Source organism: Ochotona princeps, chromosome 5 (assembly GCF_030435755.1).
Source record: "Ochotona princeps isolate mOchPri1 chromosome 5, mOchPri1.hap1, whole genome shotgun sequence".
NCBI lineage: Eukaryota > Metazoa > Chordata > Mammalia > Lagomorpha > Ochotonidae > Ochotona > Ochotona princeps.
In genome coordinates, this window is record NC_080836.1 from 102,337,793 (window position 1) to 102,480,116 (window position 142,324).

Here is a 142,324-nt window from a genome sequence, read left to right on the forward strand (position 1 = left end):
CAGGGTGGTGAGTGACAGGCCCTACACAGGGTCCTGAGAGCTGAACTGTGACTTTCAGCCTGTACACATCAAGGATGGGACCACTTGTGGTCCACCCTGGACACCTCAGGCAACATTGCATAGACAGACCTGCTTGGACAGACAGACCTGGGTCTCTACTTAATTTATCAGTTGCCTCTCCCAGCCAGGATTTCTCCATCTGGTTCAACACCTATGGACATCTGGACACCTGCTGACGAGGGTCCTGAATGTGCGGTTGTGGCCAGTGCCTCTACTATCTGGGACCGCGCGGGCACATGCTGCCACGCAAGGACTGGAGACACCCAGGTCTTGCGGCAGCTGGGCCCGAGTCAAGGCATAGCCCAGTCTGCACCCTCCCATCGGGAGCTGCCTACACCTGACAAAGGCCTCGTGCCTGCAGCTCCCAGGTCTGTCCGTGTCCCTCTTGCTGTTGGCCGTCAGCCCATCCTGCACTTGAAGTCCCTGCTCAGCACTATCTCTGCCCAAGCACAGGCCTTTGGTGCTGCCTGTTTCTCGGTGAGATGCTGACGCTGCCCTGAGCTCAGAACCCTTCCCCTCAGAGGTGGCTGGCTGCTGAGAAACCTTCGTGTGTCCTTCGTGCTTGCTGGAGCCTGGCAGATGTGGGTGCTCAAGCACGTTTGTTTGAGGGGATTGCCTTTCTTCCCTAGAATGTGTCCAGTCACTCTGGTAGGCAGGGCTCAGGCAAAAGGAAGCAGACGGGTCCGCTCTGAGAGAAGGAATGGCGTTTCCAGAAAGTACCAGGGAACACTTGGGATTTGCTGTTTCTTCTTGAGGCGTCGCAGGGCAGGTCTTGGGAGGAGGGGCCTCTCCTCTGGGGCCTCAGCCCTCGCCCCGTGGGCAACTGGGAAACATGCGACTGCTGGCCTTTTACAAAGGACAGTAAAGGCTACCAGGTCCTAAACAACCAAGAGTCTTTTTTGGCTTTCTCTATGTTTAAGGCGAGATCGCAGCAGACACCCACACTCCTCTGACCCTGGCCTGGCCTCCGAGTCATCTGGCCTCCCCCCGCCCAACCCAGAAGGCTTTCACTGTCCTCCCGTTAGGTTCATTTTTTAATGTCACATCTCTCAGTCGGGGATGCAATACAAAAAGTCCTTTTTCTACCCCTGAGAACGTCTTCTCTTTCTGGAAACCTCTTGAGCACACTGTAAAGGAGTAAAGTTAAAACAAACAACCATGAGTGCGTGTGTACTGTGGAAGAGAACCATCCCCTATCATACCTCAAAGACAAATGTCAAGGTCATGGGCCTTGTTCAGGTACAAGTGGGGAACCATTGGTGGCAGCTGATGACCAAACTGAAACACAGGGGGATCCCATGTTGTAAGAAATGCTTCTTCTGGTCACGGAGACAGGTTCACAGGTTCAAGTGTGTACACACACCCACACCCACACCCCCCCCACAGCCACTCACACACACACCCCCCACCCCCCACACACACCCACCCCACCCCCACACCCCCACACCCCCACACACCCCCCACACACACTCACACACACACCCACCCACACCCACCCACACCCACCCCCCCACACCCACTCACACACACACACCCCCACACACACCCCCACATCCCCCCCCCCCGCCCCCCCCCCCCACAAAGGTCTTGCGGCAGCCGGGCCTGAGTCGAGGCATAGCTCAGTTTGCACCCTCCCATCGGGTGGGTATGAAAGCAATGCTATGCTAAAGACTGTAGGAATTTTATAATTCATTTAATTACATTCTGTAATAATAATATCAGTCTATTTTACAAGTTAAATGTGTGAGCATGTATGAAATAGAAATGATAGGAAAAAACTAGATGTGGGTCAGGAACATGAAGTTTCCCCAACCAGGGGCCAAAGGAAGACGTGCGGCCTGCAGGGCCCCGGGCGCGGGGGCATCTGCCCTGGACGGCTGGCCCCCACGTCTGCACCAGGAAGGAGTTGAGGCACCGGTCCCGCCTCGGCGTGGGTTTGGGCATTTAGTCTGGTCAGTGAGAAAAAAACCACCTGGTTATCTACACAGAGCTTGTCCCTGGTGGCCGCAGGTGGGGTCTGCCAGGGAGGGAAGTGCCAAAACTCAAACTTTCGGAGGAAAAAAAAAAAGAGCAAAGGTGGTTTCCTCCTCCCTCCTCGCACAGCCCCAGATCCTTGAAAGGTACCCGTGCTCTTCTCAGACGTAGAAAAGTCTCACTCTGGACGTGCTGACAAGAAGATCGTCGTCAAAAAACTTGGTTTCTATGATAACGTTCCCACTGAAAGCAGGGAGAGACAAAGAGGGCGAGAGAGTGTGAGCAGGGTAGGCGTGAGTTCACTGTGCCACTCACCCAGAGCCTTGGCTTGGGGACGCTGACATGCTAGGCTACACGTGGCTGCACATCTGCCAGGACACGTGACGTGTGCTGTAAATGACACTGGGAGCCAGAGGATGTGCCTCTGGGGACACCCTGGCTGGGCCACACATGGGAGCCTGCGGACCTAGAGTGATGATTGGGGGACAGCTGGGGACTGCACACTCTGCCCTTGAGCAGGGTCCTTCCTGGGCCCGCTCCACGGCCTCCTGCTGTGTGCTGCACGCAGTCCCAGCCCCGACCCTCCCCACCGTCCAGCGGAAGCCGGAGCCTGCATCTGTGGCTTGCACCCTAGGGGCCAGAGCACTGTACGGGGGCCCTGAGGGCAGAGTCCATGTCCTTGGTGGGGGGCTGCTGAGGTCAAGGCAGCTGTTCTGGGGACCCTGCAAAGTGAGATATGACTTAGCCTGATGACATTATCACACACTTCCTGGTTTTAATGCTTGAAAGAAATCAGGCCTGACCAAGAAGTCCAATGAAGGCTATTAAGACTTGAAAACAAAATAAAAACTAAAAGCCCTCCTATATGGTCCTGTATTTTCCCAAGATGATTACTAACTAGTAGACACATTTCTGCTTGGTACTAATTACTCCAGAGGTAAATAAATGATCAATCCCTTGGCTGCTGACAGGCCAGAGTGACTGGGTTCGAGTCCTGGCACTGCTCCCATTACAGCTCCCTGCCAGTGTGTCCCGGGAGGCACCCGCTCATGGCTCAGGGGACGGGGTCTCTGCTACCTGCGTGGAAACCTGGGTTCAGTTCCTACTTCCCTGCTCCAGCCTGGCTTAACACTGCCCATTGTGAGTCTCTCGGGAAATGAACCTGCCTGCCTGCTCTCTCTCACATTAAAACAAGATTCATGAAAAGAAAACCATTAGGGAATGGTGCTGTGGTGTGGCAGGCTAATCCTCTGCCTGGGGCTGGCATCCCATATAGGTGCTAGATTGAGTTCTGGCTGTTCCACTTCCCACCCAGCTCCCTGCTAATGGCCTGGGCAAGCAGTGGAGGATGGCCCAAGTGCTTGGACCCCTGCATCCATGTGGGAGGCCTGGAAGAAGCTCCTGGCTTCCAGCTTTGGACCAGCCCAGCTCTGGTTGTCATCCGGAGAGCAGACCAACAGATGGAAGACCTATTTGAATCTTTCTTTCTTTTAACTTTGATTTTCAAGTAAAAAAAAAAATTAAATCTTAAAGAAAAAAAAAAGATACAGAGAAGAAACAAAAAAGGAAATATCTCATTTACAAATTGAATTGCTTTTTTTTTTAAAGATTTATTTTATTTTTATTGGAAAGTCAGATATATAGAGAGGAGGAGAGACAGAGAGGAAGATCCGTCCACTGATTCACTCCCCAAGTGACCACAACAGCCAGTGCTACACTGATCTGAGGTCAGGAGCCAAGAACCTCCTCCAGGTCTCCTACACGGGTGCAGGGTCCCAAGGCTTTGGGCCGTCCTCGACTGCTTTCCCAGGCCACAAGCAGGTAGCTGGATGGAAAGGGGAGCTGCCGGGATTAGAACTGGCACCCATATGGGATTCCAGCACGTTCAAGGCAAGGACTTTAGCCGCTAGGCCACGCTGCCGGGCCCTGAATTGGCTTTCATTCAGAACCTCTTGGAAGGGCTGCCCCACATGGCAGGCGTCTGTGTGGTTCCTTCACCAGGCCCTGCACGGAGATGCCACAGAAAGACTGCTGTGGCTGCCTGAGGGAAGCGGCAGCTGCACAGCTCCTGACCACATTTGTAGGCAAAGGGCAAATGAATTGCTCTTTGGGTAGAAAGCACAGCTCCTAACATACTGACCCTATTTTTTGGGAACACATTATCCTCTGAGGCAGAGCAGGGACTTTAGAAGAGTCCATTATGGGTAATCCAAAGTCCCGAGACAAGAGAAGCATGAGAGCTGGGACAGGGAAGTTAGCATGGACTTGGCACATATATAAAGACATCTTTTATTTGTCTGAAAGGCAGAGTGCTGGCGGGGCGTGGGAGGCGGCTGGGGAGACAGAGCACTCGATCTGCCGTCTGCTGGTTCACTCCTCCAATGCCCACCAACAGCCGAGACGGGGTCAGGTCAAAGTCAAGAGCCAGGAACTGCCTTCTAGTCTCCCACATGCTGGGGCCCAGGCACTCTTCCTTTATCACCTGCTGCCTTCCCAGGTTACTACCAGGAGCCTGGGCCAGAAGCTTGGTATAGCCAGAACTCAAACAGACCCTGTGACATGGGATGTGGCCTTATACATCTGCCTGGCTTTGGCGTATATGATGTGCCAGTTTCCTTCTGATCCTCTCAGTTTTTTGTGTGCAGGAGTAGTGCTCACTATGTTTAGAGATGGAAGACTAGGTTCGCCATAGGTGAAGTGTATCCTGTCCAAGAGGACTTAGTTGGTTGGGATAAATTAGGACTTTGGAACTAGGTCTAGGGCCCGGTGTCATAGCCGGGTGGCTGAAGTCCTAGCCTTCATGAGCCAGGATCCCACGTGGGTGCTGGTTCATATCCTGGCTGTTTCACTTCCCTTTCAGCTCCCTGCTTGTGGCCTGGGAATGCAGTAGAGGACGGCCCAAAGCCTTGGGACCCTGCACCTGTGACGGAGACCCGGAAGAAGCTCCTGGCTTTGGATCAGCTCAGCTCTGGCTGTTGCAGCCACTGAGGAATGAACCAGTGGACGCCAGATCTTTCTCTCTGTAAATCACTTTTCAATAAAAATAAATAAAACTTAAAACAAACAAACAAAGACTAGATCTAATCTAGGGACAGGCACAATGGCTTCAATTGGTTAATGTCTACTTCCAAGTGCTGGCATCCCATACAGGCACCGGTTCATGTCCTGGGCGCTCTGCTTCCCATCCAGCTCTCTGCTTGTGGCCTGGGAAAACAGTAGAGGACGTCCCAAAGCCTTGGGACCCTGCACCCATGTGGGAGACCCGGAAGAAGCTCCTGGCTTCAGATCAGCTCAGCTCCAACTGTGGTGGCCACTTGGGGAGCGAACCAGTAAATGGAAGATCTTTCTGTTCTCCTTCTCTTTGCAACATATGCCTTTCCGATAAAAACAAACAAAAGATCCTAAGCCTAAAGCTTTTTTTTAAAAGTAAGGTTTATTTTATTTATTTATTTGAAAGTCAGAGTTAGGATCCGGCGTGGCAGCCTAGTTGCTAAAGTCCTTGCCTTGCACATGCTGGAATCCCATATGGGCGCCGGTTCATGTCCTGGCTGCCCTGTTCCCCTCAAGCTCCCTGCTTGTGCCTGGGAAAGCAGTAGAGGACAGCCCAAAGCCTTGGGACCCTGCACCCGTGTGGGAGAACTGGCAGAGGCTCCTGGCTCCTGGCTCCTGGCTTTGGATTGGTTCAGTTCTAGTTGTTGTAGCTGCTTGGGGAATGAATCATCGGACAGAAGATCTTCCTCTTGGTCTCTTCTCTCTGTATATCTGACTTTTCAATAAAAATAAATAAATCTTAAAAAAAAAGAAAGGCAGAGATATACACAGAGAGAGAGACAGAGACAGAGAGAAGCAGAGTGAATGGTCTTCCTTTCGCTGGTTTACGCCTCAAACGGTGCCAAGGGTCAGGGCTGGGTTGGGAGCAGTCTTCCACATGGGTGCAGAGGCCCATTCCCCACCGCTTTCCCAGGCACATGAGCAGGGCGCTGGATCGGTAGCGGAGTGGCTGGACTTGAAGAAGTTCCCAAATGGGATGCAGGCATTGCAGAACCTGCTATACCACAGCACCAGACGCTCTCCTCTAAAATTTTTGATTTCTTTTTATCATTGTGCCTCTTTCATAAGATGCTCAGCTACTTATAAACTCAGCTCCCTGTCTCCTCCTGCCCTCTTGTCGCAGCCCGGTTACTGGCTCCCTGACAGAACCAGGAGCCCCATCTGCCTACAATGTCTGCTGCTAGACATACTTCCCAGGTTCCTGCAACCTGCACACTCACGTTAGGACGCTTGCTGGCATCATCTGGGACTCGGGTGCTGCCTCTATCAGGGACTGCCAGGTATTTGTGGAGTTGGGAATCACAAAGCCAAATTCGAAGAACCATTCTGAAGGAAGAAGGAAAAGCTGGGGTGAGCAGGTGCACCCATGTAAAGTAGGGGAATCTGTGTCCCCCTCCAAAGGTGCCATAAACCTCCCAGACTAGAGACCTAGGAAAAGGACACGAAAGCCTCCTCAGGCTGCCCGCTCTGAATCCCTTGGGGCCCCGAAGCTAACATCAGGTGAGGATTAGCCGGCAGGCTGCTGTGCCAGCAGTATTCTGCCATGTGGGAGCTAGACAAACTACAACACACGTCTCTCTCTCACTGGGAAGTTTAGCTCAAACCCCCTTTCACTGCATGGTGAGGACTCAACACAGGGTAGCCAAGCCATTCCCATGTTGGGATACGGCATGTAGATCTTTGAACACAGCCCTGATCAGGGCCACCTTCCTCCAGGTGACATGGTGACACTGCAGCAGGGCCGATCCATGCATCCACAGCCAGGCTCTGGGCAGCAGGGACCTGCAAGCCCCCAGCAAGGGCCTGCCTTGGTTTGTTTGGCGGGGGAAAGGCAGGTTTCCTGGTCTTGCAGGATGTTGAAGTCCTATCAGAAACTGACATGACAAGAAAGTTCTGGAAGCACTGTTTTGTCTTTTGTCCCTGCCACCCTAACTCTGAATGCAGGGTAGCACGATACCTTCTAGGCATTGTCCTTTGAAGTAAACTTTTTGTTCCAGGCGGAATTTTTCCATTTGCTCGGCTGAGGAGAAGTTCAGCTCTCGAGACACCGCTTTGCACTTGAGGATTTTCTTGGGAACACGGGCTGATGAGAGAAAAAGAACCGGTGAAGTCGCGCTCAGGGAAAATCGCGTGGCTACCACGCCTCGTTTCTGGGCGTTTCTTAGACGACACAGCTTGCGGGTGACATTTCTGATTGTGCGCTGGCAGTTGTGTTTTACTCTCTGGCTGAAGGCAGAGCCCTCTAACGGGCCACTCCTTTTCTGAATGACCTGCTGAAGCCCAGGCTAGCTTCCCTCTGGTTCTCATTGCTACTGCCCTCAGGCCCAGGGCCTTGTGCTGGTACCTTCCTTCTAGCTCATTCTATTGGTTTTAACCTCTTAGTTTTGTTTTTTTTTTTTTGCCTTCAGGTAGATAAAAATGTGATTTTCTTTGGAGAGGATGGGGAGAAGCTGAAGCCTTGATTTATACATGTAGGTCTGTTCTAAGACTAAAATTTCAGCACAAAATGTGTTTTGGGAAGTGGGTGAAAGGAACAAAAATGGCAATGATATGTGACTTAACAGCTGTGCCTTGGGGCTCACCCACGTGTCAGGGCACTGCTGCCTTAGCTCCCTGTGGCCCAGGCTGTGTCCTGGCAGTGGTCAAGTACCTTCATGCTCCACGCCGGGGACGGATAGGTCTTCGGTGCCTTGCCAGAGGATCTTGCCTGTCTCCGCATCCCGCAGGTTCATCCAATTTCTGATCAAGGATGGTTAAGCAAAACTGCGGCTCTGAGGATGGGCCCACTTTGTATCACAGGTGTCTCACGTCTGCTCTTCTGACCTCCCGGCAGGTTGGCCATACTGCTGAGGGTCACGAAGGAGAGCAGACATGCTACAGAGCACGCAGAAACTGGATGTTCTATCTATGCCACACAAGGAGGGTGCTGCTGACACTCTTTGGAAAACAGTATTAAAACTCAAGTTTATGAGATCTGTGACTGGGAGGTGACCTGATAGAGCAGCTTGGAGACTCCACTGTCAGGATGCAGTCCTTGCAGGTAAGCACAAGAACCAAGCCTGGGAGTAGCCTGGACCAGGTCAGGTTGCAGTACCTGCCAGCATACGTGTGGCTCAAGACTGAGGGTGGGCCAGTTCACAGCACCCACTGGCAGATGGGAGAATCAGGACTGGGTACAGAACAGGCTGGGTTGGGCCACAACACCAGCTAGTTCACATTAGGGCTAGTTCATACACTGGGGGCTGGCTGGACTGGGCTAAGCTATGAGCACTTACGAGCATAAGCATGAGCTGTGACTGGGGGTAGACTGGGCCAAGCCCACCCGCTGGTGAATGCCAGTACCTACAGCTGCCTATTCTATTTTTCATTTTTTAAAAAATATGTAGGGAAGGTGGGGAACACCGGGCTGGGAACACACCACCCAGCCCCCAGGTGGGGGGGTGCTGCAGATCACTCAAGGAAGGGGACCTGGGGATGTATTAGAGTGGGAGTGTCTGAGGGCATATTTCACAGGGTAGGAATGACTTCTGGGGGCTTCCATGGACTGGGCCATTGCACTCACAGGCGAGGGAGCTGAGTGCACGACTGGCCAAGGCACCTACCCACATGGGAGACCTGGGCTGGGTTAAGTGATGTTGCCTGCCACCCGCTGGTACACACAAAAGCTGGGGCTGGGGGGCATTCCTAGCTGGGCTAGGCCGCAGCACGCATCAGAACATATCTGGGGGCAGATTCTTTAGGGAACTTGTGGATTTTCCTGTGTGGGACTGCAGCATTCTCTGGTTTGTGCAGAGAGCTGGGTGTGGTGACAATATGAGCCAGGCTGGATCACAGAACTCAGGGAAGGAGGCAGTGCTGGCCCAGGCTGCAGCACCTGCCACCACATGCAAAGGTGGGGACTGAGGGCAGACCATACCAAACAGGGTTGTGGCATGCATGAGATCTGTGGCTGGCAGCAAGTCTGGATGGAGAACTTGGGGAACTCACTACTAGGCTGCAGTTCCCGCTGGGGAGCACAAGTACCAGGGCTGGGACTGGGCCTGATCAGGCAAGGCTGAGCTAGGTCTAGGAATAGGCCTTGCTGGGTCAGGCCACAATACCCACTGACGTGCACATGAGATTGAAGACAGGGTATGGGTTGTGCCCAGCTGGTCTGGGCTACAATACTAGCCAGTGAGAACTGAGACTGAGGGTGCGCACCTGCCTCCATGTGTAAGATATGGGGCTGGGAATGCTCGGCAGGGGAATTTTGGGGACTCCCCTGCTAGGCTGTAGCTCTCACTGGTGAGTGTTAGAGCTGGGGTTGGGGGTAGACTGGCCTGGGCAAGGCTGCAGTACCCACATCAGCATGTGCATGGACTGGGTTTGTGGTTTGGGCTGGGCTCCAGCACCTGCTGGCCTACCCCTAGAGCCAGAATGGGGGTAAGCCACAGTACCTGCCTGCAAGTGCCAGGACTGGGTGCAAGTTTTGTCAGACTACATCACAGCACTGCCTGGCAAATACAAGATATGAGGCTGGGAGTGGGTCTGGTAGAGAACTGGGCGCTCTCCTATTGGGCTTGAGCTCCAGCTGGTGAGCATGAGATCCAGGGCTGGGAATGGACCAGGCTGGACAGAGTGGTAGCACCCATCGGCATATGTGTGAGCTGGGCGTGGGGGTGGATCAGGCTGAGCTAAGCTGCAGTACCCATGTGTATGCATGAGAGTCAGACAGGATGCAGGACACTACCAGGGTAGGCTGTAGCACATTGCAGTATGCATAAAAACCAGGGCTGGGGGTGGCCCTGGTGGGTTTTTTTTTGGGTCATCCTGATTAGACTGTGACACCTGCTGGTATGCTTGAAGACCAGGCCTGTGGTGGCCTGGGATGGGACTGGGGTATACACATTGGCTGGCGCAGCTGAGACCAAACATGACACTACACTAGCTGGTGCACACAAGAGTCAAGTGTGAGGTCACCTCAGGTGAGGTTTCTTGGGGGAATTCCCAGTTAGATCACTGGACTCAAACCCCAGCCACAGGGAAACTCATAATGTATGTGAACCAACAATGGGATTGGGCCTCCTCAATTGCTGATACCTGTGCAGTGGACAGCATGCCCACATGCACACGGAGGACATGACAAGTGGCTCTTCTAGGCCAGAAGAGGACGTTAAATGCCTCATCAGATAGAAAGCAGAACAGGTTGGACCATTCTCCTGGCCAGGTTTTGCAACATGTGGATACACTAAGGTAGACTTGGTGAGCCAATAGACCTTGGAAAGATTTTCTCAACCCTGGTGCAACAACGCTGACGACATCTCAGAATTACCAAAACTACTAAAGTAATACCCTTGGAACACTCTTTCCCACGCCGGGTCTCTAACGTCATCAAATGACTATCCCCCATCCCCGATGCTAATATAGTTGGAAAAAAAGGAATGACTCCTCTTCTTACCCTCCTTCAGATACAAGTGAAAAAAAATGGAAACGTTTGTCCCGCTCACCTTCCTCCACACCTTTACACGCCCCACCCTAATCAGAGATCCATATGCATGTATATCCCTCTCTTATGTAACAATATTTAAAATTAAAAAGTAAAACAAAAAAGCAATCTAGGGCCCGGCGCCATGGCCTAGTGGCTAAAGTTCTCGCCTTGAACGCACCGGGATCCCATATGGGCGCCGGTTCTAATCCCGGCAGCTCCACTTCCCATCCAGCTCCCTGCTTGTGGCCTGGGAAAGCAGTTGAGGACGGCCCAAAGCCTTGGGACCCTGCACCCATGTGGGAGACCTGGAGGAAGTTCCTGGCTCCTGGCTTCGGATCAGCATAGCACCGGCTGTTGTGCTCACTTGGGGAATGAATCATTGGACAGAAGATCTTCCTCTGTCTCTCCTCCTCTCTATATATCTGACTTTCCAATAAAAATAAAATAAATCTTTTTTTTTAAAAGCAATCTAGAGGAAAAGAGGGACTATAGACACACAAACTTAAAAGGGTGTATTGGGGGCTGGCGAGTGGCACAGTTTCAGTGCCTGCAATGCCAGCATTGTACATGAAGGCTGGTTCCAGTCCTGGTTGTTCCACTTGTGATTCAGCTTCCTGATAATGTGCTTGGGAAGGCTCAAATGCTTGGACCCCTACACCTGAGTGGGGGACCCAGATGGAGTTCCAGGCTCCTGCTTTGGTCTGGTCCAGTCTCAGCCACTGCTGCATTGTGGAGTGATCTATCAGCTCGCTCGCTCTCTCTCTCTCTCTCTCTCTCTCTCTCTCTCTCTATATATATATATATATATCTCATGCAGGAAGATACTGTGATGTAACCAATGAACCAACAATCAATGTGAGTCAGACTGCTCATGATCTACATCAAAAAATTGTAAAACCTAATGTACTGGGCCTGGTGGTGTGGCCTAGTGGCTAAAGTCCTCGCCTTGAACACGCCGGGATCCCATATGGGCGCCGGTCCTAATCCTGGCAGCTCCACTTCCCATCCAGCTCCCTGTCTGTGGCCTGGGAAAGCAGTCGAGGATGGCCCAAAGCTTTGGGACCCTGCACCCACGTTGGAGACCCAGAAGAGGTTCCAGGTTCCAGGTTCCAGGTTCCAAGCATCGGATCGGCACAGCACCGGTCGTTGGGCTCACTTTGGGAGTGAATCATCGGATGGAAGATCTTCCTCTCTGTCTCTCCTCCTCTCTGTACATCTGACTTTGTAATAAACAATAAATAAATCTTTAAAAAAACCTAATATACTTTCAAAACCCTGTGCTACTCGGAAATGGGGCGGGAGAGCAGAGAAATCTTCCATCTCCTTAGAATGTGTGAGGAAGACGTGAAGTATAACCTATCAGGAACATAACAGGTAACTTATAGAAAACAGATTCAAATCAGCATTAGACAATAGTAATACTACAAAGACATACAGGGGGAATCAAGAGCGATCCTAACAACCTCTTAATAGGAGGTCATATGCACAGAGTAGGGGGGATCCCAGAGCGGAGCTGGGGGACAGGAGGAGGCTTGTATCCTAACCGGGGAGACTCCCGGATCCTCACCAAGGACTATCAGTACGGGCACCAAGGACTACATCCCAGCTGCCAAAGAGACCACGGGGAATTGGAGTGCCTTCGGAGGCCGAGAACTCTGAGGTCATCCACCAACTTTTGGATCTACCACACAGGATGGAGGAAGCCCAATTCCTTCCTCACAGGATCCAAGGTCATTGGAACAACAGCCAGGAACCCTGAGCAGTTCACAGAAACAGAACAGTAAACTTCCTTCGGGACTAGGGAAAGGAGCTTTCTCTGGTCCTTACTTAGTTCCAACTTTGGATCCCTACCCTCTCTCGCAATGACCATCAGGGTTGCTCCAGAGCCCTCCCACCCCCTAACACACACACACACACACACACACACACACACACACACACACACACACACACACACATTAAAATAGATAGGCAGAGAACAACAAGGAAAGCTTAGAACCACACAGGAAATGGTCAGCATGGACTCACACATACCTTACTAGGTAGGACACAAAGATTAATTACTCCTCACTAAGGTATTGAAGATTTCTCTGCACACCCCTCCTAAAACTGTTCTGCACCTCAATTGTTGACGTATGCCTTGTTAGAATTATAACCCAGTTTAGACTTTCCTAAAATCTGCCAAGTTCAGCAAAATTATGCTTCAATACTATAAACTGATAAATACTAAAATGAAAATAGACATGAGACAGCCGAATAGTACCCGATAGCCATTTTAAGGTGTAAAGCAGCCATTTCTGTGTATAAACTAAAATTGAAATGTCAATGAAGTAGTCACAGGATGTGGTTAAGAACTTGCATTTTTTTTAAAGATTTATTTTTATTACAAAGTCAGATATACAGAGAGAGGAGGAGAGATCCGAAGCCAGAAGCCAGGAACTTCCTCCAGCTCTCCCACATGGGTGCAGAGTCCCAAGGCTTTGGGCCATCTTCAACTGCTTTTCCAGGCCACAGGCAGGGAGCTGGATGGGAAGTGGAGCTGCCGGGATTAGAACCGTCGCCCATTTGGGATCCCGGCGTGTTCAAGGCGAGGACTTTAGCCACTAGGCCACGCCGCCGGGCCCAGAACTTGCATTTTTTTTTTTTAACATATTGGTTACTCAATACCATGTAAATTAATTCCATAATATTGTTAATTGTCGTTGATGTTATGTTGTGGCTTTAAATTAATCGGGATGATATTCTGCCAGCTCTGCCTTCAGACCAGAGATGGTCTCCCCAAGAAACTGTTGAATTTATCTGGACAATAAGATGCTGGACTCTATGCTTGGTATACTCTTGCAATAAAAGAATCTTGACTGAATTTGAAATGTAATACAGCAACAAGGTGGAGGAATCCACCATGGGGGGAGGGTACGGGGAGGGGTGGGGGGATTCCCAGAGCCTATGAAACTATGTCACATAATGCAATGTAATTAATAAAATATATATATAATAAAAAAGAGATCCTTACACTTCCAGGAGCCTCTTCAATATAACTCAATACTAAAAAATGACCTTTGTCCCCCTTCAGCTCCCTGTGTGCTCTGCAGTGACTCCCTCCTTCCTGTCTAATGGACTCCCGTGTAGCAGCTGCCAATTCTCCCAGGATCGCTTGTACCTTTTTCTTCTCTGTGTCACAGGACCCCAGCATCTCCCACCTTCTCAGGCCCTTGTTCCATTTCCCGCTTTCTCTGCTCTGTTTTTAACTTCTTTCCCACCCGTTTCCCTGCCCCCATTTGAATACCTACCAAATTCTCCATCTATTTTATTTATTTATTTTAAAGATTTATTTATTTATTTATTTATTTTTTAAGATTTATTTTATTTTTATTACAAAGTCAGACACACTGAGAGGAGGAGAGACAGAGAGGAAGTGGAGCCGCCGGGACTAGAACCAGCGGCCACATGGGATCAAGGCGAGGACCTTAGCCACCAGGCCATGCTGCCGAGCCCAAGATTTATTTATTTTTATTTTTATTGGAAAGTCAGATATACAGACAGGAGGAGAGACAGAGAGAAAGATATTCCATCCAATGACCCACTCCCTAAGTGGCTGTAATGGCTGGAGCTGAGCTGATCTGACCAGGAGCCAGATGCCTCTTCTGGGTCTCCCACGTGGGTATAGGGTCCCAAGGCTTTGGGCTGTCCTTGACTGCTTTCCCAGGCCACAAGCAGGGAGTTGGATGGGAAGTGGGGCCACTGGGATTAGAACTGGTGCCCATATGGGATCCCGGTGCGTTCAAGGTGAGGACTTTAGCCACTACTAGGCTACCACACTGAACCCCATTTATTTTTATTTTTTAAAAAGATTTGCTTAGTTTCATTTGAAAGTCCGATTTTCAGAAAAAAAAAAAAGACATCTTCTGTTGATTCACTCCCTAAATGACTGTAATGGCCAGAGCTGGGCTGATCCAAAGTCAGCAGCCAGCAGCTTCTTCTGGGTCTCCCATGTGGGTGCAGGGGCCCAAGGACTCAAGCTGCTTTATGGTCCATAAGCAAGGATCTGGATTGGCACTGAAGCAGTTGGCACTAGAACTGGTACCCATACAGGATGCTGCTGCTGCAGGTGCGACATTTCCTTGTTGAGCCATTGCACCAGCCCTGAAGCTTTCCTTTGAAATAAAGCCTCAGGCGTGCACATCTGCACTCCCTTATCTGGCAATGCCCATTTGCCTCCCACACTTGGTACGAATGGTGCCTCCCTCCGTGCTGATGCCTTGTTTTTTCTCTGTTCCTAGAGGACCTTGTGCAAGCCTCCAACATCCCGTGTATAATACTGTAGCTTAGCGTACTGTGTACCTCTGTGCTTCCCACTTGGCCAACGTAGTTTCAGGATCTCAACTGTATTTTACCTATGGCTGGATTCTAATTAACTTTCATATTACATGCTTAATAAATGACTGCTGAATGATAAAGTAGAGGAAACTCTAAAATTATCAATGTGTCACTTTGAGAAGTTGTTGCTATATCTAAGCAGTAATCTGTAACAGAACTATAAAGTACATGAGGTTTATTATTCATTATTATCAGAATGAAGTGAGGCTTGAAGAACACATTTTAAAACAGGACACATACAGAATTCACCATAAGTTTGACATATATAGTACTGATCTATTAAAAATATTTTAAATATAGAAAGCAAGAGGAAAAAATTATACCACTAATGCCCTCCATTAATATTTCCATGTATATTGTATTCTTCCTTTTTTTACTATGGAAATAAACGTGCACTCATGTGCCCTTATATGAGCGTCTAAAATGGCAACACCCCTACTTTGTGCAGATGTACATCCTTCTATGTCAATAAAAAGTACAGTTTCACTTAAAAAAAAAAAAAGAAAAGTCAGATATACAGAGTGGCGGAAGGACAGAGAGGAAGATCTTCTGTCTGATAATTCACTCCCCAAATGACCACAATGGCTGGTGCTGAGCTGATCCGAAGTCAAGAGCCAGGAACTTGTTCCGGGTCTCCCACACGGGTGCAGGGTCCCGAGGCTTTGGGCCGTCCTCAACTGCCTTTGCAGGCCAGAAGCAGGGAGCTGGATGGGAAGTGGAGCTGCCAGGATTAGAACCCATATGCCATATGGGATCCTGGGGCGCTCAAGGCGGGTACTTTAGCCGCTAGCTCACTGCTGGGCCCCAACCTAAGAATTTATATTTCCTGGTTTCTATATTGCCCAATTGAATAAATGAATTTAATCAATAACACAATTTTTAAAATTTGAAACAAAGTTACACACAGACACACCCACAGAGAAAGAGGGAAAGAAGGAAGGAGGGAGAGTGAGAGAGAGAGAGATAGAGGGAGAGACAGACAATCTACCCACTGGGTTACTTCCCAGATGGCTGCAACAGTCAGCTCTGGGCCTGGCTGAAGCCAGGAGCCAGGAGCTTCATCTGCGTCTCCTATGTGGGTGGCGAGGACCTAGACATTTGGGCCATCCTCTGCTGTTTTTCCCAGGCCAGCAACAGAGAACTGTATTGGAAGTGGAACAGCCAAGCCCCAATGGGCTCTCATTCATGATGCCAGCATTGCAGGTGGTGGTTTTTACTTGTTATGCCACAATATCAGCCTCAACAATATCAAATCTTAAACATTCAGAGAGCAGAGCCCGGCATGGTAGCCTAGTGGCTAATGTCCTCACCTTGCATGTGCTGGAATCCCATATGGGTCCTGGTTCTAATCCCAGTGGCCCCGCTTCCCTTCTAGCTCCCTGTCCACCCTCTACCCTCCTCTCTGTATATCTGACTTTCTAATAAAAAAAAAAATCTTAAACCAAACATATAGTTTGATAGTGAGACTAAAGAACACAAGAGTAGAAGACCAAAATGAGGAAAAGCTCTAAGAAACAGAGAACAAAAATAATAATGGGGGAGTAAACATACAAGATATGCAGAACAGTACAAAATGGCCACAGTCCAACTAAGAGGGGCTTAGAACGAAGATGTCGTCAATGCATTAACTCACGGGCCAGTACACGGAGGCAGCGCACTAAGTCTCCAACACTGCTGATCCATAGAGGAGAGCCGGTTCAGTCCTGGCTGTTGTGCTTTCAACCCAGCTCTCTACCAATGAGCCTGGGAAAGCAGCAGAACATGCCCAGGAATGTGGGCCTTTGCCATTCATGCGGGGGATTCAGGCTTCAGTCTGGACCAGCCCTGGTGGCCATGGTGGCTATGTGGGGAGTGAACCAGAGGATGGAAGGTCTTTTTCTCTCTGTTTACTACTCTGCCTTTAGAGAGAATTAAAAAAAAAAAAAACCTCAAGAAAAATTCCCAGAGTGAAAGTGTCCAGCAAATGCCCAGGTCATAGTGATTTGTGGGGGAAAAAAAAAATCAAAGATAAAGAGAAGCTTCTTGGGCCCAATGCGACAGCATAATGGTTAAGGTCCTCGCCTTGAATGCACCGGGATCTCATATGGGTGCCGGTTCTAATCCTGGCAGCTCCACTTCCCATCCAATTCCCTGCTTGTGACTTGGGAAAGCAGTCGAGGATGGCCCAAATCCTTGGGACTCTGCACCCGTGTGGGAGACCCGGAAGAGGTTCCTGGCTCCCGGCTTCAGATCGGCGCAACACTGGCCATTGTGGTCACTTGGGGAGTGAATCATCGGACAGAAGATCTTCCTCTCCATCTTTCTTCCTCTCTGTATATCTGCCTTTCCAATAAAATAAATAAATCTTAAAACAAAAACAGAAGCTTCTTTCCAGAGGGGAAACAAGTAAGCAGATAAAAAGTTAAACCTAGAATGGGAAAAAAACCAAACAGAATGAACCAGACTTCTTAAAGAGGAACCTTGGAATGTAGAAGAAAATTGAATGGTGCCTTTAAAATTCCCAGGGAAATGACTCCTGAAACAAACAAAAAAGATTTTTACTGTCTCAATAAACTACAGATAATAATCCAATAAATTACAGACATTTGTGAAGATAGGCCAATGGCTCAGCAGGGAACTTGCTTCCCAGGAAGCCTGCCTCTCACACAGGAGTGTCTGCTTGAGTCCTGCCTATTCCCCTTCTAATCTAGCACAAGTCAGCAGGTGATGGCTCAAGTCCTTGGATTCTTGCTGCTCATGTGGGAGACCTGCATTGATTTCTGGGCTCCTGGCCTCAGCCTGGCTTAGCTCTGGAGGCTGGAAGCATCTTAGGAGTAAGTTAGCGGATGTCAGAAAAAGTAGACTGAGCTACCAAACTGACATGGCAATCTCTCTTTCTCTTTTCTTTTTTTTCTGTCTGGCAACCAAGTTCCTTTCCTTTCTCTTCTTTTTTTTTTTTTTTTTTTTTTTTTAAAGATTTATTTTATTTTCATTACAAAGTCAGATATACTGAGAGGAGGAGAGATAGAGAGGAAGTGGAGCTGCCGGGATTAGAACCAGCGGCCATATGGGATCAAGGCGAGGACCTTAGCCACTAGGCCACGCTGCCGAGCCCCTTTCTCTTCTTTTTTAAAGATTGATTGACTGGGCCCAGCACGGTGGCCTAGCGGCTAAAGTCCTCACCTTGAATGCATGCGCTGGGATCCCATATGGGTGCCGGTTCTAATCCTGGCAGCTCCCCTTCCCATCCAGCTCCCTGCCTGTGGCCTGGGAAAGCAACTGAAGACGGCCCAAAGCCTTGGGACTCTGCACCTGTGTGGGAGAGCTGGAGGAAGTTCCTGGCTCCTGGCTTCGGATTGGCACAGCACCAGCCAATGCGGTCACTTGGGGAGTGAATCATCAGATGGAAGATCTTCCTCTCTGTCTCTCCTCCTCTCTGTATGTAGGAGGATATTGTGACCCTAGAAGGTCAGTGAGCACAGGATTACAGTTGGTTGGATAATATTTGGAGGAGAATAACCAAATGGCTACCTTTTGTATACCTTATTGGATATCATCTGCATATGTATATGAGAACCCCTGGTGGAATATACAAGACAAAAGGAGTTCCAAACAAGCATTAATGGTTTTGTTGATAAGCTCAGCACTTCCTCCCTTATCCTATATGACCCTCAGAGTATAAAGTCTGAGGCTACTAATAAACCTCGGCTTTTGACCATCAGTCAGGGGTCCACGCGTGTTATTATCGGCTCCGTGCACCAAGTCCGTCGCTGCGGGACAGCGACAACTGGCGCCTGAACGGGGACTTGAAAGAAGAAGAGAAAGTGCAGCGGAGACCCCCACAGAAAGTGGTGAGTGGGACAATGGGCCAGAACCAGTGTAGGGCACAGTCTTTTATCTCTCTTATGCAGAATTTTTTAGTGAAAAGTGGAACGAAGATAACTAGGCAGCAATTGCATTCTTATTTAGAGCTTGTTAGTGAATATAATCCTTGGTCTCCAGATGAATGGACACTAGAAACTGGACTTAAGAATTTTACTCAGAAAAATGGTGAAAAGGCCGGAAGGATAGAAGATATTCAAGTTAGTTTTTGGATTATATCGGCTTTAATTAGAGCTATTATCATAATTTTAGAAGGGGAATCTGCAAGAAATTCCTCTAAGGGGAGACACCCCCAAAATGTAGCTAAAAAAGAAGTGTTTCATAGTAAGAACAAGGAAGAAAGAGAAAGGGAATCCTTAAGAGGCCCACCTAACAGGAAAGGACGCTGTAATATGGCTAAAAAAGAAACGCCTCATAGTACAGATGAGGAGGACAGCAAAGAGGAGCCCGTGAGAGATTTCCCTAACAGGAGACGCCACCATAATGTGGCTAGGAAAGAAATGGCTTATACTACAAATGAAGATGAGAAAGAATGTGTGAGAGACCCTCCCACGAGGAGATGCCACTGTACTGCAGCAAAAAGAGAAAGGCCTTATACTTCAGATGTGGAAATTAGGAAAAGAAAACTTGGAAGATGTTACCATAATGTGACTGAAAATGAAATCAGAACTAAGAAAAAGAAAATTTTCAGTGTTAAACCACAGGATTTCTCTAGTGAGGTAAATGAGGCTGGGATAAAGCAACAGTTAAATATCAGCCCATGCCGTCTTGCTCTTAAATCTGATCAAAAATGTTTCCAAATGACTGATGTTCCCCGGAGACCTCATGAGTTCCGATTGCTTTTTCCAATCATACTTAGTCAAGAAAATAACCAACCTACCTATGAAAGCCTAGATGTTAATGCCATCATAGCTTTTAAAAAGGCTTGTGTGTCCTATGGACCTACTTCTTCTTATGTGTGGGAATATTTAAATGGCTGGAGCCAGGGAGCAAACTGGATTCCTTATGATTTTGAAGTAATAGCAAAAATAGGGTTTTCTCCTTCTCAATATTTACAATGGAAAATGTGGAGAAGCGATATGGCTAAGGAAAAACTGCTGTCCTTAGGAGCATCAGGTCGGCAACTCCCTGGTGGAGGACAATTGACTTATGATATGTTGGTTGGAGATGGACAGTGGGTTACTACAGAGCAACAGATACAGCTACCTCAAGCTGCGCTCATGCATATACGAGACGTAGCATTGTGGGCATGGGAGAAAATTGAGACTGGGTCTGAATTTGCAGGCAGTTATACAAACGTCTTTCAAGGAGCCAGAGAATCTTATGCTGATTTTGTAAGACGTTTGACAGACTCCATTGAAAAACAAGTTAGGGGAGAAGGCACTAGGAGATTGTTGTTAAAGCAACTGGCCTTTGATAATGCGAATGAGGACTGCCAGGATGTTATTCGTCCTATAAAAGAAAGAGAGGATCTTCTGGGTTACCTGAGAGCCTGTCGCAACATAGGGACATTTAAACACTGTGCCCGCCTAGCAGCACTTGAAACTTTTGCTATTCAAAAACAAATGAAGGCTAAATGTTTTAATTGTGGCAAGCCAGGACACCTTAGAAAAGATTGCCGAATGCTTCCTTCAACTCAAAAATACCCTGCGGATGCTTTTAACAGTCACTCCCCTGGAATATGTCCTAAGTGCCGAAGAGGCCAACACTGGAAAAAAGAATGTAAATCCAAATTTGACCATGATGGCAGATGCCTGTGGCCAGAAGACTCTGGGAGGGGTCAGCCCCAGGTCCCAAACATTCACAGGTTTACAAAACAGGAATCTGCAGAGAAGCTACAAACTTAAAACTGCCACTGTCTCATTGCCCCACCTGTGCTCCTCACCCTGCAAGTATAAATCCTGGAGGCTGAAATTCCAATCAGTTGTGGTGTATGCATGTTACTCATATAGTGCTTTTTCCTATACAGCATTGCCTAATCATGTATACTAATTTTTAAGTACAAGTCTTTATATTAAGTTAATTTTTATGTTCACTGCCTCATTACGTTCTCATTGTTTAAAATTAACAAAAGCGATGTTCTTGCTTTAAGGAGTGTTTGGGTGATGTCATTATATCATTATAAAGTGAATGTTTCCTGTTTTGTTTGTTAATGTGCCCAAGTTGTAACCGCATGTCTTTTGGAATATTTTATAATGCTGAGGAAGCTGGCCTTCAGTTTAACGGCTAACTTTCACAATAATCACCAATTTCAAGGTCTTTTGTGGTAGATGTTTAGCAAACTGACTTCATCTGTATATCCATTGCAACTTTTGGGAGCTTGGAATTCAAAGATACTAGGCTTTTGTAAATCCTGAGGGTTTTTGGGGGTGACATTTAATAAAAATGTGAAATTTTATCATAAATAATTTGGTATAAAATTGAACTCGAACACTATTTGATTATTTCAAGGTATAAGTTAATGTGATATTCATTGTCTACAAAGTGTTTGCATGTATTAATTGCATGTATTAATGTAATTCTTGTGTTTTTGGCTGGTTATCAAATCTCTCACTGCCTTTAATGTGTCAAGGTTTTGTATTTGTTTTAAAGATATTTGAGTGATGATCTCGCATCAATAACCAATTGTAATCTATCATATGTTATGCTAATGTCAACAACAAATCTTGTTTCAGATATTTTTAGCTATCCTTAAAAAAGCATTTAAGAATTCAAAGGTTTCAAATCCTATGGATTCCCTTGGTATTCTTACGAGGCCTCAAGAATGCCAACGGATCTATCTCCCATTTTGTGGAGACAGTTGACCAGGCTATTGGATTATACTAAGATTATTGCCAAATAACAAATGGAGTAAAATTTTATTGTGTCAAAACATTGTATACATCCATGGAGTTGTGAAGGTTTAATTTTAGTTTGCGTTGCTAATTATGTATTCTTAGCATGGCTGTATTGCTGGGAAGACTGAAATTTGCAATTTTAGATTGATGGAGGGATTTCATAGCATGATCAATGTTTTTGTCTGAGTTTCTCAGTTCAAAACTATTGATTTAATGGAGTTTCACTTAATGGTTTCTGGTGAACACTACTACTAAGCTTGGTTGAGAATAATATTTTCAAGTCTCCAAAAGTGTGTGTGTGTGTCTGTGTGTGTGCGCGCATACATGTGTGTCTTAACATTTCGTCCTTTGTGAAAAGTTGTTTCAAATTGTTATCATGTGTTGCTGTTTGTTTATCAAGAGCAGGTTGCCTTAGGGCTGTGGCAACCTGCAGCCACGCCCAGAGCTTTCTGATAGGATTGTAAAATCACAAAGATGTTAAAGTATGCTTTAAAAGCAGAGGGGGGAATATGCTACCCCTGTAAATGCATTAATTTGGTCTTACTCACCTTAAATTTTGTTCAGATTTTGTCTCCTGGTGAGCACCAGCTCTGCGTCACTAGAGGCTGCTTGCAGGCCCAACACAGATGCCTTTGGTTTGATGGAGGAACCCAGCCACTCACAAGTGGAGAGGTCCTGACCCCTTGCTAACTGTGGGAAGAGGGTTTGTTTGTGTTTTTCCAGAAACTGAGCTGCAGCCTGTGTGGGTGCCAGCTGGTAATGTAAAGCCCTGGACTCCATTCACCGGAGGAAGCGCCTGCAGTAAGACAAATTCGCGACTTCATTCTGAAAGATCCATTGCCATCAAGGAGACATTGGAGGAGGAGGAGGAGGCCAGACCCCTCCCAACACCGGGTGACATGAGGGATCCTAAGAGATTGGTGCATCAAGCGCAACTGTCCTTGACATTATGATGCATTTGATAAACACTAATAATCCGTGGGAAAGGTTATGCTCTTGTCCCTAGAATTTCCTGATGGATCCTCAAAACTGGCTCATCTGACCTCGAAAGTGCTGCAACTCCCTTGAACTCAACACTGCCCCTGGAGAAGATGGAACCCCCAGTGGAGCTGCCTCTAAGAACTGAAAAGCTAAATTTGTTTAATATTCCTCTGGTTCTACTACAGGTCAGGAGTGCAGAGAAATTCTCCACCTTCTTAGAATGTTTGAGGAAGACTTTAAGTGTAACTTGTTATTTATAGATTTTAATGACCTTAGACATTAGAAAAGCCATAGAAATTTGTGGTGGCATCCAAGGACGACTCTGACACCCTCTTAAAGGAGGTTGTGTGTATAGAGCAAGGGGGATCACAGGGTGGAGCAGGAGGATAAGAGGAGCCCTCTATCCTAGTCCCGGAGACCCCCGGAGGCCTCCCATGTGCTTTCGCTGCAGAAGCAGTGGATATCTGCCTCATCAAGGACATCGAGAACCGTATCCCGACTGCCAAGGAGATCACAAGGAAGATGAGTGCCCTTGGAGGCCGAGAACTCTGAGGTCAGTCCTTTCCTATTGGATTTCTCACAAGGGATTGAAGCAGCCCAGTACCCTGCTCATAGGGTCTGGTGACCTGGGAACTTAAGCCAGGAGCCCCGGGAGGCACTCAGAGAGAAAAGGATTGTAGGAGGAGCTTCCTCTAGTTCTTAACTAGTTCCAGCCTTGGCTCTCAGCCCTCTCTTACACCAACCATCAGGGTTGCTTGTGAGTCCCATGTAGAGTTCAATTCTTCCTCACTCACTAAGTTGTTGGGGATTTCCCTGCTCACCTACCTAAAACTTTTCTATTCTTCAATTGTTAAATGCAAAACTGTGCTTAACCTCTATAAACTGCAAAATTTAAATTGGGTTAAGAATCTCCCTTAAAAGCTTTTATCAATTTAAAACTGTTAATGCTAAACAAGATGTAACTGTAAAGAACTTTGATGTTATGTTTGAACTCAGCTGCTATGTATGTCAATGTTGGTCTTTACACTGTTCCTGTGCCACTCTGATTTCGGTTAAATAATATTGTTTCTCCCCATTTTTCTGCTCGCCCAAGAGCATGTTTCCCCTACATACATCATTCAGGCCTAATTTTACAAAACACAGAAGGGGGATTTGTAGGAGGATATTGTGACCCTAGAAGGTCAGTGAGCACAGGATTACAGTTGGTTGGATAATATTTGGAGGAGAATAACCAAATGGCTACCTTTTGTATACCTTATTGGATATCATCTGCATATGTATATGAGAACCCCTGGTGGAATATACAAGACAAAAGGAGTTCCAAACAAGCATTAATGGTTTTGTTGATAAGCTCAGCACTTCCTCCCTTATCCTATATGACCCTCAGAGTATAAAGTCTGAGGCTACTAATAAACCTCGGCTTTTGACCATCAGTCAGGGGTCCACGCGTGTTATTATCGGCTCCGTGCACCAAGTCCGTCGCTGCGGGACAGCGACAACTGGCGCCTGAACGGGGACTTGAAAGAAGAAGAGAAAGTGCAGCGGAGACCCCCACAGAAAGTGGTGAGTGGGACAATGGGCCAGAACCAGTGTAGGGCACAGTCTTTTATCTCTCTTATGCAGAATTTTTTAGTGAAAAGTGGAACGAAGATAACTAGGCAGCAATTGCATTCTTATTTAGAGCTTGTTAGTGAATATAATCCTTGGTCTCCAGATGAATGGACACTAGAAACTGGACTTAAGAATTTTACTCAGAAAAATGGTGAAAAGGCCGGAAGGATAGAAGATATTCAAGTTAGTTTTTGGATTATATCGGCTTTAATTAGAGCTATTATCATAATTTTAGAAGGGGAATCTGCAAGAAATTCCTCTAAGGGGAGACACCCCCAAAATGTAGCTAAAAAAGAAGTGTTTCATAGTAAGAACAAGGAAGAAAGAGAAAGGGAATCCTTAAGAGGCCCACCTAACAGGAAAGGACGCTGTAATATGGCTAAAAAAGAAACGCCTCATAGTACAGATGAGGAGGACAGCAAAGAGGAGCCCGTGAGAGATTTCCCTAACAGGAGACGCCACCATAATGTGGCTAGGAAAGAAATGGCTTATACTACAAATGAAGATGAGAAAGAATGTGTGAGAGACCCTCCCACGAGGAGATGCCACTGTACTGCAGCAAAAAGAGAAAGGCCTTATACTTCAGATGTGGAAATTAGGAAAAGAAAACTTGGAAGATGTTACCATAATGTGACTGAAAATGAAATCAGAACTAAGAAAAAGAAAATTTTCAGTGTTAAACCACAGGATTTCTCTAGTGAGGTAAATGAGGCTGGGATAAAGCAACAGTTAAATATCAGCCCATGCCGTCTTGCTCTTAAATCTGATCAAAAATGTTTCCAAATGACTGATGTTCCCCGGAGACCTCATGAGTTCCGATTGCTTTTTCCAATCATACTTAGTCAAGAAAATAACCAACCTACCTATGAAAGCCTAGATGTTAATGCCATCATAGCTTTTAAAAAGGCTTGTGTGTCCTATGGACCTACTTCTTCTTATGTGTGGGAATATTTAAATGGCTGGAGCCAGGGAGCAAACTGGATTCCTTATGATTTTGAAGTAATAGCAAAAATAGGGTTTTCTCCTTCTCAATATTTACAATGGAAAATGTGGAGAAGCGATATGGCTAAGGAAAAACTGCTGTCCTTAGGAGCATCAGGTCGGCAACTCCCTGGTGGAGGACAATTGACTTATGATATGTTGGTTGGAGATGGACAGTGGGTTACTACAGAGCAACAGATACAGCTACCTCAAGCTGCGCTCATGCATATACGAGACGTAGCATTGTGGGCATGGGAGAAAATTGAGACTGGGTCTGAATTTGCAGGCAGTTATACAAACGTCTTTCAAGGAGCCAGAGAATCTTATGCTGATTTTGTAAGACGTTTGACAGACTCCATTGAAAAACAAGTTAGGGGAGAAGGCACTAGGAGATTGTTGTTAAAGCAACTGGCCTTTGATAATGCGAATGAGGACTGCCAGGATGTTATTCGTCCTATAAAAGAAAGAGAGGATCTTCTGGGTTACCTGAGAGCCTGTCGCAACATAGGGACATTTAAACACTGTGCCCGCCTAGCAGCACTTGAAACTTTTGCTATTCAAAAACAAATGAAGGCTAAATGTTTTAATTGTGGCAAGCCAGGACACCTTAGAAAAGATTGCCGAATGCTTCCTTCAACTCAAAAATACCCTGCGGATGCTTTTAACAGTCACTCCCCTGGAATATGTCCTAAGTGCCGAAGAGGCCAACACTGGAAAAAAGAATGTAAATCCAAATTTGACCATGATGGCAGATGCCTGTGGCCAGAAGACTCTGGGAGGGGTCAGCCCCAGGTCCCAAACATTCACAGGTTTACAAAACAGGAATCTGCAGAGAAGCTACAAACTTAAAACTGCCACTGTCTCATTGCCCCACCTGTGCTCCTCACCCTGCAAGTATAAATCCTGGAGGCTGAAATTCCAATCAGTTGTGGTGTATGCATGTTACTCATATAGTGCTTTTTCCTATACAGCATTGCCTAATCATGTATACTAATTTTTAAGTACAAGTCTTTATATTAAGTTAATTTTTATGTTCACTGCCTCATTACGTTCTCATTGTTTAAAATTAACAAAAGCGATGTTCTTGCTTTAAGGAGTGTTTGGGTGATGTCATTATATCATTATAAAGTGAATGTTTCCTGTTTTGTTTGTTAATGTGCCCAAGTTGTAACCGCATGTCTTTTGGAATATTTTATAATGCTGAGGAAGCTGGCCTTCAGTTTAACGGCTAACTTTCACAATAATCACCAATTTCAAGGTCTTTTGTGGTAGATGTTTAGCAAACTGACTTCATCTGTATATCCATTGCAACTTTTGGGAGCTTGGAATTCAAAGATACTAGGCTTTTGTAAATCCTGAGGGTTTTTGGGGGTGACATTTAATAAAAATGTGAAATTTTATCATAAATAATTTGGTATAAAATTGAACTCGAACACTATTTGATTATTTCAAGGTATAAGTTAATGTGATATTCATTGTCTACAAAGTGTTTGCATGTATTAATTGCATGTATTAATGTAATTCTTGTGTTTTTGGCTGGTTATCAAATCTCTCACTGCCTTTAATGTGTCAAGGTTTTGTATTTGTTTTAAAGATATTTGAGTGATGATCTCGCATCAATAACCAATTGTAATCTATCATATGTTATGCTAATGTCAACAACAAATCTTGTTTCAGATATTTTTAGCTATCCTTAAAAAAGCATTTAAGAATTCAAAGGTTTCAAATCCTATGGATTCCCTTGGTATTCTTACGAGGCCTCAAGAATGCCAACGGATCTATCTCCCATTTTGTGGAGACAGTTGACCAGGCTATTGGATTATACTAAGATTATTGCCAAATAACAAATGGAGTAAAATTTTATTGTGTCAAAACATTGTATACATCCATGGAGTTGTGAAGGTTTAATTTTAGTTTGCGTTGCTAATTATGTATTCTTAGCATGGCTGTATTGCTGGGAAGACTGAAATTTGCAATTTTAGATTGATGGAGGGATTTCATAGCATGATCAATGTTTTTGTCTGAGTTTCTCAGTTCAAAACTATTGATTTAATGGAGTTTCACTTAATGGTTTCTGGTGAACACTACTACTAAGCTTGGTTGAGAATAATATTTTCAAGTCTCCAAAAGTGTGTGTGTGTGTCTGTGTGTGTGCGCGCATACATGTGTGTCTTAACATTTCGTCCTTTGTGAAAAGTTGTTTCAAATTGTTATCATGTGTTGCTGTTTGTTTATCAAGAGCAGGTTGCCTTAGGGCTGTGGCAACCTGCAGCCACGCCCAGAGCTTTCTGATAGGATTGTAAAATCACAAAGATGTTAAAGTATGCTTTAAAAGCAGAGGGGGGAATATGCTACCCCTGTAAATGCATTAATTTGGTCTTACTCACCTTAAATTTTGTTCAGATTTTGTCTCCTGGTGAGCACCAGCTCTGCGTCACTAGAGGCTGCTTGCAGGCCCAACACAGATGCCTTTGGTTTGATGGAGGAACCCAGCCACTCACAAGTGGAGAGGTCCTGACCCCTTGCTAACTGTGGGAAGAGGGTTTGTTTGTGTTTTTCCAGAAACTGAGCTGCAGCCTGTGTGGGTGCCAGCTGGTAATGTAAAGCCCTGGACTCCATTCACCGGAGGAAGCGCCTGCAGTAAGACAAATTCGCGACTTCATTCTGAAAGATCCATTGCCATCAAGGAGACATTGGAGGAGGAGGAGGAGGCCAGACCCCTCCCAACACCGGGTGACATGAGGGATCCTAAGAGATTGGTGCATCAAGCGCAACTGTCCTTGACATTATGATGCATTTGATAAACACTAATAATCCGTGGGAAAGGTTATGCTCTTGTCCCTAGAATTTCCTGATGGATCCTCAAAACTGGCTCATCTGACCTCGAAAGTGCTGCAACTCCCTTGAACTCAACACTGCCCCTGGAGAAGATGGAACCCCCAGTGGAGCTGCCTCTAAGAACTGAAAAGCTAAATTTGTTTAATATTCCTCTGGTTCTACTACAGGTCAGGAGTGCAGAGAAATTCTCCACCTTCTTAGAATGTTTGAGGAAGACTTTAAGTGTAACTTGTTATTTATAGATTTTAATGACCTTAGACATTAGAAAAGCCATAGAAATTTGTGGTGGCATCCAAGGACGACTCTGACACCCTCTTAAAGGAGGTTGTGTGTATAGAGCAAGGGGGATCACAGGGTGGAGCAGGAGGATAAGAGGAGCCCTCTATCCTAGTCCCGGAGACCCCCGGAGGCCTCCCATGTGCTTTCGCTGCAGAAGCAGTGGATATCTGCCTCATCAAGGACATCGAGAACCGTATCCCGACTGCCAAGGAGATCACAAGGAAGATGAGTGCCCTTGGAGGCCGAGAACTCTGAGGTCAGTCCTTTCCTATTGGATTTCTCACAAGGGATTGAAGCAGCCCAGTACCCTGCTCATAGGGTCTGGTGACCTGGGAACTTAAGCCAGGAGCCCCGGGAGGCACTCAGAGAGAAAAGGATTGTAGGAGGAGCTTCCTCTAGTTCTTAACTAGTTCCAGCCTTGGCTCTCAGCCCTCTCTTACACCAACCATCAGGGTTGCTTGTGAGTCCCATGTAGAGTTCAATTCTTCCTCACTCACTAAGTTGTTGGGGATTTCCCTGCTCACCTACCTAAAACTTTTCTATTCTTCAATTGTTAAATGCAAAACTGTGCTTAACCTCTATAAACTGCAAAATTTAAATTGGGTTAAGAATCTCCCTTAAAAGCTTTTATCAATTTAAAACTGTTAATGCTAAACAAGATGTAACTGTAAAGAACTTTGATGTTATGTTTGAACTCAGCTGCTATGTATGTCAATGTTGGTCTTTACACTGTTCCTGTGCCACTCTGATTTCGGTTAAATAATATTGTTTCTCCCCATTTTTCTGCTCGCCCAAGAGCATGTTTCCCCTACATACATCATTCAGGCCTAATTTTACAAAACACAGAAGGGGGATTTGTAGGAGGATATTGTGACCCTAGAAGGTCAGTGAGCACAGGATTACAGTTGGTTGGATAATATTTGGAGGAGAATAACCAAATGGCTACCTTTTGTATACCTTATTGGATATCATCTGCATATGTATATGAGAACCCCTGGTGGAATATACAAGACAAAAGGAGTTCCAAACAAGCATTAATGGTTTTGTTGATAAGCTCAGCACTTCCTCCCTTATCCTATATGACCCTCAGAGTATAAAGTCTGAGGCTACTAATAAACCTCGGCTTTTGACCATCAGTCAGGGGTCCACGCGTGTTATTATCGGCTCCGTGCACCAAGTCCGTCGCTGCGGGACAGCGACACTGTATATCTGACTTTGTAATAAAAATAAACAAATCCTAAAAAAAAATATAAAGATTGATTGATTGATTGGAAAGGTAGATATACAGAAAGGAGGAGAGATAGGAAGATCTTCCGTCTGCTGATTCACTTCCCAAGTCGCTGCAATGGCTGGAGCTGAGCCAATCCGAAGCCAGGAGTCAGGAGCTTATTTCGGATCTCCCACGTGGGTGCAGGTCCCAAGGCTTTGGGCCATCCTTGACTGCTTTCCCAGGCCATAAGCAGGGATCTGGATGGGAAACAGGGCCACTGGGATTAGAACTGGTGCTCATATGGGATTCTGGTGTTTGCAAGGTGAGGACTTCAGCCAGTAGGCTACTATACCAGACCCAACCAAGCACTTCTTAAAGATGCCCTGCAGGTTGGTACCACAGCTGCCAGCAGGGCCAGGTCCTTCTCTCTTGGCCCTGCTGCGAGTGGGGACAAGTACAGACTCAGGCTCCAAAGCCCAGGTGTTAGCTCTCTCTGAGGGACTGGCATTGTGGTTAACCAAAACCCCCAAACAGAGCACTGATTTGAGTTTCGACTGCCCCAGGTCTGGATCCAGCTCCCTGGTGTGGCACCCAGGAAAAGCAGTGGGAGATGGCCTATGTACGTGGGCTTCTGCCAGCCATGTGACTCCTGTTTTGACCTGCCCTGGCTCCAGCTGTCATAGCCATTTGGGAAGGAGATGAATACACGGAGAGTTTTCTCTGTCATTTTCTTTCAAATCTAAAAAAAAATTTTATAGCATGCTGGGAATCAACTACTGTGTGCAATAGTGTCTTTTTACTCATGAATAATAGCAAGGTTTCAAGCTTATTTTGTTTTATTACACATAATTTTATTTTTTCTTCCACTGCTTGCTATGTCATGACAATTTTAAGTATCAGAAAATTAAGCCTGTTGTTATAAAGTGAATGAATATGCTTTTGTAATAAATTGGGAACAAATAATAATGGGGGTGAGATAGAGAGGGAGGAGGCTGGAATCCTCATGTATCTGTATCATGACAAATGTGAGAGCTACTTGTTTCATACAAATTTAAAAAGTTTAAAAATAAGAAAGGGGAGGAAGTCTAGCTGATCCAAAGACAGGAGCCAGGAGCTTCTCCAGGTCTCCCACATGGGCGCTGAGTTCCAAGGACCTGGGTCATCCTCCACTTCTCTCCCAGGCCACAAGCAGGAAGCTGGATGGGAAATGGAGCAGCCAGGACACAAACCGGCACCCATATAGGATCCTAGCACTTAAAAGGCAAGGGTTTAGCCACTGAGCCTTTATGCCAGGCCCAATAAAATAAATCTTAATAAAATACAATAAAAGACAGAGTTACACAGACAAACAGAGAGACAAGATCTTCCATTTGCTGGTTCCCTCTCCAAATGGCTACAATGACGACAGCTGGACTGGTCTGAAGCCAGGAGCCTAGAGTGTATTCCAGGTCTCCCATATTGATGTAGGGCTCCAAGCACTTGAGCTATTTTCCAGTGTCTTCCCAGAGGGAACTGGACCAGAAGTGGAGCAGCCAGGACTTGAACTGGCACCCATCTGGGAGCCAGCTCCATGGGTAGAGGCTTCATCCACTAAGCTGGCAGAACTGGCACCCATCTGGGAGCCAGCTCCATGGGTAGAGGCTTCATCCACTAAGCTGGCAGCACTGGCCCCTTCTACTATTTACATTGCTACAAATGTATCTACCCATCCTGAATGTCTCTATATACTAAGTGGAAGGTTCCCTAGCTGAAGAAGGAAACTAACACACAGACCTCCCAGTCAACTCAGTCTGAGCTCCTGACTGCCTGGAACCTACAGACCTCTATCTAAGCTCAGGGTCCCCAGAGGACAGTGGCCTCACCTGCTTGGCTCAGTGCTGGCTCTGCATTTATTCACAGAGCCCTGTTTACCCAGTACAGCAATACAGGTTATCAGACTCTGAAACTAAGCAACAACAAGAAGGAAAAACTACTCATACAGTTCCAGGCTTTTGGGCATGCCAGGCATGTTGGCACAGGTGCTGCAGGAAACAGGGGTTTCCTCTCTCAGCCCCTACAAAGCCACAGCTGGATCAGGGCCTAACAGTTTCCAACCAAACTGAACCAAACCAAACCGAACCAAACGGCGCACAACTTCCATGAGCCCAGAGCAGCAAACAGAAAGCCTGGGTCTGAGACTCGCTCTTCAATTATGTGAGATTAAGAAGGCTTTAAGTCAATCTTCTGATATCTAGTAGACAGTGAATTTAGGGTTTTTTTTTAGGTCAGAGCAGGGGAGAGAAGCAGCTAAAAATGGGATTGCTATCACATGGGATCTCCCTTTTTATAAACCATCATGCTAAGGCTGCAGGAAAGGCATTTCAGGCCAGCATCTTAGGCCAGCTCAGCCATTCACTTTTCCTGCATGTATCCTAATCTGGAAAATCACCTGTCAATATTTACATCAGAGACTTTGATTTGAAAGCTTTTATCCTCAATAAAGATTACAAAATGAGAACTACTGAGAGCTCCAGCCACAGTTGTTAGCTCCCTACTGTCCTTCCAAGTTCTTCAGTTTAAGGGGTCAAAGGGAGGGCTCTTGGTTCAGTGGGGAGGTGTGACCATTTGAGGAGACATGAAGATCATAAACCATCAAGATGCAAACCCTTAATAGCATGTTAGTAAAAAGAAACAGAAATGATTGAAGCAGGTGTCTTAGAATAACGAGAACAGCTGGTCCTCACAAGAGAAAACACTTGGCTGAAAATGCTCGAACCCAAAGGCAAGCTTTGGTGTCTCACCCTTTGGCTGAAAACATTTTTGTTTTAACAGCTTTTGGCTGGCCAGATCTTTCAGACAAAGGGAGCCTGAGTTTTAAGACTCAAAGGTCAAGTCACTTCCAATCCCACGAAAGAAGGATTAGGTGGACAAGATTTAAGGGGGGGGGGTGTTTGCTGGGACACTATTTATAAATACCACCGTCTGGGTCAGCCAGGTCTTTTCTCATTTAAAAGCTCCCTGGTGATGAGCACAAAAGGACACTTCTAGACTAGGGGAAGCCTCAGGCTTTGCAGGGCAGTCCCTGTCCCCTCTAATTTAGAACCAGAAACACATAAAGAAGCACTCGCATATGTAAAAGTAAGACATCTTGAAAACAGGCTTCAGAGAACAATCAAGTTTGCAGAATATTAAGTCCCGGGAAAGGCGGAAAAGGAAGTGAACACTCCCTAAACATATGGCAGAATGGGAGCTCCCTTAGCTTGACACATAAGATTACTTAAATTCTTCAGTTTTTATTTTAAAAAAATATTTATTTTTATCAGAAAGTAAGATATACAAAGAGGAGGAGAGACAGAGGAAGACCTTCTGTCTGCTGATTCACTCCCCAAATGGCTGCAATGGCTGCAGCTGTGCTGATCTGAAGCCAGGAGCCAGGAGCTTCTTCCAGGTCTCCCACATGAGTGCAGAGTCCCAAGGCTTTGGGCCGTCCTCTACTGCTTTCCCAGGCCACAAGCAGGGAGCTGGAAGGGAAGCGGGGCCAACAGGACATGAACCAGTGCCCATACAGCATTCCAGCACGTGCAAGGTGAAGACTTTAGCCACTAGGCCACCATGCAGGGCACTAGCTTTTACTTTCAAAAAGACTCTCTTTTCTTTTCCTTCCTTCTCTGTCTCCTGCCTTCTACTCCCCTTTTTCTTGGCAAAATGACAGAGCTCTTCCATCCACTGGCTCACTCCCTAAATGACCACAAATGGCTGTGGCTGGCCCAGGCTGAAACTGGGAGCCAGGGGCCCACATTCCTGGGCCACCCTCTGTTGCTGACAATATAGAGTAAGATGGAACAGGAAAGGCAAAGAGAAAAGCAACACAGGACAAACACAGGGAGGGAAAAGTGTAGAACTGCACACATACAATTAAACCGAGAGACGGAGCCAGGAAAGGAGGCAACACACGGGCCCAGGAGGTTGGAGAGGAGGCCCTCCGTTTCCCTCCTTTAATACTGTATGGCTGTCTGGGTGGCTTTCACAGGATGGTTTGAAACTCAGGAACGGAGAAACAGGAAGAGTGAGCACTCCAACCTTGTTAAGCTTGTCTCTATTCAATTGTATATTTATAACAGCCCAATTTTTTTGTTAATCAATGACTGACATTTAAGTTTTTATCTCCAACATGAAGATATTTCAACACTAAGTAATCTGCTTAAAAATATTTACTCGGGGCTGGGGGTGGGCATGTTGGCATAGCAGCAGGTTAAGCTAATACCTGCAATGCCAATATTCCTTTCAGGCACAGGCTCTAGAGTTCTAGGTTTGGCTGTTCCACCTTTTTTTAAAGATTATTTTTTTAAATTGGAAAGTCAGATTTACAGAGATAAGGAGAGAAAGAAATATCCTTGATCCGCTGGTTCACTTCCCAAGTGGCCACAACAGCCAGAGCAAAGCCAATCTGAAGCCAGGAGCCTCTTCTGAGTTCCCATGCAAGTGCAGGGTCCCAAGGTCCTCGGCTGTCCTCAATTGCTCTCACAGGAAACAAACAGGGAGCTGGAAGAGAAGCAGAGCAGCTAGGACACCAAGTGGTGTAACCATATGGGATCCCGGCTGGCGCATGCCAGGCAAGGACTTTAGCCTCTAGGCAAATGCGCTGGGCCTGGCTGCTCCCGTCAGACCCAGCTCCTTGCTTATGTGCCTGGGAAGGCACAGGAAAACAGAGCAAGTCCTTGGGTTCCTGTACCTATAGAGAAGATTGGGACGGAGTTTCACTGGCTCTGAGGGCAGGGCCCAGCCCTGGCCATGATAGCCACTGAAGGAGTCAACCAATATATGAAGATCTCACTGTCTCTCCTGCTCTCTGTAATTTTGCTTTTCAAATAAAAAGTTAATAAATCTTACCAAAAAAAGATTATGTATTTTTTATATGAAAGGCAGATTGACAGGACAGGAGAGACAGGGAGATTTTTCCATCTGCAGCTCACTCCCCAAATTGCCACAACGGCTGGAACTGGGCCAGTCCGAAGCCAGAAGCCTCCTCCCATCTCGCAAGTGTGTGGCAGAAGGTCAAGCCCTTGAGCCGCCAGCTGTTGCTTCCCAGGCTCATTGGCAGGAAACTGAATTAGAAGTCTGTTGTGGCTGGGGCTCAAATGACTACCCTTGATATGGGATGCAGTCATTGCAAGTGGCAGTTTAATCCACTGCATCAAAACACTCAATCCATTTGTATATTTTATATATAGATATATTTTAAAGACTTATTTTTATTGCAAAGTCAGATATACAGAGAGGAGGAGAGACAGAGAGGAAGATCTTACGTCCAATGATTCACTCCCCAAGTGAGCGCAACGGCCGGTGCTGTATTGATCCAAAGCCAGGAGTCAGGAACCTCCTCCAGGTCTCCCACATGGGAGCAGGGTTCCAAGGCCTTGGGCCATCCTTGACTGCTTTCCCAGGCCACAAGCAGGCAGCTGGATGGGAAGTGGAGTTGCCTGGATTACAACTGGTGACCATATGGGATTCAGGCGTTCAAGTCGAGGACTTTAACCACTACTGCTATCACGCCGGGCCCTATAATTATTTTTTTATTTTTATTATTATTATTTTTGGGGGGCCCTATATATTATTATGTACATGAAATCTTTGCTAGATCAGGGCAGGTGTTAGGGCGCAGTGGTTAAACTGCTGTTTGAGGCAGCTGCATCACATATTAGAGTGCCTGGGATCAAGGTCTGGCTTTACTTTTGATCCAGCTTCCTACAAATGTGTACCGTGAGGGGCTACAGGTGAGGGCTCAAGTCTTAGATCCCTGCCACCCACGTGGGAGATGTGCAAGGGAGTTCTTGGCTTCTGGCTTTGGTACGGTCTGGTCCTGACTTGCAGGGACTCTGGACATTGAAATAGCAGATGGGAGATGGATCAGTCTCTCTGCCTTTCAAATGAGTAAAAATAAATTTAAGAAATACATGTATACAGGCCTGGTGCGGTGGCCTAGTGGCTAAATTCCTTGCCTTGAACGCACCAGGACCCCATATGGGCGCCGGTTCTAATCCCGGTGGCCCTGCTTCCCATCCAGCTCTCTGCCTGTAGCCTGGGAAAGCAGTCGAGGACGGTCCAAAGCTTTGGGACTCTGCACCCGTGTGGGAGACCTAGGGAGGTTCCTGGTTCCTGGTTCCGGGTCGGCGCAGCACTGGCTGTTGTGGTCACTTTTGGAGTGAATAATTGGATAGAAGCTCTTCCTCTCTGTATATCTGACTTTCCAATAAAAATAAATAAATCTTTAAAAAATACATATACATATATATACACAAAGCAGAAATTATATTCGAGGTATTTGAATATTTTAATCTAAAAACAAATTTATTAAGAATGAAATGGCTCCCTTAGTTTTAGTATTTCTTTCTTTTTCTTTTGAAGACTTATTTGAAAGTCAGAATTACAGAGTGAGGGTGAGATAAAGATCTTTCATCGGTTAGTTCATTCCCCAGATGGCTGCAGCAGCCAGCACTGGGACAGACTGAAGCCAGGTGCTTCATGCGGATCTCTTAAGAGGAGGCCAGGGGCTCAAACATGTAGCCATAGTCCATGATTTTTCCCAGGCCACCAGCAGGGAGTCGAGTCTTAAGTGGAGAAGCAGGGACATGAACTAGCATCCACAAGGATTGCAGTGTCACAGGCAACAGCTTCACCTACATCACCACAATGCCACTCCCTAGTTTTAGCATTTTAATCAACCTTTAAAAAAACATTTAAAAGGTACAGCAATAGACAGATAGAGGGGAAGAGACAGAAAAAGAGACCTTCCGTCTACCGGTTCACTCTCCAAATGGTTATAACAGCTGGGACTAAGCCAGGTGACAAGTCCATAGCCAGAAAACTCAGCAGGTCTCCTGTGTGGGCGGCAGGGGCTCAGGCATTTGGGCCACCAACTACTGGCTGGATGGGAACTGGGTCAATTCAGACTCATAGCTGGTACTCTTTTTATAAGATTTGTTTATTTTTATTTCAAAGGCAGATTTTCCAGGGAGAGAAGCAGAATTAGAGAGGTCTTCATCTGCTGGTTCAGTCGCCAAATAGCTGCAATGGCCAGAGCTGAACTGATCCAAAGCCAGGAGCCAGGAGCTCTTCCGGGTCTCCCAAACAGGTGCACGGTCCCAAGGCTTTGGGTCATTCTCTACTGCTTTCCCAGGCCACAAGCAGGGAGCTGGAAGGGAAGCAGAGCAGCTGGGACATGTACTGGCATCATATGGGTTCCTGGTACTAGCAGACAGAGGGTTCTGTCTTGCTACGCCACCGCACTGGCCCCTGGAACTCTTCATATTGCTGCTAGCATCACAAGTGGTGGCTAACTCCTGCACCACAACACTGGATTCAAGATTTTTTTTTTTTAAATAATATCTGATAACTTCATACAAAATATTTCCTTCATGTTTTTTAAAGCCTAAAACATGTGCAATGCAACATGGTTACTATCAAGGGCACTTTGCAAGAAGCACGAGGGTTCACTACTACTTCAGGCAAAGGTGAAGACTAAACTATCTATCTGAAACAACTCTCACGGCAGCACTAGAGAGGATGTGAACCTCTGTATGGCACTGGCGGGCGCTGGCGGGCTGCAGCCTCTGTGGACCTCATGAACCTCTGACTACACTGGCGGCCACGGGGGAGGGCCTCCACTGGTAACAACAGCAGAGGCCACAGGAGTCCCTCTGCTGCCTAACCCAACTCTGCTCCTCCCCTAGAGACGGGGTCAAACTGCACATGGAGCACACCAAATGCAATGAGCCACCTGCTGTACCAGGGAACAGCTGGCTGGCTACGGACATGTGTGTCACAAGAAGGAAACCAAAAGACATTCTTCAGCGTGGCCCTAGGCGGGGCTGTGCCCTGGATGCCTCTGCCTGATTTGTTTCCCTACTTTCTGTTGGTTGGAGCTGAGAAGCTCAGGCACAGTGAGGCTCAGGATCATTCTAGAACATTGTGTCCAACAAGAACAGTGGCTAATGGTGACTCCCTTGTTTTGATAACAGACCTCAGCTGTGTCAGTTGTTATCATCAAGGGGCCCAGGACCAAGGGTACATGGAACCCCACCGTGCTGCTGTAGCAGCCTTTGTGGATCTAATATGATTTAAGGTTAAAAAAAGTTGTGGGACTGACTGGTGTTGGGGCAGAGTTAAGCTGTTGTTTGGGACTTAATATCCCATATCAGAGTGCTGGTTAGTGTCCCAGCTGCTCTATTTCCCATCTGGCTCCCTGCTATAAAGCCCCTGAGAAGCAGTGGATGACAGCTCAAGTTCCCTGATTCCTGCTACCAGTGTGGGAGACCTGGCAGGAGCTCCTGGCTTCAGGCTCCAGCCTGGCCCAGCCTTGGCGGTTACGGCTATCAGGAAGTGAACCAGTACATGGAAGATCCCTTTCTCTGATGTTTTGCCTTTCAATTATATAAATATTTTAAAATGATAAGGTACAGTGGACATTATGGCACAAGAGGTAAAACCACAGCTTGGGACACCTGCCTCCTGTATTTTGCCAGTATATATCTGGCAAGGCAGCACCCACGTGGCCGACCTGGATGGTTCCTGGCTGCAGTTCAGCCTGGTGCTAGCCTTTGCAACCATCTGGGCAGTGAACCAGAGGAAATTTGTTTTACCCTCTCTCCACTGCTCTGCCTTAAAACAAAAATCCACAAAGATATTCCTGTATCTATCAATATCAGGTCACTTTTAAGACGTTTCAATTCTGAGGTTGTACTTTTCTTCATGGACTTACTTTGCTTAAGCTTAACCATTACCACTTATGTATAAATCATATCATATGTTTAAACCTTACCATTTGGCTTTTCCCCTTAATATCAGAAAAGTAGCTGGTGCTCTGGCACAGCGCGTTAAGCCACCATCTACATCTCCAGCAACCCATACAGGTGCCAGTTAAAGTCCTGGCTATTCCATTTCTGATCCAGCACCCTGCTAATGTGTGGGAGAGCAGTGGACGATGGCCCAAATGCTCGGGCCCCTGTTCCCATGTGGGAGTCCTGGAAGAAGCCCCTGATTCCTGGCTTTTGCCTGGCACAGTCCTGACTGATACAGTCATTGGGAGCATGGATCAGTGGATAGAACATCTCTCTCTCTAACTCTGACTTTTAGATACTGGTAAATAAATCTTTGAAAACTTATATTAGAGAAAATATTTCTGTTTAGGATACCTTAAAAAGTTCATAAAAGTGGAATTAAAACATAAGGTTATTCTGGTGCCAAAATAGAGTCTTCAAAAAGTTGATGGAAAGTGCATATTATGAAAAAAAAAACCCAGATTCCAAAAGTTTTAGCACCAAAATAAAATCATAATCTAATTTTCTGTGAACTTGGGAAGTATTCTGTAACATTATAAAAAGATTTCAACAGGGAGACACAGCAAGTAGAATTGAAGAGAAACTGCTAAACGCAACAGAAGAGTTTCTGGAAAGCCTTTCGTGCTCTGTGTCTGCTGGTTATCTTCATCCTGGGAAGTAAAAGTCTGGGGAGGGGGAAGACGCACGAGTGTTACTCATGGAGGAAACTGCTGAGGGCGGTTGTTTTGAATCCAGATAGCTAGAAAATAATCGTTGTTTACAAAAAGTCAGGCATTCAAGAGAGAAAACTGCTATTATTTCAGAGAGGACAGGCAAAGCATTACTGCTAAGAGAGGCCCTTTAAGAACCTCAAGGAAGAAATGGGAAAAGGCAAATGTGGAACTTGGAGTTGGTAGTGGCAGGTACAAAGTATACTCAAGTATCCTTCAAGCTACAATACTTGGCATGCAATAGGCAGATTTACGTATCAGAAGATCTAGGTCTGACATAAGTATATATTAAGATCTTTACTTTTTCTTTAATCTCATTTATTTGAGAGGCAGAGCAACAGAGCGAGCCAGTCAGCCAGCCAGCCAGATCTGTCACTTCCCAGATGCCTACAATATCCACGGCTTGGTCAGATTGAAACCGGGAGCCTGGAATTCCATCCGGGTTTCACCTGGGAGGCATGGAGCCAACCACATGAGCTATCACTTGCTTCCTTCCAGGTGTGTTTACAGGAAGCTGGACTGGACTCAAACCCAAGCAAGTGCCCCACCTGCCCATGACAACTTTGATGGGTGTGAAATTCTCAATCAATGAATAAAAACGGTTATCTCTTGCTACATACTACAATACACCGGGGGTGGGGACAGCCTGGTGGTGAAGATGTCGCATCCCACATCTGAGTACTTCGGGTTTGAGCCTGGTTTCCTGCTAACGCAGGACCTGGGAGGCAGCCCAATGGTTCTGGAGGCTGAGACCCTGCTGCCTGTGTGGGAGACGAGTGCCGAGTTCTTGCCTCCTGGCTTTGGCCTTGTTGCAGCATTTGAGGAGTGAGCCAGTGGATATGAGCTCTGTTTGTCTTTCTCTCTCCACTCTCAAATAAATCAATTTAAAAAATGTTAAAGTACAAAGGGATGGAGGTCAAACAGATTCAATTAAAGTTGTTTTAATTTTTTATAAGAAGGATATATTTGTATATTACCCTAGCAGTTAATTTAGTAATTTTTATTATTTTTAAAAGATTTACCTATTTTCATTGGAAACGCAGATTTACAGAGAAAAGGACAGAAAGAAAGATCTTCCATCTGCTGGTTCACTCCCTAAATGGCTGCAATGGCTAGAGCTGAGCTGATCCAAAGCCAAGGGCCAAGAGCTTCTTCCGGGTCTCCCACATGGGTGCAAGTTTCCAAGTTTTTGGGCTGTCCTTGACTGCTTTCCCAGGCCACAAGCAGGGATCTGGATGGGAAGTGGAGCTGCCGGGATTAGAACCAGTGCCCATATGGGATGCCTGCATTTGGATGTGGAGAATTAGTCAGCTGAGCCAATGTGCCGGTCCCCTAATTTTATTATTTATACTTTTAACATTTATTTATTTGACAGGTAGAGTGACAGAAAGGGGAGGGGAGAGAAGAGAGACAGAGAGAGAGAAAGAGAATCTTCCACCTGCTGGTTCACTCCTCAAATGGCTGCAACAGCCAGAGCTGATGCAGGCTGAAGCCAGGAGCCTTAAACTTGCTTCCAGGTCTCCCACATGAGTGGGCTGCAGGCACCCAGGCTGTCTTTCACTGTTTTCCTAGGTGCATTAGCAGGGAGCTGGAATGCAAGCAGAGCAGCCAGGATATAGGATAGAATGCTGATGTTGCAGGCAGTGGTTTAGCTTGCAGTATGACAATGCTGGCCCCAAATCCAATTTTAAAAGTAAAATAAGAGCAAATAAAATGTTATGTATCCTCAAATCATGATAAAGTTGAGTCAAATGAAAAGCTGGAAAAATATAATACAGGAAGCAAAAGGACAAGGTCTTTGTTATATGAGGAGCATTTATAAGACAAGGATGATGGGCCAGTGCTGTGATGCAATGGGATAAGCAGCTTCCTGCTGGTTCAAGTCCCGGCTGCTCCACTTGCTACCCAGCCAGCCCCCTGCTAACGTGCCTGCGAAAGCAGCAGAAGATGGCTCAAGTCCTTTCTTGCTCACGTGGGAGACCTGGAAGAAGTTCCTGGCTCCTGGCTGGCTGTTGCACACATCTGGGGAATGGGGAGTTAATCAGCAAATAAATCCCTCTGTTTCTCTAACTCTGCCTTTCAAATATGTAAATGAATTTTCTTAAAGGAAAAGAATGAATGAAATAAACACTTCCAAAGGACACCAGTTAAAACATGAGGGAAATACAAATTTCCACCTGTCAAGCTGGCCCCCTACGCCTGGCCCTTAGAGAGGGCAGTGAAGTCGCTGCCCGCGGGAACTGGGGTCTAAGGTGGCAGAAGCTCTGGGACAGCTCCAAGCCTCGGGGGTTTTGTTGAAAATCGATAAGGGCTCTCTGTCTGGCAGCAGTGCTGCTGAGAGCTGCCAGGGTGGAGTTGAGGCAAGGCCCTGAGACCCCAGAAGGACTGATTGCTGTAGGATCTCGTGTTTTGGGAGGTGCATGGAGCCACTTCGAGAAAACTCTCGAGATTCCCAGTCTGACAAAGGAGGACAAATCATTTTGGTATCAAAATGGGTCTTGGCTCTCAACATTGCCTTTCCTGACTTCCTTTCCACATAGCCACTGGTAGCTCTTCCATCTGAGTGCACTGTCGTGTTCCCGTGTCACCGGACTTTGGCAAGAACTTCCTAATTGCTTTCACTACCTCCCTGCTTCCATGCTAGGGGAATCTGATTTTTATTTTTTAAAGATTTATTTACTTGAAAGAATCTTTCTTCAGTTACACTAGGCCACTTTTCTTCCTGTCACACTTTTCAGTGCTCTCCCTTTCTGGTTCAATTCCAAACCCCTTAACTTTGCAGGTTGTCACTACACCTCATAAAAACACCTGCTCTCACCAAAGTGGGTCAATTGCTGAATGGTCTCTACTTGGTGACACCTTCTCCCAAACTTTCTAATGCCTCTTCCCAATCCTAGTTTCCCACTTTATTCCCCATATGCCAGCACTCCTTTCTGGTCTGTCTGTCCCATGTTGTCTCCTCCCATCACTACACAATGTGGTTAGACCACAAGCGTGGACACTCCCAACCCTGGCATGATTATGGTTCCGCCATTTAGTAGTTCTGTGACGTTGGACTGAGTTTCTTGGGCTCAAAGTGCCTTTACTCCAAAGAATAATGGACATTTCCATTACTTCTGTGAAGCTTCAGTGAGATGTAATGTATGCAAACTAACAGAGTGCCTGGGACACAGAGTCCTCAGCAGATTGGCATTTGTGTTATCTGCCTACAGGCAGTCTTTCTTACTAGACTGGGTGCACTGTTGTTTTTCTCTTATACTTAGGTCTTGCTTTGCTCACAAGTCACGTATTTCACATCATTAACAGCAGGTTTGCCAATCCCTGTATTAGATGTTTTACATACACAGACCCTGACGTGTTATGTCTCAATTCCTTCACTACCTGGATGGGAAAATGCAGTTTTGCAAACATTAAAAATCAGCTGACCTAAAAGTATGCAGCCAGTAAACAAGGGGAATGAAGATGCAGGTGCTACTTTTGATGGATTGCTTTTAAAACTGCAGCATTTCCTAGGGTTTCTGTGAATTCTCACGGGGCAGTGCTAAGAGACCAGTTCTCTGGCTCTTTCCTTACCAGATGTCCCCCTGGGAGAACCGAGCACCGTCACTTGGTCGGGTTTCAACATCTCTCCCCAGATGGCCAGAGCCTGGACTTTCCACCTGGGACCGTCCTTACCCTCTGGAGTTCGGAACGAAGCCCTGTGGTTTGTTATACAAAAGTTCATTTTTAGAGTTATAAAGCATGCCGTCAGGTGTCAAGAGTAAAATCCAAGTTTTCACCAGCAAAAAGTACCCTTTATCCTCCTTTAGTTATGGGAGAAAAAAAAAAAGATAGGCTCTTCAGAGAAAAAGCCAACCCTCTTGAGGTCAGAGAAGGCTGCCTTTTCTAAAAGGCAGCATTTAGAAGATAAGATATGAGCAGTCAGAAAGACAAACTCTTTTTGGGGCACAAGAGGACAAACCCCACTATTATTCTTTCGTCTCATCTATTAAATGGTAATGCAATTGCGTACCATGGAACTTTTTTTTTTTAATTGAGGGAACACAAAAATTACCTGACATCGTAAATATGCTTAGCGGTTGATTTTCAGTCACATCATCATAGCTTTCCAGCTGTGAAAAAGCCCAGCCTTTGGGCTAACCCAACTTCCAAGCTCCCCAGCTGTTTTGGCTGCCACAATTTAAAGAACCACTCCAAAACAGCCTAGTGCGAAACCAACAACCATAACATGTATCAATGAAGAAGTCAACTTCTCACAAACAGGGAAATTACACTTAAAGGGGATAAAAAAAACAACAGGTTTATCTACCCAGGAAATAAAGACATGCTTTCCTGGCTCTGCTGTCTCTAATCACAGAAGTGTGATATACACTCCCAGCAGGAGGGGTGCCAGTCGCTGACAATACCCTGGGTTGCGTATTTGTCACTCTCAGGGTTGGGAGACTGGGACTGAGGCTAACAGGGACCTGGGGTCTTCCCATTTGTCCCTTCACTTGTCAAATTCTCCTCAGGGATTCTTTGGGGGCCAAATTCCTTCTTTCTTAAAAAAAAAAAAAAGCTTTTGCTATCCTCTCATCTAAGTTAAAAAAGAATTACACAGCGGCCTGTGTCATGGTATATAGGCTAAGACTCCATTTGTAGTACTGGTATTGTACATGGGTGCCGGTCTGTGTCCCAGCTGCTCCACTTCCAATACAGCTTTTGGCTTATGGCCTGGGAAAACAGTGGAGGATGGCTCAAGTCCTTGGACAAATACACCCAGGTAAGGGACATGGAATAAGATCCAGCTCTGGATGTTGTGACCATTTGGGGAGTGAACCAGTGGACGGAGGATCTCTCTTATCAGCACTGCCTCTTAACAGCAAAACAGATTTTTTTTAAGATTTATTTATTTTTTATTGGAAAGGCTGATACACAGAGAGGAGGAGAGACAGAGAGGAAGATCTTCCATCCAATGGTTCACTCCCCAAATGACCGCAACGGCTGGAGCTGAGCCAATCCTAAGCCAGGAGTTCTTCCAGGTCTCCCACACGCGTGCAGGGTCCCAAGGCTTTGGGCTGTACTGGACTGCTGACTGCTTTCCCAGGCCACAAGCAGGGAGCTGGATGGGAAGCAGGGCCATCGGGATTAGAACCAGCAACCATATGGGATCCCGGGCGTGCAAGGCAAGGACCTTAACCACTACGCCTTGTGCCAGGCCCAATTTTTTTTTAAAAGAACTGCATAGCTATGTTGCAAGGAACTAAGCTGTTGCTTGCAATGCTGTCATCCCATATTGAAGAGCAAGTTTGAGACGAGTTGCTTTGACTCCAATCCAGCCTCCTGCTAACGTGCCTAATATGCATGGGAAGGCAGATGAAGATAGCCTTAGTATCTGTGTCTGCTGATACCCATATGGGAGACCAGCATGGATTTCTTGGCTTCAGTCTGGCCAAGTCCTGACTCTGGCAGCCATGTGGGGAATTGAAACAGCAGAGGGAAGATGTCTTTCTCTGTCACTTTGCCTTTCACACCACTAATCTTTTAAAAGAAAAGTCACACAGATTGGACTAATTCACATGATTTAAGAGGCAACATTCTGGGGGGGCTGCAGGATGGAGCGTCTTGCTCGGATCCCGACCCCAGCCACTATGTGCTCATGGTGAGCTGGGCCCGGGCCTGCCTGCGTTAGGGGGCTGCTTCCTTTCGGGGTGAGTACACCGAGGGGGAAGTCTCCGTGACTGGGTAGGTCCGGGGCCCACCCACCGCCCTCATTGGGCGGTGAACGGGATTAGGGAGGGGTGCGATCTTGGGCCTGTGGGTTTAAACTTCCGGCAGCCAGGAGGCTGCTGGGGGGCTGCAGGATGGAGCGTCTTGCTCGGATCCCGACCCCAGCCACCATGTGCTCATGGTGAGCTGGGCCCAGGCGGCCAGTGCGCCATTTGGCACCAGGCTGTGCCTGCTGGTCGCCAGGCCGGGGAGCTCTGGGGTATTGGTTGTCTGAATCGCTACTTAGGTAGCACAAGGCTGATCCCACTGTATTTCTGGGATCTGAGTCAATCCTAAAGATTCCCAATGGCAGTAACTCTTCTTTTGAAGAACGTGTAATCACATAACAATGCTGAGTGGTGAACACCTTTCATGCAAAAGATAAGGCTCGGGGCTTGTCCAGCAGGATATCCTTTTACCTGACATGATGATGGACCAGGAGACTGGTCACATTAGGCAGGGCCATAACATTAACTAGCACTTGAGAACCATATCTGGGGGTAGATTCCGTGCAGGATGTGTGGGCCACACCCTGTGGAACGTCTAGCCCCACTGGTAAGCCCAAAAGTTTTGGTGGTTATGGACTAAGCTAGGTGTGACCAAGGAGCCTGCCATCAATCACAGGTAAAGGGACCCGCAACAGTCTGGACTGGTCAAGGCAGCAGCACCCAAAAGTGCATCCTGAATAGGGTGTGGGGTGGGCCGGGCTGCAACATTCACCAGCTCATACAAGGCCAAATGGAAGGCCAGAGTACACCGGGCACTGGCCTAAAACCCATTGGCATGTATGAGAACTGGGTCTGGGAGTGGATCAAGTGGAGGAACTTGGGAAACTCCCCTGGTGAGTCATAGCTCCTGCTGGTGAAAGTGTGGTCCAGACCTGGGGGTCGGACAAGCTGGGCAAAGTAGCTCCAAAATGTGCAAATTGGTAATGGAATGGAATGTACTGGGCAGTACTGAGCAAACCTTAGCCTACAAGCAAAACTAGAAACCAGCATGGAGCACAGGTCATGCCAAGCTAGGCTCTTGCACCTACTGGTCTACTTGAGTCAAGGACACTAAGCCACACTGTCTAAGGCAGAGGCCAGGACAAGTGAGGGACTGAGACAAGCTGAGTCAGAGCAACCACTGGCAGGCGCATGATCTACGGCTAGGAACAGGCCCAGTTGGGGAGGTAAGGGAACACCCTAACTGGGTTGAGGTTCCCACCAAGGGTGCGTACGCTGAAATGGGGGCTGTATTCTATCTAGGAAACAGTTGTAGTCTCCCTTGGCACTAGTGTGGGCTGGGAATGGATACACCAGGCCAGGCCAGACCCCAACACCATCTGGTGTCCTGGAGAACCAGGGTAGATGTGGGACTGACTAGGCTGGGTCTCAACCCCCTACTGAGCCATGTGTGAGCTGTATGTGGGTATGGACGAGCCATGGCTGGGCTGAAGCATCCAACAAGAACCAGAATAGGGTGAAAGCCAGCCAGGAAAAGCCACTGTTCCTGCTAGGACAGGAGGTGAACTGAGTAGGGCTGGCTCAAGGACCCCCTGGTATGCGCAAAATCTGGCATTGGGAGGGGTTCTGATGGAGGAACCTGGGCAACTCCTCTGGCAGGACACAGTCCCTGCAGGCAAGCGCAAAAAGCATGATAGGAAACAGTCCAGAATAGGCCATGGAAAGCTTCCCACTGGCACACATTGGCATGGGTCAGGGGCAGACCAGGCTGAATCAGTTCATGTCATACACTGGCAAATCCGAACACCAGAACAGAGTGTGGGTCGAGCCAGGTTTGGTCGCGACAAAACCAGTGCACGATATGGAATGCTAGGGTGAGGTTCCCTGTACTGAATTTGACTGCAGCGCCCAACCAGTACGCACGAGATCCAGGAAGGGAGGGGCAGAGCCGGTGAGGGGATTAAGGGGCTGGTCCCCTCGCCGGACAGCTACTCCCACTGGAGAGCGTGGACTGGGATGGGGACAGACCAGACTAAGCAAGGCTGCAACACCTGTGCGCCACATGTGGACTAGATCAGGGAAAAGCCAGGCTGGGCGGATTATGCCTGCTGGTGCAAGCAGAAATTTAGAGTGGGTGAGGGATGTTTGGGCTTAGCCACAGCATCAGCTGGCAGAAGCTGGCACTGGGGGCTAATTCTGTCAAGTCAAACCACAGAACCACCCGAAGAGTGCATAAACCAGGACTGAGAGAGACCTGGGAGGGAAAAAGTGGGTTCCCCCTCTTGGGTCACTACTCCCACGGGAGGGCATGAAAACTAGGACGGGGACTGGGGTGGGTAGACAGAGAGGCACTCAACAACATCCGTGAGGGCTGGATAGTTGAGTTGGTTAGATGGAACTAAGCTTTAATACCCATTGACAAGTACAAGAGCCAAATGGGATGTGGGACAGACTGGACTAGTCTGCTATACATACTGGCAAACCAGGGTAGGGGACGGGCCTGGTGTGGGTTATTGTGGGTCGCCCCAACTAGGCTGCAGCTCCCACTGGTTGATGTGAGGGCCGAGTATGTGCTGGGCAGAACCAAACTGGACTGCAACACCCATTGGTTCCAGTGCAAGTTGGGACTGAAAACAGAACCAACCCAGCAATTGCAACCACCAGCTGATCGTGGTGATGGACTGTGCCGGGCCCTGTGCTTGCTAGAACATACAAGAATCTGGTCTGGGAATACCTCAAAGTTTCTTTGGAGATCTCCCCAGTCGAAATGCTGGACTCAGAACTCTAGCCAAGAAAAGACAGAAGACAGAACAAGTCAATCAACCACCTCAGCTATATGTTGGCAGCGAAATACTGGGCAAATGAAGACCCTATGATGGACTGTGTCAATCAGTGGATGACCTCATCGAGCGAAACTGGCAGCGATTCATAACTGGAGAACTATTAAAACCACTTGAGCAACAATCTCAGAGCATGCCCCACATCCGGGACTTGGGGTGGGCGGGAAACTGGGTGGGGCTTCTCCCTCAATATCCCCCTTTACCTCAGATACATGATGGAAACAATATGGACATAATACTATTACCCACTTCCCTATACCCCCTGAACCTTTTTTTTTTTTTTACCGTAAGTAACTATGTAAAGACTGTCAACAAGAATACAATAAAAAAAAAGAGAGAATAAAAAAAAAGAGGCAACATTCTCTAACTTTATTATCAGATTCAAAAACATTCTTCCATTCTTTCTAAAAGCTGACCTGGGGCCCAATGCAGTGGCCTACGGCTAAAGTCCTCGCCTTGAATGCATCGGGATCCCAGGCAGGCACCAGTACTAATCCTAGAGGCCCTGCTTCCCATCCAGCTCCCATGTGGGAGGCCCGGAAGAAGTTCCTGGCTCCTGGCTTCAGATTGGCATGGCTCTGGCCGTTGCAGTCACTTGGAGAGTGAATCATCAGACAGAAGATCTAGCTCTATCTCCTCCTCTCTGTATATCTGACTTTGCAATAAAAAATAAATCTTTTTTTTCTTAAAAAGAGGGGTCTTAAGTATTACAAACAATAATGAATGACAGATACTTGTTATTCATGTGAAAATGAAGTCTGTATGGATAGAAAGGATCTTGCACAACGATGAAATACATTCCTGATCAAGATTTTTTTTCTGAAAAATGAGCCAATAAAAACATGAGGAAGGGGCTGGCACAGTGGCTCAATTGGCTAATCTTTTGCAAACACTTGGGTGTTTCTTATTGGCATTGCTGGTTTGAGTTCTGGCTGCTCCACTTCCCATCCAGCTCCCTGTTTGTGGCCTGGGAGAGCAGATGAGGATGGCCCAAAGCCTTGAGATCCTGCACCCACATGGGAGACCTGGAAGAGGCTCCTGGCTTAGGACTGGCTCAATTCCAGGTATAGTGGCCATTTAGGGAGTGAGCCAGTGGGTGGATTATCTGTCTTTCCTTCTTTTTGTAGATCTACCTTTCTGATATAAATAAATCTTTAAAAAAACCATTAAGAATATAACATTATTGTTCCACCTTTCTATGTTGTATATTGTAATATGTAATCAAAAACAGACTGGTAGGAACAGGTGCTGTAGTGTAGTCCACTAAGCCAGTACAGCCAGCATCCCATATCTGTACTGGTTGGAGTCCCAGCTGCTCCATGTCTGATCCAGCTCCTTGCTAATGAGCTTGGAAGAGCAGTGGAAAATGACCCAACTGCTTGAGCTCCTGCACTCACATAGGAGAATCGAAGCTCCTAGCTCCTGGTCTTGGCCCGCCACTCACTGGGTCATTTGGGGAATGAATAGAGGCATGGAACAACTCTCCATACCTTTGCCTTTCTTTTTTTTTTCTTCCTTCCTTCCTTTCTCTCTCTCACTCCCTCCTTCCTCTCTTTCTTTAGAGTTATTCTTATTGGAAAGGCAGATCAGATTTACAGAGAGGAGTGAAAGATCCTCCATCCACCGGTTGACTCCCGAAGTAATTGCAATGGCTAGAGCTGAGCAGATCCGAAGCCAGGACCCAGCAGCCTGGAACTTCTTCTGGGTCACCTACATGGGTGCAGGGTCCAAAAGGTTTAGGCCATCTTTTACTGCTTTCCCAGGCCACAAGCAGGGAGCTGATGGAAAGTAGAGCAGCTGGGACACAAACTGGTGCTCATAAGGGAAGCCAGCTCTTGCAAGGTGAGGATTTAGCAAGAATCATTTTGCTGGGCCCAGTTTTGCCTTTCAAAAAAAAAAAATAAAGTAAAATAAAATTAATATTTTTTAGGGCCCGGCGCAATAACTTCGTGGCTAAGTCCTTACCTTGCATGCGCATGGAACCCTTATGGGCACTGGTTCATATCCCGGATTCTTCACTCCCACCCAGCTCCCTGCTTGTGGCCTGGGAAAGCAGTTGAGGACAGCTCAAAGCCTTGGGACCTGCATGGGAGACTCGGATGAAGCTCCTGGCTCCTGGGTTAGGATTGACTTAGCTGCGGCCATTTGGGGAATGAACCAGCAGATGCAAGATCTTTCTTTTCTTTGTATATCTGCCTTTCCAATAAAAAAAAGAAGTGATCTATCAAATCTAATAAGCACATCACAATATCCATCATTCACTAAGTCTAAACTCACTTATACCCGTGTTACTTCAGCTGAATTTCTTGAAATAAGTGGGGTTACCCTCTCTTAAAGATGACAAAACAAACTCAGAGGCATCAACAGCCTCTCCCTGATTTCCCGGGTAGTGGAGGTTAGGCTTCCTTCCACGTAGATGACATTGTTTTGTTTTGTTTTTCTGTACAGAATATTATCTTTATTTTATGACAATTTTTCTTGGCAAATTTTCCTTGGAATTCATTCTAAATAATAGTTTGGCACACACTGAAATAGCACATATTTCATACTTCTTTCAGTTACATATTTTTCTTTCAAAAAATAAACTTGATCAAGTTGAACAAATTTCAAAATGACAACCACAGATCATTTTTCACTAATGATTAAAATAATTCTTTTTTTTTTTTAAAGATTTTATTCATTTTATTACAGCTAGATATACACAGAGGAGGAGAGACAGAGAGGAAGAACTTCCGTCCGATGATTCACTCCCCAAGTGAGCCGCAATGGGCCGATGCGCGCTGATCCGAAGCCGGGAACCTGGAACCTCTTCCGGGTCTCCCACGCGGGTGCAGGGTCCCAATGCATTGGGCCGTCCTCAGCTGCTTTCCCAGGCCACAAGCAGGGAGCTGGATGGGAAGTGGAGCTGCTGGGATTAGAACCGGCGCCCATATGGGATCCCCGGGCTTTCAAGGCGAGGACTTTAGCCGCTAGGCCACGCCACCGGGCCCTAAAATAATTCTTTAAAGCAGTAATTTTGCAGGACATCCTAAAATCAATCTTGTGTCTCCATCTACTCACTTAACATTTGGTCCTCAGTGGCCAGGGAAACATGCTTTCCTGTTTCTGTGCTTTCAGAATTTACCCAAGAGTCACGACACCATAATGACAGTGCACGATATACACAGTCCTCAAAGCTTATCAGAAATAAACTCTATGGGCCCGGCGACGTGGCCTAGCTGCTAAAGTCCTCGCCTTGAAAGCCCCAGGATCACATACGGGTGCCGGTTCTAAGCCGACAGCTCCACTTCCCATCCAGCTCCGTGCCTGTGGCCTGGGAAAGCAGTCGAGGACAGCCCAAAGATTTGGAACCCTGCACCCGTGTGGGAGACCTGGAAGAGGTTCCAGGTTCCGGGCTTCGGATCGGCGCAGCACCGGCCGTTGCGGCTCACTTGGGGAGTGAATCATCGGATGGAAGATCTTCCTCTCTGTCTCTCCTCTCTGTGTATCTGACTTTGTAATAAAAATAAATAAATCTTAAAAAAAAAAAACTAAGAAAAAACAGGGCCTCTGCACAAGGTCTTTGCTCTCCTCCAGGCAGGGAGAGCCACCAGGTGAAAACACAATGACAATGCACTGTGAGAAGGACCATTTGGGATGGAAGCTTGTTCAGAGTACCTTCTTCAGCCTGCCTATGATAATGTCTTGTGGGAAGAGATGAGCATGTCTGCAAAGCTGAATAGACACTCAGTAAACGGTATCTTCTTTCAGCACTGGGCCTGTTTTGCATACACACACAAGATAGCCCAAGTAGATAAGGCTCCAGGCCTAGGAGAAGGGACAGACTCAAACACGACTGAAAGGAGTGCACACGCTGGCATGACTGTATTCAACAGAGAATGGCTCCTGAAGTCTTAGGTTGTGAAGCACCTGTGGTCTTCCTCCCTGCAGGGAAGGCTGAGTTTAGAAGCTCTGGGGCAACTTCAACTTGCAGGGATAGGCACAACCTTATTTCTCTGAAACTAAGATTCTTGTACTAAAAAAGGATAAAATTATGACAAATAAAGCCTTTGTCTTGCGAGCCATTGTGCATCTGCAGACCATTAGCTCTCTTCCTACTATAAAGATACTCTGATGTTCAAATAAGTAAAATATTTATCTATCTATCTATCTATCTTCCTATCTATATTTTTTCTTGGAAAATTAGATCTACAGAGAAAAGGAGAGAGAGAGAAAGGTCTTCTGTTTGTTGGTTCACTCTCCAAAGCAGTGGCTGGAGCTGAGCTGATCTGAAGCCAGGAGTCAGGAGCTTCTTCTGGGTTTCCCACATGGGCGTGCAGGGTCCCAAGGCGTTGGGCCATCCTCAATTGCTTTTCCAGGCCACAAGCAGGGAGCTGGATGGGAAGTGGAACAGTGGAGCAGCAGAAACACAAACCAGTGCCCATATGGGATCCTGGTGTATGCAAGGTAAGGACTTTAGCCACTAGGCTACCATGCTGGACTCGAATAAATAATTCTTTAAAAAGCTTATAAAACATGCATAATGTGATTACATTTATTAAAAAGTGTAGATGGGTGGTTGTTTGGTGAAGCAGTTAAGCTGCTGCTTGGGACTCCTCTGCTTCAGATGAGCGTGTCTTAGGACGCGACAAGTCATGGCTTAAGTTGTTGCTTCCCCGTCACCCATAAGGGGGCCAAGACTGAGTTTTGGGCTCCTGGTTTTGGCCTGGCTCAGCTCTGGGTGTTGTGGACATCTGGGGAGCGAACCACCAACAGATGGACAATATCTCCCCACTTCCTCTGCTTTGGGTCTGATAAAGTTAAAAATTTAAAAATCACACTCTCCTGGGCCTGGTGCGATGGCTCAGTGGTTAAATCCTCACCTTGCAAGTGCCAGGATCCCATATGGGTGCTGGCTCCTGTCTGGCTGCTCCACTTCTTGTCCAGTTCCCTGCTTGTGGCCTGGGAAAGCAGTAGCGGATGGCCCAAAGTGGATGGAAGATCTTACTCTGTTTCTTCTCTCCAAAAATCTGATCTGCCTTTCCAATAAAAATGAATAACACTCTCCTACTCCTAATAGGTTAAAAAAAAAAAAAAGAGTGCCTGTTTGAGACCAGTGGGGGTCTTAAGCTGCCACCTGCAGTGCCAGCATTCCATTTGGGTGCTGGTGTATATCCTGGTTCCTCCACTTCCAATCTAGTTCCCTGTTTATGGCCTGGCAAAGCAGCAGAGGAAGGCTCAAATCCATGGGCCCCTGCACTTACACAAGAAATCTTGGGGAAGTCTTGGCTCCTGGCTTTGGATCAGCTCAACTCTGGCCCTGTTGGCCATTTGAGGAGTGAACCAGCAGATGGAAGAGCTCTCTCTGTCTCTTCTCTCGGTAACTCTGTCTTTCAAATAAAAATAAATCTTCGAAAAAAACTACATGTATACATGTAAAAATTCTTTACCAGATAGCATGGACTGCTACAGAAAGTTTGGAAAACAGAGAACAAAAATATATATAGCAAATGCAATCCTATAACTCACAGATTATAATTTACTCTTGATATATATTATTGTTTGAAATATTTTTATTTAAAAATTCATTTCAGCAAGAGAATTAATTCTACCTTTTTGATTGGCTATTGATATATATTTCTATTTGACATAATATCCTCTAAACATGAAGAAAAAGCTTTTTGAAGTTTTTAAGCCTAGTATCAACTTATCTACATGACAGTGTAAGAAACTAAGGCAAATCAAAAGATTCATATAGAACAGTGACTCTCAGTGCAAACGAGAATTATTAGGGGAAATTTAGAAATTTTATATATTTACTTATTTTAAAAGTAGAGACAAAGAGAAAGAGAGAAATACAGATAATTCCTACTCACTGGTTCACTCCCCAAATTCCTGCAAGAGCCATGTCTGTGCTGGCTGAAGCCAGGCGCTCAATCCAGGTCTCCCACTCAGGGGCAGAGACCCAGTTACTGGAGGCATCACGCTGCTTCCTGTGGTCCACATCAGCAGAAGCCTGGGGTCAGGAAGCAGAGGAGGGTTCTGTTCCCAAACAGTCAAATATCAGATGCATCTTCACCACACTGGGTCAGATCAGGTCAGGGAGGCAGGACCTCCATCCGGGTCTCCTACTACCTGCTGGCACCCAGGGTACACAGCGACAGCGGAGCTGGGACTCAAACCCTGGCTCTTTGGCCCTGGCTGATGTCCCAAGTGGCATCCCAACCACTGCGTCAAACACCTGCCTCCCCGGGGAAGTTTTAAGCCTCCCAATGCAGCCCAATCAAACCAGGGTCTCTGCAGGTGGAGCTCAAGCATCAATCGTGTTCAAAGCTCCTCGGGGGAGATTCCACTGAAGCCAGCATAAAAGACTCCAACCTGACAGTTCCCCTGACGTCTAGCAGTGTTCTCCTAAACTTCCAGTGGATCTTGCTAAAATACACCCTGGGTTCAAGCAGACCTTGGGCAGGAGCTTAGATGCTGTGTTTCTGCAGCTCTAGACAACATCACTGTGACTGATTCAGGGACAAGAGCAGCTTTAGGGTGGTGGGAAAGAAAGCCCTCTGAAGGGACAGAAAGAAGAAAATGACAGCCATCGAAGCCCATGCTTACACCGCAGGCAGCGGAGTGCTGTCAGAAGCAGATGAACAGAGGCCAGGCCAGCAATCAAAGCAGGGCAGACAAACACGGGGAAGAAGAGAGGTGAGCAGTGGAAAAAATGAGACCCGAGGCCACAATGCTGCAAAGGGCTGGAGAAGTACCAAGAGGGGACCTGCAGGATCTAGTCCTTTGCCAAAAACATGTTGGGGAAGCAGTACAGTCAATAAACTAACGCTGGTGCCGATTAGAAACTCTTCCTTCAACTCCCTTCTGGGGACAGAAGAGATCCCAGGAGTATAACTATCCCTTAGCAGTGCTCTGGGAACCAACAACAAACAGTGCACGATTCACCTGAGTGCTTCTCCTTGTGCACAAAAAGAGCACTAAGACGCTCACATGAGGGTCCCGTGGCAGTTCCTGTGACTTTATGAAATCCCAGACATACCTCCGAGAGCTAGAATCTTATATAGAAATATTTATAAGTCACTATGAGATCTTTATTTCTCCAAAATAATTCTAAAGACAATGAAATAGGAAAACTTTCATACATTATCTGAAGAAATTCTATAAATGGGCTGGCATATTTTATTAGACAATCCCTATCAAATGGAGCATATCTAATAATATGAACAAAACTAAATGAACAGAACAAACTAAAAGGGAAGACTCTACCCAGAAACAAACTGGAAATATGTGGCCTGAAGATTCACATTCCATATCTCTTGAATGTAAGAATCTTTTGCGGGCCCAGAGTGTTAACGGGTAAGTCCTCGCCTTGAACGTGCCAGGATCCCATTTGCGTGCTGGTTCTAATCCTGGTGGCTCTGCTTCCCATCCAGCTTCCTCCCTGCTTGTGGCCTGGCCAAAGCCTTTGTCCCTACACCCACGTGGGAGACCTAGAGGAACCTCCTGGCTCCTGGCTTCAGATTGGCTCAGCTCCAACCGTTTCAGCCACTTGGGGAGTGAATCAGCAGATGGAAGATCTTCCTCTGTCTTTCCTCCTCTCTGTATATCTGACTTTCCAATAAAAAGAAATAAACCTTTTTAAAAAAAGAATCTTTTGCAAGATAGTAGTCAGCATCGGCTTGCTGTATGATGGCTGGCACGCTTTGAGAGCCAGGAGCTATGCGCTTGATCTACATCTAAGCGTGAATGAATTCTCACAACGCCATGGGATGGGCAGTTACTGCAGTCCCTACGTGGATGAGGGCACCAGCGTTTGAAGGTGTTACGCACACTGCTCAAAGATGGTCAAGCCAGAAGTAGTAACATTCGTCTCTGATCTCACTGGCCGTGCTGTTATGCTGGCCATACTGCATATTCTTGGCAAGTGTAGCAGGCAGCTGCAGGACCGGGGCCTTTTGGAAGGACACGTGTCCAGAGTGGGAAACTGCTGGGGGAAATGATAAGAACGATTCTAGACTCCTCAGTGCACCATGGGGGTATATTCTTTAGGATGTGCTTAGCAGACAATGAGGTTATACTTTGAGTTATTTGTCCACACCGGAAACAAAATTCTATTTTGAACATTAAATCGAGCTTAAATGTTTCAAAATAATAGCCTCCTTTGAGTGCAGATGTATGTTTGACTCCCTGCTTTTCTATCTACTGAATGAAATCATGAATTGGTTTATTTGAAGGGGATTCAAGAACTTACAATTTGCTTCTAAGAATTTAAGATGTACAGCATAGCAGAGCAATCTGTGGCTTGTTCCCTAGATGGCTGCGGCAGTCAGTGCTGGGCTAGGCTGGAGCCAGGAGCCTCATCTGGGTCTCCCACGTGGGTGGCAGGGGCTCGAACACTTACTGTTTTGCCCAGACGATGAGCAGGGAGATGGATGAGAAGTGGAGAACACAGGACACAAACCAGTGCCCACTTAGGATGCCGGCATCACTGCCAGCAGTTTTACTTGCTAAGCCACAATGCTGGCCCTTCAGCTAACTGAGAAAATCGAGAGGAAACAAGCAAATCTCAGGCAGGGAAAAGTACTTTGCAGTGCAATGTGGAGACCTTTTCACTTCAGTCAGCCAGCTCAGCTATGCTTGAGAGAAAATTCAGCTTAGCAGGTGATACGTGCCGTAGCCATTTATACTGTTGAAGACAGTCAGCAAGACCAAAACCTCACGTCTAAGGAATCCATGCAGGGAGTTTATCAGTGTGCACCTGCCTCTCTCGGGAAGAACGATGCTTGGAGTTAGTGATGAGAAGTCTTATTCAAAGAGTAACTAAGATTCCATTTTCTCAACCATTTCTCTGCAACTCTCCAAAGACAGCATCTTCTGTTCTTTTCCCTTTTGCCTAAAACTATAATCACACCCTCTCCAAGAAAAATAAATCAATCCTTTTTCAAACAAGTTTATTTACTTGTTATTGGAAAGAGAGATTTTACAGAGAAAAGAATCAGAGAGAAAGATCTCCCATCTACTGGTTCACTCCCCAAATGGCTGTGATGGCTGGAGCTGAACCAATCCAAAGCCAGGAGTTTCTTTACAGTCTCCCTTGTGGGTGCAGAGCTCCAAGGACGTGGGTCATCCTCCATTGCTTTTGCAGGCCATAAGCAGGGAGTTGGACTGGGAAGTGGAACAGCCAGGATATGAACTTGCACCCATACGGGATGCTGGTGCCTGCAGGTGCAAGATTAGCCTGTTGTGCTACCGTATTCATCCCAGCCTTAATAATTTTACACACTTTTATTTTCTATGTCATTTTTTCTAATTTTATTGTGTTTAAATAAAAAAATATTAGTCTGTGAAGTACTGGAATAAAAATTTGGTTCTTCAACAGTGGAGGTGTAAGCAGCTCTGTTCCACGGGACTGGAGGACAATGATTTCTGCTGTGGACAAGGTCTGGTGTGTTTTTCCTCCCAGAAGGTCCTTCCAGGGTGGGTGTGCTGGCACAGTATTAAGTCGCCCCGTCAGACACCCATACACGGCAGAGTGCTCATCTCATTCCTAGTTCCTCTTCCGATTCCAGCATCCCTGTGCACACTCTTGGGGACAGCAGGTCTGGCTCAAGTAGTTTGGGTAAAATCCTACCATCCATTGGGGATACCTGCAGTGAACTCCAGGTCCCACACGCTTGGCTCAGCCCTGGCTGTTGTAGGCATTCGGGAAGTAAACCAGTGGATGGGAGATTTCTGTCGCTTCTGTCTTTGAATAACAACAACAACAACAATAATAGGAACAGGGTGGGCTTTGTGGTGCAGTGTTTAAAGCCACTATTTGAGATGCCCACATTTGCTATCAGAGTGCCTGATTTGAGTTCTGGCTTTTCCAGACTTCTGATTCAGCTTCCTGCTAATGTGCCTGGGAAGCAATGGATGATGGCCCAAGGATTTAGGTTTTTGCCATCCATGTGGGAGATCTGGAGTTTCTAGTGCTTGGCTTTAGCCTGGCACAGTCACACATTTGGGGACTGCACCGGTGGATGGAAAATCTCTCTGTCTCTGTTATTCTGCTGTTTTTTTTTTTTTTTTTTTAAGGATCCATTTTGCTGAGTTAGATCGAGAGAGACAGATCTTAAATCTGCTGGTTCACTCCCAAATGGCTCCAACGGCCAGAGATAGGCCAATCTGAAGCCAGGAGCTTCTTCTGGGTCTCCCGAGCAGGTGGAGGGGCCCAAGACTTTGAGTCATCTTCTGTTGCTTTCCCAGGCCACAAGCAGGGAGCTGGATGAGAAGCAGAACAGCTGGAACTCGCACCAGTGTCCATATGGGACGCTGGCACTGCAGGCAGAGGATTAGCCTGGCCAATGCCCCCTGTTACTTTGTTCTTCGAATAAACACATGAATAAATAATCTTAAAATTCTTCCATCCTCAGATATTCATTTCTGAGGAACGCCTAAGGCCTAGAATTGTAAATAAGCTTGGAAAGTGACTTTTTCAATGAGTTACTAACAGGACATCAACAGGCAAGCAGGATGCCAGCCAACTGTCAAACAGCTATAAGCTTTGCACAAAAAGGTCAAGACAACAAATCAAGGCTGAGGGGAGAATCTAACCCACACCCGCCCCCATGGCAGCGCTGTGTTGCAATAACCCTCCCACCACAGCCACTTTGTCCAAAGAGCCAGCTCCCACCCACACCACTCAAGTGTGCGCTGAACCACGGGGAGCACCGAGAGCAGCAGCCACCCAGCAAGGCTCAGGGAAGCAGCTTGAGCCCACCTGCAGAGCTGCTCCTGCAGAGGGCTGTGGGCTCCAGAAAGGTCACCTTGGTGCTGGAGACAAACAACAAACAAAACAAAAACTCACAAAGGAGAGGAACTTGGGCAGTCAGCTTTTAAACCACCGTTCTGCATTAAGTGTAGATTCACGGCTTGGCGGAGTGTCTGTAAATTATATATGGGCATGGGGCTCTAAGTAATTTTAAGGAAAGTAGGTTTCCCAGACAAAATGGCTGACTCAGCATATAATGATATATGCTAATGTCTACCTAGCACAGCAGACAAGATGAGGAAAATTCTCATGGCAAGGTCACAGGCATGCAGAGAAACCTCTCCCTGCTCGTCCCCTTGGGGCAGGGGTAGCTGCGCTGACAAGCATCCAACAGCGGCATTTCCGTCTGGAGGTACCCCAAGCATTTCCATCAAGGAATGCCTTTCTCGGCTCTGCTTGCTGTTGGCTGCGGCTTTTCTTCTTGTTCTCCTGTCTTCCAACACTGTGCCCTCGTGATCTCGCTCCTCTCGGGCTCTCTCATCCTTGTTCACTTTCTGAATTCATTTCCTTCTCTTCCACCTTCATTAATTCTTAAAGACCACTTCTGGCAAAGCCCTCCTTTTGGATTATACAAAGCATCTGGTCTTTTAGAATATTCTTAAGAACCCAGTTCTAACTCACAGATATTTAAATGTGTAAACTTCCTAGAGATACCACTTAATTTCCTAAAGACCTTCCTCATTTATGGGGGAACAAGGTGAGAAACAGAAATGGATCTCGGAGACAGCAGGCGTAAGTATGCCTGATACATGACACCTGAAAGTCATCAACAGTGACAGCCCTGTGACAGTACTTTGGTCCTGGCAAAGCTGTGTGCTTGGAAAGTGTACAATCAAAAAGCAAACTGGCATGGGAAACAGCAGAGGCAAGTAATTCAGTAAAGAGGAACAGACCACTAGTGAAACATAACACGGCTTTCCCTGGCAAAGGTGGACAGTGAGGCAAGCCTTTTTCCAGTGGGCCCATCGTTCTCCCCACACGTGCAGTTACACACCCGAAACTGGTCCGCAGCCAATTACAAGAGCTACCCTGGCAAATTCTTAGAGACTCCCTAGTCAGACTGTTTTTCTTCTCAGCATCTCTGGACTGAAGAGATAACACCAAGGCACTTTCCCCAGGATGTTTCCAAAAGAGCGGCTGTTTTCTTTCAGGGTATCTGGAGGTACAGGGATATTATATTGCCTTGAATCCTATCAAAATCTACATTTATAGATTCCTGAATTCCAGCTAGTTTAAAAAAGCAATACTTCATCTTTCTCTCTGTCTTTCCTTGTCTCTGTAAACCTTTCCAATAAAAATATTTTTTAAAAGAAAAAAAAACAATACTTCAACATTGAGAGTTAAATCAGCTTCCTCAAATTATGACTATTAAAAAAAAATAACCCAACTAGGTGACACCAACGGGGCTTCCTCTGTCACTCCAACAGCCATAGTTACTTTCCAAAACTGTGGAGGGCAAAAGGCTTTCCCATGTTTGCTCAGGAATACAAACAATCACTAGGATTTTGGTTTCTCTTCTTCTTTTAAAATTTATTTATTTGAAAGCCAGAGAGAGAAAAAGGAAGAGAGAGGGAGAGGGAAAGAGAGAGACAGGGAGAGAGAGACAGACAGACATGGTCCATCTGCTGATTTAGTCCCCAAATGGCTGTAAGGGTGGGGAGGGTGAGGCTGGGCAGACCAAAGCCTGGAGCTTCTTCTGCATCTCCCATGCAGGTAGCAGGGGCCCAGCACTTGGGCCATTTTCCAGTACATTCCCAGGTGTATCAACAGGGAGCTGGATCAGATGTGGACCAGCCAGATCTCAAGTTGGAATCCATAAGGGATGTGGGCACTGCAGGTACCAGCCTACCCTGCAAGTCATAGCACCGGCCCTGATACTGGCTTCTCTGACATCCTGAAACATTCAAGCTACAAATTTGCAAAATAAAGCAATCCTGAGCTTCAAAGCAAAGATCAACAATTTTAATAATGCAACAGCAAGCATGATGCATTTGAAATGCCTAGAGTTTTTGAAGTGAGTTGGCATATAATATTTCATTCAAATTGCATAACATCTATGTAAATCAGACAGACAGAGCATCATCTTTGTTTTACAAATAAACAATCTGCATGAAGTTGGATGGTGTAAATAAGTGATTTCCATTATTTTAAAAAATGTTCTCTACCCACTCAAGCTATTTCCCTAATCTCTGCTTTCCTAGGTTACCAGATTTCTTTACAGAGTAACCTATACTCATTGACTCAATTCCATCATCTATCACCCATTTTCTTTTTTAAAGAATATTTATTTATATGAAAGCAAGAGTTAGAGTGGGATAAACAGCCAGAGACCTTGACCTGTGGGTTTCCTCTCCCAATGGCTACAACAGCAGGCACTGGGCCAGTTAGAAGCAAAGGGCCTGCAGCTCCATCCAGGCCCTGTGAGGGCTTAAGTACCTGGGCCATCTCTCCAGTGCTTACTCCAGCACATTAGCATGGAGCTGGGTTGGGAGTGGAACAGCTGGAACTGAAACCAGCACCCATATGGGATGCTGGGATCATGGGTGGTGATTTAACCCACTGTACCACAATACTTAGCAGGTTATAATTATTTAGTTTCTTCAAATACTTACACCTGTTTTCTTTTTTTTTTTATTTTACTTCTATTGGAAAGTCAGATATACAGAGAGGAGGAAAGACAGAGAGCAAGATCTTCTGTCTGATGATTCACTCCGAAGCGGCCGCAATGGCTGGAGCTGAGCCAGTCTGAAGCCAGGAGCCTGGAGCTTCTTCCAGGTCTCCCACACGGGTGCAGGGTCCCAAAGCTTTGCGCTGTCCTTGACTGCTTTCCCAGGTCACAGGCAGGAAGGGAGCTGGATGGGAAGTGGAGCTGCCAGGATTAGAACTGGCGCCCACATGGGATCCTGGGTGTGCAAGGCAAGGACTTTAACCATTATGCTATCGTGCCGGCCCCACATCTATTTTCCTTTAAAATATTTCCAATGACCTACAAGGAAGGTACCATGGGACTCGCAGTTGGTTCTCAAACACTGGTGGGATGAATGAACTTTTCTGTCATCGCAGGACTTCTCTTGGACAGTCCTCCTTCCTTAGACTCGACTAAGACTCACTCCCTAAGCCCTCCCTGAGTCACTGTCCTACTCCTGTTATCCTCCAATATCTTCAACTACCCAACACCTGCTCATCTCTCAAATTCCTACGCAAATGACAGTTCTGAAGTCTTCCATAATGCCCCAGAAGTGTTGTCATTCCTTCTCTCAGTTTCCTTGGCATTTAGGATTACCAGGTGCTTATCAGATCCTTGCCTGGCTTACTGTTTGTCCTCCTTACCAGTTCCTTTGGAGGAAGAAACCAGATTATCACTTTAGATATCTCCTTACCGAATCTGCTAACAAACACGGGGATGAATGGACAGAAAGCGGCAGCACCAGGTCTAGGACCCAGGTCTTGCAGCCCCCCTCCCCTTTGCTCTTAGCCCAGAAGGTGGTTCAAAAGCAATGAGGCCTTACAGTTGCATGACTCATTCAAGTGGGCTCTGCTTCTCAGATTTAGTCCCTGTTCCTGAATCTTTCATTTTGCAGTGACCTGGTTAAGAACCATACTTTCCAAACAGAACTGTCACCTAGGTTGTGGTGCCATACCAGAAATCTTCCATCCAATGGTTCACTCCCCAAAGGCTGTAACTTAAAGGTTTCTGTTATAGAATATCATGCATTTAGGGTTCGTTTCCTTATTTGGAAACTTCATAAGAAATTTAAAGAAATCTTCAGAACAAAACTGAAATAATGTAAGCTCGTTACAGAGTAGCTTTGTCTGTTTTGACAAAGGCTAGGAAATATTGGAAACAGATCTTAGGAGAGATTCTTTCATCTTTTCCTATTAATGAGATGATCAGAACTTCTTATCTGAAGATCATATCCTTGTGGGATAAATTATGTGAGTAGCTTTGCTAAACAAAACCATACGGGGCCCGGCAGCATGGCCTAGCGGGTAAGGTCCTCGCCTTGAACGTGCTGGCATCCTATATGGGCGCCGGTTCTAATCCCGGCAGCCCTGCTTCCCTTCTAGCTCCCTGCTTGTGGCCTGGGAAAGCAGTCGAGGATGGCCCAAAGCCTTGGGACCCTGCACCCTTGTGGGAGACCTGAAAGAAACTCCAGGCTCCTGGCTGCAGATCAGCTCAGTTCCGGCTGTTGCAGCCACTTGGGGAGTGAATCATCGGACAGAAGATCTTCCTCTCTGTCTCTCCTCCTCTCTGTATAACTGACTTTCCAATAAAAATAAAATAACTCTTTTAGAAAAAGATAACACAATTAAACTATATCAAAAGTGCTTTGAAAACAAGCTCACTATAGGAATACCGGCTATGACTAGGCCACCCCTTTGTTTCTAGTGGCTGTATTTGTAGTATTATTTATGTTCTCTCTATGTCAAGTTCTCTGGAATTCATATTCAGGACCAAAAATGCTCTTCTTGAATCAGTGTATACACAATGCAATCAACAACAAAAGCTTCATCAGTACCGAATGTCTCAGGAAAAAGCTGTTTCAAAAACAGAGGTGTGCCAGAGTTGTGGCTCAGTGAGCTGGGCCGCCACCTGCTGTGCTGGCATCCCACAAGGGCACTGATTCAAGTTTACGTTGCTCTACTCCAGATTCCTGCTAATGTGACTAGGAAGGCAGGAGATGGCCCACGTTACTGGGCCTCTGCAAGCACATGGGGGGTTCGGACGAAGCTCCAGGCTCCTGGCTTTGGCCTGGCCCAACCCCACTGCTGCAGCTGTCTGCAGAATGAAGCAACTCTCTGCCTCTGCTCTCTGTAACTCCTACCTTCAATTAATAAAATAGTTATTTTAGTTTATCTGTATTAGAGAGGCTGAGACATAGAGAGAAGGAGGGGCACAGAGACAGTGATCTTGTATCTGCTGATTCACCCTGAGCTGATGCAAAGCCAGGAGGATCCAAGAGCCTCTTCTTGGTCTCCCACGAGAGTGCAGGGTCCCAAGGCTTTGGGTCGTCCTTGACTGCTTTCCCAGGCCACAAGCAGGGAGCTGTATGGGAAATGGAGCAGTCCGGACACAAACCAGTGCCCATATGGAATTAAGGAAGGAAGAGGATTAACGTGTTGAGCCACAGTATTGGCCCAATATATAAAATCTGTTAAAAAAAAAAAAACACAGAGGCAATAATATATAGTTTAATTACTACAGATCACAAAAAGTATTTTGCCTATTTCCAGTATAGAACCTATCTCAGTAGAAATACCTGCTGAAGGGAATCCTTGTCAACGGAGGAAGGCTGGCACTAAGGCAGTGCAATGGGGAAGGGATTTGAGACCTTCTGGAAATTCTTTTCTCAGGAACACACATATTATATGCACACATAATTTCCTTCTGCAGTATTCTGGATGGATAGCCACATCCCTGCTGCTTAAAATACTTTCTAGAAAATGTCCTTTTTGGGGTCATTCTGATTGTTAGGAACTAGGCTAAATTCTGTCCCTTGTAATTTCTGTCCTTGAGTCCTGCGCTCTGAGAGCACACAGCTCCTAATTAATTTTTCCTTTTCATAACAGATTTTCCAGCTGTAGATGAGACCACTCCCATCCCTTGCCTTGAACTTTCCATCTTGAGGTTCCAGTCCCCTGCTCCCAGCTCCTCTCCAAGTCCCCTGCTCTGGCTCAGTGCCACCTGGTCCCCTTTGTTGAGGACGAATTGGGCTCTCCAGTGTGCTCCTCTAGGACAGCACCCTCTCTGCCATAAACTGGGCTTTCTTTACTCCAACCCACCGAGCGCTTCATGGATACTGGAGTAAAGTACATTTGTTTTTCTTCTCAGTGTCAAAACTATCAGCAGATTAAAAGCACAAAGAGACCACTGTTCTTGAAATCTTGGCAAGTCAGTTTTAAGCATTCACACAATGATCAGAACACTCATGCTGCTGGACAGGCTGGTCTTTAAGATTTCTTCCAGGGCCTGGTGCTATACCCAGCGGCTAAAGTCCTCGCCTTGCACATGCTGGGATCCCATGTGACACCGGTTCATGTCCTGGCTGCTGTGCTTCCCATCCAGCTCCCTGCTTGTGGCCTGGGAAAGCAGTCAAGGATGGTCCAAAGCCTTGGAACCCAGCACCTGAGAGGGAGACCAGAAAGAAACGCCTGGCTCCTGGCTTCAGATTGGCTAAGAAAGACACTGGGGGAGTGAACAAGCGAATGGAAGATCTTCCTTTCTGTCTCTCCTTCTCTCTGTAAATCTGACTTTCTAATAAAAATAAATATATCTTTTAAATCCCTTCCATTGATGCTAAAGCTCAGGAATAGGCCTATCTAAATATTCAGATAACCCCCATAACATTGGGATTTGGGGTTGACAGGAGCTTTTTTTTTTTTTAAAGATGTTGGAGGGCCCAACACGATAGCGTAGTGGTTAAAGTCCTAGCCTTGCACACACCGGGATCCCATGTGAGCACCAGTTCTAATCCTGGCAGTTCCACTTCCCATCCAGCTCCCTGCTTGTGGCCTGGGAAAGCAGTCACGGACGGCCCAAAGCCTTGGGACCCTGCACCCGCATGGGAGACCTGGAAGAGGCTCCTGGCTTTGGATCAGCTCAGCTCCAGCCGTTGCGGCCGCTTGGGGAGTGAATCATCGGACAGAAGATCTTCCTCTCTGTCTTTCTTCCTCTCTGTATATCTGCCTTTCCAATAAAAAATAGATAAATCTTAAAAAGAAAAGAATAAAATGGAACAAAAACAAGACAAAAGCACCATTCGAGGAAAACACGGACTTCATATCCCTTTCTTAACACTTGACCAATACGTGATAATGACATTCAAGAGAATTTCAATAGTCTATTATTTTCAAGGAGACTGAAGTGGATAGAAAACTAGGGCCAACAATTGTGGGCTTGAGAGTAAAAATGCCATGAGGAAGAGGATACAGGGGATCAAGCTATAGGACAGGCCATGCAAGACGGCAGAAAGTTGCTTTCAGAAACCTCCTGGGCCAAACAGATTCTTTGTTTTTGCGAACTTGCCGTGTGCTGGGATGGGATTTGTTCTTAGACAACAAGACAAACCCTCGGCGTACATCAGTGCTTCCTAATGAAATCACTGTCAGAGACAAAGCAGAAACATGATAGTTTCTCAGGAAGAAAATAAATAGCATGAAGGCTTCAGTTATACCTCAGAGGAATGCTGGATGGTTACAGTAACATCATGATTCCTAATATTAATAATAAATAAATGACAGCAGCTGACATTGATTATTTACTCTGCCCCAGGCCGACTCGGCAAATTCTTGTGCCAGCATCATAAGGCTGGAGCTAACGCGCAGCGAGGCCCTGGGGAGTTCCCCCTGGAGGCAGCAGTGGTGCAGCTGGGGTCCCGGCTGTGTGCCACTGAGTCCTCTGCTCCTTGTCCTAAGTACTCACCACAGAGCCCATGCACATATCTGACTGCACTATGCAAACAACAGTTCTCTAGCAGAAGTTGCTAATACTGAATATTATCATGATTTTCACTTATCAATTAATTTGGAATAGAGTTGGACTATTTTAGTAAGGCTGAGTACCTCTTCATTTACTTGTTATTCATTCATTTTTGCCCTTCTGGGCACTGCTCATATCATTTGGCTATGATAAGTTTGATATTTATTTTATTGATCTGTAGGCAGTCATTTATTATTGAGGATATTAGATTAATTTATGGAGTACATATAAATAGACAATTAGCTAACCACTAAAAAAAAATAGTTAAGGGTTGGTATTGTAGTAGAGGGTTAAGCTACAGCCTGCGGCACTAGCATCTCAAATGGGTGCCAGGTTGAGTTCTGGCTGTTCACCTCCAATCCAGCTCCCTAATGAGCCTGTGAAAGCAGCAGCAGATGGTCCAAGCAGATGGGCATCTCTGCCCCAACATGGCAGACCAGCATGCAGTTCCAGGTTCGTGGGTCTGGCCTGACCCATCCCTAGCTGGTGCCTCCATCTCGGGAATGAACCAAGGATGGAAGATTTCTCTCTGTGTATTTTGCCTTTGAACTAAAAAAAACAAAAAAAAACAAAAAAAACAAACTTTAAAAATAAGTGAAACTGCATTTCTTTTATTAAAGTAAATTCCATATGGATTACAGATAATTAAATTATAAAGGTAGAACCTTTCCTTATGGCAGTCTATCAGTTTCTTCATATTAACTTAATAAAGGTATAGATTTATGTGGATGAAAAAGTAACTTGTACAAGCAGAACAGTGTGTGGAAGATGATACAAAAAAGTTACTGTAAGAAAGATGTATCAGGGGCCCGGCACAGTAGACTAACGGCTAAAGTCCTCGCCTTGCACATGCCGGGATCCCATATGGGCACTGGTTCATGTCCTGGAGGCCCTGCTTCCCATCCAGCTCCCTGCTTGTGGCCTGGGAAAGCAGTTGAGGATGGCCCAGGGCCTTGGGATCTTGTACCCTTGTGAGAGACTTTGAAGAGGCTCCGGGCTCTTGTCTTCAGATTGGCTCAGTTCTGGCCATTGCGGTCACTTGGGGGGTGAATCAATGGATGGAAGATCTTCCTCTCTGTCTCTTCTCCCTGTATATCGGTCATTGCAATAAAAATGAATCTTAAAAAAAAATAATGTGTCAGGGCCTGGTGTTATGGTATAGCAGGTAAAGCAGCCATCTGTGACGTTGGCATTCCATACAGGTACCAGTTTGTGCCCCCACTGTTCCACTTCTAATTCAGCTCTCTGCTAATGGCCTGGGAAAAGCAGTGGAAGATGGCCCAGGTTCTTGGGCCTTTCCACCCATGTGGGGGACCCTAATGAAGCTCCTGTTCCTGGTTTCAGTCTGGTGAAGTCCTCACTGTGTGGGTGGCCATCTGGGGAGTTAACTAGCACATGGAAGATCTCGCTGTCTCTTTCTTTTTGTAATTCCAATTTAACATTTTTTAAGAGTGGCCAGCGCCACGGTGTGGTAGGCTAGGCCTCTGCTCGTGGTACTGGTTTGTGTTTTGGCTGTCCCACTTCTGATCCAGTTCCCTTGTGTGGCCTGGGAAGACAATGAAGGATGGCTCAAGCCCTTAGGCCCCTGAACTCTTGTGTTCGGAGACCTGGAGGAGGCTCCTGGCTCCTGGCTTTAAAACAGCCCAGCTCTGGCTATTGCAAACATCAGGGAGTAAACATTTTGGATGGAGGATCTCTCTGTAAATCTGCATTTCAAATAAAAATAAAGTCAATCTTTTTTTTTTCAAGAGTAATATGCCACATCTATGTGAGAGACTACAAGTGGCAATAACTTAGGGATTATGAACTTTATAATTTAATGTTAAAAAGATGCAAACTAATATTTATAATCACATTTATATAAAAACAAATGCTTTAAACAATAGCTGTATTAAAATAATGACAAAGGTAATTTTTTAGGTGGCTGGAACTTATAATAGTCAAGTTAAAAACTGTTTTTACAAAATGCATTGCTTTTTAAGATGCTCCCTCTAATCAGACATAAAAATAGCTAAGCTTTTGGAAAGAATTAATTTTTGTGTTCTTCATGTAGAGTCCCCTCTTAACAGTCACCTTTGTTGAATGAATGATGTGAGCATTTGGGATTATAAACATCACTCTAAATTGCTTGAAGCATCCAAATCCAAACTCTTTGTAGGAGAGTGAGTTTATTCCCCAAGTAATATCTATATTTTAATTTACAACTAGGACATATTATGTTTTTAGCAAACAGGAAAGAAACACAAAATAATATTGTATCAGTTGAACAATAGTGGGGTGTAGATGATATGAAAGAAAATCTTATGCATGCTTTTGAAGTAACTTGTGGCAAATAAAAAACACTTATACTAAAATCTTAGACTATACCTAACTTGTGTAACTTGTGTTTTTTTTAAGTATTTATTTATTTTTATTGGAAAGGTGGATATACAGAGAGGAGGGAAGACAGAGAGGAAGATCTTCCATCCGATGATTCACTCCCCAAGTGACTGCAACAGCTGGAATGGAGCCAATCAGAAGTCAGGAGCCAGGAGCTCTTTCGGGTCTCCCACACGGGTGCAGGGTCCCAAATCTTTGGGCCGTCCTCAACTGCTGTCCCAGGCCACAAGCAGGGAGCTGGATGGGAAGCAGGGCCGCTGGGATTAGAACCAGCACCCATATGGGATCACAGTGTGTGCAAGGCGAGGACCTTAACCACTACGCTATTACCCTGGGCCCTGATTTATGTAATTTGTTAATCACATTTATTTGGTTTCTACTTGTATAATAGATATGCAATGTTTTGTGTGAATAAAAGGAATACAAATATTTATAGCACTCTTACCATATGACTTTAAACACACTTACTGTTCATGAAATATCAATCCTACTGCAAAGTATACTCCATCATACTGCAAAACTACAGTAAATAAACTAAATACAGATCAATGAAACAGAAACATTCCAAAAACAAGCCCATGTCTAACAGAAAGAAAACACTGACAGACAGCATTCTCAAACAGTGGAAATAGTCCAGGGACACCGACTGTGAACGCAGTAATAGGAGTTCTACCACCCACCACACCTGTGACATACTGCAGGCGCTACCCTGAAAAGAGAACACTTAGGGCAAACAAAACGTGCAGAAGGAAAATATTGACAGATCTGACATGATAGTTTCAAAATTCTATTCAACAAAAGATGGGAACAAGCAATTCACTGGGAAAGTATCTGCAACATACTTAATAGCTACAAGATTAATATTAAAACACGAAAGAACATCTACCAAGCAATGAGAAAAATGAGAGCAATTCCGTAGCATGGACAAAACCCGAACTAACAAGCAGTTCACAGAAGAAAAAGCCCAAATATAAGAGATTAGTAACTTGTTACTAACAGCAATAGCTAACACACAATGCTCACTCTGCATCGGGGCCTTCCCGAGTACTTCAAGGATCAATCATGAAATGTCCCAACAACCCCATTAGCTGGAAACTATTCCTAACCCCATTGTGAAAGATGAGAAGGCAGAAACAGAGTTCACTGTGCAGGGATACACCGTCAGGAACCCAAGGCTAGAATTCCACAGCAGGTGGTATTGCTCCACACTCCAGCCTGGCTCCTAAACAAACACGGTGCCATGTTACCTCTCCAGTGAACCAGACATCCAGGAACATACCATTAAAGCAAGGTCTCGTGGGTTCTCTACACTGGGAAAACAGTAACAACAACAACAACCACCACCTGACATAGTCACAGCGCAGAATTAAGTGGTGTCAGCCCTGCCAGTGCAGAACACAATGGTGCTTTCTTTTTGTAATAATAAACTACTCTTACAGAAATCAATACTCTGAGACAAAGCTCTGCAGAACCACTTAACTTGTCCAACAGGTGGACAAGAGGCAGCTAGGTTCTTTCCAAAACATTCACTTCTTCTTGCTTTTTTTTTACTGAAGCTAGCAACAAATCCTGAAGTTCTTACTTTCCTTCTTTTCATGTTCAGATGCCAATAAAGGCTGCCTGGGTGCCAGCCCTCACCCCGTGGCTTCCTCACTCACGTCCTGTGCCTGCTTCCCTTTGGCTTCAGCAGCCGATAAGCTCAAAGCCTGTTCCTGGCCGCAGTGACACCATCACCGACTGGTTGACTGACCTCGATGCAGGTCAGCTTCCTACTCTTCCTCATATCTTTTCTCAGCTTCTTTCCCCACAACTTCAAGGGCCAAGCCTGAAGATGAGAAGCTCAGACATGTTGCTCAAAGCCATTAAAAACTTTCAGATTTTCAGCAGCATATTAACTGCAGTAAAAAATAGTTGCTTCTGAAACCTCAAATCCCTGGTTTACTGTCTTATAAAGTTAAATATAAAGTACTCAAGAGAAAAAATAAAAACTAGAGGTAGTGTTTCTAATATTCGGTTATCTCTATGTCAAGGCTGCATTTACGAAGAGAAACAGCAGGACCGTGCTGGCTATAGAAGCAGCTGTTGCAAACTTCACACTCAAGTACTGGAAGTTGATCAGGAATGTTGGTTTGTAAAGCGGATAAAACCTCATTCCTTTTGAGATTTCCATCGGTACCTCCCAAACTTCCTGTACTTTCTGTAAAATTTCCTACCAACTTGGCTTCTGACTGTGATAGCGCCAATACAATTTGTACGGGGTTGAACATGGACACCGCCAGGGTAAGGCGGGGTGGGAGTTGGGGACCAGCACTTTACTGGACAGGCAAGCCAGGGGCCGTGAAGAGATGGCCACAGGCTCCCCGAACAAGATATTTAAAAACGTTCCATATTGCAAGGACAGGGCGTTAAGAAGAGATTAAGGCCAAACGGGAGAATGTAAATTAGGAATCTAGCAGATCACCTCTGACAGGCGAACCCTTCACTCAAGCACGATGCTCCAGCACCGCCTTAGGGACAGAAGGCTGCAAAACGAGAGCCCATGGCAGCCACTTGCACACCCCACGGGGTCCCCCCCAAGCCCTGGAAGCCCTGCTGGACAGCTCCGCCCCCACAGCCAGGCGGGCGACCCCAGTGAAGGCGGCACCCCGTTTCCAAGGCATCCCGCAAGAAAACCGAGGAGCCGAGGGGGTAAGCAGCGACCACCCCACCTCTGAGGACCCACCAAGAGTTAAGAGGAGGTCCATCTTGGACCGTCCGCCACAACTCGAGCCGTGCAAGCCACAAGTGAGTGAGTAGCACAAGTTGTGGCAACAAGACGGGGTAGAGTTTAACCCGGGCGTTGGTTCCACACAAGGCCACTCACTCCAAGCCACTCTGCTCCCCCTGGGTGGGCTTCCCGCCAAAGACGCCGCCAAGGCTGCGAGGCCAGCCTGCTGCACTCCCTCAGCCCTTCACCTCGGGCCGCAGCAGCAGGGTCCGGCCGGAGCTCCGGCCCCAGCCCGGCCTCTCCGCCGCCCAGCGTCCCTTGCAGCCCGGCCCCCGGGGGCTCCTTCGCCTCCTGAGCTCCGGGGTTCCCTCCATTCAACGTCCCCTTCCTTCCTCAGGACGCCCAGTGCCCACCTCCCGCTCCCGGTGCCGCCGGGGGCCCGGGACCCCGTTCCCTTCCTGTCCCCCACCCCGCTCCACTGCCCGTCTCCTCGGGTGTCCACCTGGCGCCCCAGTCCTCGGCCGGTCTCCTCAGACAGCGGCCACCTCCCAAGTCCTCCCGGCCCCGCCCCGCTCCCGGGCGGATACAGTTTGAAGCCTCTCAGGATCTCCCTGGCCCGCTCGTCCTTGGCTGACATGATGCGGCGGCCGCCGCCCGCAGTTCTCTCACGCTGTCCTGCGGAGCCTCGTGGACCGTGCCCAAGATCAGAGGACAGAGCCGCGGACCGGCCTGGACACCTCAGGAAAGCAGCGGCAGCGACCAGACCCGGACCGGCCTCTCCCTCCCCTCAGCTCCCGCTCCTGATCCCTTCTCCTTCTCCCCTGGCCTCGGAACGCCCGCCCCTAAGCCAATAGAAAGCCAGCCTCGGCGATTGGCATCCTGATCAGCCAATAGAAGCACTTAGCGGCTTCGCGGGGCGGGGGCGACGAAGAGCATCCTTGGATAGGGCCCTCCCCAAGAACTCCCACAGGACAACATTTTCACTCGCTGTTGTTGCCTAGAGTATGCCTCAGTGGGGATTTGGCTTGAGAGCTGCAGAGACTCTAGGGACCTGCTCCTGCCGCTGGGTACACTGGTCTCCTGACACGACGGCAGGTAGCTTCGTGCGAAGAGGGCAGAGGACTACATTTCCCAGAATTCCAGGAGAGCGTCAGGGGAACCATGGATCCCAGCACGCCGCCCAGAGGCCCAGGGACTACACATCCCAGCATCCATCGCGCTCCACTCCTCTGTAACTTGGGCTCCAGTGTGCCGCGCAGTGTGCGCAAATTCGTCCACCTGCCGGCAAGGTCGATGGTTTCTGAAATCCCCAGACTTGAAACCAGGCGGGAAAGACCCGCTCGGCCCCGTCGGAGAAGATGACAGCTCGCGGAGAATCAACTTCTGTTGACACGGAACTCAGAAACGTCCTGCAAATCATGGTAAGGTTGCAAACAAAACACTGATGAAACCACGCACGAATGTCACCAGATGACTTCTTCAAATCGTGCCTGTGTGTTGTTCTGGGGAGTCGTTTCCGCGACCACCGAGGTTTCTGCTGTGCTCCTGTTTTGGAGAACTAAGGGCTGTGTGCCCTGACTGTCAGTCCAGGGAAGGAGTGGACAGAATTTGCTAAGCTTGCCGCTGTTGTCTTTGCAGAAGAGGAAATTGAGAGGCGAGGGGTGGGCCTCAGCTCGCTGCAGGTGGGAGCCGAGTGAGAATTCTGTCCTGAGTGTGCTGACCGGCCGGTCGGCAGGCGGGCTGTTTGCGCTGCCTTGGGGAGGTGGTATTTTTAGCAGGGTGGCGAAGTGATGATGATTTCCTGCATGAACACTTGCCCTGTGCAGGGCTGACCTGAGGTTAGGTCAACCTGTGTCTGGGGTTTCCAGCGAATGACGAAGTGTGTGTGACACCTCTTTATTACCTTTAGTTTGGGTAGGAAGTGGTCTTGGATTTGTGCTTTCTTTTGTTGCTCAAGGTGACATTGACTGTAATTTCAGGAAGTAGTGAAAGTGTTGCAGTGTGAGCCAAGGATTGAGATGTCGGTGTTCTCTCCCAGGACCTGCTTCCTCTTGCCCCCTTTTCACCCTTCTGCACTCACCCAGGTTTTCTTTCTGCTGCCGTGGTAGAGGGTGAAGCAGATAGACGGGACCCTGGCCACGCCAAAGCTTGCCATCTATTTGTACTTAGGGTGACAGGGAGATTCTGCTGAGATTTAAGATGAAGTGTGACACATGGCATAAAAGAAGTCACATCAGTGTGTCACAGAGGACTCTGATGGATGTATTCTACCTGGGAGATGCTTATGGAGGAGTGGCCTTTACGGAAGGGAGGGTAGAACTTTCTATGTTAGAAATTTTATCTAAAATATCTGTTAAGGACATATAAGATACATAGAGTAAGAAACAATTTCCACATTCTTAAAATCGCTGTTACTAGCCCCCAGGAATGCTTCCACCCATTTCCAGCCAGCATTGCGTCCTCACGTCTGGAGAAAGGCCCGCCTCTCACTTTACCGTGGGACACTTTTGTCCATTCTTGAGTTCTGGTTTAAACGTAATCATACAATACACACAACTTGTGTCTGGTTTATTTTGTCATCATCATTTTTGTGAGTTTTGTCATGTTGTATCATCTTTAATTGCTGAGTAGCATCCTATTGTATGTCCAGGCCACAATTTATCCTACTGTTCTCTTATCCTTTTTTTTTTTTGACTGGTATGAAGCTGACATTCTGGGCTCTCTCTGTGGATATGCCTGCTTTTCTAGAAGAGCTGCTAGCTTGCAGGGTAGATACACAGCCAAGGGTGGGAGAGACTGCTAATTTTGCAAAGTTATTGAACTATTTTAAAAGATTTGTTATTTGAAAGGCAGATCAGATTTACAGAGAGAAGGAGAGACAGAAAGAAAGATCTTCCATTCACTGGGTCACTCCCCAAATGGCTGCAATGGCTGGAGCTGACCTGATCCAAAGCCAGGAGCCAGGAGTTTCTTCTGGCTCTCCCACGCACATGCAGGGTCCCAAGGCTTAGGTTCATCCTTGACTGCTTTCCCAGGCCACAAGCAGGGAGCTGGATGGGAAGTGGAGCAGCTGGGACACAAACGGGTACACATACGAGATCCAGGCAGATACAAGGAGGATCTAGCCATTGACCCATCGTGCCAGACCTGACTGTAACTATTTTATGCCTTCACAAGAGGATGATGGTGGCCTCATATCCTTGTTAACCCAGTGTGTTTGTAGTCAGTTTTCTTGGTTACAGTCATTCTGGTTAAGTGTAGTATCTCATTTTCCCTCCCCTGAGGTTAGCCCCTTTTTCTGTACTTGTTCCTACTTGAATGTCTTCCTTGGGAAGTGCCTACCCAAGCGTTTTGCCTGACAGGTAAGAATCGGGCTGTTTGTCTTCCTGTTGACTTGCAGTTCTCTCCGCTGTCTAGAGGACTTTGTTGTCTGACATATGTATTGTCAATGGCTTTCCTAAGCCTATGGCTTGTCTCTTCACTAACTTACTGGTACCTTTTGAAACACAAATTCTGATCTGCCTCCAGTTTAAGAGATTGTTGCTTTTGGTGTGGGTGGGATTTTTGACACACAAATGTGAGAGAAAAGTATTGCAGAAAAGAAAAGTGAGTGAGTAGCCAGAGCAGCGGTTTGGACAGGGAAGGTCTAAGCCATTCTGGGTGCAGAGGCTTGGAGCTTGGGCTGTGAAGAAGGTGGCCTGAGACACGGCTGGGAGGGTTTGTGGGGGGACCCTGCAAAGGGGCCTTGGCGTCTGGCCATCACTTTGATGGAAGCAGAGGCTTTGCTGGGACATTCACAACTCAAAGGAAACCTGGGTGTCTTCCTCTCACCGCCAACTTGGCCCCTTGTTCAGTTACCACATAGCCACACAGCTGCGGTCTCCCTGGCCAGATTCCTGGGTGACATCTCCCTTCTCTCTCCCTGGGTTCAGGGGTTCCCCAAGTCTTACAGATTCTGTGGCTTCCAAATCTACAACGTTCATTCCTTTGCATCCCCAACGGCTCCTGTCTTTGCTGGAGATCACACAGTCTTTTATCTAGAATACACTGCTCGCTTCAGCGGTTTTCTTGGTTGCGGCTATCTCTAGCCATTCCTGGGGTCATCATTCCTGGGTTACAAAGGCTAAATACTTCCCCAGTGCCCTAGCAGAAAACAGAGACCTCACTGCCCTCCCTCATGCCCTTGGTCACCTGCTTCTTGTCCCAGATTCAGTGTAAGCCTTGGTCCTCTCCAGACACCTGTCAGGAATCCCCAGGGTGCAGTCAGGAGCCTTACGTGTACCCTGGGGTGCTGGTGGTGCCATTGTCTCTCAGCCCTTCAGTGTGGGTACTTGGCAGTGTTGGGGTCCTTCCAGGTCCCTGTACCTGGCCCGGGGATTCCAGGCTCAAGCTCGGTGCCCATCAGCTCCCACTCCTACAGCTGGAGTCCCACTTGCTTGGGGTGTCCGTCCTCCATCAGTGCAGACTGTCCACTGCAAGCCTCAGGGCCTATGGTCACTACTCCCCTTCCCCTCACTCTACCCGAAAATGTTCACCCTTTGCTTTCCTGTTCACTTCTGTGCTTTGAAAGTGTCATCATCTTTGTGTCTGTCTCGGAAAGTTTTTGGAGTCCAGGACTCTCATTTCATCTTTATGTAATCTGAACACGACAGGCAGTGGCTGCAGCAGTGCATGCTGGGCTCTAGGCTCCCCAGCCTCAGGCCTGTCTGATTTCCACACCATCACACGTTCGAGATGAGCAAGTTGGCCGTATATCTGTGTGACCATTTTCCTAGGCGCAGTGCTGTGTACCTCATTTTGGTCACAGACCCATTGCTGGCTCAGCCCGCCTGGCTTATCTGAAGGCATTTTCTGAATCCAGATTAAGAACATGGTCTTGGACTTCAGACAGACTGCCTTCCAGTGTGGGCTTTGCCACTTGCTGACAGGGACTGTTTTGAAAAATGGAAATAATATTACAGGCCCTAGAGTTAACAGACATTCAACGCATGTACAATACTTAGCACGTGAAAAAAAAAGTGCATCCATACATATTATTAGGCTTAATAGTGCCACAGCTGGGGTAGAGCAGTTGCCTCAGAAAACTTGTGGGGTGGATTTTGGGCCTAGGATGGTGAGGATGACGATTTGGCTTCCATTGCCAACTAAGCGGCACTCCTCGACTTGGGGGCCCCTCGGCATCCCAGCTCTGTCCAGTTCCAGGGTTGTGGCCCAGCCGGCTGGCCAGGAGCTCCTTCCCGGGCCCCGGGCTCCGCTGGAGGCCCCAAGGCTGTGAGCTGCGGCCCGCGGAACCTTGTGTGGGCGGAACTCGAATACAGCGGCGGGAGGCTTCCGGGGGGAACAGCAAGGGCGACGGGTCGGCGGAGGCAGAAAAGTACCGGACGCCGGGCCGAACATGGACGCTTGACAACCTGCGGGAAGCGCCGGAGGCCGAGCGCGGGACGAAGGGGACCGAAAGGCGGCGCGGACAGGTAGGGGCCCGGCCTGCCAGTCTCGGCAGAACCGTTCGACTTCGCGCCGGCCGCCCAGCCCCCGCGCCGAGGAGCGAGCCCCGCGGCTCGTCCCTCCACGCCCGCGGCCCAGGCGTGGAGCATGCGGCCGCACCGAGGTCAGCCGTAGCCCGCGACCCTCGGCCTGCGCGCCGGGCCGGCCCTGGCCGCCACGCTGCCCCCGTGCCCTGCTCCGTCCCTCAGAACAGCACCGTCCCCGGACGGGAGCTGGTCCCCGCCTACCCCCCGAGAAGAAGAGACTCCGTAGGACTGAAATGGCCCTCCAGGTCGCTACCCCCTCTGCTGACTCCCGGCCCATCGTCCCCCATGTCCATTTGCAAAGGCGTCTTCGTGCCTCCCTTGCTAGCTGCTACCACCTGCTGCCCTCCGCTTGTCTCGTCTTTTCTCCCTCTCTCTCCGCTTTCCCTGCACGTCACTTTTTCCTTTTTTCACCGGTTTCTGCCGGGATCTTCTCAGGTGACCCTAAGCGAGGCAACAAACGTGTTTCCCTAGCACTGTGAATTTCTGTGTACGCACCCGTGGGAAGACCTGGTTTCTCTCACGTCCAGACATCCCTCCTGGGGTTGCTGTCTGCTTCACTCTGCCGTGCATACCCGCTGTCCTTCATTTTGTTGCATTACCCAGCTGGTGCCATTCTGGACTCCTGTAGAATTGTCGCACGTGTGTCCGCTTACAGGCAGCGTGTGGTTGGATTGCACAGGTGTGGGAACCTGACTTCAGGGTAGCCATGCACCTTCTTGGTGTTCCCCACGTCCCTTTTGTTCGCTTGAGATGGTGTCCGTGTTCCGAAGACGTCCTTGGTAAAATGGTAGGTGCTGGAAGGAGGCCAAGTGGCTCTTCCCCCCTGGAGCTTAGGCTTTGCTAGTGTGAATATGCTGCTGCTTAGCATTGAGCATTGATGCATTCCCTTCAAATACACAAGGTGTCTTTCTGGTCTGTTGCTTACCGGTGTCGGATGTAGATGTGACATTGGTGGTGTACTGTGAGTTAGAACTGATGCCTTTTGCTTCTGTTTGCTGCCTCTGTGTATGGCAGGTGGTCCCAGAAACTGGGAACGAGGAGGGTGGAGAACAGCTGTTAAGAAACTCCTTTGTTTTTCTTTTGATTCTTTCCGGTTTTTGAAAGCCATTTGTTTGTTTGAAAGGCAGTGACGGAGGGAGAGTGTTCGTGCTGCAGGTTCACATCCCAAGTACCTACAGCAGCTAGAACTGGACCAGCTGGGAACCACAAGTCAGGATCAATAGCCGTGTGTCCCTTGTGTGCAGGATTCCAAGGACGTGGGCCCTGGGTGGCTGCCTCCCAGGTGCGTCAGCAGGGAGGTAGATGAGAAGTCTAGGGGAGACTCAACCCCTGGCCCTCCATCATGGAACACAGGCTTCCCGAGCCCTGGATTAACCTGCTCTGCTACAGCAATTTTAAGCACTTAGAAGGTGGTGTCTTCAACACCAGGGAGCTGCTGGCTCCTGGCTTCAGCCAGCCCAGCTCTGGTCATCTTGGCCATTGGGGGAGTGAACCAGCAGACAGAGATCTCTCTGTTTCTTACCCTCTCTCCCCTGTTCTCCTTACCTCCCCCCCCTCTTACCCCTCCTTTTTTCCCTTCTACTTCCCCTCCCTCCTTTCTGTAATCTGCCTTTCAAAAAAAACCCCAAAACTAGCAGGTGTTATCTCCAGGCGGGGTGGATGGGGATGCAGTGACTTGTGCAGAATGTTTCCAGGCTTGACATGGAGGTTGAATTCCAGGTCACACCTTCCTTGTCTCACCAAGTGGGAGCATCCCCAGACTCAAGGGCTGCTTCTGCTGTGTTAACACTAGAAAACCAGATTCCCATGGGAAGTAGGTGCAGATTGCAAGTAGATGCAGAATGACCTACACACTTTCTCTTCTGGACAGACCTCAACGCCAGAGAATGGCAGGTGAACAAAAACCTTCAAGTAACCTCCTGGAACAGTTCATCTTGCTGGCCAAGGGGACCAGTGGTTCAGCCCTCACTGCACTCATAAGCCAGGTGTTGGAGGCTCCTGGAGTGTATGTCTTTGGAGAATTGCTGGAGCTGGCCAATGTGCAAGAGGTAGGTGTGCTCCCAGACAGCTTCTTCATTATCTCTCAACTTGCAAGGGGCTTCAGTGCTGGAGTCCTAGGGGATGGGTTGGAATGGGGGCTGGGGGAGGATCCTGGGTGATGTCTTGGGCTTGTGTTCTGGAATGTTTTCATCTGAACTTGGGAAAGATTAGGTTGAGTTGCTAGTAATTGGAAAGAGAATGAAAAGACCCAGTTATCCTGATAAATCAGAAGTAGTGCCCTCAGCATGGAGTGATGTTTAATACGGGGAGTGTCGGGGATTCTGTGGACAAAAGTTGTACCTCTAGTGTAAGTTAGATAAGGAAGATTGTTCTGGGACACACGTAGCACAGATTACTGTTGTTGAGCTGGGCTGTTGGTCTGAAGGAGATGTTGGGAAGATAAAACAGGGCAAGCTGACGAGTTGTTGGGGTTTCTTGGCTTATTTGATTTTTGTTAAGACCTTGAGTTTCCAGGCTTGGTCATCGTGTCCCAGTTAAGAATGACCAGATGAGACGAGATAAAGCAGCCTGCACTGCACTTCCAGCCTCTTTCACTTTACAGACTTGTGTTTATCTGTTTATTTGAGAGAAGCCTACAGGCATCTTTGTTGCTTGGGAGGTGGTGCCAGGGGCTCTTGGTGTGTTGGTGGGCTTGACTGTTGCCTCTATGTATGTGGGCTAGCCGCCAGGCCCAGACTCAGCAAGTTGCACTTCTTAAACGCATTGTGAACTGGATGCGCTGACAGTGGTCCTGGCATCCGTGCAGGGCGGGGGGAGCAGTTTGCATCCATGTGGGAGATGGCTGACCTCGGCCGGGCAGTCCATCACCTGCAGGACCAGCAGTCGGCCTTTGCCCACAGTCGGTTGTGGCTACAACCTGTGAGCCTTCAGGCTGTCTGGGCTGTGGGTTGTATCTTGCTTCCTCTTGACATACCCAAGCCTGCTTACCCTGGGAGGTGGGGAGAGGCACTTTCCTTCTAAATTGTTATTTTTCCAGAGGTTTAAAAGAAGCATGTTACTTCTAAATTGTTACTTTTTTATAAAAAATATTTTCTTTTTTTATTTGAAAGGCAGGGAGAAATGCCGTGCACTTGTTGACTCCCAACATACAACGGCTGGGACTGGGGCAGGCGGCAGCCAGGAACTAGAAACTCTATCTGGGTCTTCCATTTGGGGGCAGGGAGTTCAAGTAAAGGATCATCCTGTGCTGCTTTCCTGGGCACATTAGCAGTGAGCTGGATCAGAAATGGGCAGCCGGGTCTTGAACTGGCATTCCAATATGGAATGCTGGTGTCAGAGGTGGCAGCTTAACCTACATGCCGTAGTGCTGGCTTGGTAAATTGCTATTTAATATCAATCTTGCTTACTAAGGTGTGAGTTCTGTGCAGATAAGATCTGTTGTGCCTGACACACAATAGGAATTTCAGTAAAAATTCAGTTTACCAAAGATGGAAAATGACTCCTTTGAGAAGGAGTTGAGGAACATGAGTTCATTCTTCAACAGAAATGACAGAGGGGATAGTAATATTCCTTCATATTCATAAAAGGCCTGATTGAATTTGCACAGGCTTTTAAATGGAAGATTTGCTGAGAGAAACAATTGAGAATTAAAACTTCTCAGCCAGTACCATGATAGAGCTGCCGCCTCTGGCACCTGCACCCCACTGGGCTGTTTTGGGCCCTGTTTTACTCCATCTCCCTCTCCCTACTTCTGTGCCTGGGAAGGTGGTGGGCGATGGCCTGGGTGCCTGGACTCCTGTGTCTGTGTGGGAAACCTGAAAGAAGCTCCTGGCTTTCTTATGGGCTCAGCTGCGGACTTTGCATTCATTTGGGGAATGAACCAGCAGATGAAAGTTTTCTGTCTCTCTCTATGACTTTGCCTTTCAAATAAATAAATCTCTTAAAAAATTAAATCTGAAAAAAACCTTACTTCCTTAAACAACTAAAAGAAATTCTAAAATGTGTATGTTATAATTAATGATCTGCCTAGACTGGCTTAGTGATGTTGCCTGAAAGGTGAGGACTAGATTGGGTGCTCTTGGCCAGCTCTCATCTGCTTCTCATCCAGGACTTCATGAGGTCTGTGGTCTCTTGGGAAGGCAGCCAGAGGTATCAGGAAGCCAGAACTCTTACTGGGATGCTTAGCAAATCCCCTTTGTCTCATCACACTTTGTTTCCAAATTCTTTTCCATATGTTAACTGGAAGTAAGCAACTAGTTCCTTTTCGAGTCTGAAATTATGCTTGCAGTTCTTGGGACTTTTTTTTTAACGGCTGCAGTGCAGTAATACTGCTGGTGGTATCTGTAGAACGCCGCTCGGTGTCCTGTGTGGACTCTGTTGAGCATGTCTAGTTAGACGAGGAGGGGAGCCTTTTTGTGGGAGAAGAAGATACTCAGTTATGGTGGGCGATGGCAGAGCCATTCCAGGCAGGGCAGCGCGTGGGTGGTTTTCCTTCCACAGATGGCTGCTTGCCATCAGCACCGGTGAAGAGTAAGTCCTTTTCACGAACTTTGTGGAGAGCAGCAGCCTGACATGCTGGTTTCCATCCCAGCCTGGATTCTCTGCCGCAGGTTATGTTGTGCTGATCTCTCCCAGGGGTTACAGTCCACATGAGCCCTGAGGCTTGGAAGTGACCCTCAGCTTGGTACAGTTTGTATTCATGGTGACTCACGCTGCAGCTGCTGAGCTGGCATATGGTCAGAGCAGCTTCAGACTTTGTTTTAGTGCAAAGTGGATCCTGAGAAAACTTGAACTGTTTCCAGTGCTTCATGCTGTGTGTGTGAGACAGAGAAAAGGCAGCTTTCAGGCCTGCCGTGGGGAGTATCAGATGACTTGTTGGTGGGGAAGGTTTAAGTTTGGGGCTTCAAGAATTTTTTTTTTTTTTTTTTTTAGAAAGGAGCCCATAGCTTTCTTTCTTTCTTTTTTTTTTTTTAATAAGATTTATTTATTTATTAAAGATTTATTTATTTTATTACAAAGTCAGATATACAGAGAGGAGGAGAGACAGAGAGGAAGATCTTCCATCCAATGAATCACTCCCCAAGTGAGCCACAACAGCTGGTGCACGCCGATCCGAAGCTGGGAACCAGGAACCTCTTCTGGGTCTCCCACGCGGGTGCAGGGTCCCAAATCACTGGGCCGTCCTCTCCTGCTTTCCCAGGCCACAAGCAGGGAGCTGGGTGGGAAGTGGAGCCGCTGGGATTAGAACCGGCGCCCATATGGGATCCCGGGGCGTTCAAGGCGAGGACTTTAGCCGCTAGGCCATGCCGCCATGCCTGATTTTAATTGAAAGGCAGATATACAGAGAGCAGAAGAGACAGAGAGGAAGATCTTCGTCTGATGGTTCACTCCCCAAGCGACTGCAATAGCTAGAGCTGAGCCAATCCGAAGCCAGGAGCCAGGAGCTCTTCCGGGACTCCCACCTGGGTGCAGGGTCCCAAGGATTTGGGCCTTCCTCGACTGCTTTCCCAGGCCACAAGCAGGGAGCTGGATGGGAAGCGGGGCCGCTGGGTTTAGAACTGGTGACCACCTGGGATCCCGAGTGTGCAAGGTGAGGACTTTAACCACTATGCCATCACGCCGGGCCCAAGAATCTTTTTTTTTTTTTAAGTTTATTTATTTTTATTACAAAGTCAGATATACAGAGAGGAGGAAAGACCGAGAGGAAGACCTTCCGTTTGATGATTCACTCCCTGAGTGACCGCAAGTGGCCGGTGCTGTGCCGATCTGAAGCCAGGAGTCAGGAACTTCCTCCAGGTCTCCCACGCAGGTGCAGGGTCCCAAGGCTTTGGGCCATGCTCGACTGCTTCCCCAGGCCACAAGCAGGGAGCTGGATGGGAAATGGAGCGGCCAGGATTAGAACCGGTGCCCATATGGGATCCCAGCGCTTTCGAAGCGAGGATTTTATCCAGTAGGCCACTGTGCCGGACCCTTGTTTTGTTTTTTAACTGAACAATCAGAAAGATGGCAGGGCCACAGACTAACCAAGCAGTAGCGAATAAACAGCCGTGGTGCCTCCTTCGGGAGCTGCTCCCCTTCTGTTTGAGCCCCGTAGTGACAGGTGCACAGGGCGATCTGTGGTGACCGCTGTTTTCTTCTCCTCAGCTGGCCGAAGGAGCGAATGCTGCCTATTTGCAGTTGCTGAACCTGTTTGCCTATGGAACCTACCCAGATTACATAGGTGAGTTGGTTAGGAGCTCTCACAGGCATTGTGCTGCTCCGTGTGGAGGATCCTCGAGGCTTGTGAGACAAAGTGTGGGAAATGGAATTCTTGCCAATGCACAGGCTCTGCAGTGACCCACAGAAGGAGTGTTCCTTTTATTTTGTGCGGTGGGGATGGCAGGGGCTGTGACTGCTTTGCAGGTTACATTCTTGAGGACCTGGGTTTGGAGGGCACTCGGAATGCTGGGAAGGGTCAGAATAGCCATGTGTAAACTCTCAGCATTTAGTGTGTTATCAACATGGTGGTTGTGTTGAAAGACACTTGGGGTCACTGAGCCAGTGACCCCAGCTGACGGCTGTTCAGCTGCCGTTCCCGTGTGGTGCTGCGCCTGTTCCCCTAGGCCTGTGTGTTGGGTTACGTGAGTGCAGACATGTTGTATGGGCAGGTTCACATCTTGCTTCTCCCTCTTACAATCATTCTCCCTCCTTGGAATCATTTGAAGCTGTGATCTCTCTTAGCCCATTCTCTTACAGGGAACGGGAAGTCCAAACCTGAATTACCTTCTACTCCAACTGTTTTTACTAACTTCCCCAGATGTTTTTGGTGCTGTGACAATAGCCAAAACCATGACTAATGATTGAGCTCTGTCTTGTGATGGGGTCCTGAGGATTAGCTGGAATGTGTGCGGATGGAGCTGCAGGAATCCTGTGCTGTTATCCGCAGCTGCTGCCCTGGCTGCAGCTGCCAACCTCTTAGTGACGACATTTTGCCCATTCTGAATTCTAAAGCCTGTCTCTGCTAGGCTTCCATCTTTCTTTCATGAGTTGTGGTGGTTCGCCCCAGCTCTTCTCCTGTTCCTCTCTGCTTTTCCCTTCTCCCACCCTGGCTGGCTCACACTCCTTCTTCCTTCTTCCTTTTTCCTTCCCCTCTGTACTCCGTACTTTCTCCTGGTAGTTCTGTCTTGCATTTGCAGTATTGGAAGGATGAGGGCAGGGACAAGGATGAGACCTGCCCTGAGTTGGTGCAAGTGCTTGGTGGTCATGCAGAGCAGCAGTCATGCCCGAGCCTGTCCCCAGCATCCTGGATTCCTGGAAGGCAGTGCATTGCGTGCAGCAGTCGCTCTGTCAGGTGGCTAACCTGAGCTTACTCCCAAGGGCACAGATAGGCCTCGGTTGAGATAACTGTCTGGTCACTCTGCTCACGCATGCCTGGATTTTCAGGGGACTAGTGTGTACAAGATGAAGTCTCATCTTTGGAAACAGGAGGGGCATGAGATAACTGCCCAGGGAGAACAGTGCCACATAATGGTAGTGGCATATCAGATTTGGCTTGGGGAATTGGAGAGCTGAGTCCATGAAATAAGTGCTTATTTTGTTTTGTGTCTTGATTCTTGTGGTGGGTGGGACTGAGCAGCCAACAAGGAGAGCCTGCCAGAACTGAGCACAGCTCAGCAGAACAAGCTGAAGCACCTGACCATCGTGAGCTTGGCATCGAGAATGAAGGTACAGTCCTGACCCCTTCCTGTCTGCCCCGAGCCTGAGGCAGGGAGGGCGCTCCCGTGGCACATGGCAGACACACCCCGAGTGCACAGCAGTCACGGGGGTGGGGGTGGGGGAGAAAACCAAGACCAGCTAATGTGGGGTGGCCAGTATGTCCAGGAAATGCATGCAGGGTTGTGTTGGTCCCCTGCGTGCTGCAGTGTGTGGGACTCTGGCTGTGCCCCCCTGAGGCTGCTGGTTTTTTGGCAACCCAGTGCTTCGGGGCAAGTTCACATCTTTGTTGCTTGCTGCACAGTGGCTTGTGCCCTACTGAAGGGACTTACTGAGAAGTAGATTTTAGTATGCTGCCTTTTTCTGGGATTTTCAAAGTTAGTCCCTTAAGTGGAGGCAGAGAACATGGGATGCCCTCTTAGATGGCAGGAGGTTCTGTTTGGATCTCACAGGTCTCATGGTTCACTCTGGAGCCCGCCCTTTGTGAGATGCGCTGTGTTACACCTCTGCGTTGGCCAGCTTGTTGTGAGGCGCGCCGCAGCCAGCTGCTCACAGCCATTCAGAAACAGGGCCACGTTCTGTTAATGAGCAGTGGAATTTGGCTCTCTGCCTAATCTCAGCCCCGCGGAGATTGTGTGGCGCTTGCTGAGAAGGTTGCTGTTTGCGTTTCCCCTGGTGCTGGAGCCTGAGAGTTGTGTCATTGTTCCTGGGATTGCTGTTTCAATTGTACCTGGTCTAATGAGAGGTTTCTCACTCTCAGCCTGGCATTTCTGGTGGGAGGCCTGTTTCTGTTGGGAAATGAGGAGCTGGTCTCACTTCTCGTCCTGATTTGGGATTGGGAGTGACTTTTTTCCGCATTGCTGCAATCTGTCATTGTAAGCCACCCCACTCACCCTGGGTGTCACACCTTCAGCCTCAGAAGACCCTTCTAGATGTGTCTGATGTTACTCCATTCTCTTCCTGTTTCTACAGAGTTGATCACTGTGTTAATGTCCAAATCAGCAGTAATGTGTTAGAGGATTTGCAGACAGTTTATTGTTTTGCTCTCTTGTTGTCCTGGCGTCTTGCAGAATGTTAGTACAGCCTTTCAGACAGCTGTGGTTGGGGAAGATAGGTACAGGCTTGATGATGATCTCTGCCCTGGCAGTCCCCGCTGGCCACCTGTACCCTGTGGTCTGGCATGCATGTTCTTTAGCTGGCACTGCGCTGGGCAAAGAGCCACTGCTCTCCAGTGTCTGGGGTCTGCTGTAGGTGGGTGAAGATCTGGCACTTTCCAGATGGTGGCAGAGTATCTTGTTCTGAGTATTCCTCCACCTTTCTCTGCTTTGGAAGGAGTCTGGACTCTGAACGAGTGCACTCCAGGGCCTGCAGGCCAAGGGCCAGTGGATCAGGAGGTAGAGGAGTAGGAGGATACCTCCCTAGATGGCATGAGGGCTTGTTTGTCTCATGGGCTTTATGGCTCCTTCTGTGTCCTAGATATTAATAATTGCCACTACCTGCATTGCTCGAGTCCAGAGACAGCTATTGGGTGTGTGGATAATGCTTGCATTTTGATTAGTGTTTACCAGGTGGTCTTTATAACTCTCACATGGCCTTATCTGCAGTGTATTCCCTACTCTGTGCTGCTGAAGGACCTGGAGATGCGGAATCTTCGGGAACTAGAAGACCTCATAATTGAGGCCGTCTACACTGACATCATCCAGGGCAAGCTGGACCAGCGAAACCAGCTGCTGGAAGTGGATTTCTGCATTGGCCGTGACATCCGAAAGAAGGATATCAATAACATTGTGAAGACGTTACACGAATGGTGAGACTGGAAGGATGGGGTGTCTAACGGGTGCTTTGAGCCTCCGCTTGCAGAAACGAACCCTGTTGGTGTCTTGGAGGCTGGAGCCTTAGGGTGGGAGCTAAGCAGAGTGACTTCAGCCCTGTGGTTCCAGAAATCCCAAGGGCACTCGTCCTGAATGCAGCGGGGGGCTGTTCAGTGGTGAGCTGTAAAACTCCAGTGGTAGCTACTGGAGCCTGTGCAGCCCAGCTGGGTGACGCCTGTCCTGTCCTCTCCAAACTCAGACTCAGTTTGAGCTCAGGGGAAGTAATGTTAGTAAGATTCTTCGGAAAAGGGAACGCATGTTCAGAATCCGTGACTTACTGGGCTAGTGTTGGGAAATGGTGTGAGAAATATTGAAGACAAGGAATGGGTTAGTTGATTGGAGCACAGGTCCACACAGAGTATTCCATCACTCTGTTTGGTTCCGTGGTTGCCCTTCCGTGGAGATCCATTTCAGGACTGTAGTGTACACTCTACACTGTTGTACTGAATGAACCCTGTGTATGTAGGTATATGCATACTCATTGTGTTTTTCCAGTGTATACATGCCTGTGATAAGGTTTAATTTATAAACTAGGCACAAAAAATTATCAACAACAATTAATAAAGCAGACATTATAACAGTGTACTGTCATAAAGTCACATGACTGACTTCTCTCAGCTGTATGTACTCAGCCCGTGTTTCCTCTGATATGAGATAAACCAGGGCTGATGTGAGCAAGGTGCATGACCCGGCTCTGGGACGTGGCATAGGGTGCCTTGCACACAAGCGCTGTGAAGCTGCGAGAGCTGCTTGGCAGGCAGTGTGGGCAGTGTGGACAGCGTGCACAGGGGGTGATTCACTTCAATGGATAGCATGGGATTTCATCAGGCTGCTCAGAGTGGTGCATAGCTTAAAACTTAGTTATTTCTGGAGTTTTCTGTTTAATATTTTCAGATCATGGTTGTCTAGATGAGTGATGAGGGGTGCAGGATGAGTGTCAATAAAAAGAATTGGGGCTGGATGTTTGGCCTGTTGGCTAAGACACTGTAGTGCCTGGGTCTGATCTCTGACTCTTAACTCCTGGTTCCAGCTTTGTGCTAATGTGGACCAGAGGAGGCAGCAGTGATGACATGGTTGGGTTTCTGCTACGTGCAGGGGAGGCCCGGATTGAGTACCCAGCTCCTGGCTTTGAAACAGCCTCAGGCGTTGGGGAATAACCTTTGGATGGGAAATATCTATGTGGCTGGCTGGCTGGCTGGCTGTTTCTTCCCCTTCAGCCTTTCAAATAAAATAAATGCAAAAGAAAACACTTTTTAAAAGACTTAGGATATTTATATTTAGCCAGTTTTAATAGAACTCCAAGGGCTAGTGTTGTGGTGCAAGTGGATAAAATTGCCACTAGTTGTACTGGCACTGTATATGAGCAAATGCTGGTTTAAGTCCTGGCTCCTCCACTCCTGGTCCAGCTCCTCGTTAGGGTGTGTGGAAAGGCAGCAGAAGGTGGAAGATGGCCCATGTTCTTGGACCCCTGCCACCATGTGGGAGACCTGAATGAAACTCCTGGCTTCCCCCGGCCTAGCCCCACTTGTTGCAGCCATTTGGGGAGTGAACCTGCAGATAAAAGATGTTTCTCTTTGTCTCTCTTTAACTCTTTCAAATAAATAAATGCTAGAAACAGACAGAATTTGATGTTTCCAAGAACTGTTGCACCTGCTACGGGATTTATTTAAGAGTTGGGACTATTAAAACCATTGAACTTCGGAGAGTTTTTTGAGTTGAGGGAGTTGTCTTCCTAGGCATGGCAGATGTGTGCAGAGGGTTGGGGATGCTGTTTTTCTTTTTTTTTTTTTTTTTTTTAAGATTTATTTATTTTAATTGGAAAGTCAGATATACAGAGAGGAGGAGAGACAGAGAAGAAGATCTTACGTCTGACGATTCACTCCCCAAGAGGTCGCAACGGCTGGAGCTGAGCCATTCCGAAGCCAGGAGCCTGGAGCTTCTTCTGGGTCTCCCACGCAGGTGCAGGGTCCCAAATCTTTGGGCTGTCCTCTACTGCTCTCCCATGCCACAAGCAGGGAGCTGGATGGGAAGCAGGGCTGCTGGGATTAGAACTGGTGCCCATATGGGATCCCAGATGTGGACTTTAACCACTTGCTATTGCGCTGGGTCCTGCTGTTTTCTTTGAAACCAACGTTTTTCTCTGCCTTATCCTTCAAGGAATTAATCTGGGGAGGAGCTGTCCAACTTTGGCTCCGTGGGGTCTGATGCCCCTGCCTTTCCTCACTTAGTGACTGTCACTCTCCCCCCAACCTGCTACTCATAGTCTGTCCCAGATAGGGCCCTGGACGCCTTATCTTCATAAAGTCTGACACCTACAGAGGTACACAGGTGTTCCGGAGACTATAAAAGAATTCAGTTAGAATAAACAGGAAAGAAATTTATAAAATCCTGTTAATGTAAAAAATGGTCCAACATACAAACCCAGGTGCTATCTTGACCCCGGTCAAGAGAGTTCTGAGCTGCTCAGCAGTAGGCATTCTTTATTACATTTGAAAGGCAGAAAGAGAAAAGAATGGGAGAGACAAGAGCTCTTCCATCCACTGGTTCATTCTTCAAATTGCCACACAGCTGGGACAGCGCCAGGCCAAAGCCAGGAGCATGGAACTCGGTCATCATCGTGCAGGGCAGGGACCTAAGGCCTTGGCTCCCAGAGTGTGTTTTGGCAAAAAGCTGGAGTCAGAAGCAGAGCTATGACTAGAGCCCAGGAGATGCAGGATGTGGGTGTTCCACTAAGCCTGTCTGTCCCTAGGAGAGATTTATAAAACCCCCATTTAGGGGATTGGAATTAGATCAGAAACAAAATTGTTTTATAGAGAGATACCCAGAAATATGATATAGTGTTCATAACTTTAGATTCTTGGCTGATTGAATTTTGAATCGTTATTCTCTTAACTTTTTTGTTCTTAGGTTTTATTTATTTGGAAGGCATAGTTAAGCAGAGGAGAGACAAAAAGATCTTCCATCCACTTGTTCATTCTCCCAGTAATTGCAACAACCAGGGCTGGGCTGGACTGAAGCCAGGAACCTGGCACTCATCTGCCTTTCCCACGTGGGTAGCAAGAGCCATGTTCTGCTTCCCTAGGCACAGTACTGGGGAACTGGATCAGAAGTGGAACAGGTGGATTTTGGACAGGTGCCACGTGGGATGTTGGCCACTGCACCAGCTTCTAAAGCGTAATTAAAAAAATTTTTTTTTGAAGTGGGGAGAATGAACAAGCAGAGGATGTGGCAGTTAGAATGTAACTTAAGCTTTAAAGAAAGGGGAATATGTGGGCACTGCAGAAAAGTTCATGGAAAATGGAATTAAAAAGAATTTTTGGTGAAAAAACACCTTGAAACATGGACATGCGGGGTCTTCAAAAGTCCTGGAGGGCCAGTACCAGTAACCTGGTGGCAAATCCTCGCCTTGAACACCAGGATCCCGTGAGAGTGCCAGTTCATGTCCCGGCAGCCCCGCTTCCCATCCATCTCCCTGCTTGTGGCCTGGGAAGGCAGTCGAGGATGGCCCAAAGCTTTGGGACCCTGTACCCGAGTGGAAGACCCGGATGAAGCTCCTGGCTTCGGATTGGCTCAGCTCTGGCCATTGCGACCACTTGGGGAGTGAATCAATGGATAGAGTATCTTTCTCTCTGTCTCTTCTCTCTGTATATCTTACTTTCCTGTGAGAATAAATGAAACTTTTTTTTTTTTAAGTTGATGAAAATTCACATCATGAAAAAACTCATGGGTCAAAAAAAATTTTTATACTAAAAGAAACTTGTAATTCCATCCTCTCTGAACTTTTTGAAGTAAATGCGAAGTATGCATTCACTTTCTAAAAAGTTTATTTCTGTTGAGAAAAGTGACTCATCAGTGCCACCTTATCAGATCTCTGACTTCCTTCTTACATTCTGTAAACTGCTTCCTGTGAGTTACAAGGTTGAACATGAAAGCAAGCCATGTTCTAAGAAACTACCCCAAAACCACCTGTTGGTGCCTATTTAGAAACACTTGTCTTTAGTCAGGGGTGAAGAATGGGCAAGAACTCTGGCAGACGAAGTTTTCACAGGTTGCCTAGGAGGCCTGGGTGCACACCTTCCAGGCCCCCTGCCGCTGAGGCTGGCTTTCTGCTTGACAGGTGTGATGGCTGTGAGGCGGTGTTGCTGGGCATCGAGCAGCAGGTCCTGAGAGCCAACCAGTACAAAGAGAGCCACACGCGGACTCAGCAGCAGGTGGAGGCAGAGGTAAGCAGGCAGGGGGTATGGTCCTCTCTCCAAGGGGGCCTGCCTGTCCAGTCTGGTCCTTTTTTCCAGAGTTTTAGTCTGATGCCCCTACATAGGGATGAGGCGGGCACTGTGCTTACCCTAGCTCTGTCGGTCTCCCTCCTGATTTTGATTGGCAGTGGATGAGCAGGCCTGCATGCAGAGAGAATTGAAATTCTGTAGTGTAGCTGCACTTTGCTGCTACAAAAGAAAAAAAAATGAGTTTGGTGAGGAATGGATCTTAGAAATGGACTCAAGGGGGTTAGTGGTTAGGACTTGGCTTGGGAACCCTGCGTCTCATTGCAGTGTCGGATTGGGTCTCGGCTTGGCTTCCTGCTCTTGTTACATCCTGGAAAGCAGCTGGAGGGGGAGGTCAAACACCTGTTCCCTGCTCCCCATGTGAGTGACTTGGATTGAGCTGGCTTCTGGCTTCAGCCTGACTGCCCCAGCTGATGCAGGCATTTGGGGAGGAAACCATGGCATGGAAGTCTCTTTCTCTTTGCTTTTCAAATAAGTAGAAATACTTTTTTTTAATGGACAGAGATGGTGGGTACCAGGTAGGGGGAGATGAGCACATGGGCTTCAAAGCCTTGGTATTTGATTTTTTTTAAAGATTATTTATTTGAAAGGCAAAATTAGAGCAGGAGAGAGGAAGGCAGGAAAAGAAGAAGGGGAGGAAGGAGGGAAAGAGGGAGGGACACAGAGTTTCGATCCTCTGGTTCACTCCCCCAAAGGCTTCAGTGGCTGGCACTGCTCCAGGCTGGAGCTTCTTCCAGGGGTTCCATGGGGGGTGCAGGGGCCCAAGCATTTTACTGCTTTCCCAGGGCACTAAGAGGAAGCTGGTTCAGAAGTGGAGCAGCCAGGACATGAACCAGCACCCATGTAACCTGCTGTGCCACAGCACAGGCCCCGAAAGTCCTGATTCTTCACTTCTTCTGGAAAGAAGAGTTTAAACTGCACGTGTGTGTCCTATGGACTTGTATAATTCATGAAAAAAATTTTGGTGGATGAGACTTAGGAGGGTGTGAATGTGGCTTCAGTGGCACCTGGTTGTTGGGGACACTTGAAACTTCTTGGGTGGAGGCAGGCCTCAGTCTTAGTGTTGTGGGTGACTGTCTTGTGCCCGTAGCCTGACAAGGGCAGTGCCCTCACGGTCTGTTTGGAACCCAGATCAGAAACACTGGGATGGGTCTTTGAAGTGTTACGGTGTTTAACGGGTTTTACGCATCAGTTGTCCGAATGTGGCAAAGTGAGGTCCAGAATTCCAGCTGAGGAACCTAAGAGCTGAGTGGGAAATTTGGAGAGTTCCCGCTCCTTGGAAATCAAACCTGTGTTACTTGCCCTTTTTTTTTGTTAAGATTCATGCATAATTTTTATTTTTTTACTGAAAAGTCAGATATAGAGAGAGGAGAGACAAAGGAAGATCTTCCATCTGTTGATTCATTCCCCAAGTGGACACAATGGCCGGAGCTAAGCCAATCTGAAGCCAGGAGCCCGGAGCCTCTTCTGGGTCTCCCATGCAGGTGTAGGGTCCCAAGGCTTTGGGCCGTCCTTGACTGCTTTCCAGGCCACAGACAGGGAGCTGGATGGGAAGTGGGGCTGCTGGGATAGAACCAGCGTCCATATGGGATTCCGGCATGTGCAAGGTGAGGACTTTAGCTGCTAGTTACCGCACTGGGCTGTCTTACTTGCCTTTGTCAGTCTAGCTCCCTGCCCTGTACCTTACCTGTGTGCAGTAGGCACTCAGAAGTTGCACTGAGTGTTTCTAACAGCAGGATGTGTGTCAGTGGCCCTGCTGAACTGTGCTGCCCCTGAACTCCAGCATGTATTGTGAATCATACGCCATATGCTTGTGCTCTGTGGGTGTTTGGGCCAGTCTGTTTCATCCGTTTCTGGCCCAGGTACATGATGAACCAGAGACAGGAACCCAAACTGGTATGTCTGGTGTGTTGAGTGCAGTCACTTCCTCAATAATGTTGACCACCTGACTGTGACCTGGGCGGGAGGGGTGGAGCAAAGGAGCAAGGGTTAATCACCCTCTGCTTCCTCCTTCCAGAGTCAAAACCTCGAAACTTCGAAGCAGCTGCCTCCACTGCCTCCCCGTGGGACAGGCTTGCCTAGAGCCTGTTGTCTTGATCCTGGCTGGAGACTGTCAGAGCAGGCTGGTCCCTGCCCAGGCCATTGCGGCTTGCATGAGGTGGTGGACTGGTAATGTGGCTGTTAACTAAGATGACTGTTACCAGTTCTAAAATTTTCAGCTGCTCAAGTTTACTTCCATGTCAGACGGCATATTGGACAGAAGAAAGGCAAGCATGAACAGAGGTGCTGTAGCAGTTGGCTGAGGCACACCTTGCACTCACCCAACAGTGTTGGTATTTTAGATCCTGGCTGTTTAGAAGAGTGTGTGCGAAGACAGGAGTTTATCTGTATGGAAATGGGGCTACTCCTGTTGGCAGAGCATGATGCTGCCACTAGGTGGCAGTAAAGATTAAGTTTGAGAGAAATCCACTGCAAAGGCCAAGGCCGCTTCCGCCACGTTCAGTCTGTTGGTTTAATAGTGTTCTAGCAGTTTGGGGATAGTCCACTATGGGAAAAGTGAGCATGGCCAGAGCCCAGCACTTGGTCAGTTTCTATTTAGTGAACGCATGGTCTGGCTCTCAAGTGTGAGTTGCTCATGCTGCTGGCACACGGGAGTGGTCACGACACACCTGTTGTCTGGAACAGACCAGTCTGTGCAGAGTGAGGGGGCTGTATTGTGTTGTGTGTGGGCCCGTGCCTCTGCCTGTCAGTTGAGCTGGTGACCTTCTCTACTTGTTCCCAAACTTGCTCTCAGATAGTCCTCTTCCACCCCAGATCTTTTTTTTTTTATAGGATTTTTTATTTTTGTTGGAAAGTCAGTTATACAGAGAGGAGGCAAGACAGAGAAGATCTTCCATCCATTGAATCACTCCCCAAGTGACTGCAGCGGCCGGAGCTGCGCTGATCCAAAACCAGGAGCTTCTTCCGGGTCTCCTGCGAGGGTGCAGGGTCCCAAGGCTTTGGGCTGTCTTTGACTGCTCTTCCAGACCACAAGCAGGGAGCTGGATGGGAAGTAGGGCTGCTGGGATTAGAACCAGCACCCATATGGAATCCTAGCGCATGAAGGTGAGGACTTTAGCAGCTGGGCTTCCGCACTGGGCCCTTCCCCCAGATCTTAGAACTGTAGCTTTATTCTAGTGAATTGTAGCTTCAAATACCTTTCCTTAGAACGTAGCCCACCCTATCTGCCAAAGAGTTCCCTCCTTGTAGTCTTTTCTTGTCTTTTTTTTTTTAAAGATTTATTTTTATTTATAGGAAGGAGGAGATACAGAAAGAAAAATCTTCTATCCACTGGTTCAATTCCCATATGTTCACAATGCCCAGAGCTGAGCCAGTCCAAAGCCAGGAGCCAGGAGCCTCTTCCAGGTCTCCCTCACAGGTACAGGGTCTCAAAGCTTTGGGCCATCCTCCCCTGCTTTCCCAGGCTGTAGGAAGAGAGCTGGATGGGAAGTGGAACAGCTGGGACACATACCAGTGGCATTGTGAAATGCCGGCACTTACAAGTGGAGCATAAGCACATTAATTGAGGTGAGGCATCACACCAGCCTCCCTTGTAACCTGTCTTGGAAGGGACATGTACCTCGTGGAGCCCCTGCGTCCTGAGGCCGAGAGCACAGGAGCATCAGCTGACATGTTGTCCCCAGGCAGGCTCTCTGGAGGGGACAAACAGTCACAGCATCCCAAAGCACTTCCTCGTGTACCTTGGATTTTGGAATGTTTGTCTTTTAGCTGGGATGTACCCTTGTCTGTTGTCCTGTGGAGAGTTAATATCTAGCTCTTGCTGTGCCTACAGAGTAGCCTGTGACTGCAGAGGAAGCTGTGTTTTCCATGAAGTAGATAGTCACGCAGGAGTGTAGGTGGTGATGGGTCTTAAGGCTTGGTGGCGTCCCCATGCACCTGCCAGTGCCTCCTGTGGAAGGCTCGCCATCACTCAGCTTTCCTTTTCCGTGCGCACCTTTCCAGCTGTGGGCTCTCGTGCTGGTCACCCTTGCCCTGCCCACGACTGAGACCATGCTGTCTTAGGAGGCTCCACCTCTCCTTCTGCTTCAATACTTAAGTCCCTGATGGAGCTAAGCAGCCTTTTGCTGGTGGGTGAAGTCCAATTTGAAAAGCCCCGAGGCTCATGTTTTGAAGAGTTGGACAAAGTCAAGACTATCCTGGAGTAAGGGGGTGGGAATCACCTGCAAGCCAGGCCACTTGGAAAAAAAAAATCAGAAGGGAGTGGGTCAGGTTTAGGTGAAAGAAGATGAATCTTTTGAGAGGGTGTCTGTGGTCAGTTGAAGGGCAGCCCCATGGGAGTGGAATTAGGCTCCTCTGGAAAGGCTTGGGAACTGAAGCGGATTTAGCTGGCAAACTGACCCGGGCAGCTGAAGTGCGTCTTGGAAGGAGCAGTCCACCATGGGCCTGCCCAGCTATCGGCAAAAGCTGATGGATCCCGAGATCCCTTCGGCTGTGTCCTCTTTGTGTACTGTATGTGTTGGAACGATGCTGGCGATAAAGCTGACTTGGCATGTGCCGTCTGGGTAGTAGAACCCAGTGCGAGGCGGCAGCGTTCCCCTTTGGGGCTGAGTCCCTGTGAGAGTCCAGGGCTTCCTTTCTTAGGCTTAGGAACACTTCTCCAGGAAGCCTTTTCCTTTGCATAGGGTTTTGCCTCGAAGTGACAATGGCGGGAGCAGACTTAGCTTTGTTGAGGTCTGAGGGAGGAGCAGGACGTGTGCTCGAGAGCCCAGAGGAGACAGGGTATATGGGTGAGGCCATTGGAGAGTGAGAGGCCAGCCCAGCAGTGCGGGTCAGGGGAGTGGGTCTGTGGGGCTGGAGTGGTCGGAACCCATGTGGAAGAGGGGCTGAAATAAGTTGATGGAAGTCATAGAGGCAGAGCTGGAGTGTCTGCTTCCCAGTTTGGTCCAGGGGCCCTGCATGGCTTGAGTCAAAGTAGTGGCTAAGGGATATGGAAGGGAGATGTTTCCAGACTAGAGAAGAAAGGTCTTCCCTGAGCCAGATATTTGTTTTCTCTCTTTTTTTTTCTAAAGAAATGAATTAATAAATTTGAAAGGCAGAATTGTGGAAAGGGAGAGACAGAAATCAGCCATTCACTTATTCCCACCCTGAATGGCCACAAGGGCCAGAGCTGGACAAATCTGAAGCCAGGAGCTTCTGGGTCTCCCATGTGGATGCAGAGCCCCAAACAGTTGGGCCATCTGCTGCTGCTTGCCCAGGTGCATCAGCAGGGAGCTGGGTTGCAAGTGGAGAAGCCGGGACTAGAACAAGCACCTGTATAGGATGCTGGTACTGCAGGCAGTGACGGCTTTAGCCTGCAGTACCATAGCACCAGCCCGTATAATTTTCTTTCATACCCAAACCACTGAGCACCTGCAAAGGCTCATTGAAAGAATAGTTTCTGTCAGAGAAAGCTGAGGGGGCAAATGGGCCTTTGAGTGACCTCTTCAGGGTGGCCAGGCCTCTGGTTTGCTCTCAAGCTTTTGCCAGGATCCTGGACCAAAGGCCTTGTCGTCCAGCTGAGTCACCATGAGGTAGGGGGTCTGTGCCCTGTGGGTAGGGAAATGGTCCAGGTGGGAAGCAAGGATAAATGAGGCCTCTGTGCTGGAGAGGGTGACGGGCAGGCTGCCCAGCACCTAGAGCAAGCAGGATTCTGCCAGGATCAGACATGACGCTGGAGTCCACATAGGAGCAGTGAGAGTCGGCTGGCCTGAGGACTGGCAAGGGGACATGGCCTTGGGGGACAAGCCGCAGTCAGAGTGTGCTCCTGGGGGCAGTCCAGGGACTGACACCACAGCTGTTGTGGATGGCTCTGCCCCCTACCGGCTGGTAGTGCCTGGGGCTCTAGGCAGCAGAAACACAGGTGCACGAGAAGGGAACAGAACTGTGGGTCAGCCTTGTGGCATTGGGGGTAAAGCTGCCTGTGATGCCAGCTGTCCATGTAGGCATTCATGTCCTGACTTGCTCTACCTCCAGTCCAGCTCCCTGCTAATGGCCTGGGAAAAGCAGCAGAAAATGGCCCAAGTGCTTAGGCCGCTGCTATGTGGGAGGCCTGGGTGGAGCTCCTAGCTCTTGCCTCCACTTTGGCCCAGCTGGCCCTGGCAGCAGTGTGGGGGGTGAACCAGCTGATGGAAGATCCATCTCTGTCTCTGTCTCTAATTATTTTTCAAGTAAATAAATAAGTCTTCAAAAAAGAAAAAGTAAAAGCCATAATGTGGGGATTGAAAAAAATGCCTTTTCCCACTCCTGGGCAGAGCTAGGCTGTCAGTACCAATAACAGAGTGAAAGTGTCCCTACTGCAGGCTCTGTGCTGGGTGAGCTATTATTCAAAGTTGTTAGAAACTCGACAGAGGTTTAAGCTGTTGTTAGCCAAGATGAGATGAAGGAAGCTATTTTGTGGGGTTGTATTTTTAAATTTTCTGTAAAGCTACTTTGCTAAACGGGAATATGATAATTAGCTCAAAAAGAGGCCAGTTCTGGAATCAGGGGCCTTGAAGAGAAAAGCTGTTAGTTTGTTATTATCTTCTTTGGCTGAAATCTTGTTAGCTTTTGAGGAAATAAATTCCCTCAGGTGAGGTTGAGTTGCCTCATTTCTCATGCTTTGCAAATTGGGGTAAGTGACCGGCTGTCCTCGACCACTGACCACGTGTTTCATCAGCTTTCTCCTGGGTGGAGACTGCAGAGGCCCCAAGGCCTGGGCAGTCACCTTGCTTTTCTTTTCTTTTTTTCTTTTTAAGATTTGTTTATTTTTATTGGAAAGGCAGATATACAATACAGGGAGAAGGAGATACAGAAAAAGATTCTGTCTGCTGATTTACTCCCCAAGTGGCCACAGTGGCTGGAGCTAAGCCGATCCAGAGCCCAGAGCTGTTTCCAGGTCTCCCACCTGGCTGCAGGGTCCCAAGGCTTTGGGCTGTCCTCCACTGCTTTCCTAGGCCACATGCAGGGAGCTGGGTGGGAAGTGGAGCAGCTGGGACATGAACTGGTGCCCATATGGGATCCTGGCTCATGTAAGGTGAGGATTTTGTGGAATTAGGCAGTAGGTTATCACACGGGCCCGAGTAGTCACATTTCTTAACCTCTCCTCCAGGCCTATCACAGTGTGCCTTGAAGTAAAAGAAACAGCAGCTGGTCCCCGTTTCACAGAAGGGCAGAGATAATAAGTATGGACTTGCCCTGCCTTCCTCCTCATCCCGCCCTCCACCCAGCTGCTGGATCCCAGACACCCTGGTGTTGCTGGAGGCTAGGATTTAGGTGGCCAGCCCCGGCCCTCCCGCACCTGCGTCAGCGAGTACAAGGGCCAGCAGGGCCAGTGTCATGAAGGTGTTTCTAGCACACAGGCCATGGTGGGCCTGCTCAGTTCCTGCTCAGGCAACCATGCAGCAGTGTCGGTTTAGCTGCAAGCAATGCAGCCCCTTCGGTCTGCAGAGCTCCCTGAAGTGTGCTGCTGGGAATGCGGCTGCACTGGAGGACACATTCAGTCACCCTCCCGGAACACCCAGGACAGGGCTCAGGTGTCCCGGGGGGGTGTGTGGCATGGAAGCACGCTCAGGCATTGCTTGGTGACGTCAAAGAGGCGTGCTGTGAAGAGCAGAGGATGAACCCTTGCCAGTGCTGTCCCTGCGTTGTCTTCCTTTGTTTCTAAGTTGGCTGTAGTTCGTTGTCTAGCTTTTTTTCTTCAAAAGGGGTATGTGGAGCCATATTTTCAGAGGTTTTGGAAAGCATAGCTGAGTGTAGAATCCTGGGGCCCCACTTTCTATTTTCTGGGACGTGGAGCCTTTACTTTCTCTCACCTCCTGGTTGGGTCGCTGTTAAGAAAGCATCGTTTGCACAGCTTTACAGGACTCATTTCCACATTTCCCCCAGGAGTGCGCCTGCTCATTTCTCCTCATCTGGATTTCTTTGCTTTTTATTTATTCTGACTATTTGAAAGGCAGAGAGTCGGAAAGGGAGATCATTTGTCTGCCAGTTCACTCCCCCAAATGTTCTGCAGTGGTGGAGGCTGGGCCAGGTCAGAGCCAGGAACCGCGGCTCCATCCACATGGCCCTTGTGAGTGACAGCAGCCCAAGGCCTTGAGCCCTTGCTTGCTGCTTCCCAGGCTGCACATTAGCAGAACTGAAGCCAGAAGCTTGGTGGCCCTCAGACCCAGGCATTCCAGCGTGGGAGGGGGGCATCCTAGGGCATCTGAACTGCAGTGGAAGGAGGGGTTTCTGCAGCTAACTGCCTGTTTTTTTTTTTGCATGGCATTCTGGTTGCTTGTCTGTGTGACCCTCCTTGTAGCTGGAGCAGGTTGACACCAATTCCCTGTCTCTCCAGGTTACCAACATCAAGAAGACTCTCAAAGCCACTGCATCCTCCTCGGCCCAGGAGATGGAGCAGCAGCTGCCTGAGCGGGAGGGTCCCCCTCATGCCGAGCAGAGGCAGCCCACCAAGAAGATGTCCAAAGTGAAAGGCCTGGTCTCCAGCCGCCACTAGGGCTGGCTGGGGCAGCTGGCACTCACCAGGCCTAGTCAGGCGGGCCGGGGACACCAAGGGCCTGTTCCTCCCCTCCCTACCTGCAGTGAGTCCCAGACCTGCCCATGTCCTCCCCAGCGTCTCCCTACCCTGTCGGTACTGTTCCAGAAGAACCGGGACTCCTCTCCCTGCCCTCTCCCTCCGACTCAGGGGTTCCCGGATGCCATTCCTGTGAGCAGGCTGGACGCTGCCCGGCCTCCCTCCAGGAGCTTCTGGTCTTTCTTTTGCTCATGTTGTTTTGTCAGGCTGGCTATGGCCGAGTCAGCTTTAACCAGCCCACAGGATGGCTGTGGAGGAGAGGCCCTCCTCGTGGGGAAGGCACACCTCCTGCAGCCATAACCCCATGGCGCCCACTGTGGTGCAGGCCTCCAGAGCCAGATCCCACGCCTCTTTCCTCCCTGCCTTTCCCTGTTGGCAGCTCCCAGTTCAGGCCATGGAGGGATATGACACTGTGCTGTGTTTACTAAACCTGCAAGTTTTCAGTGCTCTAAACCCAGGTCTGGTCTCCACTTGCTGGGAGTGCTGGAGTCCGGGCACATGCAGAGGGGCTACAGGTTCTCCCAGCCTGGGGCCTTTACTGGCCGCTCCTCCTGCTGGCCAGCTGCTCCTCGGGCCCTCCAGGCTCTGCTGCTGCCTCCGGGCTGGGCTGTACTGGGGCTGTGGCTGGGCCCTCTGGTGAAGGCCTGGGCTGCCTCTGTTTCTTCCGTTCCACCCGTCCCTGGCTGGTGACCCTGCACCCCTGATGATGCATTCTCCTGGTGAGAGAACAGGACTGGACTAGACTTGCTGAACTTGAACAGTTTCAGGTTATATTTTAATTTTTTTTTTTTTTTGTACAGGTTCTGATTCTAATACATTTCAACATGCTTTTTCCCCCCTTGTGTCAGTATTTGTTACAGACTGATCGCCGGGGGTTCTCGCCTGATTGGCGGATGGCACGTGTGTGTCTGTGTGTATTTTGTTCTGTTTTGTTTCTTAAGGGGAGGTGGAGGTCCTGAAATGACACTAAAGTCACTGAGGAAAAAGCACATTTTAGAACAACAAAAAAATAAAAGTGTAGATATGCGGTATGTGGCTGTGGAGTGTACAGTTGCATAGCAGGTGAATCTTGCGGGTGGGGATGGGGAGCGCCGGCTGTGTATCGCGGCGAGAAGGGACTTCTCTGCTTTCTACAGTGTCCAGTGTTGTCTGCTTCCAGGCTGTTCCATATGTCCACACAACAGACTCACCTGAGAGCACACTCCCGAAGAGTGTCTCCAAGTCCTTTTTCAGCTATGCTGTGGAAAGGGTGTTCTACCATCAAATAAATGGGATGCTTCCTTCTCCCACACCCTCAGTGGAAACGAGGCAAGTCCTGGCCTCAGAAGCCTGCACTGCTCTGCTCACCGCACCACCAGCTCTGGCACCTACCTGAGGGAACACGTTTCTCAGCAACCCTCAGAGAAAGCAGACATCTCCAGCCTCGTGGCGTCTCCCAGCTGCTCGCTGCTGCTGCAGCTTTGTCTTTCAGCTTTGTTTTTCCCATTGGTAGGTAGGTTGGGAGGTGCAGCTCGACTTCGATGGAAAATGTGATGGTCCCTTGTTTGTCTGCCCAAGGCCCTGCAGAGTTGTAGGGCCGTCCTTCCCATGGCTCTGCTATTCTGCTCAAATAGTAAGTGATAGTAACAGCATGACATAGAGAGCTTCAGAAACTGCCATGGCTCGTTAGTCCCATCCACCCAGTCTTCCGAGGCTCATAAGGGTATAGGTGAGTACGGATTTGCGGACTTCAAGTGACCCCGAGGTAGGTGGCTAGAGGAGGACTTCAGACCTGCCCTCTGGCCCGTTTCATGCTCTCCACACTGACCTGGGAGCCCTCTTCCTACCTGCTCCTCCGGGGACTCATCTTTCACTCACAGCCTGCACACCTTGGCCTCTGCTGCCCGCACCCACCCAGGGGGCTCTGGCAATGGTGGGGCCTGTGGCCCAGAGGGAATGTTGATGGCTCCTTTAGGCCACAGTCTCCCACTGGCGTGCCATGGCAGCCGGGCTCAAGGATGTGGTGTGCAGTGGTGGTTTGTACACAAATACAGGGTTCAGCAGAGACGTCTTCATTACCAGGATGCTAGGATGACTGTCACAGCATCCCCCTACAGGGCATTCTTGTGTTCAAAATCTGAGGGGACTGTCACTTGTGGGGTTCTTCGCTTCTCCCCAAAATTTGGAGTCCTAGTAAATGGGATGGTGACCAAAGAAACTAAGAGGTTAAACTACTTGTGATGTTATTGTATATTTGCTGTTTTCTCCATTTCAGAGGTACCAAAATGTTCTAATTCTTAAGTCTTGTGTGTGTGTGTGTGTTTGAGATAAACACACACACACACACACACAGATGTACTTCCCCAATTCCCCAGCAGCTGGGACTGGGCCGGGCCAGAAGCCTGGAACCCAATCCAGGTCTCCCGTGTGTGATGGCATCCCAGGCACTTGAGCCATCACTGCTGCTCCCAGGGAATGTTAGCAGGAAGCTGGGATCATGAGCAGAGGCAGGACTTGGACCCAGCACTCTGGGATTTGGTACAGGCATCTTAATCACCACAACAGAGGCCCACACCTGCGTGGGAAGCGTCTAACAGTTGAGACAGCTTGTTTTAAAGCATGCAGCCTTGTGACTGATCTTGGAAGGACCCATTCACAACACCTAATATTTGGAGCGTCAAGTGCAGCATGCCCTGGGTCCTCTATGGTCACACCCGTGTCTTCCTGGGGATGCAGCATGTAGCTGTGAACATTGGCCTCGTTGAATCTTTTTCTTGTAGTTATGCAGATTGAAATACATTTTTAGCAGTAAGTTTCATTTTACATCTTCTTTACATATTAAGTTTGGGTTAGGAAGTGGATCTTGTGAAGACCATTGTTCAGTAGGTTGTCTGTGACTTGACCTTGGGACGGTAAAGGTAGGTAGTCACAGGTGTGTGCTAAGAGAAGGGCGCATTGGATCACACTGTTGGTTAAGGATGAAACTGATGAGGAAAGCCCTCACAGCCGTGTGGCTGGGGCTGCCCATTCCTGCATGGCTCCTCCCTGGCCACGCCCTGTGGACTAACCCAGTGACTGCCCTTCCTCATCCAGCTGCTGCACAAGTCCCTGAGCTCCCGGGAGGGAGGCCCTGGAGTATGCCACGATGGATCCTCTAGCCGTGAGCCCTGCCTGTACCCAAAGTTCCCCACTGCCTTAGTTTGCCCTGTCCCACCTTGCTCACTCTTCAAGGATGACTGGCCTCAGGGAGCCCTTAGTTTGTTCTGCCTGCGACTGTGTCCTCATCCAGCCGTCTTCCCCTTTGGGAGTATGCCTTTTCTCCTACAGGGTCACTTCTGCATTCTTGGCCTCTCCTCAGATGGCTGGCTGCGATGAGGAGTTTTACACCACAGGGAACCCTCCCTGAACCTGCTGTCCCTTTCCAGCCACCACCTTTTCCTGCTTGTATGACAAGTTTCCTGTGGGTTGTCTCCCCTTCCTGCCTCTCCTTCCTCCCCTTCCTCTCTCCGTCCCCGCACCATTGGCTTGTGCTGCCTGTAGCTCACCAGCCCCGGTCTGCTTTCTCATCAAGGAGGCTACGATTAGCCTGCTCCCCTCCTAGTGTTGGTCCAGCTTCATCATGTCACAGGCAGCCCTGTTGAGCATACTTCATTTTTCTCTGTGTTTTCCTGGTCCTCATCTCACCAGGTTCTTGTGTGTTTCTCTGCCTCTTTTAAAGGCCTTCTGAGACTGTCTGTGGTGTCTCCTGGGGTCTCTTGGTGACTGTGTCATAGACACATTCCCCACAGGTTATATGGTCTACTCCCATCATTCCACTTCTGTCCCTGGCTCACTGGCCAAACAGGACAGCCAGCTGTGGAGTTGTGGTTGCCTTCTGTGTCCACCATTGTCTCTTGATGTGTATGTCCTCATTCACTGAGGCCACATGTACAAAATAATAGACTGGGTGGCTTGAGTTTGAAGATGGCCGCCCTTTCCCCATAGTCTTCACCAAGTCCCCTGCGGTCTTTGGCCGTCTGTCTCTGATGTCTTTATGTTAATCAGGACACTGGTCAGATGGGGTTAAGAGCCTGTCCTGATCTCATTGACCTAACTACCTCTGAGCATGCTGTCTGTGAGAGGGTTAGGACCGGAACATTGCACTGGGGGCAGGGGAGCCACAGGTTAGCCCCTGACAGCCCAGACATTCAGTTTCATTCTTAATTCCTCATCACTTACCTAATTCAGCATATTCTGACTATTCTTTTATTTATTCGAAGATATATTTATTTCAAAGAGTTATAGACAGGGAGAGAAAGAAACATCTTCCACCTATTGGTTCACCTCCCAGATGGCTGCAATGAGCCAGTCTGAAGCCAGAAGTCAGGAACCTCCTTCGGTGTCCCACATGCATGCAAGGCTCCAAGGCTTTGAGCCGTCCTCCACTGCTCTCCCAGGTCATAACCAGGGAGCTGCATGGGAAGTGGAGCAGCCAGGACATGAACCAATGCCCATATGGGATGTGAGTGCTTGCAGGCAAGGGTTAGCCAACTGAGACGTCATGCCTGCCCCAACTTTAGTATTTAAGATTTCTTTTTAAGGTGAATATATTTCATCCTCTATTTTTATTGTTTGAGCCAAGCCTTTCCAATCTTGTCTGCTACCTTGACCATTTGAAAATTTATTCCCAAATTCAGTACATTCTTTGGATATACATTATGTGCTTGTGATGCAAAGAAGGTTAAAAATGTAAGATTAAGAAAAATGGAAGGAAATTAAAAGGTAGCTGCAGAAATAAAGTAATTGACAAAATGAAGACTATAAATTTAAGGTTTTGGGATATAATGAACAAGAAAAGTACCAGCCAAACCTAATTAAGAAAGGCAATAAATGAGTAAAGAGAATAGCTATTATTTTAAAATGTTACCAACTATTAATCAGATAATATAATTTTCTGAAAAGATGTGAATGATCATAATTCATAAGAATGCTAGAAATGCCTAATAAAAAATGAAATAAAACCTGGATACTTCTAAAATAATAAAATGGCTCTACAAAGGCTCAGGATTAATTTTCTTTACTGAGTCAACTTTTTTTCACTAAGATTCAGCGATTCCTTTTCTTTTTTTTTTTTATTTATTATTTTTATTGGAAAGGCGGATATATATAGAGGAGGAGAGACAGAGAGGAAGATCTTCCATCCGATGATTCACTCCCCAAGTGAACCGCAACGGCTGGTGCTGCGCCCATCCGAAGCCAGGAACCTGGAACCTCCTCCAGGTCTCCCACGCGGGTGCAGGAACCCAAGGCTTTGGGCCGTCCTCAACTGCTTTCCCAGGCCACAAGCAGGGAGCTGGATGGGAAGTGGAGCTGCTGGGATTAGAACCGGCGCCCATATGGGATCCCGGCGCAGTCAAGGCGAGGACTTTAGCCGCTAGGCCACGGCACCAGGCCCAGCGATTTCTTTTCATCATAGCTGACCAGATTTTATAAAAAAAAAAGATTACTCATTTGTTTGAAAGGATTATGAAAGTATCTTCCATCTCTGATTCACTCCCCAAATGGCTGCAACAGCCAGGGCTGGGCCAGGCCAGACCCTGGAATAAATGCCCAGGCGTGTAACTGCTAGGTCCTGTTTAGATCTGTAGGACACTACTAGACGTTGCCAGAGTGAGTGACATTTGACATCCCCCCCAGCAGTGTGTGTGGTCTGGTTTTTGCACATTTTGTCAGCATTTGGTATTGCTTTTAGCCAGTAAGACAGGCGTATGGTAACATCTCACTGTGCTTTTAAATGCTTTTTTGAAGGGGGTGGGGAGAAGAAGAGTTTATCCACTTGTTTGTTCCCCGAATATCCACGAGAGAGAGAAAGTCTGTCCACTGAATCTCAGATGCCCACAGTGCTCAGGGCTGGGCCAGGCATCCGGAATTCAATCCAGGTCTCTCACATGGGCGGAAGGAACCAAACTTCTCGGCCCAGCACCTGCTGCTGCCCAGGGTGGGGTGTGCTTGTGCCAGAAGTTGGAATCAGGGTTGGAACTTGGGCCCAAATGCAACACTTGGCTCTGAAACGGTATCTCCAGCAGTGTGTTAGCTGCCGAGCTGAATGCTCGCCCCTTGGTTGGCTTTTTTTTTTTTTTTTTTTTTAAGATTTATTTAGTTTTGGAAAGTCAGATTTACAGAGAGAAGGAAAGACAGAAAGACCCACTAGTTCACTCTCCAAGTGGCTGCAACTGCCGGAGCTGAGTTGATCTGGAGCCAGGAGCCAGGAGCTTCTTCTGGGTTTCTTACGTGGGTGCAGGATCCCAAGGCTTTGGACCATCCTCCACTGCTTTCCCAGGCCAGAGGCAGGGAACTAGATGAGAAGCAGAGCAACTGGGACACAAACCAATGCCCATATGGGGTCCTGGGCATGTAAGGAGAGGACTTTAGCCACTAGGCTACCACACGGGACCCTAGCTCATGCCTTGAAAGGCCTTTCTGCATGGACTGTGTGCATGTCTTTTGTCCATTTCCTAGTTGGGTTGTCTGTTGAGTTTTTAAAGTTCTTTGTAAATGGTAGACCTTTGTCAGATCTGGGAATGCGGTAGGGATGGGCACCGACACGTAGCAGGTTTCGGCCAGGGCTGCTGCTAAACCTGTGCGCACGTAGGACAGTTCCCACGTTGAAGAACCGTCTGGTCCAAAGTACCGTAGAGCTGAGGGTGAGCATCCCACCTCTAGTTGGGCCTCTGACCTCCCGGGGAGACGCGGGGGGTGGGGGAGCGGGGGTGCGGGTAGGATACCTGGCTAGCCAGGCTGGAAGACTTCCCACGGTGTGTCCCGCGAGAGTTCACTGCTTGGGGAAGAGTGGAGAGCTTCTTCCTTTTCTTGGCTCTTGTGATCTTGGCTTCCTTGCTGATTCCTGGCTCAGAGCTAAAACCCTGGCGATTTCCTGGATGATGAGGCCCAGAGGGTCATTGCTAGGTTTGGATATTAGTTGGGTGTCCCCAGGGGGTCCATGTGTTTGGAGCTTGGATCCTTTAATGAACCCAGGGCAGAGACTTGCTCCAGTTGTGGCTGGTGGGGACTGTGGGCTGGACTGAATTACTGGACGACTCCTGGTTGAGCGCTGGTGGCTTTGTGAAGAGGGACATGTGGGCTTGCAGGAATTGGTGCTTGCTGTCTCCCAGCTTTCTGCCTCGCCGTGTGATCATGCCCCCTGCCCTCCACACCCTCATTAAGTGTGCCAGGGCAGTGGAGCCACCAGCTCTCAAACTGTGTACTTCTAGAAAATCGTGAGCAGAGGGTTTGGCGCAGGGACGTAGCAAGCTAAGCCTCTGTCTGCAGCACCAGTATCCCATATGGGCACCAATTTGAGCCCTGGCTGCTCCATTTGTGGTGCAGTCCGCTGCTAATGGCCTGGGAAGGCAGCAGAAGTTTCCCCAAGCATCCGGATGGGGGGCCCAGAAGAAATTCCTAGCTTCAGACTGACCCAGTTCTGGCTGTGGTGGCCATTTGGAGAGTGAACCTGCAATGGAGGAGTCTCTCCTCTCTAACTGCCTTCCCAAAAAAGTAAGTAAGTGTTAAAGGAAGAAGCAGTGAAGGCGAACCTCCTCTGTCCTGACTGGCTCCATTTGGGTATTTTAGTTATATTGACAAAAGCTGAGTAAGGCAAGCATCTGTGCTTATTCCTACCATGTCCCTTTCCGCTAAATCTGACCTATGCCAATGACGTGATCTTTTCTTCCTCCCTCCCTCCCTCCCTTCCTCCCTCCCTTCCTTCCTTCTTTCCTTCCTTCCTTCCTTTTCTTTCTTTTCCTTCCTTCCTTTCTTTTCTTTCTTTCATCATTTACTTGGAAGGCAGAGAGCCAGGCTGAAACCAGGAGCTGCTTCTGGCTCTCCCATGTAAGTACAGGGCTCTAGGCAGTTGGGCCGTCCTCAGCTGCTCTCCAGGCACATTCACGGAGAGCTGGATTGGAAGTAGAGTGCTGGAGCCAGCACTGTGGATCCTTCACGTGTTGGTGTCCTATATGGGCACTGATTTGTGCCCTTGGCTGCTCCACTTCCCATCCAGCTCCCTGCTTATGGCCTGGGAAAGCAGTGGAGGACGGCCCGAGCCTCGTACCCTGCACCTGTGTGGGGGATGTGAAAGAAGCATCTGCCTCCTGACTTTGGATAGGCTCTGCTCTGGCCATTGCATCCTTTGGGGGAGTGAATCAGCAGATGGAAACCTTTCCCTCTTTGTCTCTCCTCTGCCTGCTGGCACTGCGGACTGATGTGTGATCTGCTATGAAATGATGCGATTCTTGAGCGTCCCGCGACATCTTCAGCATGGTGGTTGGTGTCCTGAGGTGTCAACCACACTGAGAGGGCTGGAACTTTCCATCTGCCACCAGACACCGGACATGGATGAGGGGTTGGAAATCAGGCTAAGCAATGCTCCCAAAATGGCTGCAACAACCCGAGCTGAGACGATGTGAAGCCAGGAGCGTCTTCCAGGCCTCCCACACAGGTGAGGGTCCCAAGGCTCTAAGTCCCAGCATAGGTTTTGTGTCCAGAGCACTGTCTTGGGTCTTTCCACCTTTCCAAGGATCACATCACTCGGTCCCACATTCACTGTACAAGGCACGTGTCCTCTCATGCAGTGAGGTGTCAGGGTCACAGAGGTGTGGCACAACTTCCCAAAGGGACGCAGCTGCAAGTGCGGTGGGCTCTGCCCTCCGTCACCCACGGTGCTGCCTCCCTGAGGTCTCAGCTATGCGAGAGACATGCTTCCCTGAGCCTAGCACACTTCCAGCGTGGGTGGAAAGTCTTCAGTGTTCACCCCCTTGCCTCTACGCTGGGCCTAATCCCAGAGTTTATTCATTCACTCCTTCATTCATTCAGCAAGAAAAGCGTGCCCACCATTGTATCAGATGTCGTCCTAAAAGCCAAACAAGACAAGTGACATCTGACTTCAAGGGCTTGTTTTTTATGAGAAAATAGACAATAAACAGAAAAGCCAAGGGGGGCAACATGGGCCGCGTTACAGTGGATGTGTGGTGGACTGGGGGGCAAGGTTCCAGGCAGTGGAAGCAGCCTTTGGAGGTCAGCTTTGAGCCAGGGATAGGCCTGAGTTTGGCCAGCCGCATGGGGAATCTTCCCACGGAACATGCGGTACATAGAGTTGATCTCCACATCACCATTTGTGTCCAGTGATCCATCTGGGGAAGCTACCTAGTAAGTGGAATGCTTGGAATGCTGAGTAGTTACGATTCTTGAAGCTGTATGTGTGAGGAACCTAACTACTCTCCCAGAAGCCTTTGTCAGCTCACACTCCTCCCAGCTGTGCAAGCCACAGCCTTGCTGTGGGGTCGCTGGGGCCCCAGTGGGTTACAGGTGCAAAGAGCACGGTGGTCTCTCACTCCTGGGCCAGAGCAGCCGCCTTGTTGACCCCAGAGCCCTGTGTGTGTCCTGTTGTGACCAGCCTTGTGTTGCCAGCCCTGAGCAGCATGAGGCATTGTCATCTTTTCCATCTGCGCCAATCTGATGGAAGCCAATAGCATCCCTTTGGTATTTTAGGTCACATTTAATTTTTTTTTTTTTTAAATTTGAGAAACCAAGACAGAATTCTCACCCACTGGTTCATTTCCTGAATGTCTGGAGCGCTCTCTGTAGGGAGGCATACCCAGGAGTGAGTCCGCGGGCAGCAAGAGTGCAATCACTTGAGCCATGGCTGCTCTCAGTCTGCATCAGCTCGGATGCTGGAACTAGAGGCCGGAATGGGGATTGAACCTTTGAACTCTGCTTATGGACACGAGTGTCCCAACAAGGAGCTTAACCCCCTTGGCCAAATGCCCGTCTGGGCCAATGTTTCTGTTTGCTGAGCATTCCAGTGCATTCCTTCTTTGCACAACTAACTTGTTCTGTACTCTGAAACCTTTCCGGGTTAATCCCTGCTGTTTTGTACGAATTTCCAAGTGGTATCAAAAGTGACCAGACGAGGGCAGCAGCGCACCAGCGTGTTTCCTCTGGGCAGGGGCGGTGCCTGGGTGGCGGGTGTCATGGAACACAAGGCAGGTCATTTCCTTTCCAAACTGGAGTTATTTGAGAGCATATGATGCAGGATGGGACAAAGAAGATGATTTTCAAAGGTTAGCACTGTAAATCCCGTGTTGTGACAAATGTGAATCCCAGTCTGCTGCCGGGGTGTGTGCGCTCCCGCGCGTGCACACGTGCACATAATCCAGTGTCCATCCACCACGCAGGAAGGTAGCAGAATATGGGTTCTATAAGCTATATCTTTGAACTGTGTGGTGTTCAGTCTCTCTGGGAACTCAAACCGCTGCACAGGCATTGCCTAGGCGGTCAGGCAACTGTGTGGGCTGTGCAGGGGAAAGGGCCTGGGAAGGCAGCTCCGATCTCCTTCCAGGAGTCCCGGTGAAGCTGGGGCAGAGCACAGCCTTTGAAGCCGTCTGCAGAAGCATGTGTGCACTCAGGCATGAGCTACACGAACAAGGTGTCCCGTCAGCTTCCCTTGCCTGGTGATGCCGTAACGCCAGCTCCGGGTCTTAGTACATTCTGTGGTGGTCACAAGGGCAAAACCACTTAATGACACATTGCTCAGAATGTGTTCCCATCATTAAAAAAACATAAAAAGTGTTGGGGCTCGGCTGGTTCAGCCACTGCCAGCTTTGGCCTGGCCGGGCTGTCTCATCCCAGCAGTTCCACTTCTGATTGGCTCCTGGCTGATGGCAGTGGGAAATGGCCCATGTCAGAGGCCTGGATGGAGTTCCTGCTTCCAGCTTTCAGCCTGGCCTGGTTCTGTCCATTGTGACCATCTGGGGAGTGTACTGGGGATGGAAGATCTCCTCTCTCACTCTCTGTTTCAAATAAATACATATATATTTGAAAAGTTTAAAAGCTTTGGGCCCAGCGTGATAGCCTAGTGGCTAAAGTCCTCATCTTGCACACAACAAGATCCCATATGGGTACCAGATTATATCCTGGCTGCTCTGCTTCCCATCCAGCTACCTGCTTGTGGCCTGGGAAAACAGTGGAGACCAAAAGCCTTGGCGGCGTGGCCTAGCAGCTAAAGTCCTCGCCTTGAACGCGCTGGGATCCCATATGGGCGCCGGTTCTAATCCCGGCAGCTCCACTTCCCATCCAGCTCCCTGCTTGTGGCCTGGGAAAGCAGTTGAGAACGGCTCAAAGCTTTGGGACCCTGCACCTGCATGGGAGACCCAAAACAGGTTCCAGGTTCCCGGCTTCGGATCGGCGCAGCACCGGCTGTTGCACTCACTTGGGGAGTGAATCATTGGACAGAAGATCTTCCTCTCTGTATATCCGACTTTGTAATAAGAATAAATAAATCTTAAAAAAAAGAAATAAAAATAAGTAATCTCTAAAAAACTTACAGTTTTTAGGGGCCAATGCAATGGCATAGCAGGCTAATCCTCAGACTATGGTGGTACCTACATTCCATATAGGTGCCAGAATAGGCTGGGCAGGTCTGGGTTGCAGAACCCATGTGTGCATCCTAAAAGAGGGTGTGGGTGGGCTGGGTTGCAACATCCACCAGCACATACAAAGGCCAAGATGGAGGGGTAGGCTCTGCCGGGCAAGGGTCTAGCACCTACTGGTGCATGTGAGATTTGGGTCTGGGAGCAGGCAGAGTGGGGTAACCTGGGTAACTGCCCTAGTGGGTCATAGCTCCCACTGAATGAGCATGTGGTCCAGACCTGGGGGTTTGGTAAGCTGGGCAAGGTAGCTCCATCTGTTGGCAAGTGTGTGGGTTGGTTTTGGAAGGGGACGGACTGGGCAGGGCTGAGTAAACCTTAGTCCATTGGCAAGTGCAGAAACCAAGCTGGAATGCAGGTCATGCTGGACTAGGCTGTCATACCTGTTAGTTTGTGTGAGTCAGGGATGGAAACAGACTGAATAGGGCCAGGTTCTAGCACCCACCAGTGAAAATCAGGATGGGACGGAGAGGTGGGGGTTCAGGCCGGGTTAGGCCAGGCAAGGCAAAGGACAAGACAAATGAGAAACTGCATCAGGCTGAGTAAGAGCAACCACTGGCACATGCAAGATCTATGGCTGCGAACAGGCCTGGTTGGGGAGCTAAGGGGATGTCTAGGCTAGGTTGTGGTTCCCTCTGGGTAATTGCAAGGGCTGGATTGTGGGCTGCTCTCTGGTCTGTACATGACTGCAGTGTCCCTTGGCACAAATGTGAACTGGGTCTGGAGTGTGCCAGACTGGGCTAGACTCCAACACTCACTGGTGCTTGTGAGAACCAGGGTGGTGTAGGATGCGCTGGGCTAGGTCTTTGTCCCTGCTAAGCCATGCATGAGCTGTGTCTGGGTGTGGACCAGGCTTGGCTGGGCTGTAACACCCACCAGTAAAAACTGGAATGGGTGAGGGCCAGTCAGGAAAGGCCACTGCTCCTGCTGGGACAGGAGGTAGACTAAGTATGGCTGGCCCATGGACCCACTGGTGTGTGCAGATCTGGCATTGGGAGAGGTTCTGATGGAGGAGCTTGGGCAACTCCTCTGTCAGGACACAGTCCCTTCAGGTAAGTGCAAGAACTACGACAGGGAGCAGGTCCAGACCAGGCCAGGTAATGGTATCAGCCAGCAAACATTTGGCTCAGGTCTGGATGAACCAGGCTGGGCCAGTTCATACCACCCACTGAATCTGAGCACCAGAATGGAGTGTGGGTCGGGCTGAGTCAGGCCATAACACAAGTCGGTCCACCTGGGGGCTGGTTTGCCTGGGCTAGGCTGTAGCCCCCACCAGTGTGAGCTGGAATTGGGGGTGGGCCGGGCCCAGCCAGGCTATAGCACCCACTGACAAATGCCGAGGTGAGGCAGACCATGCCAGACTGGGCTGCAGCACCCAACCAGCACACGTGAAACCCCTGGGGGGAGGAGGAAAACCCGGTAGGGAGGCTGGGTGGGGCTGTCCTGCTGGACCACCACTCCCACTGGAGAATGTGAGAGCTGGGATGGGGCACGAACGTGAACACTCCCCAAGTGACCACAATGGCCGGAGCTGAGCTGAGCTGAATCCAGGAGCCAGGAGCTTCTTCTGGGTCTCCCACACTGGTACAGGGTCCCAAGGCCTTGGGCCACCCTCGACTGCTTTCCCAGGTCACAGGCAGGGAGCTGGATGGGAAGTGGAACTGCCGGGATTAGAACCTGCATTTGCACAGTGAGGACTAGCTTCCTCTGCCAACCGCACCAGCTCATCTCTTCTCCAGGTTTCTATGCAGAATTAGCTTTTCTGAGATTTTAGAATGAGATGGTTTAAGGAAAATTTCCTCACTTCACAATGCTTCCTCCCTTGTTGTTTTTACATGGTAATTTTTTTTTTAAAGAGATGTGGCATATAATCAAAGCTAATAAGCCAGCTCAACGAGCTTGCTGGGTGTAAGATCCATCTGCAAAACCGGAGCGGCACTGGGAGTTGAACTCAGCCATTCCAGGATTTGATGCAGACATCCTAGGCATTGCCTTAATCACACACGAAACACCTACCTGGAAATCCATTTAAAAACAGAAACATAAAATGTAATACTCTTAAAACTGTAAAATATTGTTAAAGACAATTTTTAAAAGACTTACATAAATGGAGTCATGATCAAAAGGCTTACTATTGTTAAAATGGCAGTACCCCCACGTTGATCCGTAGCTTTAGTGCAGACCCTGTCAGAAGTCTGACTGGCTTGGCAGCAACTGACAAACTGATCCTCCAAATGCTATGCAAACGCCAAGATCCAAGGGCCACCAAGGCAATGCGAAAAAGAAAGAAGCTCGAAGACTCACACTGCTGCCTTCCAAACGTAGAGAAAAAAGCAGCAGCAAGCTAGAGGGTGTGCTAGTGGCTTAAGGAAAGCCCCAAAGATCACTGGAATAGAATGGAGAGTCCAGAAATAAATCCTCACGCTTACATACCATTGGTTCTTGACAAGGGGTCCAAAACAGTTTGCTGATGAAGATAGAGATGGAGGACCCTAGGCGGCAGTCAGGGACACAGGAGGCCCAAGAGATAAGAAGCTCAAGCCTGAAGTACTGAGGAACACACTGAAACAAAATGCCAGAGAGCTCGGAGACTAGAGACCCAGGTGTGGTTATGGCTGCACCATCCAGCTCTGGGTGCCGACTGCCGCTGAAAGAAGGGCACTGGGGACTGAGTGACATGTTTGCAAAAGCCCTGGGCAAGGCTCCTCACAGCCCGAGGACATACACCAGGGCCAACTTCTCTGTGACACAGGCCTACTCAGGAACATGCCTGTGCACTCTATTTCTCTTGTGGTAGGGAAAGCAGCCAGTTTAGGGCCACGAGCTTGGAAGCCACTCCCCCCACCACCACCTAAGGTGTTGCCCACCTCCTGCCCACCTGTGATGCTCACCTAGCACCACCTGGAACCTGAGGGGGGCGGTACTGCGTTGTTGTGGAACCACTCCCCACACAAGCCCCTGTAAAGACCCATGATAGGAGGGGCTCACTCTCTTGGTTGGCCGTGTACTTCCCTTACTCTGGCACTCCGACTCTTGGCCAGGACACACTGCGAGGACAGGTAGTCCCTGAGCATGGCTCCTGTGTCCGTATTTCTCACCGTCTGTTCAGTGCTTGGGCAGGACAGTGAGGATAGCAATGCTAAGATGCTTTGTATTTCTGATTTGTGTACTATCAAGAGTTCCAGGAGAGGTGAGGCCCAGCATGGAATGTGGGCAGATCAGCCAGGGAAGGGTGAATGTCTGCAGCTTTGGAAGTGTGTCCAGGTTATTTGTTGCATGTCTCTTAGGATAACTTATATTGGTGGGGAAGCTGGGGCACAGGTCTTCAGCTTAACAGATGGACTTCAGGCTAATGACCATTTGTTCCCCTTGGGGTTTCGATTGACTGGATTATTATATGGACTTGTGATTTGCTGTTTCTAGTGGGCCCTGTTATCACCAAGCTTGGTAATAAAGACTCCCTTAATAAGCTCTGGACTTGTCTGGTGTGATCTCGCTCACACCCCACATCACTGTTCACACCCTTCTTTCGTCCCTGCTCCTCATTTCCATGTGGTCATGGGCCGTGAACATGAATGTCTAGAACTGCAGATTGCCACACCCCGGAGGAAAGAATAATCCTTTCAACTGTGTTACTACCAATGGGAGAAAATATTTGCAAAGTTTATGTCTGATAAAGGGGCTATCTAGAGTATGTAAAGAACCCCTACAGGTCAATAATAAAAAGATAACCCAACGTTAAGAATGGGTAAAGGAGCTAAACAGACACTATGTTAGTCTGATTTCTGTTCCTCCCACTGAAATACCTAAGAGGCCCTTCCCGGGCAAGTCAAGGTTTACTTTGGCATATAATTTGGAGGTTACATGTTCAGGAGTGGCAGATCCCATAGTCGTGTCTGATGGAGGCTGAACAAGTGTGGAGAACAAGTACGTGGTGAAGCAGGAGGGAGGCAGAATGGCCGGACACATCTCCCATCAGAGTGCCTGGCTTTGAGGCCCAGCTACCTGACTCACTGCCTGCCGCCTGTCAGGGTCTCCACTCACCCAGACATGTGCACCTCTCACAGTCCAGCAGAGCAGCCAGAGGACAGAGAGGTCAGTCCTTCAGTCCCACGAGGGCCCAGTCTGTCCACGTGCCCCCAGGCGGGGATGGCAGCCTGTGGGTGGCACTCATTTCTGCCCGTTTCATGTTTCATCCAAGAGGCAGCTAGGAGGGGGTTAAATTTCATGAGTGAAGGATGCATCCGGAGGCTGGACACGCTGTGACCTCATAAAAATGCAAATAACCCTTTTCTCATTTCTAGGTAACGCCAGAAAAAAAATTAACCTGGCCTCAATCCCAATTCCTGTGGGGTACAATCCATTGCATAGACCTTCACACTGGCGCCAGAACACTCCCTGGTCTGTGTCACCGAGTTCATGGCGCAGTGCTGTGCTTGCTCCTGACGGCCAGCCGCCAGCGAAGTCGCAGCCCTGTTGCACAGCGAAGCAGGGGAGAGAATTCCATCTACATTCCTTCGTGAACAATAGACTTCCACAATTATTCTTTCTTTTTGAAAATTTTTTAAAGATTTATTTTTATTGGAAAGTCAAATATATAGAGAAGAGGAGAGACAGAGAGGAAGATCTTCCATCCGATGATTCACTCCCCAAGTGAGCCGCAACGGCCGGTGCTGCGCCAATCCGAAGCCAGGAACCTGGAACCTCCTCCAGGTCTCCCACACAGGTACAGGATCCCAAAGCTTTGGGTTGTGCTTGACTGCTCCCCCAGACCACAAGCAGGGAGCTGGATAGGAAGTGGAGCTGCTGGGATTAGAACCGGTGTCTATATGGAATTCTGGTGCATGCAAGGCAACACTAGGCTATCGTGCAGGGCCCTAGACACTTATTTTTTTTTTCAGATTTTCTCTTTTAGCTTTTTAAAAATATTTTTATTAATATTTTGCATTATGTGACAGTTTCATAGGCTCTGGGAATCCCCCCACCCCTCCTCCTCCCCTCCCCCCTGGTGGATTCCTCCACCTTGTTGCAGCATTACAGTTCAAATTCAATCAAGATTCTTTCCTTGCAAACATATGCCAAGCATGGAGTCCAGCTACTTATTGTCCAGATGGGTTGAACAGTTTCTTGGGGAGACCATTTCTGGTCCGAAGTCAGAGCTGGTATAATATCATCACAGTCAATTAAGAGTCCCAATATAACATCAACAGCAATTTGCAATATTATGGAATTGACATGGTTTTGAGTAACCAGTATGTTAAAACAAAACAAAACAAACAAGAAAAAGTCCTAACCACAACCTATGATTTGCTCATTGACATCTCAATTTTAGTTTATATACAGGACCGGAACGGCTGCTATATACCTTAAAATGGCTATAGGGTACCATTCAGCTGTCTCGTGTCTATTTCATTTTAGTATTTAGCCATTTGTTGTGTTGAAGTATAATTTTGTTGATCTTGGCAGATTTTGGGATAATCTAGACTGGCTTGTAACTCTAACAAGATATTTGTCGACATTTAAGGTGCAGAACATTTTTTTGGGGGGGGGTGTGCAGGAAAATCCTCAACACCATGGTGAGGAGTAACTAATCTTTGTAGACACTTATTTTTAAGAACTTGATATTCACCAAAGAGTCCACCGACATTTGTGGACTCTTTGGTGAATATCAGCATCAGTGCTTTTCATGCTGGGATGAGACTTCCAAATGTGGGTAAGGAAAAGAAACAGCTGCAGGAGGTATAGCTAGATTTCTGTCAGTTCTTCCTTTGTGACGCCATCCTTTGCTTAATATGTTCCTTCTCCCACCAACAGCTTGCAAGAGTCAATTTCAGTTGTCCCCAGCCCTGTCCTTCTAGTGGGTGTTGCAGTCCAGTCAGATCCTGCCCCCACGCACACCAGAAGACAACTGACCCAGCAATTGCAACTAAGAATGTGTGCGAAGGCCGATTTGGGCGACGGACTGTGCCAGACCCTGTACTGGCATGCACACACAAGAATCAGGTCAGGGATCACCTCAGATGAAGTTTCTTTGGGAATCTCCCTTACTGAACCGCTGGACTCAGAGCTCCAACCGTGGAGAGAATTGCAGGTTCCATGGTCTGACCGTTGAATGCATGTGTCAGAGCTGGGCCTCCTCAGTGGCTTAGATGGAAGCAGTGGACAGCATATCCAGGTGCACATGGAGGATATGGCAGTATACTGGAGCCCGCAGAGGACACCTGGTACCATAGCAGAGGATGGAGTACATAACAAACCAATCAACTACCCCGGCCCTTATCTCTCCCCTTCCTCCGGACACAGGAAGGAAAGAAGAGAATGTGAAAGCAATGGTCTCACCCACTTTCCTCCAGCCCTTGATCCTTCATACCCTAATTAAATATGTAAAAATTGTCAAAAATAAAATTTATTTAAAAAATAGTCAATTTTATTCTCTTTGTGCTTCTCTGTTTTCAGCAGCACTGCATTTTGGGTAACACCTCCACGGTAGCACTGATGGGCCAATAACCCAGAGCAGTCTCAGGGAAGCAGGCTTGGGATGCCCTTTCCCCACAGAGGGGCCAGGCGGCCCTGGGCAGAGAGTTCGTCCCCCTCCATTCAGGTATCCGCATCCTAGTTACCACCCGTTCCCTGTGGTGTCTGCCTTCTGCCCCAGGCCAGCCATCACTCATGGCTTTCTCTCCTGTTTCTAGGGTGATAGCTAGATAAACGGTTCTGATCTCCTGGCCAGTATCCTACAGATAAGAGAGCTAATTAAAATGGATGCTCCTGCACATCTCTGGCAAGCCACCAAAGACAAAGCAAAGACAGACAACGCCCCCCTGCCTATGGCTGGGCAGAAGCCACCACCCCGTGCCTGTCCACTGCCTCAGACCCTTGTGTCTCTTCAATGGGCAGGAGGCAGCATCCCACAGCCCACCTCCTAGGTCTGAAATCTCAGACACGGGGAGATGGGGGCAGGAATTCTGTGTGTTCCCGTTTCCAAGGCCCCCAACAAAGGCACTGTGGGGCCAGAGGCTCCTTCAGCTTACATAAACATCTATATACAACTTGGAGAGACAGAACCTTGGATTTCCTTTTTTTATTTTAAAGATTTATTTATTTTTATCGAAACGGCAGATTTACAGAGAGAAGAGACGGAAAGATCGTCCACCTGCTGGTTCACTCCCCTAGTGGTTGCAGTGGCCGGAGCTGAACCAATCCAATTTGATCTGAAGCCAGGAGCCAGAAGCCCGAAATCTCTTCCAGGTCTCCCACGTGGGTGCAGGGTCCCAAGGTTTTGGTCCATTTTCTACTGCTTTCCCAGGCCACCGGCAGGGAGCTGGAAGGGAAGTGGAGCAGCTAGGATACGACTTGGTGCCCATATGGGACCCTGGTGTGTGCAAGGTAAGGATTTAGCCACTAGGCTATCATGCCGGGCCCCAAGAGCCATTGAATGTTCTAGAAAAAGAAGGAACTTTTCTTTCTCTTGGCATCAGGGGGAAGTTTAATACAACGAGAGAGAGACAGAGAGAGAGAGAGAGAGATCATCCGTCCACTGGTTCACACTGCAGACAGATACAACAGCCAGGGATGCAGGGATGGGCCAGGCTGAATCTAGGAGCTTCATCTGGGTCTCTAACTGTGCTGGTAGGGATCCAAGCACTCGGCCCATCCCTCTGATGCTTTCTCAGTCCATAAAAGGGGAGCTGTTTCAGAAGTGGAGCAGTTAGGACTCGAACTGATACCCCTCTGGAAGGTTGGTGGCTTTAGCCGCTATGCCACAGGGCCGGCCCTTTTCCTGGGTCACTTTCTTCATCTGTTAAAACATGAGGATTTTTTTTCTTTTTAATTTTATGATACCATTCCATAGGCTCTGGGATTTCCCTTGCCCCCTCCCCAAGTCCCCTCCACCCAGTAAGGATGGTTTCTAAACCAAGGGACAAGGCTGAGTCTGTAACTGCTCCCTGCCCCGACCCCATGCACCTGCATCTGCTTTCTCATTGATCCAGGGGTTGAACCGTGTGTTTCTCCAGACGTCACTGCAAACCTGCAGTGTTGACACTGGCCTCAGATAAAAACTGCTGCCTGAAAACTAATTTGCATTTTCTCATTTTCTATCAGTCCAGGAAATGAAGAGCATTTCAAAGCAGAACAATATGGATTTGAGCTTGACACTTCAGGTGGGTTCTGAACTTGCCCGTTGTGTATCGGAGGACAGGTGCTTGTCCGAGAGCCCGGGATCCCTACCCAGCCCACTCCCTGCTCCTGCTGCCTGCCTCCCTCACCGTGCATCCCAACCCCTCACCGGAAAGCACACGGGCTCCCCTTGGGTGCAGAGACGCTGCAGGAGGTTCTGTCCACTCTTCTCACTTTCCACCTGCTGCAAAGCCTCTCTGATGGGCTGCATCTGTGGGTTGACTGTTTATGGGCACTTTGCATGCGCAGGGGATACCACAGGTGAGAAACAGCCCATGCTGCTGTGAGGTTTAGGGCGACCTTCACAGGACCCTGGAAGAGACACGAGGACAGAGGTAATTTGGGGGAATCAGGAAATGATGTGAGCAAAGATGGACGCTCCAACAGAAATCAGCTCGCAAGTGCTTCTCTTTGGCGTCGGAATGAGCCAGGGAGATGGCGAGACAGCTCCTGTCTTGTGAATGGCTCTCTTCAGCATCAGAATGAGCTGAGAGACAGACAGCGGCCGTGTCCAGGCCCGTCAGGTGCTGGCTTTTCCGCAGGAGATAAAGGCCTTTCAGGGAGAGGAGGGTGGGTAATTGCCAACGCCCGGTTGCGGCCTGCTGTGCAGTCAGCCAAGAAAAGCTGAGTAAAGCAGCCCACAGGGACTTCTGGCCACAGAAGTCTATTTTACAAACTATTTCTTTTAAAATAGTCTGCATGCCAGGGTGCCATCTTTTGGGGTGCAATTTGCCATGGGATCATTCGTGTGTATAGGACTTGGTGGTCGCCTCTCCCCTGTCAGACCTGCTGCTTTTGAAAATATTCCCATGGGCTTCTCCCACCCCAGCCTGCTCCTTTTCTGTTTGCCCAAGAATACAATTATGCAAGGAGTAGCCTTCCCCCTAAGACGTGACCATTTTGGTCGATAGCTAAGACCTAAGTGTCAGGCCCTGATCTGGTGCTTAAAGGAAGGTGGTGGAGGCTGTGGAAGGTGGGGGCAAGGTGCGCTGTGAGTCAGGCCTGCTTGGTCAAGCAGAGAAGGCTTGCACTGGTCTCCACATCAGCCCAGATCTGCTTCCTGTGGGAGCTCTGGGGGTCGGGGGGCATCGGAAGGATCTGTGCCTGCAGTTCTTGTTGCTCAACTAACACAGAGATGAATGCTTACTCTTGCCAAAGTGTTAAGAGGGGGTGGGGCTGGCACGACAGCTGCATTGGCCAATCCTCTTCCTGCAAGCATTGGCATTTCACACAGATGCTGGCTCTAGTTTTAGCTGCTCCACTTCCCATCCAGCTCCCTGCTTGTGGCTTGGGAAAGCAGCAGAGGATGGCTCAAGTCCATGGGACCCTGCACTCCTGAACCAGTGACTGGAAGATCTTTCTGTCTCTCCTTTTCTCCATAGATCTGCCTTTCCAATAAAAATAAATAAATCTTTTCTTTTTAAAGTGTTAATGTAGCTGGGTGGATGTTAGCCTATGTGTCAGAGGGACTGAAACAAACTGGGTATGTTTTGAGGAAAATGGCTGGTGGAATGAAGAAAGTAAAGTAGAAGCAGGCCTGAAAATCTTGTCCTTGCTCCATAACCTATGGAACCTCCTGTCCCTACCAAGGGGCTGTGATCCATCCGGGGCAGGCAGGGCTCCCGGCTCCTCAGGTCCAGGGCAGGCAGGGCTCCTGGCTCCTCCCTGGGAGGCCCCCTGCTCTCGGCTTCAGTATCTTCAGTGAGCATCACTAGCATGCTTGTTGCCATGTCCCCTGTCCCGCGCTGGAATTCTTTCCTGTGTGAAGGCAAGAAAACCTGAGGGAACATCCCTGGTAGGGCAGCTCGTTAGAGTCATTGCTGTGTCTGCAAATATCTGAATTGGCAACTTGAAATCTGCCAAAGACACGTGGAACCATCACTGTCTCTTTAAAATGACACAGTCCTCCCCTTTACACATTCTGATGAACCGAAGCGGATGGCTAATCTTGTGCCTAATCAGAAATTCATTCAAACAGACCAATAAGGCTTACTTAAGAATCCCAGGGCCTGACTGTAGGGAAAATTGCAAGACACAGAGCCTGGTAGGAGCTGTGACCACTGACTGTAAAAGCCAGGCCTTCAGGGCCCAGCGGCGTGGCCTAGCTGCTAAAGTCCTCGCCTTGAAAGCCCCGGGATCCCATATGGGCGCCGGTTCTAATCCCGGCAGCTCCACTTCCCATCCAGCTCCCTGCTTGTGGCCTGGGAAAGCAGTCGAGGACGGCCCAATGCATTGGGACACTGCACCTGTGTGGGAGACCTGGAAGAGGTTCCTGGTTCCTGGCTTCGGATCGGCGCGCCGGCCCGTTGCAGCTCACTTGGGGAGTGAATCATCGGACGGAGGATCTTCCTCTCTGTCTCTCCTCTCTGTATATCTGACTTTGTAATAAAAAATAAATAAATCTTTAAAAAAAAAAAAACTCAGACAAAAATACTAGAATTATAGTCCTATCTAATCCTTAGTTCTTAGCTAATCCTCTGCTTGAAAGTTCTGGCATGGGTGCTGGTTTTTGTTCCAGCTGCACTACTTTCTTTTTTTAGATTTATTCATTTTATTATATATACACAGAGGAGGAGAGACAGAGAGGAAGATCTTCCGTCCGATGATTCACTCCCCAAGTGAGCCGCAACAGGCTGATGCGCGCCGATCCGAAACCGGGAACCAGGAACCTCTTCCGGGTCTCCCACGCGTGTGCAGTGTCCCAATGTATTGGGTTGTCCTCGACTGCTTTCCCAGGCCACAAGCAGGGAGCTGGATGGGAAGTGGAGCTGCCGGGATTAGAACTGGCGCCCACATGGGATCCCGGGGCGTTCAAGGCGAGGACTTTAGCCGCCAGGCCACGCCGCTGGGCCTTTTGTCTGAGTTTTGTCCCCACTCTCTAATTGATCAGATTAAGCTCCCCGCTGTCCCCCTTAGAATGCTAAGAAGATTCCATTGTCACTATTTCTTGATTTTTTTCCCTCTCTTGGTGCCCCTTCCTGGCTGCTGCAGCAGGAGGCTTTCTGATTTAAGTATATCTTGCATTACTCACTGTGTTGTTCAAATGGAGAGGCTTCTGTCCTGTGAGAGCAGAGCTGAGGCCGTCTTCTTCATGTTCTGCCCTGGTAACAGTAAGATTGCAACCTTGAGCCAACAAGGCAAGAAACAAGAGGATTCTGCTAACGGAGAAGGCTGGGGCTGGGACTGGGGCTGGAGTTAGAGCTGGGGCTGGGGCTGGGACTGTAGTTGGAGTTGGGGATGGAGTTGGGGCTGGGGCTGGAGTTGGGGCTGAGGCTGGAGTTGGGGCTGGGGCTGGAGTTGGAGCTGGGGCTGGGGCTGGGATTGGAGTTGGGGCTAGGGCTGGAGTTGGGGCTAGGGCTGGAGTTGGGGCTAGGGCTGGAGTTGGGGCTGGGGCTGGGGCTGGGGCTGGAGTTGGGGCTGAGGCTGGAGTTGGGGCTGAGGCTGGAATTGGGGCTGGGACTGGAGTTGGAGCTGGGCTGGGGCTGGAGTTGGGGCTGGAGTTGGAGCTGGGGCTGGAGTTGGGGCTGAGGCTGGAGTTGGGGCTGGGGCTGGAGTTGCGGCTGAGGCTGGAGTTGGGGCTGAGGCTGGAGTTGGAGCTGGGGCTGGAGTTGGAGCTGGGGCTGGGGCTGGAGTTGGGGCTGAGGCTGGAGTTGGGGCTGAGGCTGGAGTTGGGGCTGAGGCTGGAGTTAGAGCTGGGGCTGAGGCTGGAGTTGGGGCTGGGGCTGGAGTTGGAGCTGGGGCTGGAGTTGGAGTTGGAGCTGGGGCTGGAGTTGGGGCTGGGACTGGGGAATGATGGTTAAGCTGTGGCTTGTAATGTGAGTATATCATGCAGGCTGTGGTTGGAGTCCCGGTCTCCATTTCAGACCCAGCTCCTTGCAAAGCACCTGGGAAAAGCAGCAGAAGACGGTTCAAGTGCTTAGGCCCCTGTTCCCACACAGGAGACGTGGGTTGAGTTCCAGGATCCTGGCTTCAGCCTGGCCGTCGTGGCCATTTTGGAAGTGAACCAGCAGATAGAAGATCTCTTGCAGTTTCTCTTTTTTCCTCTCTCTCTCTCTATATATAACTCTGCCTTTCAAGTAAATATTCTGTGAAGAAAACAAAGCAGGACAGGAGCCAGCTACTCCACAGCCTGAAGCACCCTGTGCGCTGCCAGGGCAGAGTCCTCTCCTGATTCGGGGAAACGGGTGGCGACTTCTAGGCATTACGAGTTACATATAGACTTAGGCAGGCAGCTGGCTCAAGGTCACAAAACCACATTATGGAAATCCTTTTTGCCCACCTGTCAATCAAATGCCACCTTTCTGGTGAATGCCTCCCATTACCTGGGACATGAGGGGGGCAGTGTCACGGGCCATTGCCCTTAGGAGCCCATGCCAAGGAGGGAGAGCTCTCGCTCTCTCCCTCTGGATGGACTCCAGGGACTAAAGGCAGCTACTTCTCTCTTCCTCACCGCTTTCCTTCCTGGCCCACACACCCTGCACATGACCCACATGTGTCTATAGTCTTCACCTTCTGAATAAACCTCACTTTATTGAGCCTTGTTGGTGGCTCTGCTTGAAGTGCTGCCTTTTAAAAAAAAAATGATTTATTTGTTGTTATTGGAAAGTCAGATACACAGAGAGGAGGAGAAACAGAAAGGAAGATCTTCTGTCCGATGATTCACTCCCCAAGTGGCCACAACAGCCTGAGCTGCGCCGATCCAAAGCTAGGAGGCCAGAGCCTCTTTCAGGTCTTCCACACAGGTGTAGTGTCCCAAGGCTTTGGGCCATTCTCAACTGCTTTCCCAGGCCACAAACAGGGAGCTGGATGGGAAGTGGGGCTGCTGGGATTAGAACTGGAACCCATATGGGATCCTGGTGTGTTCAAGGTGACGACTTTAGTCACTAGGCTATCGCACTGGGCCCAACAGTTAACTTTTAAAAAGAGCAAGTTGGCAGGCTTCTATTGGTGGGTTTGAAGCAAGCAACTTTCAAAAAGTACAAACTGGTGGGCTGTAGAGCAGTGGGTCTTATCTAACGCCAGGGGCCTCCTTCCTGAGGGGTGCTCTGCCTACGGGGCCTGCCAGGTGTCCTGCCGGGTGTCACGTAGACTGTCAGGCCTGGAGTTCACACAGCCCCCAGGCAAGCAAGCAAGGCAGAAATCGCAAAGGCAGAAAACACTGAGGTTCTTCAGAGGAGGAGAGAGAATCTTCCATCTGCTGGTTCACTCCCCAGATAGCAACAATCAGGGCTGGTCCAGGCTGAAGCCAGGAGCCAGGAGTTTCTGGCAGATGGTTCATGTGGGTGGCAGGGCCGCACCTGGGTCATCTTTGCCTGCTTTTCCCAGGCCGTAGGCGGGGTGCTGGGTCCAGCACAGAGCATTGCAGTCAGTGGCTTTGCCCACTGTGCCAGACTGCCTTCTCCAAGGTGAAGTATTGGATATGGAGACTTGCAGAAATCGGGCCGGGGGTCCCAGGAGAGGGCCAGAGCTGTGAGCAAGTCCAGCAGCTAACCTGCTGGGAGGTTTCTTGTAACTCCACGTCCTGCTGAGGCTCGTGATCAGGGCCAAGGTGAGCCTAAATTAGACTTTTATGAAAAGACCCCACCGAGCCATCTCTAATGGTGAGAGGGACACAGCTTTGTACTGTTTGTTTACTACAGCAGGGTCGGGGCGACCTGAGGCTAGGGAAAGTGCCAGGTTAGATCCAGCTGATTCAGACCTGCTCTATTGCCCCTGGCTTGTCTTCCAGCCCAGTTCCCAGCTCCTTCTCAGTTAGAATCCGTGATCCCAGGAGCTTTGCTTTGGACTTAGCTCCGGCATTTGGCCCCAACAGACCAGGCTAAAGGTCAAAATGGAGTCACTCGTGCTCAAGTTCTACCTTCCCAGCGGAGACAAAGCTGTTTCTCTGAGTGCAGAGATGGTGAGGATTAGAGCCGCAGGAGACCTCCGGATTTCCCACAGGCCGATTCAATTAGCATGATAATAAAGCTCCCAGCTTCAATCCTCACACAAAAGAAGTGACCAGGAATAATCCATGCTAACAAGTTGCTTTTCTGCGGCTCTGTCTCCTGGTCCTGCAGAGACCCAGAGAGAAGGGAGATGCTTCACTCCCCAGCTGACCGAGCTGGGTCAGGCCCAAGCCACGAGCCTGGAACTCATTTGGGTCCCCTTGTGGGTGGCAGGGGCCCAAGGACTCAGGCCATTGCTTTCTCGGCACATTAGCAGCAAGCTTGGTCAGAAGTGGAACAGCCAGGACTCAGAACTGACAGGATGCCTCCCTTGCAGGTGGCGACTTAACCCACTGGAGCCAAAGGCTGCCGTTTGTCCTGGCCTCCACCCTGCACACTGCGGGATTTGGCTCTGACATCCCAGTGGGCCAGGACTGAGAGCTGGAGTTTCATCTCCTTAGTGTACCTGATTCCGGCAGCCTCTTCCTGAGTGACTCACAGGGCTCTGTCTTTTTTAGCATAGACAGCAAAGTCCCCCATGCACAAGATCTCTTCCTTGGCTACCCTGATATTGCCAGGAACTTTCTTGTTTGCTTCATCAATGTTTTATTTTTTTCCCCTGGATGCCTAGATCTTCCTGGACGTGAGACAAAGAACCTGGTAGGAAGAAAGAGCGGTAACATTTCTAAAAATTTGGCAGAAAGAAACATCTACAACATTGCCTTTCAGGAAGAGTGGCTTTGGGCCCGGGGCAATGGCTGACTGGCTATTCCTCCCCCTTCAAGTGCCGGGCCCTGCAATGGGTGCTGTTCTGCTTCCCATCCAGCTCCCTGCTGTGGCCTGGGGCAAGCAGTGCAGGATGGCCCAAAGCCTTGGGAACCTGCGCGCACTAAGACCCATGTGGGAGATCCAGAAGAAGCTCCTGGCTTTGGATCGGCTCAGCTCTGTGACTTGCTGCCACAGGGGGAGTGAACCAACCTCTTTCTCTGACATGAAGAAGCTGCTTTCTGACCCACTAGTTTCTAAGCAAGGTGAAAGCTTTGAGCCCACTTAACACTCAATATAACATCATTACACTAAGAGGGGAGGCAACTCAGAAGCAGCTTCATTGTAAGTGCGTGGGTTTGACTTGCTCCCCACTTTGCGTTTTCCTGTGGCACGTGGGGCTTGTTGTGGGTCTGTTATTCTCTACTCCCCAGACAAGCGGAGCATTCCTGAAGTTGTCATCTGAAGACAAAGATCAAAACTGCTTGCACACAGTCTTCTAAATCCATTCCGTCAAGTACGCATGGCTTGTCAAGTTTATAAATAGCGGAAGCTGTCCATTGGTGACGTCTGAACTTTTGCTAAATTTATCACACTGGTCATTCAGAGAAACGAGCGAAAAAATGCTAAAAATGCTACATGTTACAAACCAGAAAATGACTTTTAAAAAGAATTCCAGAGAAAGCAGCATAAACCAAGCATTTCTTCTATGAGAAGTTATAAATTTGAAATGTCATTATATAATAATGTTGTAGGGTTTTTGAACCCCGAATACTGCAGCAACCTCAAAATCTTGCCTCGCAGGAAAGAAGAATTTTCATGCGGACACAGTTTAGTTTTAAAGTAAGATTTATTAGAAAAGCTAAGAAAGGAGACTCCCGCCCTAGTGACGGGAGGGGGTTCTGAGATAGAAAAGACCCTTACCCCTGCCATAGCGGCAGGAGGAAAAGCTAGAGAGAAAAAACCGTATTAATGGTGGGGAAAGGATCTTTTAAAGATTTCCCTCAAAGATGTTTCTCCATAAACAAAGAAAATTCCTGGTTTCCATGGTACCTGGCCTTGGGACAAAAGGCCAGAAAGGTGTCACTGGCCAACTTCCTTGGTCCCTTTCTAATGATAAAGAGGCCAGTCTGAAGCCCTCCCCCTTGGCAATGGTTGGAGACAGAATTGGGTGGAGGCTTCAGGTGGGGAATAGATATGTTAATGTCACCCTTGTCTCCTGGGGGAAGCACTCCTGATAAGTTAAAATATGCACTTGTCTTGGGAGAGACGTGCTCTGGTGAATCCAAGACATGGTGGGGAAAATACCCCTTTATATTTTGGAAGAAAAATGACTTGGGGACCCAGAATACCCTAACTGCCTACTACCCAGTCTAACTCCTCTCACAATAAGACTGTAGTCCGAAAAAAGGCTACATGGGCTTTCTGGCTTGCAATAATTTGAGCATTTCTGAAAAGGCTGGTGAGTTATGAAAGGACATTAAATTCTGTTAAAAGCATATTCTTCAAAGTGGTGTCTGGAAAAGCAGGGTGCCAGCCATGTTGGGTGAATCGGCCACCTGGTGACAAGAGACAGAAGATGGCTTCCCCAGGAATTTACTGTGAGACCCATAGTGATGTGTCGGGGTCCTGGAAGGCCGCCTTCTGCCCTTTTCCTGTCTGTCTGTGGATCTCTGCTTCCCGTGACTCTCTTTGTCTCTTCATTTCCATCTTATTTTTAAAAAATACATAATCATTTGGTTCCCCGCCCTGTGGATGCAGATTTGCCTGTAGGAGATCCTCCCTCCTTCCTCCCTCTTTTGCTCTTATTATTTGGTATATACACTCACAGGTGTGAGTGGGGACAAGCTCTAGGGGGAGAACTGTCCCCACGCAGGCTCTTTTTTTTTTTTTTCTTAAAAGTTTTATTTATTTGAAAGTCTGAGTGATACAGCAGGAAAGGAGGGAGGGGGGAGAGAACTATTCGTTAACTGGTTTACTCCCCAAATGGCCGCAGTGGAGGCTGAAGCCGGGAACCTGGAACTCCATGGAGTCTCCCTCAAGGGTGGCAGGTGCCCCAATGCTCGAGTCTTCTTGTGCTTTCCCGGGGCAGTAGCCGGGAGCTGTGCTGGGAGCAGAGTGGCAAGCACTCACTCTGGGGCTCCGACATGACTGTGAGGGCTTTCTCTCTACATCCTTCCCCAAGGAGCTTGGCTTTGCCCAATCTGCAGTTCCAGGCCCATCCCACGGAGTTCCTGCCGACCCTGCCCACAGCTGCCCTGCCCAGCATCTCTGCCAAGTCCCCGTGGTCTTCTGTGCTGGGCTTTCGAACCCCTCCTCCAAGCCTGCAGCCCCTGGCCCACCATCTGCGCCCCCTCAGGAGCCCAGGCCTCTTTCACTCCTCCAATTGTCTGCTTTTGCTCATGGACTTCAGATCTGGGCACATTTCCCGAAAAGTTCCATCACCATTTTAATCAACATTCCTTTAAGTATAGCCATCTGTTGGGAGGGGAGGAAGCATGCTCCCAGGCTTGGCACAGCTCACCTCCAGCAGGTGTCTATTGTCCCCCCTTAAGCTGCTCAGCTTGGTAACATCCTGTAATTCTTGCCTACTCTCCACCTGCTAATTGTCAAGGCTGATTTTTCTGGTGCATTTGCTGTCAAGGGGGAGGGGGAGGGTTTTCCTCCCTCCCCCACCCCCAGGCTCTCTAATTCCTGGTATAGAAGGAAGGAATGGTTATTATTATTTTTTTATGTGTGTGTGTGTTTTGAGCCCAATTCTTTTAAACTCTAACTCTGAGAATTTTTCATTTGAATATCAAATTATCAACAGACGATTGTTTTAATCTTCCTACTTCATTTTTGGCCATGCCTTATGCATGCTGGGGGACAGGTTGTTTCTTGCAGCAGCCTTGCGTTAGGGAAGACATTCAGGACTCCAGGAATACTTACGGCGAGCCACCGTGAAAGCGACACATTACAGCTTCTGGGAGGCTGGCCGTCCTTAGAGAGTTATTGCTCCCCATAGTTACATTAGGGAAGCTAAAAAAAAGAGAAAGGCTAAATCAAGTTGATACCTGAATGAACTTCGTTCCCTTTAAACTACAAACCAAGAGAAAGAAGAAAAAGGAAGTAATAAATCCAAATACAAGGGAGGAAGAAGGGAAACTTGATGCACTTAATTGATAGCACATGGGAGGAAATGGCCCCTCGGCAGAGCGGGAGCAGGGAGGGGTGGGCTGGAGGTGAGGACCTGTCCTGCCCCTGGCTCAGCTGCACCTTCTCATCAGCCACCTGGGCTCTACTCACCCAGGGACCAATTGCTGACTGTGGGCACCTCAGGAACCCCTCACTGCCCAAACTGTACCTTGGAAAAACTTGACGGGGTGGGAGCTCACAGAACCGGATGCAGGGAGAAGGTGTTGCAAAGCTTGGGGCCTCCCACCCGCGCTCTGCCCTTGGGCAGCGTTTGGGGTTGAGATCCTCTTCTGTCTCTCTGGCTTGTGGTGACATTCCTTACCAAATCTAGTCCTTCCCGCCACACCCCCATCATCAGCAGTTGGAGGGGAAGGGTAGTCCTTGGCTGGATCTGTTCTCAGGCCAGAGTCCGCCTCGGGTGGTGGAGTGGGGGTGCAGGCGGCCACAGGGGAACCCTGTATGGGAATACTGGTGGTGCTGCCCCCACCTCCAGTTGGTCTTTTGTGTCCCTGCTGCTTGGAGGATTTAACCGTTGTGTTTATTTGAAGAGAAAATTCCCTGCAGTCAGTTTAAAAAAAAAAATTAATAAGCTACCAGCCAGATTCTAAAAAGGAGCAAATGCAAATTGATGTACTCTGGCAAAAGGAGCACACTAATGCAAAGTATGTTTTACAAGCAAATGAAGGACTCAGCTGCTCAGCAGGCCCCTCGTGTGTCTTATAGCCAAATGGAAATTAATATCCTCCTGGGGGCTCATCACGGATTCCTCGCACCTCAGTGTCATCTGCAGCAGTTGTTTCTAATCGGAGGAAAAGGCCCCCAGCTGCTCTTTTGAAAGGGCGAAGGAAGGCCATGTTGGAGTGGATTTGGTTCTGCTGGGTCCCTGGGAGGCCTCCTGTGGAAGGAGGGGGTTGGCTGCATGATGCAGATGGGGGCGGCTTAGCAGGTGGTGGCCTCCCTGGTGAGCTGAGATCCGACCAAACCTATCAGAACCTCCTCCAAGGAAGTGGTGGGGGGAGCCCCTTCCGCCGGCAATGTGTGGGGTCATCAGGAAAGCTCTGGCAAGATCTCCTGGCTGGCACAGCGTATACTGAGCCTGTGGGTTCCAGCCTACCCATGTGATGGGTCTGGGGACAAACTCAAACTCACAAAAGTAAGCTCAGGAGACCGAGGCCCAGAAGCCGGTAGGAGAGGCATCCTTGGTCAGAACCAGCAGGGGCGCCACTGGAGTGGGCAGCAGGCATCCTGCAAACTGCGACAACAGCAGGCAAAAGGTGTCAGCTGGTTGTGGGGAGGCGAAAGGATGGAAGCTTCCCATACTAGCAGCGGAAACTGGAGCTGTGACTCTACGCTCAGCGCGGAGCAGTGCACTTGGCAGGTTGAAAAGATGTCCTCACATTAATTCCAAGGACCCATGGGTGGAGACGAAGAAGGGGTGGGAGTTAATTTTTAGTTACACCCCCAAAACAACAAGAGATGTTTGCATTCTGGCAGGTAGGTAAAAACCTTGAATTCCATCTGAGTCTCTGAGAAGCCAGCTCTCGCTTCACACCACACACCTGCGGGTCCACAAACAAGGACTGCTACTCCATTGCCTGGATTGGCCGCAGTTACCTGCCTCCCCCCAGCCATGCTCATGGGGGCGTCGGCGGCTACAACTAAGGCTTTCCTTCTGTTAGGACCTCGCTGTAGAACTCCCGGCTTCAGGTGGAGCTTATGTTCTCCCAACTGCTCGCTCGTCTTGCCGCTGGGAGGTGAGAGGATCATGCAGGAACACGGTCCTGCTCAGGCTGGCATCTGTGACCCCGCAATAGACCCTGTTATTTCCGTTTCTGAGAACTCCAGGTTGTACAGGCTTTGATTTAACAACATTCACAATTTGCAACATTGAGCTAGGCTGGGCAGCTTTAAGAAAGGAAATACATTTACTGCAAACACGTCTGACTTACTGAAAGGGAACATTTGGGATTGGAAGGACAGTGAAAGGCAGTGAAACATTTCATGATAGAACCTGGGGGCCTGAGAGATAAGGGACACCTGCAACTAGCATCCGCCCCTAACTGCATGGCCCCCTCCCTGCTTATGTTAATGGTTCCCACTCCCTGTTTATGTTTAGGGTTCCCCTCCCTGTTTATGTTTAGGGTTCCCCTTCCCTGTTTACGTTTATGGTTCCCCTTCCCTGTTCATGGTTATGGTTTTATGGTTTTATGATTTTAGACTTGGTTTAGCCTTTAAAAAGGATGCTATACCATGACTCGGGGTCGATGCCTACCTCCTGCGTGAGGAACTGGCCTCGGCCCCAGCGCGCTGGTAATCAAATAAAACCTCTTGCTTTTGCATCAAGTCTCGTCTTCGGTGGTCATTGGGGAAACTCACTCCCTCGAGACAATTGGTAAGGTTTTTCCCTGTTGGGGGGCCTTACATTACAAAGTTGCAGGACAGCATTACATTTTCCTGGAGCGATCCATATCTGCTGTGGATGAGAATCTGCAGGCTGTGCGAGAAGGTTGATGTAAGGGGCTGGCACGATGGCTCAAGTGGCTAATTTTCAGCCCGCCAGTGCCGGCATTCCAACTCCCTGCTTGTGGCCAGGAGCAGCGGAGGATGGCCCAAGTCCTTGGGCCCCTGCACCTGCTTGGGAGTCATGGAAGAGGTTCCTGGCTCCCAGCTGCAGCTGTTACCGGTCATTTGAGGAGTGAACCAGTGGAGAGAATATCTCTTTCTCTGCCTTTCCAATAAAAATAAATGAATCCTTATATACAAAAATAAGGTTGACATAAGGTTGTTTCAGGGCAGACCATGAGTGACAAAAGCTCCATGGTCCCATTGAGCGCTGGGAAAGAATCCAAAGGCGGCAAATTCTGCTTAGACTATTTTTTAAAAAAGATTTATTTATTTGAAAGGCAGAGAAAGAGAGTTTTTCTCTCCACCGGTTTACTACCCAGATGGCTGCGGCAGTGGGGCTGGGGCAGGCAGAAGCCAGGAGCTTCATCTGAGTCTCCCCCTTGGGCCGCCTCTGCTGCTTCCCCAGCTGCCTTCGCAGGGAGCTGGACGGGAAGTGGAGCAACTGGGCCTCCATGGGGCAGTGCTGCTGCAAGGCAATGGCTTAATGCGCACAGGTCCCAAGAATCCATCTGTTGCACAGTGAGCAGCCCTTGGGCTGACCCCGCTAGGCAGGCTTTCGGGAAGGGCAGGCACAGTTCTCATGGTTGGAGATGATTTTCTTTAGAATATGATTGCCTATAAGCGCCTCCAAAGACACGGAGGCTGCTGGAAAGCATGCGACTGGTTGAGGAAGGACATTTCTGTGAAGTGCCAAAGGCTGAAAAAGAACGAAGAATCGCTCAGGGGTGTCCAGGTGGTTAAGTCAGCATAGATGTGCGTGCTCGTACAGCTACTCTTCCCACGCATCTCCATGAGTGTGTCTCTGGAATGTTCTGCAGGCTTTGTAGGGACAATTTGATCTCACTTCTCACTGGCTTCAGTTAAGGAATGCCAGCCGCCAGGCAGTGACCCCTCATGTAGGTCACGCTCAGGCGGATCTTGGAGTCCGGCCTGGCCCAGGATTGAGTCTGCTGCCACAATCCTGCTGTCTTGTGGTTTTGCTGTCTTCATCAATGCCATGTCCGGAGTCACCAGGCTCGTTCGTATTTAGCTGACCGCAGGGTGAAGAACACAGAGGCTCATACATACACACATGTGCACACGTGCACACGTGCACACTTGCACAGGCGAGTTCTTTCTCCCTGGTCAGGCCTGCAGGCCTCCCTGATTCTCTGCCCCAGTGACCCTTTTATCTCGAATGTTCTGAGAATCTGGGCCAGGGAATGCAGTGACCCGTGGTTCTGGGGACTCTCACAGTCGCACAGGTATCACCTGCCAGCGGAGCGCTCATCCGCACTGCTGTGGTGTCAGGGCCTGAGGGCCCGGCTGAGGGGATCTGCCTGCGCTTGGGACAGCTTGGGGGACTGTGACCCACCTGCCTGGGACTCTCCAGGTGCTCGCGTGTGCCAGGTTTGTCCTGGGCTTAGGTGGGGCTTTCCTGCAGGGGAATACAAGTGTGTGATGGCAGCACATGTGGCCTGGGGGTGCCTGGCACTAGGCAATTGGTGCCTTGGTCTGCTAGAGGCATTCGGAATGAATGAAGATGCTTCAATGTATCCTGTTTTCTAATCACACACACACACACGGGCACCTTTAAAGGAATTTTTATTTGTTTATGGTTGAGCAATATCCCATTGCATACATTTTAATTATTCATTCATTAGATGATGGACACTGAGGTTGTCCATGTCATGGCTAGTATGAATAGTGCTGCCATACACATGGGAATGCAGGTGTCTCCTGCACAGATTGCTTCGTTTCTCTTGGTTATAAACCCAATAGGCTTGCTGGGTCATATGGTCGTTCTAGTATTTTGAGGAACCACCCCACTGTTTTCTATAATGGCTACACTAATTGTCACTCCCACCAACGGTGTGCATGGGTTCTTTTTTTTTTTTTAAGATTTGTTTATTTTTGTTGGAGGGGCAGATATGCCGGGAGAGAGAGAGACAGAGAGGAGGATCTTCCGTCCGATTATTCACTCCCCAAGTGACCGCAATGGCTGGAGCTGAGCCAATGGAAGCTGCATGGGTTCCTTTTACCCACTTTCCTCATTAGCAGTGTTCTCTTTTGTCTTTTTAATAATAAGCTGCAATGAGGTGATATTGCATTGTATGTGCTTATGTGTCTTTTGAAGATTTATTTATTTGAATGACAGTTTCAGAGAGAGAGAGATAGGGAGAGAAATACTCCATCTGTTGGTTCACTCCCCAAATGGTCTCAATGGCTAGAGCTGGGCCAGGCAGAAGCTAGGAGCCAGGATCTTCTGGGTCTCCCACGTGGGTGCAGGAGTCCAAACACTTGGGCCATCTTTCCCAAGCACATTAGCAGGGAGCTGCAGCAGAGCTGGAGCAGCTAAAACTCGGATTAGTGCCCATATGGAAGGCAGTTGTCAAGACCAGAGACTTAACCCGCTAAACCACATCACCAGCCCCTCATTGTGAGTTGGATTTGCATTTCCTTGATGTTGAAGATTTTTTTATGTACCTGTAGGCCATTTATATATCGTTCATTGAGAAATGCTTGTTTGATGTACTGCTCATTTTTAATTGAATTATTATTGTTATTTTGTGATTGAGTGAGGAATTAACTACTTCTGTGACTCATCGTGTCCATTGGCCTATTTATAATCTTTGTTTTGTGATGACTCAGTTTAATTATTTCAGATGTAATAGCTATTCATCAAGGACCGGCAATGATAATCATCAACATATTTAGAAAATAATCTCTATTTTAAAATGGCCTGTTTCTGTTAGCAGTAACTTTTCCTCACCCCGATTTTTCTGTTTTTAATAAATGTGTTCATTTTACCTCTAAAAAAAAAAGATTATTTGAAAGGCAGATGTTACAGAGAAAGAGTGAGACAGTCTGCCATCCACTGGTTCATTCCCCAAATGACTGCTGGCTGAAGCCAGGAGTCAGGAGCTTCATCTGGATCTCCCAGGTTGATGCAGGGGACCAAGCACTTGGACTATCCTCTGCTGCTTTCCCAGGTACATTAGCAGGGAGCTGGATTGAAAGCAGAATAGCTGGGACTTGAACAAGCACACATATGCCTGTGTTGCAGAGTGTGGCTTTGGCTGCAACATCACTGACCTCTCTTTCCATCCACACTGTCCCTTCAAGGGCAGTTGTGGGAGAAGGAGCTCTGTGGTCAAGACTGAAACCGGGCTAGAAAAGTGGAAATAAGCAAACATAATTTGTTGGTTCTTCCTTTCGTGGATCAAGTCCTATCAAGGACAGTCATTGAGCCTCGGACCCAGGAAAACCTCCCCACACTATGGGCTTCATGCAGGACATAAAGCTCACAAGTCATTACCCGCACTTTCTTTTCTTTTTTCTTTTTATTTTTGTCCCACATTTGCACAAGTGGCATAAACTACAGAATAAAAAGTTGAGGCACTGGGCTGAGGTCACCTTAGGCCGGCTAAAGATGTCTCTGCCAGCTGCACGCTGCTTGACACCTGGCGCTTCTTGCTGGCAGAGCAGTGGAGGAGACAGTCAGGAATGGAGTCAGAGCCACCCCAGAACCCACAGGAAGCACAGGGCCTCGCCAGGTAGGCGCCCAAGGAGGAATGTGATGATGTCAGCAGCTCCTGCTATGCTACCACCGGCCAATATTCTGGAGAAATCCTCCAGGGCTTTCCAAGCATTCTGTCCTTGAATTCGTAAGTATTTGTAGAGTCATGGCTAGTTCCTGTCCCAGGCACCTGCAGGGGAGCCCCCCGTCTCACTTGATTAAGACTTCGTACAGAGAGCTCCAAACCTTGGCCTTTTCCAGGAGAATGAAGTCTGCAGACCACTTGGATTTGAATCCCCACTGTAATTCTCACCAGCTGTGCTCCAGCCTCTGTGCCTTGGTTTCCTTGCCTGTAAAATGAGGTCAAGAATCCCAACCCAGGACAGACGCTGGGCAGAGTGGTTAAGGTGATGCTGAGGATGCTGTATTCCTCACCAGAGGGCCTGGGTTCAAATCCCAGTGCTGCTTCCTATTCAGTTTCCTGCCGATGTGCACCCTGGGAGGCAGGTGCCTTGGTCCCTGTTAGCCACATGGGAGATGCAGACTGAGACCTGGCTCCTGGTTTCATTGTGTTGCAGGGTGTGAGAGAGATCACGCCAGACAAGTCTGGAATGTATTAGGAGTCTAACCAAGCTTGGCAATGACAGGGCCCAACAGAAATGAAGAAATGACAAGTCCACGTGGCAATCCAGTCTGAACTGAAACCCTGAGAGGAACAAAAGGTCATTACCGTGAAACCCATCTGTTAAACTGAAGACCTATGCCCCAGCTTCCCCAGCAATGTAAGTTATCCTAAGAGACAGTGAACAACATGGGCACACTTGCAAAACTGCAGACATTCACCTTTCCCTGGCTTCTTTGCCCACATTCCACTATTGCCAGGCCACAGTACACAAATTCAAAATACAAAGCATCTTAGCATTAACATCTTCACTGACTCCCCAAGCAGTGAACAGAGGGTGAGGAATACGGGCAACAGAGGCCATGCTCAGGGGCTGTCTGTCCTGAGTCTTGCCTGTGGGAAGCCAGAGAGCAAGCAGGTACTGGGGAGTGCCAGAGCAACGGAAGCATGTGACCAAGTGAGTGAGCCCTCCCTACCATGGGCCTTTGTGGGGGCTTGAGGGGGAGTGGTATGCAACAATGCAGGTTCGCTAGGATCCCATATAAGCACTTGTTCGTGTCCTGGCTGCTCTGTTTCCCATCCAGTTCTGCTGTGGCCTGGGAAAGCAGTAGAGGATGGCCCAAAGCCTTGGGACCCTGCACCTGCATGGGATACCTGGAAGAAACTCCTGGCTCCTGGCTTCGGATCAGCTCAGCTTTGACTGTTGTCATTTGGGGAGAAGATCTTTCTCTGTTTTTCTTTCTCTCTGTAAATCTAAGAAAAATAAATAAATCTTAAAAAAAAAACCCTCCAAGTAAGTGAATTAAAATAATAGTAATCACAAAATAGGCTGATTCCATGAGACAATTTACATTAATTATTGGAGCAGAGTTTGGTACATAGTTATGTTGTGCCCAGATTTTGAGATCTCCAGGAAATCATTAGGAGTCTGAGGTCAGTGCAAACGCATGAGGGCGGTGTATTCAGATTGACCTACGATCCCAGCAGGATGGGGGAGCAGCAGGAGCCACCGCCACAGCGGCGAAGTGGCCGAAGTAGCCAGAGACGCAGCAGAAGGGGCAGAAGAGGGAGCTTCAACAGCACAGGGCTTATACATTTCAGGCCAATTCCATATAATCATACAGTCATGATTGGTCAGTTTATCTGTTAACTTTTAAAAAGAGCAAGTTGGCAGGCTTCTATTGGTGGGTTTGAAGCAAGCAACTTTCAAAAAGTACAAACTGGTGGGCTGTAGAGCAGTGGGTCTTATCTAACACCAGGGGCCTCCTTGCTGAGGGGTGCTCTGCCTACTGGGCCTGCCAGGTGTCCTGCCGGGTGTCACGTAGACTGTCAGGCCTGGAGTTCACACAGCCCCCAGGCAAGCAAGCAAGCAAGGCAGAAATCGCAAAGGCAGAAAACACTGAGGTTCTTCAGTTATTGCTTAATAAACAGCAGATACTTTCATTGTGAGGCAGAATCTATAACGGATGTTACCGGAAAAGCTCAGTGGGTTCTCTCCTCAGCTTAGTACATAAATAAAAAGCCAGGAATCGGTTAGAGAGAAGTTTTACCTCTGAAGTGACCAGGTGAACGTGGAAGGAAGGGGAGGTGGGGTGCCTCTTGAAGGAGACAGGGAGACACACCCAGATTTTCAAGTGACCCGACCCCTCCTTGTCTGAGCGGAACCTGTGAGAAAGGCGGTCCCTATTGGTGGGCTCTCAGCCAGTTAGAAAATGGCTGGGCAACTCCTGTGCTACCCACTGCAAGGTGTGGACAAGCTGGCAAAGCAGTTACATAACAAACTCTAAAGATTGGCCATTCTGGAGAAACGGCTGCTTCGTGGGGCGCCTTGCCTTTCTCCCTTTGGTGTGACCTTCAGGAAGCAGGTGCCTGCAAGGCGTCCTCAGGGCACGGGGACCCAAGCTCCGCCCAGCACGACCCCTGGGGCTCTGGGTAAAGGACAGACAGGGACAGAAGGAAGAGGCCAAGGTGAAGCTGGCTTTGATGGGTGCGGCTGCCCTGGCCCCACCTGCTTCTCTGCCCTTCTCCACAGCCCCAGCCCTGAGTGAGGAAGTGTGAAGAGGAGAACAAATAAGCTTCTAAATAGTTCCCAAACCATGCACCAGAGCCCAGAAGGTTCTAGAATTAGGAAAACATTAAAAAAAATGCATTTTATTTTGGTTCTCATTCATTAGCCAGGCCGGTTATTTAAAAACCATCTGCATGTTATACATGTTGAGAGCTGGCCTGCGGAAATGAGAGAGGACCTCTGCTTACCCACCTCGTGCTTGGCGCCAGTCCTGGCTGCCCTCTGCCACAGTTTTGGGCTATTGAAGGTCATTCTTACCCTGGTAGGAGGCAACAAGAAGTGAAACATTCAAACGCCAAAGGCAGGGGGCTTTTGCATGGTTCACTGGAAGTACTTTACAGAATAAAACTTTCCCAACGGTAAGAATGGTCTAGGCAGGGATTGTTCAAGTTATGGAGGAAGTCTGCTCGGCGCAGCCAGTTAAACAGACAGTCAAAGCAGCCCCGGAAAACCGGAATACAAGCTCAGCGTGCAGAACCTGCAGCTCTGCTCACCCCTTCCCCCTAATCCTGGGCGGTGGGGGGCCCAGGCCGGAGAATGTGCGCGGGGAGGGGGGTTATTGCAGGAAACTCAGCTTGGCCAGCTGGGACTCCTTTTAAAACAATCATCCTATTCAGATATTTAAAATAAATTGTGCATCTCTGAGTGGGCCGTCAGCGCATCATTATTAAGATGGAAGATGGGACGGAGTGTTCTTGGCTGGGGCTGAGGCCAGCACCGCGGCTCCCTGTCAGGACCGCTCAGCGGGTGGTAAAAGCACTTGAGGAGGTCGGAGGCCCGCATACCTAGACGGCCAGCGGCTGCCAGGGCTGCCAGCCGGAGGGGCAGGCGGCACTGGCTGAGGGCTTCCTGTCCAGGGTGATGTCACTGTCCCCTGATGTCCCACCAGGTGCCAGCAGGGAGCAAGGGAGTGCGAAAGGGAAGTAGCAGAAGGCTCCGTGTGCGGACTGCGGAAAAGCTGAAATAGTTCACAGAGCTACGACGTTGCGAACAAGTGGTTCAGAAGACACAATTCCAGTGGGTATTTTTTTTTTCTTTTTAATATAACTAGACTTTAAACACCAAGACACTTGTGGAAGTGGAATTAAAAGATACGTCTACTTCAGCGGAAAACAGAAAGGGAGATGCATTGAATCTGTCCATCTATTGCAGATGTCTTCAAAAAAGATCCTGAGAAAATGCCCGCGTGGTGTTGTGGTTCAGGGGGCTGTGGTACAGGGGCTGAGCCAAGGCTTGGGAGGCCAGCATCTCCCATGGGGAGACCACACGGGAGGAGTGAGCAGGCCACACCAGGAGAGGGGACCGGCTCGAGGAGGCGAGCCCGTTAGCTGACTTCCAGCTGAACTGTGGCATCCGCTTTTCAGCATCTGAAATGAACCCCCTTGGGGGTGCAGAGCAAGAGCCCCTCGCTGGTGTGAGTGTTTTCCGCAGCAGTTTATGTGTAGGAGGCCAGAACTTCCAGCTCACGGGTGGTGGTGTTAGGAGAGGGGTGTGTTCAGGGAGAGTGGGGGCGGTGGAGCAGGATTTGATGAGGTCTCAGTGGCCTCAGGGAAAAAGAGAGAGAATTAAACCAGAGTGCTTGCTCTGTCTTGCCATATGATGCATTAATTTTCTTTTTCCAAAAAAAAAAAAAGATTTACCTATTTTTACTTGAAAAGTGAGAGAGAGAGAGAGAGAGAGAGAGAGAGAGAGAGAGAGAGAGAAAGAGATTGGAATCCTCTATCTTCTGGTTCAGTCTCCAAATGGCTCAAACAGCTGGGACTAGGCAAGGTTGAAGCCAGGGACCAGGAGTGTCGTTTAGTTCTCCCATGTGGGTGGCAGGGTCTCATGCACTTGGGCCATTTTCTGGTGTTTTCCTAGGTGCCTTAGCAGGGAACTGAATCGAAACATGGAGCAACTGGGACTTGAACTAACGCCTATGTGGGATGCCAGCATTGTGGGGGGTGTCTTAACATACTATGCCACAGCACTGGTTTTCCTAAATGTGTTTGTGAACTGTGTTGGTGTAATATCTGTGCTACCTGAAGTGCAAAATATGTGAATCCACCATAGCAGTTCAAACTATGCAAGCATACGGAAGCAGATTGTTTAGTGAGCATGCCTTGCAGGTCAAACAACACTAAAGTGTGCCCTGTGCACAACCAGAATTGGATCTGGGCTCACGATGCTATCCAGGGCTGTTAGAGGTTGAATTTTGGGTTCATTTCTCTATTTTAAAGGGTTTATTTTTACTGAGAAGGCAGGGGAGATACAGTAAGATCTTCCATCTGCTGGTTCATTCCCCAAGCGGCCATAACAGCTGGAGCTGAGCTGATCTGAAGCCAGGAGCCAAGAACTTCACGTGGGCACAGAGTCCCAAAGCTTTGGGTCATCCTCTACTGCTTTCCCAGGCCACAAGCAGGAAGCTGGATGGGAAGTGGAGCAGCCAGGACACAAATTGGCACCCATAGGGGATTCTGATGCTTCAAGTGGGAGGATTGGCCTGCTTAGTCAGAGCATGGTCCCAGTTCATTTCTCAAAAGGAGCCCGACAGCCTTGCTGGATCCCTGAGGGAACTCCTGCTATTCCAGCGGAGCAGGATGGGGCCCAGTGTATCCTGAGAAGGAGCAGGGCAAAGCCAAAAGCTCTGCCTTCTGATGGCCCAGGTCCAGGGGCTTCTGAGAGAGGGGTCTCCGAACAGCTCCAGTGCAGCCGGCTCACATGGGCTGCAGGCGTGTGAGCGCACCTTGCAGGAAGGGCTGCCCAGATGGGCACTGCTAGCTCCAGGAGGCTCGCAACAGGGTTGGCCTCGGCACCAGAGCTCCGCACCACACACTGCTGTGCCCCTTCGGATCTGCAGGCTGTGCATGGCCCATGTCACAGGGCAGTGTCCTGCAGGCTCCCAGCCCTGTGGGGTCAGTCTTGCACCTCAGAGCCCTAGGGAGTCCATGGAGGGATGGGGAGAGCAGTAGCGGAGAGAGGACCCCCACATCTGTCCACTGAAGTTGGGCTGGGAGGACTGTGCTAACAGCCTTGAGGCCAGGAATGAAGGCACTTCGTTTTCCCAGATAGCCTGACGTCATAGCAGGGAGCTGGCGAGACAGGCGCGAGCTGTTGGGCGCCTGTTGTTTACTGAGCCACCCCCACCCTGTCCCCCACACCTCTCTGGTACTGTCCTGCCCCTGTTCCTCAGGCTCTGTGTTCTGCTCTCTGCACCAGGGGCATCTGTCTCCTCCCGTGCAGCCCGACCTGGGGCCCAGGCCCAGGCTGCAGGCGAGGAGCAGCCAAGCGCTAGGCCTGCACTGACAGGAGAGGCAGGTGCAAGGCCCCACACAGAGGGCAGGAGGGACGACTCTGGGTGAGGTGGTCAGGGGAGGTTGGGGTCTGGGCAGAGTCCTCGAAAGTCTGCAGTGCCTTGGGATGCCTTTGAGTTGGATTAATGTGGCGAAGAGGGGCCCACTCAGACGCACGCAGTCTGCCTTGCTAGCAGGGGTCTGTGGTGGCCTCCCGGAAGTGCAGTGTGGGCCATCTCTGTTCTCCAGGAACACGCTGTTATGGGTGTTGGGCTTTGCTTTAGTTATAATCATGTTTCACAGCTTTTTGAGACCAACAAAACAATCACCCATAAAGTCACTGCTTCAGGGCTGGCGCCATGGTGCAGGGGGTTGAGCTGTTCCTGGGTGCTGGCATCGCATGTGGGCACCGGTCTGAGTCCCAGCTGCTCTGTTTCCCACCCAGCTCCCTGCTCATGCATCTGAGGAAGCAGCAGAAGACCATACCACCTGCGTGGGAGACCTGGAAAGAGTTCCAGGCTTCTGGCTTTGACCTGGCCCAGCCTTGGGACTTGCAGCCATTTGGGGAGTGAAGCAGCAGATGGAAGATCTCTCTGCATCTCGACCTCTCTCTCTGCGACTCTGGCTTTCAAGCAGAAAACAGAACAGACTGCAGAGAGATATTTGTTTCATTCACGTGCTAGGACGGTGGTAGGAGCTAAGATGGGCTAGGTCGCCTCAACTGTGATTCTCTGAATGTAGTGCCAGGAATGGCAGCAGCAGCAGTGCCACCTGGAAACCTGTCAGAAGTGCAGATTCCAAAGTGCAACCTCAGACCTTCCAAATCAGGCAGGAGGCAGTGCCGGCAAATTGCTTTAACAGCTCCATCAGGGCCAAAACCTTAGCAATTCCATGTACTACTGCGCTGTTACCACCAGAGGGCACCAGCGTGCCGTGGTTTTCCTGCCACTGCGTCTTCAGTCTAGGACTTGAAGCAGATGCTGCCTTGCCCTGCCTTTCTTTTTCTCTTTCCTTCTTTCCTTCTTTCCTTCTCTCCCTCTCTTGCTCTCTTTCTCTCCCCTACCCCTCGCTCTCTGATGCCCCTCCCTGCTGATGGCCCAGGTCCTTGTGCCCCTAACCCGCACGATGCCCCTTCCCCTGGCTCCTGACACGGGCCTCGTTCAGCACTGACTATTGCGGCCATGTGGGGAGTGAGCAGTGGTTGGAAGATTCTCTTTTTGCGTAATTCTGTCTTTCAAAATAAACAAATAAATGTGTGTTTTTTTTTTCAGAGTTAAAGAGAGAGAGAGAGAGATCTCCCATCCGTTGGTTCACTCCCCAGATGGCCACAACAGTCAGGGCTGGGTTAGGCAGAAGCCAAGAGCTGCCTCTGGGTCTCCCAGGTGGGTGCAGGTGCTCAAGCACTTGGGTCATCTGCTGCTGCTTTCCCAGGTGCATGACAGGGAGCTGCCTTGCAGGTGGAGCAGCCCAGACTCAAACCAGTGTCCATATGGGATGCTGCATTGCAGGAAGTGGCTTAACCTGTTATGCTACAATGTCATTCCCAAATAAAAGTTAAATTCACTACAACTCAGGACACAGCTTCACTGTGTTCCAGTCCCTGCCTTTCCCTCCCCCAGGTGAGAAGCCCCGACTTCTCATCTCTACAGCCTGGGGCTCCCTTCAGAGACCCCTGCACACTAAGCTTCGTCATCCCTTCACATCAGCTCTCCCGGGTGTCGCTGACACACAGTAGGCGTGTAATGGAAAACTTGTGGGAAAGGAGAAACCTTTATTTTTCTGGAGAGCATCAGCCTGGTTCACTCCCGGGATGCTAAGCCCCGATCCATCCTCTTG

General features: G+C 48.7%; 2 protein-coding genes across 9 annotated transcripts; one reads left to right on the plus strand and one right to left on the minus strand.

The window, feature by feature from the left end:
- Positions 1 to 1,732: 1,732 nt before the first annotated feature.
- On the minus strand, positions 1,733 to 71,779 carry PDE6D (phosphodiesterase 6D). The gene is made up of 5 exons (XM_004576735.4): positions 71,541 to 71,779; positions 7,736 to 7,824; positions 7,043 to 7,168; positions 6,306 to 6,411; positions 1,733 to 2,277 (listed from the first exon to the last, which is right to left on the minus strand). Exons 1-5 carry the CDS (start codon positions 71,588 to 71,590, stop codon positions 2,196 to 2,198), a joined length of 453 nt encoding a protein of 150 aa, XP_004576792.1. The 5' UTR covers positions 71,591 to 71,779; the 3' UTR covers positions 1,733 to 2,195.
- A 373-nt stretch (positions 71,780 to 72,152) lies between these two features.
- COPS7B (COP9 signalosome subunit 7B) lies at positions 72,153 to 99,097 on the plus strand. Of its 8 annotated transcripts, none has more exons than XM_058665107.1 (8): positions 72,185 to 72,374; positions 77,589 to 77,766; positions 78,355 to 78,532; positions 82,629 to 82,704; positions 84,100 to 84,188; positions 85,781 to 85,983; positions 90,165 to 90,270; positions 98,681 to 99,094. In XM_058665107.1, exons 3-8 carry the CDS (start codon positions 78,371 to 78,373, stop codon positions 98,837 to 98,839), a joined length of 795 nt encoding a protein of 264 aa, XP_058521090.1. In that variant the 5' UTR covers positions 72,185 to 72,374; positions 77,589 to 77,766; positions 78,355 to 78,370; the 3' UTR covers positions 98,840 to 99,094. The 8 variants fall into 8 exon arrangements, with proteins under 8 accessions (XP_058521089.1, XP_058521090.1, XP_058521091.1 ...); XM_058665105.1 differs by lacking the exons at positions 72,185 to 72,374; positions 77,589 to 77,766 and adding exons at positions 76,150 to 76,424; positions 93,622 to 93,745 and having other exon boundaries at positions 98,681 to 98,816; XM_058665110.1 differs by lacking the exon at positions 72,185 to 72,374 and adding an exon at positions 76,300 to 76,424 and having other exon boundaries at positions 77,608 to 77,766.
- Positions 99,098 to 142,324: the final 43,227 nt, after the last annotated feature.

Bases quoted from the DNA above. Each gene is read 5' to 3' on its own strand.
- PDE6D (XM_004576735.4), bottom strand. From the start codon at position 71,590: ATGTCAGCCAAGGACGAGCGGGCCAGGGAGATCCTGAGAGGCTTCAAA. The intron at 7,825-71,540 runs GTATCCGCCCGG...ATCCTTGATCAG, and splicing joins ATCCTGAGAGGCTTCAAACT to AAATTGGATGAACCTGCGGG. The intron at 6,412-7,042 runs GTATCGTGCTAC...TTCTTCCTTCAG, and splicing joins CAAAGGACAATGCCTAGAAG to AATGGTTCTTCGAATTTGGC.
- COPS7B (XM_058665106.1), top strand. From the start codon at position 72,312: ATGACAGCTCGCGGAGAATCAACTTCTGTTGACACGGAACTCAGAAAC. The intron at 76,425-78,354 runs GTAGGGGCCCGG...TCTTCTGGACAG, and splicing joins CCGAAAGGCGGCGCGGACAG to ACCTCAACGCCAGAGAATGG. The intron at 78,533-82,628 runs GTAGGTGTGCTC...TCTTCTCCTCAG, and splicing joins AGCTGGCCAATGTGCAAGAG to CTGGCCGAAGGAGCGAATGC.